At 53.4% G+C, this 136,784-nt stretch overlaps 6 protein-coding genes and 1 long non-coding RNA gene across 14 annotated transcripts in view; 3 read left to right on the top strand and 4 right to left on the bottom strand.

The window, feature by feature from the left end:
- FBLN1 (fibulin 1) overlaps window positions 1-29,871 on the bottom strand; it is a 53,935-nt gene extending 24,064 nt beyond the window's left edge. Inside the window, exons 1-10 of one of the 2 annotated variants that reach the window (XM_074272162.1) lie at window positions 29,104-29,871; window positions 13,412-13,517; window positions 12,046-12,178; window positions 9,258-9,429; window positions 8,437-8,499; window positions 7,249-7,350; window positions 6,546-6,683; window positions 4,051-4,188; window positions 3,307-3,450; window positions 2,590-2,718 (exon numbers count right to left, since the gene is read on the bottom strand). In XM_074272162.1, the coding sequence (XP_074128263.1) occupies window positions 2,590-2,718; window positions 3,307-3,450; window positions 4,051-4,188; window positions 6,546-6,683; window positions 7,249-7,350; window positions 8,437-8,499; window positions 9,258-9,429; window positions 12,046-12,178; window positions 13,412-13,517; window positions 29,104-29,164 (1,186 nt within the window). In that variant the 5' untranslated portion in view covers window positions 29,165-29,871. The remainder of the gene's footprint in view (window positions 1-2,589; window positions 2,719-3,306; window positions 3,451-4,050; window positions 4,189-6,545; window positions 6,684-7,248; window positions 7,351-8,436; window positions 8,500-9,257; window positions 9,430-12,045; window positions 12,179-13,411; window positions 13,518-29,103) is intronic. The other variant, XM_074272163.1, reaches the window with a different exon arrangement.
- On the top strand, window positions 28,397-34,880 carry LOC141545151 (uncharacterized). Its single transcript, XR_012482909.1, has 2 exons — window positions 28,397-28,654; window positions 33,535-34,880. It is a non-coding gene; the product is annotated as an uncharacterized LOC141545151 (long non-coding RNA).
- Window positions 34,881-50,173: 15,293 nt separating this feature from the next.
- RIBC2 (RIB43A domain with coiled-coils 2) lies at window positions 50,174-57,543 on the bottom strand. 2 transcript variants are annotated; one of them, XR_012482908.1, is made up of 7 exons: window positions 57,275-57,541; window positions 56,243-56,324; window positions 55,397-55,741; window positions 54,869-54,987; window positions 54,213-54,431; window positions 53,294-53,511; window positions 50,174-50,328 (listed from the first exon to the last, which is right to left on the bottom strand). XR_012482908.1 is itself a non-coding variant. In XM_074272161.1 (7 exons), the coding sequence occupies exons 1-7, from the start codon at window positions 57,404-57,406 to the stop codon at window positions 50,247-50,249; spliced, it is 1,146 nt and encodes a 381-aa protein (XP_074128262.1). In that variant the 5' UTR covers window positions 57,407-57,543; the 3' UTR covers window positions 50,174-50,246. The 2 variants fall into 2 exon arrangements, 1 of the variants encoding a protein (XP_074128262.1); XM_074272161.1 differs by having other exon boundaries at window positions 53,294-53,460; window positions 57,275-57,543.
- A 166-nt stretch (window positions 57,544-57,709) lies between these two features.
- On the top strand, window positions 57,710-95,225 carry SMC1B (structural maintenance of chromosomes 1B). Of its 3 annotated transcripts, none has more exons than XM_074272159.1 (25): window positions 57,710-57,906; window positions 58,099-58,287; window positions 58,848-58,960; window positions 59,665-59,868; window positions 63,651-63,889; window positions 64,166-64,424; window positions 66,261-66,401; window positions 67,644-67,726; window positions 69,592-69,799; window positions 70,828-71,013; window positions 74,339-74,518; window positions 78,192-78,338; window positions 79,199-79,336; window positions 80,797-80,913; window positions 81,815-81,921; window positions 82,585-82,726; window positions 87,769-87,914; window positions 89,336-89,489; window positions 89,820-89,918; window positions 90,008-90,164; window positions 90,464-90,618; window positions 93,175-93,326; window positions 94,023-94,092; window positions 94,585-94,695; window positions 95,085-95,225. In XM_074272159.1, the coding sequence occupies exons 1-25, from the start codon at window positions 57,798-57,800 to the stop codon at window positions 95,196-95,198; spliced, it is 3,720 nt and encodes a 1,239-aa protein (XP_074128260.1). In that variant the 5' UTR covers window positions 57,710-57,797; the 3' UTR covers window positions 95,199-95,225. The 3 variants fall into 3 exon arrangements, with proteins under 3 accessions (XP_074128260.1, XP_074128258.1, XP_074128259.1); XM_074272157.1 differs by having other exon boundaries at window positions 93,804-94,092; XM_074272158.1 differs by lacking the exon at window positions 58,099-58,287 and having other exon boundaries at window positions 93,804-94,092.
- A 5,757-nt stretch (window positions 95,226-100,982) lies between these two features.
- On the bottom strand, window positions 100,983-112,225 carry FAM118A (family with sequence similarity 118 member A). 3 transcript variants are annotated; one of them, XM_074272153.1, is made up of 9 exons: window positions 111,963-112,225; window positions 111,403-111,458; window positions 110,671-111,045; window positions 109,950-110,193; window positions 108,755-108,883; window positions 105,980-106,265; window positions 102,199-102,231; window positions 101,952-102,041; window positions 100,983-101,856 (listed from the first exon to the last, which is right to left on the bottom strand). In XM_074272153.1, the coding sequence occupies exons 2-9, from the start codon at window positions 111,447-111,449 to the stop codon at window positions 101,837-101,839; spliced, it is 1,224 nt and encodes a 407-aa protein (XP_074128254.1). In that variant the 5' UTR covers window positions 111,450-111,458; window positions 111,963-112,225; the 3' UTR covers window positions 100,983-101,836. The 3 variants fall into 3 exon arrangements, with proteins under 3 accessions (XP_074128254.1, XP_074128256.1, XP_074128255.1); XM_074272155.1 differs by having other exon boundaries at window positions 109,950-110,171; window positions 110,793-111,045; XM_074272154.1 differs by lacking the exon at window positions 102,199-102,231 and having other exon boundaries at window positions 105,963-106,265; window positions 109,950-110,171; window positions 110,793-111,045.
- Window positions 112,226-115,686: 3,461 nt separating this feature from the next.
- On the bottom strand, window positions 115,687-121,070 carry UPK3A (uroplakin 3A). Its single transcript, XM_074272156.1, has 6 exons — window positions 120,954-121,070; window positions 120,305-120,460; window positions 119,351-119,630; window positions 118,536-118,618; window positions 117,371-117,503; window positions 115,687-116,715 (listed from the first exon to the last, which is right to left on the bottom strand). Exons 1-6 carry the CDS (start codon window positions 121,003-121,005, stop codon window positions 116,556-116,558), a joined length of 864 nt encoding a protein of 287 aa, XP_074128257.1. The 5' UTR covers window positions 121,006-121,070; the 3' UTR covers window positions 115,687-116,555.
- A 15,097-nt stretch (window positions 121,071-136,167) lies between these two features.
- The window catches only part of KIAA0930 (KIAA0930 ortholog), an 18,272-nt gene continuing 17,655 nt past the window's right edge, over window positions 136,168-136,784 (top strand). Inside the window, exon 1 of one of the 2 annotated variants that reach the window (XM_074272146.1) lies at window positions 136,168-136,508. In XM_074272146.1, the coding sequence (XP_074128247.1) occupies window positions 136,445-136,508 (64 nt within the window). In that variant the 5' untranslated portion in view covers window positions 136,168-136,444. The remainder of the gene's footprint in view (window positions 136,509-136,784) is intronic. The other variant, XM_074272145.1, reaches the window with a different exon arrangement.

The raw sequence follows: 136,784 nt of genomic DNA, 5'->3' as shown, positions 1-136,784 counted from the left end.
GCCCTTTGTGTCCTCAACTAAGTCAGTCAGCCCTCTGGGCTTCATTACCCTATCTGTAAGTGGACATCTGGGGACCTCCCAGGTAGAGACATATTATTCTAAGGCCTAGTGCCACTTTACAGATGAGGAAGACTGAAACCCAGAGATGGAAAGTGATCTGAAGATGCGTCAAATAAAAGTTCTTCCAATGAAGCTTAGAAATAACTATTAATCAAGAACCACACTCAAAGTCTCAAAGCCAGAGAGCCAGACCTGAGTCCAAATGCTCTGATTCCAAATTCAAATCCAATTGTTTTGGATGCCAGTGATACTTCTTTTTAAAATTAAATTAAATTAAATTTTCAAATGAAAATCTACCTTCTTTCTTCTCTTTCTCTTCCTCTTCCCCAACACCAAGAAATTGTTATTACAAATTCCCACATTGACCACATCCAAACAAATAAAACCTGCCTTTATCGAAGTCTCTCAGCTTTTTCTCTAAAGGCAAACGGCGTGTTTCATCACGAGACCTCTGAAACTAAACTAGGTCATTCTGTCAATCAGTAATACTGAGTCTTCAAAGCTGTCTGCCTTTACAGGGTAGTTAGAGAAGAGATTGTTCCGATTCTGCTCACTTCCCTCTGCATCAGTTCATATTACTCTTCCCAGGTTTTTCTGAAATCTGCCTGCTCATCATTGCTTATAATACAATAATATTCCATGACATCATAATCACAGCTGGTCCAGCCATTTCCCCATGGATGGGCATCCTTCCAATTTGCAGTTATTTGTCATGACAAAAAGAGCCGCTCTCAGTAGTTTTTGATATAGGTCCTTTTTCTTGCCTTTGTTCTCTGTGGGATACTGACCTAGCAGGGGCATTTCTGGGTCACAGATATGCACAGTTTTATAGCCCTTTGGACAGAGTTCCAAAGTGCATTTCACAACCCCATCAACAATACATTACTGCCTCAATTTTCCCATAGCCCCTCCAACATTTATCATTTTCTTTTTTGTTGGTTAGTTTAACTTAGTTAAAAAGTTAACTTACCAAGTGAGATGGTATTTCAGTGTTATTTTAATTTACATTTTTCTAATGATTAGAGATTTAGAGCATTTTAAAAAATGTGTCAGCTGAAAGTTTTGATTTAATCCATTGAAAACTGCCTATTACAGCTCTTTTTGTTGTAGCTAGAAACTGGAAGTTGAATGGATGCCCATCCATTGGAGAATGGTTGGGTAAATTGTGGTATATGAAGGTTATGGAACATTATTGTTCTGTAAGAAATGATCAGCAGGAGGAATACAGAGAGGCCTGGAGAGACTTAAATCAACTGATGCTGAGTGAAATGAGCAGAACCAGAAGATCATTATACACTTCAACAACAATACTGTACGAGGATGTATTCTGATGGAAGTGGAAATCTTCAACATAAAGAAGAGCCAACTCACTTCCGGTTGATCAATGATGGACAGAAACAACTACACCCAGAGAAGGAACACTGGGAAGTGAATGTAAATTGTTAGCACTACTGTCTATCTACCCAAGTTACTTATACCTTCGGAATCTAATACTTAATGTGCAACAAGAAAATTGGATTTACACACATATATCTAGGTTATATTGTAACACATGTAAAATGTATGGGATTACCTGTCATCAGGGGGAGGGAGTAGAGGGAGGGAGGGGAAAATTTGGAAAAATGAATATAAGGGATAATATTAAAAAAAATTACTCATGCATATATACTGTGAAAAAAATTCTAAATAAAAAAAAAGAAAACTGCCTATTATTCACATCTTTTGATCATTTATTAGCAAAGGAAAGGGTTTTATTTTTATAAAATTGAATCAATTCCCTCTATAACTTCAAAATTAACCCTATACCTGAACAATGTGCTGCAAAGTTTTTCCCCCTTTTATCCGATTCCATTCTCATTTTAGCTGCTATCGCTTTATTTGTATAAAAAACTTTTCAATGTTGTAGAATCATAATTGTCCATCTTACCTTCTGCAATCAGGAACTCTTCTCCTGCCTGGGGACCAGTAATTTCTTCCTTGCTCTTCTAATGTGATAATAATGTTACCTTTTTTGTCTAAGTCTCATCCCCATGTGGAGCTTCTCTTAGTATACGGTGTGATATGTTGATTTAGACCCAGTTTCAAGCAAGCTGCTGTCTAGTTTTTTGCAATAATAGTGAGTTCTTGGCCACAGAACTGGGATCTTTGCATTTGTGAAACAGAGCTACAGTGTTTGTTTGCTTCTGTATATTGTGTTACTACTGATTAATCTTCTTGCTCAGGGCCCAGTTGTTTTGATGGCTATGCTCTGTATTACAGCCTGAGATCTGGTACTGCCCGGTCCCCTTCCTGCCCACTTTTTAAAAATAAACGCGAGTCTTGGAACTAGTACAAGATCACGCAGCTCGGGCCGAGACGTGGACACAGACCTTCCCATTTTAAGGCCCAGTTTGCCCCGACAGCCTCCCCAGCCTTAGGTGAGGGGGTCCTCTGCCTCCAGCCTTTCCCCAGACCGACCACAAACATTAAAGGCCTCTTTTATCAGGCCCCAGGCGGCATGGACCCGGCCAAGGCCAACTGGGCACATACCTGTACATGTCCTGCTGATTCCATCAAAATAGTAACCCGCCTTGCAGTCACAGCGGAAACTGCCCAGAGTGTTTATGCACACATGTCCAGCTCCACAGGGCTCGGCCGGTGGGGAGCACTCGTCCACATCTGGTGAGACAGAAAAGTACAGCAGAAGTCTGGCTGTAGTGTGAGGCTTTTAAGGAGAGGAAGGGGAAAAGGAGGGGAGGGGAAGTGGGGAAGAGAAAGGGAGGATTCTTAAAGGAAGAGAAGGAGAGGAGGAAGGGAAGGAAAAAGAGAAGGAAGGGTTAGGGTTAGGGAAGGACAGATTGAGGGAAAGGAAGGGAAGGGGAAAGAAAAGGGAAAGGGAAGGGAGGAGAAGAGAAGAGGAGGAAGGAAAGGGGGAAGGGGAGGAAAAGAGGGATAAAGAAGGAAGAAGGGAAAAAGCATAGAAGGAGAAAAGAAAGGGGGAAAGAAGGAAGGGAAAGAAAGGAGAAAGGGAAGAAGAGGATGGAAGGGTAAGGGTTAGGGAAGGACAGACTGAAGAGAAAGTAGGGAAGAAAGGGAGGAAGAGGAGGGAAGATGAGGAAGGAGGCAGAGAAAGTAGGAAAGAAGTGTGGAAGGGAGGGATGGAAGGCCTGTGTGGTATTGTTGAGAGCCATGCCCTGGGGGAATCTCAGGCCTCCTGGAGGTGACTAGAGCACGGAAGGCCAGGGACGCAGCCCACCTCGTACCCACCTACACATCTGGTGCCTTCCTCGTTGAGGTGGTAGCCGCGACCGCAGTTGGGCACGTTTTTCTGGCAGGTGTAGGAGCCCTCGGTGTTGATGCACGTCTGCCCAATGGGACATGGAGTGTTGATGCTTAAACATTCATTGATATCTAGGGTGGAGAAGAAAAGGGCAGCCTGAGGGAAGAGCCCCTCTCTGCCCGAGCCCTGCGCCTGCCCGGGTCCCAGTCCGCCTGGGCTAGACCTCAGAGTCCCCCTCTGAAATGTGGCCATTGATCTGGATGGGGGCTACGGCCCACCAGCTTTAAGCCCCAGAATCCTCTGGTGTGGCAAGAGACTTTGTAGAGACCCAGCACAGGACAGCAAAGAGCCAACTGTTCAAGGGACCCCCCCCCCCAGCACCTTCAGAGGCCCAAGAAGGAAGAGCCTGGATGAAGGAAAGGTTTGAAAACAGGCAATTCCAGTGTAGGGGTGAATAGAAGCAGTCTCTGTCAGCTGGGAGGGAGCTTAGAGCAGGGGATGTCAAGAGGGGGCTCAGCACTGGGATTCAGCATCGTTACAGTATCTTTTGTGCTTTTTGAGCGTCCCTGAATTCCCCCTAAGGCTCTTCCTTAGAGATGTCAGGGGGCTCCTGGTACACCCTCCATTTTCAGCAGATCTCCTCTGGTGCCATGCGCCACCGGGCCAGCCTGACCCCCTCCAGTCCATCTGAGCTCAGGAAAAGCTAGTGGGGGAGGCAAGGCATGTCTTACCGATGCAGTTGCCCAGGGCATCCTGAATGAATCCACTCCTACACTGGAGCTTGGGTCGGCAGCGAAAAGACCCTGGAGTGTTCTGACAGATGAAGTTGGGGAGGCAGTTGTGAATCCCAATTTCACACTCATCAATGTCTGGGACAAAAAACCCAACAAATCAAGGGTCAGCAAGAAGCCTGCTGCCTCCTCTTGAGCCCTTCTTAAGGCCCCTCAAACCCAGCTTATTCATTCAACAGACAGTCGGGACACGTGAAGACCAAGCCCATCATGTACAAAAATCCTGGTATTTTCAGTTTCAAAGAAATCTTATTTATCAATCAACCACCGAGGAAACGGAGACCACAGAGGTGGCCACTTCCCCACAGAGCAGGCTGGGAACGCGAGTACCATGGGGCTAAGTAGGAGCCTAATTGGAAACCAAGCCCCATCTCCCCTGCCCAGAGGCTGCTAAACTAGGCAAGAAGCTTTTGGGTGGGGGGGGGGGCAGCATGAGACTTACTCCTTCATCCAATTTGAAATGATCATTGATTTTTCTTCTTTTTTTTTCACCTCCCACATAATCAGTCAATATTTTTGTCAAGAAGAAAATCTCTTTGGAAAGTGTTTGCAGAAAACCCTCAGTTTCTCTAGTTTCCATACAGCTGAAAGAATCCACTCAAGGCAGCAGGACCATCTGAGCTCAGACCCTGCCTGAATGGCCACGGACAAGCATCTCCTTCTCAGCTTGAAAGGGAGAGGTGGCGCAGTGGAAGGAGCACCAGCCCTGAATTCAGGAGGACCCGAGTTCAAATCTGGTCTCAGACACTTAACACTTCCTGGCTGTGTGACCCTGGGCAAGTCACTTAACCCCAGCCTCAGGAAAAAGAAAAAAGAAAGGGAGAGGGTCCCCTCAGCTCTGCTGAAGCATCTTGTCCTATGAAGACCACTCCTGTCCTGTCTGGAAGTGCCCAAGAGCAGACTACCCTCAAATGGCTCTTAAGTTGTTGTGTGGGCTGTACATTCAGTGCCCAAGATCTCTCCTGGACGGCTGGGGGACGATCAGCCATGACCCCAAACACCTGGGATGCAGCGGCTTCAGCTCTGATTACACAAGGTGCCCGAGGGTGGGAGAGGGAGAAATCTGGCAAGGAGAAGGGCCCTAAAGCACAAGCACCCAGGACCTCCGAGATGGCAAAGCCTCAGGGAGCACAGACCGGGGAAGGCAGGGTAACCTGGGAAATCCAAGTCGGGCTGGAATAAAGAGGGGCTGCAGGAGGGAGACAGGGAAGCTGCACAGAGCATCGAACGACAAGCTCAAAGGTTTGGAGATTCTACGGGGGGACATTGGGAGCCATCTGCACACGAAGGAATTGGGCACTCTGACAGCATCTGAAGGAAGGATTGGAAGAGGACAGGCTGTAAACACTGTCCAAGTGGCAAATGGACCCTGGGCACGCAGGAGGGGGCAGCAGGGTCAGTGGGACCTGGCTATGAGTATCAGCGGTACCAGGCTCAGCCCACGGGGGCTCTGAAATTTTGCGACTGGGTCTCGAAGGTGATGGTCTCCTCAACAGGCCCAGAAATGCAACGGAACCAACTCTTGTTGGTCTTGTTTCCAGGAGTCCGTGGTCAAGGTAAGATGGCTTGTTATCAGTAAGAGGGGAAAATCTTAGGTCCAAAAGGCCATAAAACCGTGCATGCCCTTTGATCAGCAATAACAATATTGGGCATATATCCCAAAGAGATAAAAAAGGAAAGGAAAAGGCTCTATATGTAAAAAAATATTTATGGCATCTCTTTTCTGGGGGCAAAAAAATGGAAATTGAGGGGATGCCCATCAACTGGGAATGGGTGAACAAACTGGTGACTGTGATGAAATACTAGTGCTCTATAAGGAATGAGGAGCAGGATGCTCTCAGGGAAACCTGGAAAGACTTCGATGAGCTGATACAAAGTGAAGTGTACCGTGTACAAAGTAACAGCAACGGTGTAAGATGACTTTGCTATTCTCAGCAATACAATGTTTTTTTTTCCCCTGAGGCTGGGGTTAAGTGACTTGCCCAGGGTCACACAGCTAGGAAGTGTTAAGTGTCTGAGACCAGATTTGAACTCGGTCCTCCTGAATTCAGGGCTGGTGCTCTGTCCACTGCGCCCCCTAGCTGCCCCTCAGAAATATAATGTTACAAGATGACTCAAAAGGACTTTTGAACACAACAGCTGTGCATCCCCAGAGAAAGAACTGAAGGTATCTGAATACAAATTGAAGCGTGAGTAAGGAAAGAATCTGCTTGGCTCTTTAAAAGCATTGCAAGGATTTTTAAGAGGCTAATAGACTGAGTGCCCTGAACGTCCCCACCTGTCACTTCATGCTGATGGGGTGACCAGGATGCTATCGTAAATAGGGGAGGGTCTCACCGCATGAGAGCGGCTTCCCTGGGGGCGTGCTCGGAGCTTCTCCCCCAGACCTCACCTTGACTGCCCCCTCCCACAGTCAGCCCAGGTTCAGGACGTACCTTTGCACGTGTTGTCTTCCATGAGCTCGTAGCCTGTCCCACAGCTGCTCTCTCTTTGGCAGCGAAACGATCCCACCGTATTGATGCATATTTCCCCGATTCGACAGTTGTGCATGCCAGTGATGCACTCGTTGGTATCTGGGAGAAGGAGCACCGAGGAATAATTTAGAAAAACCAATGGAGCTTTGGGAGGTACTGGGAGGAAAGGCAGGAGGTCGGAGGACACATGTCCCTGGTGCCCTCCAGGAGAATGGTCAGGACACGTGACACTATGGCCACAGAATCCACCTTTTTTCTCCCAGATTTCAGTTGGCTATTGCTGATCATGGGATTTCTGTGAGTGTTCCTGAGGGGCATCCACGTGCCACGGATGGGGGCTTGGAGTCACAGGGCAGGAGGTGGAAGATGAACTGTGACAAAATTTCAGGCACGGTGGTCACGATGGACCATGATGGCGCTGGCCACTAGATCATGGAGTTTTGGGGTTTATTAGATCAGCCCAAGAAGATGGTCTAATCCCCTGAGATGATGCTGATTGTGCAGCCGGAGAAAGCACCTTGCCCATGAAACCAGGGGTCCTTGAGTAGTGGGGAAGCCCTGGCTGCACCCTGGGGCAAAGGAAAAGCAGACAGTCCTGGGCAAGAAAGGTCGGTAACAACAACAGCCCTAAATCCTAGGGACCCTCAGCCTCAGGATGGATTACCTTCACAGGAGACCCCATCAGACAGCAGCTGATAGCCCACAAAGCAGGAGCAAACGACCGTGCTTCCCGTGTCTCGGCACTGCTGAGTGCAGGGACCCCCACCTGAAACCCAAACAGAGGCACTGACAAACAAACCCACTTCCCTGGACCACGCCTTCCAGCATCTTGCTCTTCTTTATTTCTAACAATCACGATAACCCAACAGCTTTGGGAGGTCAAGTATCATCAGCCTCATTTTACAGGTGAGGAAACTGAGGCAGGAAGAGGCAAGTAGTTTTCTCACAGTCACAGCTAATATGTGTCAGTACTCTGGCTAAGATGGGGATTTTTTTTAACTGGGAAACCATTACTCTTATCTTGACTCTTATGGAAGCATCTACATATATTTCTTAAAAAGTGAGTAACTAGTTTTCTCTCAATCCCTTTCTAGGAAAAGCTCCTTGGAAAAAATGAATGATGAATTGAAGACCAAAAGGCCTTTCATTAAGTCAACAGACTAAACAGCCTCCCTTGAGGCTGAATGTAAGATGAAAGGATTAAGTCTTAATCTCTAGGAAGCACCTATGAGCCCAACTCCTTCTGGGGGCTTGTGTGGACCTTCTTGCCTAGTTGTGTTTGGGTCCCATCCCCACCACTCACTGGAAGCTCCTTGGGGAGGGGGCGATCTTTCTCCGTCTTTACCTCTCCGCAGCTCCCTAGCACAGGGCTTGGCACAGAGGACATATAACACAGTTGAATGAATGAGTAAATAAGTGAGTGGGTAGATGAATGGCTAAATCCCTAATCATATGCCAAGTGCTGGAAATATCTGAACCTTCTTCTGGGTGCTGAGACTCCAAGAAAGCTAAGATGGGGTCCCTGCCCTCACTGGACTTAGAAGGACAGCCCCCATGCCTAAAAAGAGAACTCCCAGAGAGAGGGAAGTGAGGGCCGTCTGCCTGGAGGAAGGGGACCTGAGATGGCCATCACAGCTGGGCAAGTCCATGAGGCGCTCCAGGCAGTGATGTGGTTGTGCCACAAGGGCCTACTCTATGCCAGGCCTGGGCCGAAGAGACAGGGAGAGTTTGTGGATGTTGCCTGTGTCTCCTGTGCCCCCACTCTGAACAGCCCTCCTTACATGCATACAGTAGTCACTAAATAAGTGTTTGCTCAGTGCAGGGCTAGCAGAAATCTGCCACCTTCTCTTACCTCGACATCGGTCATGCAGATAGGGATCTTCTTGGTCCACAATTTCCTCCTCGGGAATTTTAGCTGTAGAAGGAGAAAAGGAACAAGAACCCCAGAAGTTAAAGGTCACTCACTGGACACTCAGGCCACTGCCCAAGATGCCAGGGAATGGTCATCAGTCTGGACACCAGGGGATTCACACCAATGGACTTATAGAGACAAGGGTGCCTCCCCCAAATAAACAAATGATCAAATGAACAAATAGATGGACAAATAGATCAAAAGAGAGACAGACAGACAGGCTGACAAATATCTATATAAAAGAAAGAGACAGATAAATGGATAGAGAGCTAGACAGAAAGATAGGAAGATAAATAGATATGTACAGGCACTCAGACAAATAGAAAGACAGAAAGATAAGCTGATAGATTGATAATCACCTGTAGACAGACAGATGGACTGATAGATTTATAAAGAGATAGCTATAGGAAGACAGGCAGGCAGACAGACTGGTTGATAGATTTTGAGACAGACAGATATAGGAAGATAGACAGGCTGACAGACAAATAGGTAAATAGATATAGACAGACAGGAGACAGATGGGCTGGCAGACTTATAGGCAGACAGGCAGACAGACAGATAGATGGATAGTTGGACACATGGAAGGAGGAACCACTAGAAAGTTCAGTAGGCATCATGCAGAGATGTGATGTGTGTTATATATTGAGTCTAAAGGGCTGGATGAGTCTCTCCCCACCCCCCGCTCTGATCAGTGCAGAGATACTGGAGCAGTTGGCCCTTGGGATGGCCATAGGTGGCCAGGGATAAAGAGAGAGCATTACTGGTGTCGGGGGGCACTGCGACATCCCCAGGGGCGAGCTCCGAGGTCTCCTGGCCCTTGACGCAGCACGCCCGGTACACAAGGCCGCACTGGTAGCCGATCATGAGGTTGTACTCGCAGCTCTGGCCCTGGGCTTGGGCGGCCTTTCCCAGCAAGCAGCAGTGACAGCATTTCTGCCAAAAACAAGGGAAAAGTCGGTAATGGCTTCCAGGAAATAATGGAGCCTGGCACCCAGCAGCGTGGCCTTGGAGCAGGGACGCTCCCAAGCTTCTCTGGGGTCCTGGGCCAGGCCTGGGGATTGAGTCTCAGGGCAGAACTCTTCCCACCAGTCTAAGCTGCTTCAGAGGCTTAGCACCGACCTGCAAGGAGGGGCTGAGTGCGAGTCCTGACCCTCCCATTTACAGATGTCTCCTTTGGGCAGACCACCCCTGTTGGTTCTCAGTCTATTTATCTATAAAATATCACCACTGGCCTAGATGCTTTAGTGAGTGGGTCCTGGATCAAGGGGATCATGGAGACTGAGGCTGTAATCACAGAGTGCTTCCCCCTCCCTTCAAGTCCCCAGACATCTGCTTGGACTTCCCATTATCGCAGGCTTCTTCCCCTTTGACCAACCCAGACAATCCTGGGCAGAAAGCAGCCCCACCCCTGGCCTCCCGCTGCACAGGCTGAGAGGTTTGCTTGGTAAAAGGCATTTACTCAAACCATAATCACTTCAAATGGGAAAATTGACTTCAGGAGAATTGATCTCCCCATCCAACATTCCCGGGACTCAGCCAACTGGACTCAATCTAATTTTCCAAAACTTATTTCCTCCTGATCCCGCTTCATCTCGACCCACAGTGGGAGGTAAGGAGTAGCTGGAAACATTCAGATGTTGCTGGTTCTCAAAAACAGGGGTGAGCGCAGGCCCCTGGCCGAGGACACGGCTCCCAAGAGACACCTTAGCTGACCTTTCTTTCTCAGACCTACAAGCACAGGCTTTGAGAGGACGTCAAGTCTAACCTCCATTGCCCAAAAGAGCATCCTCCCCAGGCTCCAGCACAAGTGGCCAGACCAACTGGGCCTCATTCCCTGTATGATGGGGAGTTCACTACCTCCCAACACCCAGAAGTGATAAACTTCTGGGAAAGGGGCAGGTTGGCTTCCATCGGGGCAGCAGGCTTAAAGCGACCCGGACCGCGTCAGGCCTGACTTCTGTCTTGCTAATCCTAGGAACCCTCAGGCCTGGGTTGGAAGCTAGCTTGTAACCTCTGGAAGTTACAGCCGTCCTAGCAGAGAGACTGAGAGAGTGCGCTGAATCCCAGCCCCAGGGATTGGGCAATACGACAGAGAACAAGGAACTGTCAGAACAAATTCAGATGGAATTTGTTGGAATAACAAACACAAAGGGCCCCCTCCAGAATCTGGGGGAAGGGATAAGGCAGATATACAATAGTAGTGTATCCAATTCCTCGTGTTAGTCCAGATTATTGTGTCCTTTACTATCCTAGCAGCAAATCCCTTTCCTCTCTTTCATCATCCATAAAAAGAGGGGAGTCAAATAATCCAGCTAGCCCCTCCTACCTCTCCCATCCCCTGTTTTAGGCTCCATCCCAGCTCTGATAGCCCCTATTCTAAGGCCCTACCCAGCTCATTATCCCCTGTTCTAGGTTCCCTCCCAGCTCTGACATTCTATAAAACAGAATCACCACCTCTGCACTGGATCAGTCCTCTTCAAAGCGGCACCTCTCTCTAGATTCTTTCTCACTGACCTATTCTGGAAAAGACCCGGCCCCTTGGGAAATCGAGGCTCAGACATTCAGATGTTCTCGGCAGAATCTAGCGTCTAGTCTACTGGCACAATCTCAAAGGAAAAGGCAGCCCCTGGGTTGGGTAGGTGTGGGGGCATGAGCCAACATGTGAGGCCACTTTCAGCCCACCTAGGAGCTGGGGACGCCAGAGAGCCTGGAAACCTGGAGCTGGAAAGGCGCTTCGAGGCCCAGAGGCCCAGCCTGGAACCTTGACTGGTGTCCCCACCAAGAACCCCATTCATGAACAGCCAGCCTCTCTCTCTTAGAGGCCTTTGAAAGTAGGGCTCTATGGCCGCTGCTGCACAGGGATGGTGCTTATGACTGTGGCACACGGTGGGCCATGCTCTCATGACTGCTGGAGGATTGTGGGCAAGGATGGTGCCCATGACCGCTGGTGCACTGTGGGCAGGGATGTCTCCCACAAACACTGGCTCACTATGGCTAGGGCCCCAGAGCTGGCAGTGCCCTTGCAGGCCATACAGTCCTGCCCTCTCATCTCACATATGAGGAAATCCAGGGCCCAGGGAGGCAAAGGGATTTTGCTGAAGAGGGGGTGCCTCAGAGGTATAATTTGAACCCAGTTCTTTGGATCCCAGAGTTCCCATAGGGCACACAAGGGGTTCTGGCCCTCTCCCCTCATGACCACAGACCCAGCTGGCCAGCATCCCCTCCTTTTCCTGAGCTTGCATGTGTTTGGCAATAACAGGACAGAGAACGGGATGGGAGGTGACAAGGGAGATGAGGAATCTCGGGGGGTTGGCCTGTCAGACCCCTCCCAGGAACGCAGCTCAGACCTCTTGCCCTTGGCCTGTTTGGGCACTGGACGCAGGGCAGAGTATGGGCTATGATGTCTGGAGGCCTCCCAGGATAGGGTGGGCAGGGGGAGAGAGAAGGGCCTCAGGAGGGAGGGAGGGGGCCTCGAGGGTTCCCCAAAGTGAGCAGCTGGCTCAGGAGCAGGGCTTCCAGGGGATGCAGGGAGGAAGAGGGGCCACTTACCTTGATGAACTTGGCTTCGAAGCTGGAATTATCATGGTGGGTGTCACAGCTATCTCCCTCATGGGCCACATTGATGCCCGTGGCACAGTGGAGCTCCTCCAGTTGGTTCTGACAGCACTGCTCCTGCACCATTCTGCCAAGGGAAATTAGGGGAGGAAGGGGAGAATGCAAGCATTTATTAAGCACTCACGTATACACAGCTGCTATAGGCTCAGCTGAGCCTTAGAACAGGGGAAGTGAGGGCCAGGACCAGTCTCACTGCCTTTCCCCCCATCCACGAGCTGAGGCTTTGGGGTCAAATGACTTCTAACCTCCTTTCCCATTAGAACATTCTCTTGCCCTGCTATTTAGGAAAGCACCGGGGGCCAACAGCATGGTAAAACTGAGGTCTACGGCTCAGCTTATCCCATGGCCAGCTGGGAGCTTTCTGAGGGACCACCTTCCCTGCACCTGGGTTTTCTCATTTCTAAAATCTGTCATCGATTAACAGGTACCAGTATCATCAAAGGATCAATAGATTCTGCTCAGGTTCTAAGAATGGTTCCAGTTCTAATTGTCTTCCCTCTCATCTGTTAGAGATCAAACATGTACACACTCACATGCCTTTACACACACACACACACACACACACACACACACACACACACACACACACGACTCCAGGATTACCAGGGGCCCCTCTCAGATCCTTACTTGGAGCACACCACCACCTCCCTTCAATCCTCAGTTCCAGCTGGCCCCCCCTTATCTGATGGTCTTTGAATCATAAACATTTGATCTTCCAACATCCCAATAATCCACGTTTCCTGTTTTTCTCGCCTTTGGCTTACCCTTCCTCTGACTCCTCAAGAATTTGTTAAATTCAGATTTAAGCCTCCCTGGTCAGGGCTAGGGCCCAGCAGACTTTCCTCAGAGTCGGTACAATGAAACGTGGCAATGGTGGCCAAGGGACCTGGAGCAGGAGGAACCCTCTCTACCCCAGGGTCTCTTCGGAAGCCCCGGAGAATCAGGTGCTTGTGCCTCCTGCTCTGGGGCAGGTAAACAGGGGAGAAGGAAGGCCCCTGAGAAATCCCCCTCTTTCCTAAGTTTATTTTCCATAAATCTGTAATTCTACTAGATCCTCAAGCATAACGATCATTATGTTGCCTTGTGTCCCTTGACAGGAAGCTTTTACCTGTGGGTACCAAGCACTGTCCTAGGGGCTGCAGATGCAATGACAAAGCTCCAGGAGCTTACACTCTATGGGGGGTGGGGGGAAAGGAGATATCTATCCCTCTAGGGCACCACTGTGGCCTAGGAAGGGAGCTTTGGTCTGGGGAGCCACGGCACAGTGCCCACCACCCGATGAGAGCGGGCTGCAGTGTACCTGCATTCCTTGGATTCGGAAGCGTAGGGTATGGAGCAGTCTCGTTTCTGGGTGGCCAGCCTATGTCCATCTGTGCAGCAATCTTCCAACAGAACATCCGCAGTCACTGCACGGAGGGGGAAAGCAGGTGAGGCTTTTAGCATTTTGCTACTTGGAACATCCACAGGGATGAGCACAGGAGAGGGGGCATCTACCTTTGGAAGATGGGTGATGTCCTCAGTGATGGGAGTCCCTTCACTAATGCGGAAGACTATCCCTTTACATCTTCTTACACTGTTTTCAAGGATTATCTTAAAAGGTCCCTGCTCTCCTCAAAAACTGTAACATCTTGCAACATCTCTGCTAGATCTACATCCCAACAACCTCCAAAAAAGGGAAAAGGACCTATTTATAAAAAATATAGCAGCTCTTTTTGTGGAAGCCAAGAACTGGACATCAAAGGGATGCTCACCAATTGGGGAACGGCTGAACAAGTTGTGGTATATGAATGTAATAGAATATTATGGTGCTATAAGAAAGGACAAACAGGATGATTTTAGAAAAATCTGGCAAGACTTACATGAACTGATGCATGGTGAAGTGAACAGAACCAGGAAAACATTGTACCCAGTGACAGATGAAATGTATTTTTACAATGAAAAACTGTGAATGACTTAGCTAGTCTCAGCAATACAATGATCCAAGACAATCCTAACGGACTAATGATGAGGCATACCTTCGTATTGCTATTTTTCTCTTTATTTTTTCTTTTGTTCAAGTCCTCTTATATAAAATGACTAATAGGGAAATGTTTTACATAATTGCACGAGTATAATATATATGCACATCATCTCAGGGAGGAACAGAATTTGAATTCAAAATTTAAATTAAAATTCTTAGAATTGGAAAAAAGAAGTAAAAGTCCTTCAAAAGGAAAAAAGGTCCCTCTGGAGGGAAGGAGGGGAAAATTTGGAATAGAAGTGAGGGCAAGGGATAATGTTGTAAAAAATTACCCATGCAGATTGCCTGTCATCGGGGGGGGGGGGGAGGGAGTAAAGGGAGTGGGGGGAGATAATTTGGAAAAATGAATACAAGGGATAATATTATAAAAAATATATATAATAAAAAAATAAAAATAAATAAAAAATAATAATAATAAATTACCCATGCATATGTACTGTCAAAAAAAGTTATAATTATAAAATTAATTTTAAAAATGTAAAAATTTAAAAAATTAACATTAAAAAATTTTGAAGTAAAAAAAAGAAAAGAAAAGAAAAAGAAAAAAAGAAAAGGTCCCTGTCCTTGATGAGCTTATGTTCTTGGGAAGAATGAAGGTGCAACTCAAAGTGACAGAAAATCTCTTTGGGTAGGAGATAGCACCAATCTACAACTGGAGGAGGGAGCTGGTGGAGAGACAGGTCAAGAAAGACCTTTGAAAGTCCCAGCAAAAGAGCCAAAGGGAAAAGTCTCTATGGAAGCATGTTCCACACTGGGAGGATGCTGTGCTGAGAGTAATGAATCTTAGCTTGAAATGGAGCATATACCAAGGTCTGCAAGGAATTAAAATAGAAAAGTTCAGGATGGAGGAACTTTCCTTTTTTCTATTAAAACAAAATTTATTCATTTTTTCTATTAAAACAAAGTTTATTTTTTCTTTTTTATTTATTTTTAATACACATTGCTCTATGAATCATGTTAGGAGAGAAAAATCAGAACAAAAGGAAAAACCATGGGAGAGATTTAAAAAAAAAAAAACAGAAAAAAGAAGTGAACATAGCATGTGTTGATTTATATTCAGTCCCATAGTTCTTTTTCTGGATACAGAGTGCATTTTTTGTCCATATCTACTGGGATTGTTTTGGATCACTGCACCCACAAGTTTCTGATACTTGATAATCGCACATTGTTGCTGTTACTGTGTACAATGTAGTCCTGGTTCTGCTTGTTTTGCTCCGTGTCAGTTTGTGTAAATCTTCCCAGGCCTTTCTAAAATCAGCTTGTTCATCGTTTTTATAGAACAATAATATTCCATTATCTTTATGTACCACACTTGTTCAGCCATTCCCCAATTGATGGACATGTACTCATTTGGGGAGGGACTTGAATAGCAGCCCCTGGCTGGATTCTATATTTCACCTTAGAGGTGATAGGGAGCCTCTGTGGACATTTGGGGAGGATCAGATTTCATGGACAGACAGGAAGTGAAATGTTCCACACTGCTATCCCCAGAAGCACACCAGAAACTGGCTCTTTGGGCCATACTCATCACATACTGATTGGACCCTGATGCACACTTGCTCCAACCAATAGAGAGACCAAAAACCAGAGCCCCCAGCCACCCGGAGACCGCCATTCCCTGCCAAACATATGAAAGCTCCCCAGCTCCCTCTGCTGACCCTGCCCTAATCCCTTGCACACCAGGGGTAGGGAAGAAGGGATAAAAGGGAACAACGGGTCAGCACAGGAATGGCCTTTAGAGACAAATGAAGCCCCCCATTCACACCATTCTGTTGGCCCTTTTCAAACCAGCCCTACCTTCATCCCTCTTGGGCACATGCCAAGGTGTCCCAGGCCAGCCGTGGTCCCTGTCTCCAAACCTGTCCCCTTCCCTCTGCTCCTGGCCGTCCTCAGCTGCTAGCCCCCACCCCCGACCTGCCTTATTTACCCTTCTTCTTGGCACAGCTTCCCTAGACAGCTGATGTGGGAATCCAGAGAGTGCTCCCACAGGTTATACGCCTGCTGGGGGTTTCTGGGAACTGACCATTCTCCTCTCAGTGGGCCCTTCCGAGCTTGGAACAGAATCAGCGTGACATTTTCTTACTAATGAATGACTTTTCAGAGGCCAGGTTGGGACAATCCCTGCATGGTGGTGGTTGGCAGCCTTACTTGGAATAGAGCATTGTTCCCGTTGGGGCTAGTCTTGGGCAGGACCTGTGGCGGGCATCTTAGGACAGAGGACAGCTCCCTGGAGAGCAGGGCCATGAGGCGGGCTGCCTCCATCCAGAGAGATTCCCAAAGCTTTGCCTCCAAGGCCCACACTCCACCAGCCCAACAAAGACCCCACTTCAGCTACACCTGGGATATCAGGGATGGGAAGGTGAGAGAAAGCCAGCTGCTGGGGCTGATCCGGGGCCGTGGCAGCCCACCTTTGTTACCTGCTCCCTCTGAGTGAACCACTCCCTGCTTAGGAGCCCAGTTTCCTCCTCTGTAAAGAGACAGTGGCTTCCATCTCCCTCTGACTCTTCCATGATCTAGGATCCAGACTCGTCTCCTTTTACAGAGAACAGCCTGGGGAGGGGGAGGGGGAGGGCAAGCTGGGAACAGATCTCTGGGATCATCCACAAAGTGGACCTGGTTAAGGATGGCCCCACAACATAAAAAAACAGTGCTGTTCCCTCTGGTTCCCTCATCACATTGATCTAACTGTCCACACTGAAAAAACAAAGAGGATGAAAAATACCATGCGGTGCTCAGACTGTGGAAGTAGCTGGAGAGAGGGTTTGTTCCCTGAGTCCATAAGGACATCTCTCTGGGCCCAGGGCTTTGGACGCAGAATACAATGGGAGAAAGAGGAAGAGAAGACACTTTACTGCATGCTGTCTGAGGAGATGCAGCGTTTGGCGTGATCCCAAGCCGCTCATTGCCACAAAAGCCCAACCTCTCACTTAACCCCACGCTGCCAGTCCGGGGCCTGGCACAATCGGCAACCCAAATCAAATGGGTAGCACCGGGACGTTGTCCTGAGGAGAGAATAGCTCTCATTTTTCCAAATTATCAACAAATGCTGGGTGGGGGTGGGAGGACAGGTTGATCCCAGCCCAGTCATTGATTTAGAACATATGTTGGTCCAGCACTGAGCTTTGTTTACTGGCTCCAAGGCCAAAGCCAACAGTGACTAACCTTTTAGCAAATGTTCCTCGGGCCCGATGGATGAGGCAAACAAAGGGGCAGACGCCAGACCCTCAGGGAGATGGACTCCATATCTCTGCCACATCTAACTCAACTGGGGAGGGACCAAAGCCCATGACTCCTTCGCGGCTGCCCTCTCTGCTCATCAGACCTCCGTGGGGGATACAGTCATTTGGGAATGAAAACCAATGAGGTTCAAGTCCACCCTCTATTACTTCCCGGCCTGGTGAGCGAGTCACTGGCCTTTGCCCGCTTCTTGATCCGTAAATAAGAATAATAACAGCACCTACCTCCCAGGGTTATTGTTCTGTGTAAGCATGATTTTGGTGCAAGCTGTTATTATTTTGAATATTGTAAGACCCTAATTCACCTGGCCCCAATATACACAATCTCATGATGGGGAGGGGTGTCAAGAACTCCCGAACAAAGAAAGGGCTAAAGGAGGTTCTGATCCAGAGAGGGAGACTTCATAGGGAAACACGGATTTAGAGAAGAAAGAGGAAGGGAGAGCAGCACAGGAAGGGGTTACAGAAGAGCCCAATTCACCCCCCGAGCAGAAAGAGGAAGAGAGAAAGAACCCCATCTGCACAAAAACCTCTATCGCAGCTCTTTTGGGGAGGGGGGAAGAACTGGAAACCAAGAAGTTACCCATCGGTTGAGGAACGGTTAAACCAATTATGGAACGTAATGGAGTACACTACCACGCTATAAAAATGATAAAAGGGAAGGAAGACTGAAGCGGGCAGGATCAAGATGATGATTACACAATAAATTGTATAAATTGGCTCAGAGTCACATACTTTCAGACATGGCCAATGTAGAGAATATTTTTCGTTTGACTGCGATAACTTGTTGGAAAGGAGTGTGGGGAAAGCACGAAGGATCCCTGGGAGAGAAGGGTGGGGGCAGTTAAAGCAATGCCCCAAAAAAGGGGAAGAAAATATCAATGAAACATTTAAGGGAAACACAGAAGAGATCAGCAAGTCAGGGCCAACACAAACAGTCAAGACTGTTTTGGAAATAATGTGCTTAATGGAATATATATGCATGTGTGTATACACATATACGTGTACACACACAAATTATGTATACACATGGACACACACTCATTTTAATAGACGGTCAATGATGAAATTTCAAGTGTCATATACAATCCTCTTTTTCTCTTTGCATTTGGAAAATCTATCTTTGCTGCTATTTGTCAAGTAGCCAAAATATTTAAATATTATAATTATTGTATTATTAATTATAAATTATTTTAGAAAGAATTTCATTGCCCTGAAACCTGCCCCTGAGTGACCGGTGGTCTGGATGCTCTCTGAAGGTTCAGCCGGGAGAAATGGTCCCCTCTCCCCAAGCTGCCCCTACCGCAAGTCTTCTCGTGCTGGCATGATCCTCCGGGGAGCTGGGCCCGACCCCCACGCTCTGCTCTCTCTCTTCCAGATATTCGCACTTGCTACAATGCAGGCCCTGAATGGCACCCAGTGCCATGGGGACTGCCCGACAAGGCAGCCGGGCCGGGGCTCTCCCTCCTCTGCTAAGGGCTGGGCTTCTGTTAATGTGGCCAAGTATTTCATTAACTTATTGGCAGCCGGACGGCGCTGTTGGCCTCCTACCTGCCCCCGGCCCCTCTCCATGAGCCCACCCCTGCCCAGCCTCCTTCCTCTGATGGAGCTCCTCTGCACACTGGCAAGGGTGCTCTGGACTTTCCTCCAGCGGCCCCAGGACCCTTTCTGCCCCCCTGACGCGCTTCCCTGCAGACTGCCTTGTGTAACCCAGGCGGAGAACTTTGCAATAATCTAATAATCCCTCTTAAATTCCAGCTGGTTAATTCTGGCCTGTCAAGCTCTTTCGGAATCCTGCCTCCATCACGCAGTCGTCCTGCGGCAGGCTGGGAGCCAGGGCTCCCAGGGACCTGCCCGGAGAGGGAGCGGGGGGAGGGGGGAGCGGGCCAGGGGTCGGGGCACACGGAGGGCGCAGTCACGATGATGGCCAGCAGCCTGGGTACTGTCGGGAACCGGAGCTGCAGCCTTGGGGTTTGTGGCCCAGCGTCCCCCACGGGCCGGGGCTGGCCCTCTGCCCTGCCCCCACTCCGGGCCATTCCCTCTATTACACACACACATGTATGTAGGAGAGTATGTGGGGGGGATGGCATGTGGACCGGGGCAGGACCAAGGACAGAGACCAATGGCCCAGATCTTGACAACAGCTGGACATTTCTCAGGTGTTTTAAGGTTTGAAAAGTACTGTCCGCGTACATGATCTCACTGGCGCTTCACAACAACCCAAGAAGGAGGTGCCATCAACTCTATTTTACAGGGAGGGAAACTGAGGCAGGCCCAGTTAAGTAACAGCTGGGGCAAAAGCGTCTGAGGCAGAAGGTGCGGAGAGTTTGGGCCTGGAGGCCCCCGTGCAGAAGCCAGAGCCAGGTGGGACTTCAGAAACCCATTGTACAGATGAGGGAACAGAAGCTCTGGGAAGGGATTAGCTGCCCCCTTCAAAGGCTTTCTTTCATCCTTCTTACCCTGGAGATACCTCCACCCACCACCATGGGAGGGACGGGTGAGAGCTCAGCCCAGACATCCTGGGTGTACTCCAGCCTCCGCTGCCTCCTCTCCTCCCCCACACAGCCTGCCTACATGCCGGCCTCCGCTGCCTCCTCTCCTGACCTCTCCTTCCGCTCTCGGCTGGGGGTCGTTCCCCGTATCGGTGCCTGGCAGTACCAGGCGGGGAGTCCGCAGGAGCAGGCTGAGCCCACGCTCCGGCCGGCCCCAGGAGATCACGCGGTCTCCGCGAGGCCTGGGATGATGAATGGCCGGGCGGCGTCCCGGAGTAGCCCATCTGCTCCTCCATGATTTGTTCCCAGCTTAGCCAAATGGCAAACATCTGGAAATGGAGCCTGCCTCCCTCCCTCCTGCGGCAGGCGCAGACAGGGAAAACGCCTGGGCCCTGGGGGAGCCTAAGGCCCGTCAGAGGCTGGCCTTTCCCAGGCTTCCCGCCCTCAGCCAGCACCAGCGGGCGCCCGGGAAGTCAGGATTAAGCTTGCAGGAGGCCTGCTGGGCCCAGGGAGAGAAGCGGCAGGGCCTGGGCCTGGAGGTGGTGGCTGAGGACAGCAGCCTTAGGGAAGGGGCTTGGGAAGCCTCTCCCCTCCTGCTGCCATCCAAAGTGGGCAGCCCCTGCCTCCTGGGGAGGGCGACCCGGCCGCCAAGGAACAGTGAGAACGTGGGGCAAATACCGGACACAAGTGCCCGGCACTCTGGCCTTTAAAAAATGTCCTGGACGGGGAGTGGGCCGGGCCTCAAAGCTGGTCCTGAGCTAGCCCGGCGGGGGCCGTGCCCCTCCCTGGGCTTTCCCGCATCCATGAGGCCCCAAGCACCTTATAAATGGGAAACACGACCAATTGCTATTTTCTCCCTATTCTGCGGGAAGAGCCGCAAAGCACTCCAGGAGGAAGTTATAATACTGACAACATCTGGGAAGGTGGAGAGCCCAGACAGAGAACAAACCTACCTCCTTCCTGTTCTACTGGGGGAAGGGGAAGTGAATAGGCATTTATATGACACCTACTGTGTACCGAGCACTTTACAGCTCTTTGGAGCCTCACAATGACCTGGGAGGCAGGCCCTGTTATTATGCCAATTTTACACTTCAGGAAACTGAGGCAGAGGGCATCACCCAGCCCAGGAGTGCCTGAGGGAGGATTTGAATTTGGTGCCCCCCAGACTCCTTGGTGCCTATTTATATGCATGTGGTCTCCTCCCCGCCTTAAAATAGAAGCTCCATGAGAGCCAGGTCTTCTGTTCTTTTCCTTTGGAGCAAGGTGCCTGCACGTAGTGTGCACTTAGTGCATACCTGGCGTTCACTTAGTTCGCTTAGAAGAAAAATAGCTTATATTAATTTCATCAAATTTACACGCTGCTTTGCAAAGGATTGCATAAATTCTAGTTTTCATTAAGTGAGGCCAGTCTCTTCTTTCTGGGTTCCACAATCCTCCTCTGTGAAGGAGGGGATCTGAGGAAATGGTCCTGAAACCCTTTTCCACTTTAAACCCATGAGCCTGTGACGTTGTGAATGGATGTGACAAATCCCCCAAAAGACGCAAACAAAATGTGTGGGACTGAGAGTTGGAAAGGATCACAGAATATAATCAATCACCAGGCGCTGAAGAAGTACCTACTGAGCACCAGGCACTGATAAAGTGCCTACTATGGATTAGGTACTGACGAAGAGCCTACTAAGGGCCAGGTACTGATGAAGCACCTACTACGAGTTGGGCAGTGATGAGCCACCTACTAAGGACTAGGCACTGCTGAAGCACCTACTATGGATTAGGTATTGATGAAGAGCCTACTAAGGGCCAAGCACTGATGAAGCACCTACTATGAGTTAGGCAGTGAAGAGCCACCTACTAAGGGCCAGGCACTGATGAAGCACCTACTATGAGTTAGGCAGTGATGAGCCACCTACTAAGGACTAGGCACTGATGAAGCACCTACTATGGATTAGGTACTGATGAAGAGCCTACTAAGGGCCAAGCACTGATGAAGCACCTACTATGAGTTAGGCAGTGAAGAGCCACCTACTAAGGGCCAGGCACTGATGAAGCACCTACTATGAGTTAGGCAGTGATGAGCCACCTACTAAGGACTACGCACTGATGAAGCACCTACTATGGGCTAGGCCCTGGCCCGTGCTGGGTATCCAAGAACAAAGAAAGAAGCTATCCCTCCTGGGAAGGAGCCGACTCCTCCCGTAAGGGCTCCTGAAGGTCCTTCCCTCCTGGGATCATTTCGGACAATTGGGGGTGATACAGATGGACGAGGGCCCCTTCCCGAAGGCCCCAAGGCCGGGCCAGGGAGAAGGGGCAGGCACCCCAGGACCCGGGGGGAGAAGTGTGGAGGCAGGGAGTCCAGGACGGCAGGGGACAGTGTGCGGCTGGGGGAAGCTCTGGGGGCCGTGAGGAGCCCCCACCGGGAGGAGCTTGGGGTGCCTCCCCTGCCCCCAGGCTGATTCGGGGGCCTGCACTGGGGGGGAGGGCGTGGGTCTCAGGCCAGCTGCAGGAGGAGGTGACACCCCAGTGCGAGGAGAGCCTGAGCTTCCTGGCTCCTTTAGAAAGGATTCCGGGCCCTTTGATCATCTGTGGCTTCAGGCAGGGGACCGACCTCTGAGCGGAAAGCAGCAAACAGGAAGCTCGGGCTCTCTGCTGGCTGCCCTGCAGGCCCAGGTGGCCGCCACAGTCAGAGAAGGGCCGCGAAGACCCCGTGGAGACTCCGGGAGGGGAGACTTAGCGAAGGGACTCCCTCAGCCCCGCAGAGGCCGGGAGCTTGTGCAGCCCGAGCACCGAGGCCCGGCTGAGGCTCTCCCGCTGTTAGGGGCCCACCACGGCCTCGTGCTCAGTGACTGGAGAGACCCACCACGGACGCGGACATGTCCACAGGTGTCCGTCATCTCCCGTGGGCCCCACCACGGCCCTCTGAGCTGCATCGGCTCTAATTCACAGGCGGGGAAACTGAGGCACTCTGTCAGCTCACCAGACGTGCAGGGGAGGTCTGGACCCCCACTTACCGGACTCAGGAGAGCCCCTGAAAACCGGAAGGGCCCAACTTTAGAACCAAATAAACCCCCAAAAGTGGGAAGGCCCTCAGTCGATGTCCTGGGAAGGAGATGGGGCTTCCCCGGGGGTCCCGGCCAGTGGGAGCATGACTCTGGGCTCGGGCAGGGAGACTGCGAAGGGATCCCCCCCCCCCTCCGTGCTAGGACATGAGGTCAAAGAGGCTTTGGGGGGAGTCCTCAGTCTGAGCAGGTGGCTAAGGAAAGCCCCCCAGGCCAGCGGCCCATGCCCAGGTGCACCACGGGGACTGAGCTCGCCCCGGGGCGGAGGAGATAGAGGAGCCCCCTCCCCTCCCCCGACTGTGAGCTCAGCCACGACCCTCCCCCCTTGGGCCACAGCCCATCCCGGCCCACCCCGGGCTGGAATCATGCTTGGTCTGCTCCAAACAAAACCTCTGGGAGGGACATCTAAGCCTCCTCCGCTCCCCCTGCGGAGCCCCAAGCCCTGGAGCCCGACCAAAGCCGGCCCTTTCTAGAGCGGCCAAGAAGGAGGAGACCCCTCTGGCGCTTGGACACCTCGGAGCCGCTCTGGTCACTGGACCACCCGGTCCAAGCTCCGCCCCCAGCTCGGCAGGACAGAGCATCTGGGCTCAGATCCGGTTCTGACCGGCCGGAACCTCGGCCAAACCCTTCTCTGGGCCTCAACTTCCCCGCCCGGCCCGCTCCAAGCGCAGATGGGAAAGCTGAGGCCCCAAGAGGGGGCTCAGGAGCAAAGCCAAGCGCTTGCTGCCGAGAGTCAGGGCCACGCCGCTGCTCAGGAGGGCTGGCTCCCTAGCCACCAGGCTGTCCTGCCTTTCAGAGAGTGGGCAGCACTGGGCACAGCCGTGTTCCCGAGCCAGCAGTCTGCCACACTCACGCCTGGCGAAGGTTTGCTGAGTGAATGAACCACCTTCCCCTCTCCTGCCCCCTTTCTTCTTGGGAAGCCCCTTATTAAGAAATCAGTAGAACCTTAAGAAGAAAAATTTGTTCTTCTTAAAAGCAAAGGGTCCCGTTCTGGAGGACGGGGTGGGCTCCCTTCACCCTGCCAGGGGTCTGGGGGCAAAGCGCAAAGGTGTCCAGAGGGGCAGAGTCAGGCAGGTGAGCCGGATCAGAGACGGAGGAGAAGGGTCCCGTGAAAAGAAGTCTGCAAATAGGGGGCGAGTCCAGCTTGTGGAAGGAAAGCCTTGGCGACCATCCCGAGAAAGCTTCAGGGCCAGAGGAGCAAAGATTAATTGATGATATTTGGGCACCTCTCTACCACGTGGCAAGGGTGGAGGTCACGGCCGCTCCTGGCACATCGATCAGGACTGCTTGGCGAATTGATGGGTCCTCAAACGCCATGGCCGACATCCAGCCCAAACCAGCCTGACAGCAAGGACTGCGATGGCCGGCTTGGGGGCCTGCCGCTCTTAGCAACAGGTTTCCAAAGCGGGAGGAACCTGGGGAGGCTTTGGGGATTACTTACAGCCTCTGCTGCCTTTACCACATAAACCTCTCTGTCCTTCAAGGCTGTCTTCCCTGGAAAGAGTCTTTGGGATTGCCTAGTCCAGCTCCCCCTTTTGACAGGTGGGGAAACCGAGGTCCAGAGGGAGGGCATGGTTTGCCGTAAGGAAGAGACCTGGGATTCGACACTGTATCTGCCTCCGGATTTGAGGCTCTGCCCGCCACACCACACTGAGGCCCACATCAGAATTAAGCTCTGAGACTTTTCAAACCCTCTCGGGGCTCCATCACAGCTTTTTAGCTGGCAAGTCCTTTTCTAGTAGAACAGAGGGCCTGACAACCATAGACGGGCGATGAGCGTCACACCCCGACCAGTGCCCTCTTCCCAAGCCCGTCGGCCTCCGGACAGCTCACTGCTGCCTCCCACAGCCATTCCCGCCGCTCATGCCCACTGCTGACTAAGTCATCTTGTAGCAATGAAAAAAAAATCCCTTTCAAATGGATCAGATAGAGCCATCAAACAGATGGATCAACTAGACAAATCGATCGTAGGCATCTGAAGTCTTGTCTGCCCAAGGAAGTCCGTCCTGGCTCTCCCGTCGGTGCCCGGATGGGTAATGCAGAAAAGCCACTTCTGCCCACCAGAAAGATCCCCAGAAAGATTTCATGAAGCCCAGGGGGTCCCATGGTGGGATGGCCAGATCTGGAAACCCCTCTGCCCCAGCCCTGCCCTCTGGCACAGTCATTTGCCCAAGGACACGCAGCTGGCACTGCCCCCCACCACCACACAGACCCCAGCCAAAAGCCCGCCCGCATGCCTTAAATAGACGTTGCTGGGGCTAGGGATGGGGGTGGGGGCGGGTAGGGAGCACTCCTGCTGCCTTGAGGGCTGACAGCCACCACATGTTTCCTAGTAAAATCCTCAGCCTTTGTTCTTTCTCCCACTTCCCTTTCCTGCTCTCTCTAATCACATCACCGAGCTCAGAGAACATCAGGCACAGGAGGCCCCCAAACCCGCCCCAGTCCCTCCATGATGTCTCCCACAGCCTCAGGGAGATGGCGCTCACCTGGACCTGCTGCTTTTCTGCCTGGCTGAGCGGATGGGCCTCCCAGTGCACTCCCCCCCCCACGATCCTGAACACCAAGGGGGTGTTGGAACGGGAACTGGGGTCTACCCCCCAGCCCTGAGCCTTACGAGCTAAGGGAATGGGGACGTTTTTCTGGGCCTCAGTTTCCGCCCCTGTAAAATGGGGACGGAGGAGCTCAGACATGGCCCTCCAAGGGCCCAGGGAGCTCTCCGCCCAAGCCGTGATACTATCGCTCGGTGGCCAGCTGCTTTCTTTCAGCCCCGATGCGCTCTGCCTTGCCCAGATCATGTTACGGAGCATTTTCTGAGCCATAAATTTTTCCACCACGGCCAGAAGGAATGTGGCAGCCCGGAACCCCAGGCAGCCCTTGACCACCCACTCTCCAAACACCCCGAGCCTGAAACAGCCGGCCTCTGCTCTCTTTGCCCGCCTTCGAACAATCCCATTCCCAAGAGGAACGGATGGCAGACGTCGCCACGGGGGGACGGTCTTACTAAGTATTTATCCTGTTAGGATTCTGCCTGACGTGATCCCAGCGGGGCGGCGGGTCCTAGGAGAGGGGGGCTGGGGCAGAACGCGGGAGCCCTGCCGTCGCCTCACTGCCACTCTAAAGCGGCCCTGGGATTTTAAGGCTCTTGAGACCCGAGGCCCCAGAGTCTCTGCATCGAACTCCACACGCAGCTCAGTGGCCGTCCAGGTCAAACCCTTCCCGGAGGTCGGGGAGACGATGGCCAAGGCCACGGAGCCCGGAGGCAGGGGTCGGATTCCCTCCAGAACCGGGCCGCGTCCTCCCCATGGGGCCAGGCTGCCTTCCGAGCAAGGGCTTGAAGAGTTTCCCGAGGGGCCTGATGAGCCGTCCCTCCCAGGGGCTTTGGTGAGGCTGCCGACCACTACACTTTCGGTGTTCCTCCTGTTCAGGTGAAGGCTGGACTGCACAGTCTCAGCTCTCCCAAAGCACAGGCTCTTTCCCTATCCCTGGGTGGCCTCTGTGGCCGCCCCCCCAGAAGGGCTCCCTCTGAGAACAGCCACCCCCCAGACCACACCCTAACCTCGGAGGTTACTTCTGGCACAGATAATACCCTCTGCCCGGTCTCACAGTGAGGCCCGAGTCCCCCCCAGGCTGCCCAACACTGCATCCACAGGCCTTCCATCAATGTGTGACAGCACTGGCCGGGTCCCTGAGGGCCAGGGGCTGAGATCTAGAACCAGAAATCTAGGCCGGGACACCTCCCCAGAACTTACAGAGAGAAACCGGCTCGGCCAGGCTCCCACGGTAGGGAGCAGAACCAGAATTCAGAGCCTGGGCCTCAGACTCGGAAGGGGAGGGCCGATTTCCCTGCGCAGCTCCAAGGAGGCACATAATTAGAGCATTTGGGGAGGAGACCACATGGGCCGTAGTAAAGGGGAGAGATGGGTTTTGAAGCCGGGTCCGAGGACCCCAGCCCCAGTGAGTCATCTCTCCCCCCCCCCAGACCAGGGAGCTGGCACGTGTGAGGAATCAGGCTGGAAATTGGGTTCCAGCCCCAGCCTCCTCCCTGCCAGCCAGCGACCTCAGTGGGTCCAGAAATCTCTAGAAAAGCCTCCCCAGTTCAGAGGCGTGTTTATTATCCAGGGTCACGGAGGAGGACTCTGGCCATTGCACCTCAGTCCCGTCCTCCATCATCCCTCAAGACCGAGTCAGGCCCCTCCTGGGATTCCTTGGGACTCCCTGAGGCATTCCCGGGGCCGGACCAAGCCCGGCCTTGAAGCCTGGACCTGACAGAGCTGGGAGGCTCTGGGGACTGGGGGCGGGGGGACTTTGACTGCCCCTTCCAAGGTTATGTAAACACATGACAAAAATCGATTCCTGACAGTGCAGCTCTTGGGGACTCTCTGGGATCCCTGCTGCCCACTCCTTTGGGCTTGCCTAATCGCTTTTCCCAGTAGGATTGGGGGCCCCACCGAGAGAAACACTCCCACAGGCCATAAATGGAAGACTCCAGGGTGGGGAGGAGAGGCCTGTCCTTGGGGGGAGCTCCCAGTCAGCCTGGAGGTCAGGCCTCCGGCTGCTGAGAAGCCTGGCTGGGGGAAGGGGACGGTACCTACTGCGTGACCCATTTCTGCAGCAGCCAGGCCCAGCAGGCCGTGCCAGAGGGCGGAAGCCGCTGCCCGCGCCAGGAGCCCGGCGAGGCGCCCTTGGCTGCCCGGGCTACCCAGCTGAATTTTTAAAACCAGTGATAGAGCTGAAAGGGACCTTGGAGACCACAGCGTCCACCCCTTCACTCTTGCACATGTGGAAACTGAGGCCCAGAAAGGGGAAGGAACAAGGGAGGCTCTCTGACTTGGAGAGTCCCAGGGGTCAAGAACCACTGCGTGAAGCAGAACCTTCTAACAAGCAGGGAGCCAGCTCTGCCCTAAGACCTCCAGGGAGGCAAAGGGAGGCTGTGCCAGCCTCCCCTTCTTTGTCCCTAAGAAAAAGCGAGAAGAGCTGGCCGTGGAGCCCTAGGCCTCTGGCCCCTGGGCCCAGCCTTGCCTCTCGGGCGGTCCTGTCCGTGAAGGAGGGCGCCCTGAGCCAAGCACCCCGAGGTGCTGCATCTCATCTTCTCTGCAGGTGGGGGCCAATCACCGGCCCCAGAACCGGACCAGGGCTCCCAACGCTCCCTGGCCCGGCGGGGCTGGCTATTTCCAAAGGCTCTGACAGACAGCATCCCTCCTGAGGCCTCCCTTTCCACAAGCCTCCCATTGCTGGCCCATTTTACAGATCAGAAATGAGAGTCTAGAAGTGAAATGCCCTCCGTGCCCACGGGCCCCAGACGGGCAGGACGCCAGAGCGGCGCCTTCCCGACCCCGTAAGGAAGGAGATCCTGCCAGGCTGCCCGCGCGGAGGGGAAAGCGACCATGTGCTCTGTCCCCCAGACTAAGACCTCCCCTTTCCTCCCCGCTCCGCCAGCCCCTCCCCAGGAACGGTTCTGCTTTCTGCCTTTAATTGTTTTAATGACAAAGCTAGGAAGGGCTTCTGGGGAACGGAGCGGCCCGGGGAGCAGGACCCGGGAGGAGCTGCTCCCTCCCTGGCGGCATCTGCGGCACAGGAGAGGGAGGGGAGCCGGGGAGCTCTGCGGCCCAGGGGACACACGGCCTCCCCCACTCCCGGGCATGGGGGGGCAGAGTTTGGAAGATGCGCTGGGGGTGGGGCCGGCTCCCTTGGACAGATGGGGAAACCGAGGCTGGCAACCGAGATGCGTCACTCACACAGGTGAGAGAAAGCTCCGAGCCCAGCGGGGATGGCGGAGTCCACGCCGGACCCCTCCGGACACCTGGGGGTGGCCGTGGCTCGTGCCCAGGGCCCGAGAGGCGCGGGACGCAACCGGACGGAGACCGAGAGGATCAAGGGAGGGGAGGCCGGCGGAGCGGGGCTAGAACTCGGGAGAACGGGGACCGGCGGCCGGCGGAGCGGGGCTAGAACTCGGGAGAACGGGGACCGGCGGCCGGCGGAGCGGGGCTAGAACTCGGGAGAACGGGGACCGGCGGCCGGCGGAGCGGGGCTAGAACTCGGGAGAACGGGGACGCGCGGGGAGCCCCGGAGGGGCCGGAGCAGGGGGGGTGAGGAGCTCGAGCTCCCCGGCGCCGCCCCCTCCCCCGCGGCCTGCCCCCCGCCCCGGCCCCCAGCCCCCCCCCCCCCCCCAGGCCGCCCCGGCTCCTTACCTCCGGCGGCCAGCAGCGTGGCGAGCGCCAGCAGCGCCAGCGGCGTCCGGGCCGGCTCCATGGGCCCGGTGGGACGGGGCGAACCCTGCGCGCACAAAGGCGGTCGGGGCAGCGGCGGCCCGGCTCCCGCTCCTCGCCTGCGGCCCCCGCGGAGGGTCAGCCAGTGGGAGAGGGGCCCACGTGTGGGGGAGCGTGTCACCGCGTGTGCGAGGACGGGGGTGCCCAGCGGTCCGGGCCGCCCGCCTGGCTCGGTCCGAGGAGCGCCCAGCCCAGCTCCTTTCAATTATCCCGCCTGGAAGCGCTCTGGCCGGAGCCCAGCCTGGGCCGGGGGAGCCCGAGGTGGGGAGGGGGAGGGCAGGGCCGGCCGGGGGCGGGGCGGGCCGGGGGCGGGCCGAACCCTGGACTAATTGCAGCAGGCCGCTCCCGGCCGGATTTCTGGCTCCCTCTCCGGCTCTTTAAAAACAAAACCTACTTCTGAGCGGCTCCGCGGCTTTCTCCGTCCGCGGCCCGGTCTCCGCCGCGTGCCTCAGTCTCTCCGTCTGCCCCTTGCTCCCGGAGCCCCGCTTCCCTCCCCTTCCCCCTCCCTGCTTTCTAAAAGCGGACGGGGACGGGCCTCGCGGGGTTTCTCCCAAAGCCCCCCCAGCGCGCGCACGGGAGGCTTCCCGGGATGGGGGCCCCTCCCCCCGCCTCCGAAAAGCTCTTTCCTCCCGCAGGGGCGTCCGGAGCACTTTGTCCCCTTGGAAAGCCACTTATCACGGGCTTTGTTCTGTGTTCTACTTATCTGTGGGCCGGCTTATCGGCGGCCAGAGCGCGGGCGCCGGGGGCTCGCCTTATCCCACATCAGAGGCTCTGGGGCCTAAGGTCCCGGCTTTGTGTGCGTCTCTCCTTCCCCTTCCTCTCCCTCTGTCTCTGTCTCGGACGGCCCTTATCTTTTGTCCTGCTCTCATTGTCTCCTCTCAGTCTCTCTCAGCCTTTTTCTCTTCCATTCTCTCTGTCCATCTGTCTCTCTCCGCTGTCTCGTCCTTTCTCTGTCTCTCTCCGCTGTCTCGTCCTTTCTCTGTCTCTCTCCGCTGTCTCGTCCTTTCTCTGTCTGTCTCTGCCTCTCATTCTCTCTCTCCGTGCGTGTCACTCTCTCTTCTCCTGTCTCTTCCATTCTCTCTGTCTCTGTCTGTCTCTCTCCTCTGTCTCATCCTTTCTCTGTCTCTCTCCGCTGTCTCGTCCTTTCTCTGTCTCTCTCTGCCTCTCATTCTCCCTCTCCGTGCGTGTCACTCTCTCTTCTCCCTGTCTCTTCCATTCTCTCTGCTGTCTCTCCTCTCCGTGTCTCTCTTCCTCTCTCTTCTTCCTGCCTCATCCTGTCTCTTTCATTCTCTCTGAATGTGTGTGTGTGCCTGTCTCTCCTCTCCCGGTCTCTCTCATCCTTTCTCCGTCTCTCTGACCCTGTCTCTCTGACCCTTAACCTTTCGCTCTCTGTGTCTCCCCCCCCCCCCGTTTCTTTCCCCTTCTTTCTTCCTGCCCCTCTCTCTTTCATCATCTCTGTTCCTCTCTTACTCTTTCATCTCTCCTTCCTGAAGGTAGGACCAGCTGATAATTGACCTTCAGCCCTCAACCTCTGACCTCTGAGCACATAGGTCTCTCTCTCATGTTTTGGTCAACAACCAGTACCTTAGCAATGACAGCACCTGGAGGGGAGGCTCATGGGCAAAGAAGAGACCTAATTAACATGGGGGAGGGGTGTGGGATGGGATAGATCTTTTTCTCGACAACCCTAGATGTAATTGCAACTCTCCATCTTGGGGGCTCTTTGCTCCAAAGCCTTCAAGCAGCTGCTGAGGCAGGGGCCCCCTTTTCCTCCCCCAGATCACTGTTTAAGGGAGTCCAAGTGGATTCTCTGCTCCACTGGAAGGTGAGCTCTGGAGTGAGATAGCCCGGGGACGGAGGCTCAGTGGGAAGAGCACCTCCAGAGCCAGGGAACGAGCCTCTGCACTGTCGGAGGCCAGAGAAACTAGAACGTGCTGAAGGCTCACTGCCCGTGCCGAGCATGTGGGCGCTGCGGGGGCTGCTGAGAGCCTACCCTCTGAAAGCAGCTCCAGCAGTGCCAGTCGAAGCACTTATTAAACTCCTCCTGTGTGCTGGGCTGGGGACTGCAAACTCAGGGTGCTCGCAAGTAGCTAACATCGAAACCAGGTGAAGAGATTTAAAGGTAAACAAAGTTGGTGGGGCCATGGAGGCCCTGAAGGTGGATAAAAACTCACAGGACCGAGAGCTGGAGCAGAGCCTTGCAGGAAACTGAAAATGCTCCTTCAGAGCAGCTTTTAAGGTTTCCAGAGCACGTTGTCTGTTCTCCTGAAGAAGCAGAGGAGAAGATCACTCCAGGCTGAGCACCCAGCGGGCACACAGCTGGGGGGGAAGCAGAGCCCCACTCTGACCTGGCCTTCCTTCTGCTGCCCCAGCCGGTGACCTGGGGGCAGCAGTCACCTTCCCTGCCCAGGCCCCTTGGAGAAGGAGTGAACATGTGGCAGTCCCATCCTCCCTGAAAGGCTGGAGAGAAGTGACATCTCAGAGCTTGCCAAGCTCCTACTCCAGGAAGATGAGCTGCTGGGGACATGCAGGAGGAGGGGGACACTGGGATCTCCCTGCAGTGGAATTCTGTTAGGATCCTAGAGGGCAGCAAGTCAAAACACTTCATTTTACAAATGGGGAAACTGAGGCTTTCCCCAGGTTACAGAGGTGGTAGCTGACTTTCAGGTCCCAGACTCCTTCCCAAGACCCCAGCTTCTCATTTCATCATCACAACTCTCATCTGGTGAGCATCAAATGTTAGAAAAAGCACTTTGCTCATGACCATCCTGAGTGGAAGGTGCTCAAGACCCCCCCCCCCCCACAGATGAGAAATCCCAGTGACCTTTCATTTTCTGAAGCTCAGTTTCCTCATCTGTCAAATGAGACTGTGGACCACATGGCTTCCTTAAATCTATGACTGTGTAGTCGGTCAGTTAATAGGGCTCTGATGAGCACCTCCTATGTCCCAGGCACTGGGCCAAGCGGTGCTGGATTAGCCACTTCCACAGTGTGCCCACCCAGAGACTGGGTCCTTTCCATAGTCTGTGCTCCACTTCTGCTGATCTCGCCCTCCTGGGAACACAGCCAGGCCTATATCGGCCTAAAGGGAGGAGCTGGAGCCTTTAGAAAAGGAACTCATGAAGAAGTCACAAGAACTGGAAAGAAAAGCAATCAAAGCCAGGTGTAGATCCACTGGGTTCTCTGGTGGAAGGCAGACCCCAAGAGTCCCAGAGTGTGAAGTTGGATAAACTGCATGACGGAGAAATTGGTCCTTGAGATATAAAATGGGGAATGAGATGGAGGGGGAAAGGGAAGAGAAGGGGGCGGAAGGGATCCTTGGTGCCGAGAGTGAGGGGAAAGAACTGGGAGGGGCCCAGGATCAGCCAGGGATTGAGCTGCAACAAGATAGATGGACCAAGAGCAAGCTAAAGGGAGGAACCAAAGCTGTTCCCGTCTCCCTTCCTGGCCCCTCACTCAAACTCAGGAGAATGTTGTCTCTGTTTCGAGGCCTCCGGGGACGAGGGCTCCATGACCTTGCTGAGCAAGCTGGTCTCCGTCTTTAATGCACCTCAGACAGAGCCAGGGAATTCTCCACAGCACAACCTAATCTAATCCCCTGACTGAGATCCAGCCCCTAGCCTTCCCACCGGCCTGGGTAATGGGGAACAGCTGGCCCCCACGTTTGTCCAGTAATTGTTCACAAGCCTGTCCCAGAGCGCGTGCTCCGTGCACACAAACACAGAGGAGATTCTGAAGTTGGCCTTGGGCCCCCTCTGCTTTCCTTCCTTGGGAAGCCTATTTCTGTGAGACTCCCTGTCAGGAGTGAGAAGATGCTCCCATCATCCCCCACATCCTGGGTCCCTTTCCCTCACCCTCCTCTTCTTTCTTCCATCTCCTTAAGCCTCTCTCCTCCTACTATGTGTCACCTCCAATGGATCTATTTTGCAACTTGCTCAGATGGCCTCCACAATTGTATCTCTCAGCCCACATTCTCTCAAACAGCAGTCCTGCAATTCCAACTCCCTCCCTGCACGTCCCCCAGCACCTCCAACTCTGCCATCACCGTACCCCAAAATGTGCCCTCTGCCTGGCTTCCCTGTTCGGCTCCCATCACCTCCAGCTTCCCAGGCGCCCATCTTTGCTCATGCATCCACTTGCCTCCCACACCCGATCACTTGTGCATGTGCTCCATGCCTTCTTGACTCCCCCAGCTCCTCCTTCATCACCTTCCCTCTCCTAACCAGGCAAGTGATGGTTCCTGAACATTTGGGGAAAGAAGCAGCTTCCATGAAGCTGAAGAAGGTTCCATTGGGCAGGGTGGGGCAGGCAGGGAAGGGCGGACTAAACTTATCATCTTTATTTCCTCCATAGCTTTACTGGCTTCCAGATCAAGGAATGCTGAAGATGGCACTTAACTGGATTTCGAGGAAGCATTTCACAAGGTCTCTCGTGAGCCAGAGAGAGAATCAGCTGGGTGGGCCTGAAAGGGCTTTGGATGACCGGACCCAGGCTCCCCTTGGGAGGAGGTTTCTAGCGGAGTGCCCCGAGATCCAGCTGTGGCCCTCTGCCGTGAGTCAGCCAATTACTCAAGGAATGTTTCCCGACTGGCTGGCTAAACGTTTTCATCAAAGATTTGGACAAAGGCAGGGATGGAATCTCCGTCAAAGTGATGGACAGGAGGCTGGGAGGGAGACCGCCCCGGGGTACTTAGAAGACTGGAGTTGGCCAGAATACGAGTCAGAGCACAGAAGATAGTATTCGAGAAGGATGATGATCTCCAGACCTGCACTTGGGCTCCAAAAGCCAGAAGCAAATGACCAGGGTGGGGTGGGCCTGCAGATTCAGTTCCCCATGGCCCCAGGAGTCATCAGAGACAGGAACAGCATGGGGAGGGGAGAGATTCTCTGAATAGGGTGGTTTGATTCGGGGAAACGTGGGGCCTGGTAATGGCCAAAAGCATCCCCCCTCAGCTTTCTCCACTGAGAACGCAAAAGTACCAAGCTCCCAACTTCTAATGCGTCAGAAGTTATCCATTAACTTCTCTCTCTCTGTAGTAAGCCATTTTCTGTGCTCCAGGGAGACAGAACAGCTGGTTCTGTGCTCCAGGGAGACAAAACAGCTGGTCACTCTTCTGAAGAAAGCCCCTCCGTTGGCAATTGTGAAGCTTTTCTCTTGTGGGATTAAAAAATAACTCCGTTTGTTTAGGAATTTTAAAAGCTACGGGGACTTCTCCTCCCCCAGGAATCCTTTTGGAATCCTTCCTCCCCCAGGCTGACCAGTACCGGGCAGGCTTCAGTTAATGAGCCCCAGCATCGTTCCCTGTGCTTTCACAAAGAAGAGGAATGAGTTCCTACCATGTGACCAGCAGTTGGGGGTCTACCAAATGTAGAAAAAACATCAAAACTTAAGTGGGAGGGGGCATTGGGGCTGAAGAAAAGCCAAGGGGGAACAAGGGATCTTAGGTGAATGTTGCTCCCCTCAAGAAGACTAGATGCAAAGAGTGTGAAGGGTCTCTGGCTGTGAACTCGTTCTTAAAGGGGGAGGGATGGTTGTGCTGTATACACATCCACTGCCCGACTCTCAAACACAAGCATCCATCGAGGGGGAAAAGTTAAAGTTTCACAACTGTTGTCAAACCACTGAATGTTTGGTTGTTTTGGTTTGGTTTGGATTTGTTTTGTTTTGTTTAATAAAGCCTAGCTGTCCTATTTCTCCAACCACTGTCTCTGTTTTGTGTGTCTGTGCGTGAGAGAGAAGCAGAGAAAGAAAAAGAAACAGAATAAAAGAGAGAAAGAGACAGAAAGACAGAAGAGACCCATAGTGGGGAGGAGAGAGAAAGAGAAAAAGAAAGAGAGAGAGAAGAAGAAGGAAAAAGAAGGGAGACAGGGAAATGGAGGAAAAAGGAAAAGGCAGGGAAAGAGGAAGAAAAAGGAAGGATGAAAGAAAAAGAAGGAAAATGAAGGAAAAAAGAAAAGAAAGGAGGAAGGAAGGAAAGAAGAACTCTTATGTTCTTTACTGTATAACTCATCTTATACAGGGAAGACACAAATACAAAGTGGGAGATGGTTCGCTGGATTAGGGAGCTGCCATTCCAGTAGGCAGCAGCCTCAAGGAAAGAGCAGCTCTTAAGCCTGGCTCTTCTCGGCCCACAGTCCTTCTCACCTCCCCAGCACTTAGTCCTTGCTTACAGACTGGCTGGCTGGGCAGGACTTGCCCTTGAGTTTTGGACAGCACTAAATCCTCCCTCTACCCCACTGTTGGGGGGAGTCTTCTAGCCCTTGTGGTGAATGAACACACCTTTATCCTCCAGTCCCAAGTCACCCCTCTGTTCTACAGCTTTCCTTGGTTCCCCACTGACTAACGCACAATTAGTGCACTGCTAACAGGTAAAGGTCTTCAGCAGCCTGGCTGCAATTCGCCTAACTGGCTTTGTCTGGAGGAGAGCAGATTTTCAGAGGGGATTTTCAACTGAATTACTGCAGGGAGTTTAGAATTCAGTTAGAGGAGGCACCCAGTAGGTGGTTTTTGCAAGGAATGTAGCTGAGAAGGGGAGGAGAGACATAGATGGTAACAGGGAGGGGGTCAAGGGAAGGTTTTGTAAGGACGGGGAGACATAGGAAGCAAGAAAAGAGCTAATAGAGAGATTAAAGATGAGGAGAAATGGGGGGTATAAGATAGAGAGGGGGCTCTTAGAGAGATTGGCCACAACCTCACGTGAGACAGAAGTAAGGGAGGAAACTAATATCGGTGACGTGATGTGAGAAAAGAAGAAGAAAGAGTTCTCAGTGAATGGCCTCAGTGTTTTAGGTAGGATATTAGGTGAGATCATCATTTGGGAGGGTGAGAGGAGGGCAGCCACGGAGGGACAAGGAGAAGGGAGAACAGCTGGTACAGCCATCACGGGGAATGGGAGAATCAGGATGTCCTTGTGGCAGGGAGGTTCTTTGCTCAAGAGCAGAAGAGAACATAGTGATTCACAACACCCACACTTTTACCCCAAGATTCCATGCTGATCTTATATCCCAAGGAGGCCGTTGAAAAAGAGAAAGTCCCCATGTACCCCAAAATATTGATGGCAGTGCTTTTTTTTTTTTTTTGATAGTCCAGGAGCCATAGAATAGCTAAAGAAATGGTGGTCCATAACTGCATTGGAAAATCCCCATTCTGTAAGAAATGCCCAATGGGCCAGAGACAGAGAAGTTTAGGGAGACTTGTGTGATCTGATGCAGAGTGAATTCAGCAGAGCCAAGAAAACAAGCCGTGAGAAAGTTAGCCATGTAAATGCAAAGAATGACAATGACCCAAGCTTCAAGATTGTAAACAACAAAACCAGCCCCCAAGAGAAGAAGCATTGACTCCTTTCCTCCTGCAGAGGTGGGAAGTCTACAATTAGAAACTTTGGATCTTCTGATATATCCATCGGTTTTAATATAGCAGGCCTCGTTTGTCGTGGCAAAATACTGGAGGGGCTGGCCGTAAGTGGGGAATAACTAAACAAGCTGTGGTATGTGGATGTAATGGAATACTATTGTGTAATAAGCAGTGAGGACCAGGTGGATTTCAAAGAAATCTGGGATGACTTTGTGTGAACTGATGCAAAGTGAAAGGAGCAGAACCAGGAAAACATTGCACGTAATGTCAGCAACTCAGAGCGATAATGAAATGTGAAAGACTCAGCTTTTAGCAACCCGATGATCCAAGACAAGTACAAAGGACTTAGGAAGGAAAATGCTGTCCATAACCAGATAAAGAACTGGTAGACTCTGAATGCAAATCAATTATATCCTTTTTTACTTATTTTATGCTTTCTTGTGGCTTTTTTATATTAACCTATTGCTTCTTTCACAAGTTTAACTACTATAGAAATATGTTTTAGATGATAGCACACATATAAGCTAAATTAAAGTGCCTACTGTCTTTCAAAGAGAAGAGGGGAAGAAGGGAGAAAAAGTTGGAATCCAAAAATCTGGTAAAAATGAACGCTAAAAATTTTCTTGACATGAAATTGGGGAGACAACTTTAATAAATAAATAAAATATTTATGTGTGGGATGGCCCAGGGGGAAGCTAGGAAAAAATTTGTGGTGTAAATATAAAATTTATGAATTTTCATAAAAAGTGTAGCTTTGGAGGAGTAAAAAAGGAATAGAGAAAGGTAGAATTATAGGAAATAATGATATGATCAAGGAACTTAAGAATTTGTTAATGTGGAAGTGGAAGAACTTTGTGTGATGGCCACAGCAAGGGTGGGAACTCTCTGAGTGTAGTTGAGGGAGGGGTAGAGAAGGAAGTCACTGGAATGAGAAAAACTGAGGAACCAAAATAGTAGGGGATCGAGAGAGCATCCTTCTGTGTTGAGATTCCCTAACATAAGTGCATTGACACCTTTTTAGGTTCTCCTTGCCATAGTCAGAGGGCCTAGGTCCAAATCTGTCCTGGTCAATTACTCTCCACACCAGCCTCATCTGTAAGGGGCTGAAACTCTTGAGTCAATGCACTGAGGTCGGACAATTGAGCACTTGAGGCTAATTGGACAATACTCATAAGAATATGCTTGGAAAATAGCCCTTCCCACTATCCTGTGCTGGCCCAATCATCTGGTGTACACAGAGAATTGTGGGAGGGACTAGGAGGTGCAGGGAGACTAGCCAGGGTCACTTCTGTGAGAGAGATGAGGTGGTGAGGTGCAGAGATCCTACTCGTCCACTCTCTTCACTTCTACCTCTAAAGACCAAGAATAAAGACTTTTGCTTATCCTGACTCAGGCTGTTTCTAAGGTATCCAGGATGCTAACGCAGTTGCCACACTCATCTTCCAATTCTATGTGGAGTCATAAGTCTATGATTCTCCAATCTTAATAAACATTGAGGAGAAGGACAGAAAGAGAGACAGAGACAGAGACAGAGAGAGAAGGAAAGAGACAGAGAAAAAGAACAAAAGAGAAAGAATATGTGTGTGAGAGAGAGACAGAGAGAGAAGGAAAGAGACAGAGAAAAAGAACAAAAGAGAAAGAATATGTGTGTGAGAGAGAGACAGAGAGAGAAGGAAAGAGACAGAGAAAAAGAACAAAAGAGAAAGAATATGTGTGTGAGAGACAGAGAGAGAAGGAAAGAGACAGAGAAAAAGAACAAAAGAGAAAGAATATGTGTGTGAGAGAGAGACAGAGAGAGAAGGAAAGAGACAGAGAAAGAACAAAAGAGAAAGAATATGTGTGTGAGAGAGAGACAGAGACAGAGAAAGAGACAGAGAAAAAGAACAAAAGAGAAAGAATATGTGTGTGAGAGAGACAGAGAGAGAAGGAGAGACAGAGAAAAAGAACAAAAGAGAAAGAATATGTGTGTGAGAGAGAGACAGAGAGAGAAGGAAAGAGACAGAGAAAAAGAACAAAAGAGAAAGAATATGTGTGAGAGAGAGAGACAGAGAGAGAAGGAAAGAGACAGAGAAAGAACAAAAGAGAAAGAATATGTGTGTGAGAGAGAGACAGAGACAGAGAAAGAGACAGAGAAAGAACAAAAGAGAAAGAATATGTGTGTGAGAGAGAGACAGAGAGAGAAGGAAAGAGACAGAGAAAAAGAACAAAAGAGAAAGAATATGTGTGTGAGAGAGAGACAGAGACAGAGAAAGAACAAAAGAGAAAGAATATGTGTGAGAGAGACAGAGAGAGAAGGAAAGAGACAGAGAAAGAACAAAAGAGAAAGAATATGTGTGTGAGAGAGACAGAGAGAGAAGGAGAGACAGAGAAAAAGAACAAAAGAGAAAGAATATGTGTGTGAGAGAGAGACAGAGAGAGAAGGAAAGAGACAGAGAAAAAGAACAAAAGAGAAAGAATATGTGTGTGTGAGAGAGAGACAGAGACAGAGAAAGAGACAGAGAAAGAACAAAAGAGAAAGAATATGTGTGTGAGAGAGAGACAGAGAGAGAAGGAAAGAGACAGAGAAAAAGAACAAAAGAGAAAGAATATGTGTGTGTGAGAGAGAGACAGAGACAGAGAAAGAGACAGAGAAAGAACAAAAGAGAAAGAATATGTGTGTGAGAGAGAGACAGAGAGAGAAGGAAAGAGACAGAGAAAAAGAACAAAAGAGAAAGAATATGTGTGTGAGAGAGAGAAAGAGACAGAGAAAGAACAAAAGAGAAAGAATATGTGTGAGAGAGACAGAGAGAGAAGGAAAGAGACAGAGAAAGAACAAAAGAGAAAGAATATGTGTGTGAGAGAGACAGAGAGAGAAGGAGAGACAGAGAAAGAACAAAAGAGAAAGAATATGTGTGTGAGAGAGAGACAGAGAGAGAAGGAAAGAGACAGAGAAAAAGAACAAAAGAGAAAGAATATGTGTGTGAGAGAGAGAAAGAGACAGAGAAAGAACAAAAGAGAAAGAATATGTGTGAGAGAGACAGAGAGAGAAGGAAAGAGACAGAGAAAGAACAAAAGAGAAAGAATATGTGTGTGAGAGAGACAGAGAGAGAAGGAGAGACAGAGAAAAAGAACAAAAGAGAAAGAATATGTGTGTGAGAGAGAGACAGAGAGAGAAGGAAAGAGACAGAGAAAAAGAACAAAAGAGAAAGAATATGTGTGAGAGAGAGAGACAGAGAGAGAAGGAAAGAGACAGAGAAAGAACAAAAGAGAAAGAATATGTGTGTGAGAGAGAGACAGAGAGAGAAGGAGAGACAGAGAAAGAACAAAAGAGAAAGAATATGTGTGAGAGAGAGAGAGAGAAAAGAACAAAAGAGAAAGAATATGTGTGTGAGAGAGAGACAGAGACAGAGAAAGAGACAGAGAAAGAACAAAAGAGAAAGAATATGTGTGTGAGAGAGAGACAGAGACAGAGAAAGAGACAGAGAAAGAACAAAAGAGAAAGAATATGTGTGTGAGAGACAGAGAGAGAAGGAGAGACAGAGAAAGAACAAAAGAGAAAGAATATGTGTGAGAGAGACAGAGAGAGAAGGAGAGACAGAGAAAGAACAAAAGAGAAAGAATATGTGTGTGAGAGAGAGACAGAGACAGAGAAAGAGACAGAGAAAGAACAAAAGAGAAAGAATATGTGTGTGAGAGAGAGACAGAGACAGAGAAAGAGACAGAGAAAAAGAACAAAAGAGAAAGAATATGTGTGTGAGAGACAGAGAGAGAAGGAGAGACAGAGAAAGAACAAAAGAGAAAGAATATGTGTGAGAGAGACAGAGAGAGAAGGAGAGACAGAGAAAGAACAAAAGAGAAAGAATATGTGTGAGAGAGAGACAGAGAGAGAAGGAGAGACAGAGAAAAAGAACAAAAGAGAAAGAATATGTGTGTGAGAGAGAGACAGAGACAGAGAAAGAGACAGAGAAAGAACAAAAGAGAAAGAATATGTGTGTGAGAGACAGAGAGAGAAGGAGAGACAGAGAAAGAACAAAAGAGAAAGAATATGTGTGTGAGAGACAGAGAGAGAAGGAGAGACAGAGAAAGAACAAAAGAGAAAGAATATGTGTGTGAGAGAGAGACAGAGAGAGAAGGAAAGAGACAGAGAAAAAGAACAAAAGAGAAAGAATATGTGTGTGAGAGAGAGACAGAGACAGAGAAAGAGACACACATACAGAGAAAGAGATACAGAGACAGAAACAGAGAGAAGGAAAGGAGAGAGACAGAGAGAAAGAACAAGAGAGAAGAGAGAGAGAGAAACACAGAGACAGAGGGAGAGAAGAAAGAGAAAGAATATGTGTGAGAGAGAGACAGAGAGAGATTGAGAGAGAGAGAGAGAGAGAGAGAGAGAGAGAGAGAGAGAGAGAGAGAGAGAGAAAGAGAGAGAGAGAGAGAAAGAGAGAAAGAACAAAAGAGAACAAGAGACAGTGACAGTCACAGAGAGAGAGAGAGGCAAGGAGAGGAGGGGGAAGAGAAGGGACAGAGGGACGTGGAGGAAAGGAAGGGGAGAGGGACAGAGACAAAGGCAGAAAGAGGAGAATTTCTTGAAAAGAAACTCTGGCAAGTTCCTACAGAGGCCTCCTGGGTTTCAGTGCTTTAGGGCTGCGTCAGCCTAGGACAGGGGGCTAAAACCAGATTTAAACAGCAGAAAAAGGTCCTCCGTCACCTCCCGATTGACAGATTCATAACAAATGGCGGGCTGCGAAAGCCAAATTTTGGCAAGCATGGAGCCTCCCAGGCCGGAGTGAGGTTGGGGCCCAGACTAAGCGCCCGGGCCTGGCGAGGAGGAGACGGAGCTCCCCCTGCTCTGGCTGCCCCCCTCCCTGCGGCCCGCCAGACGCCGGCCAGCTGCCGAGCGTTCCCAGCGTGCGTGTGTTCTATGACCTCAGCCTGATGCCGGAGAGAGTCCAAAGTGTACTTCTGCAATCCCGGTGGAAAACGGAGCGGGTCATAAAGAAGGGGCTGTCTGGGAGCTCGCCTCGGATCTCACGGGGAGAAGCCAGAATTTTACATGGATTTAGTTATGGGAGAAACTCGAAATAAGAAACCCCCTTGCCTCCTTCTGGGTCTGGTTTCTGACAGGCTGCCGAGTCCCGGGGGCCAGAGGCAGACCCCCAGGGAGCCTGGTGCAGGAGCTGAGCGTCCAGGGGCCGGTCAAGGCTCTGCCTGAGAATCACTAAGACCGCTCTTGCTCTTTCCTGAGGCTGGGGTTAAGTGACTTGCCCAGGGTCACCCAGCCAGGAAGCGTTAAGTGTCTGAGGCTTCAGGTCCTCCTGACTTCAGGGCTGGGGCTCTGCCCACTGCGCCACCCGGCTGCCTCCACTATGACCATTCTAACACGAGTGCTTACCCAAGCGGCCTGCCCCAGGGAGCTCCCAATCTGAGCAGCAGATTCCATGCAAACAAACCTCAGACAAGTTCGCTTTAGGATCACTTGGGGGAAATCCCCAGAGATCAGGCCCTGGAGTGAAGGGCACCAGGAAGGCAGAAGCTTAGTGGGGGCCTGCGGGAGCCGGGCTCCAAGGAGAGGGAGAGTGTGCCAGGCCTGGGGCACTGCCAGGGGCGATGCCCGGGCTGAGGGATGGAGGGACAGGTCTGGGGAGCTGCCAGGCGCCCTGGCTCCAAGAGCAGGTAAGGGCGGGAAGGAAAATAAGGAGCTCTGGGTTGGACACGTTGGGTCTGGGCATTGGGCCCGGCAATCAGGAAATCCTCGGTAACCTCAGCAAGGATTTTGGGTCGAATCAGGAGGTCATTTAAGAAGGGCGCGAGAGAAGAGGAAGCGGGCACCTGGTGCAGGCGGCTCATTTAGCCACGAGCCAGCGGGGATGGAGGGAGCGGGTGCGGGCTTTTGGAGGAGGGGGCGTGCTGGTGGCAGTGATGGGGAGAGCCGGCACGGCCGAGGCTTAGAGAGGGGCTGGAAGGGGATCACCTGAGCAGGGAGAGGCCGTAGCTTCGACGTGTGAGACGGGGGCGGCGAGAAGGCACCGGGTGGTGGGAGAAGCTCTCAGGGAAGGACCCATCTTTTCTGTAAGATACGCGGGTCTCGCTGGGAGGGAGAAGGGGCTCAGAGGCGTGCGGAGAAGGGCATTATGATCCAAAGGCTGCCTTGCCGCAGGGAGCGCCCGGCTGAGCTCAGGTGCCACCATGTGCCCATAGGCAGTCGACACAAGCTCAGGCTCTTCTCATTCTGCTTCTGCGCAGGCGGGGAAGCTCTGGGGGCAGACGGCGGCGGAGGTCCCAGGCTGAGAGCCGCAGGGCAAGGCGGCCGTGGGCTGGGGGGCTTGGCAAAGGGAGCGCAGCCCCTCCGAGGCGGCCATCCCCGGCGTTCTAGCGGGTTCTGCCTTCCCGGACGCCTCTGACGGAGGACAAGGGGCAGCCGGGGCTGCTCCTCCTCGTCCTCGGGGAGAACGATGGCCGATGGAGGGAGCCTGAGAGAAGCAAGCCCCCGCTGCTGGCCGTGAGAGGAGAACTGGGGTTCTAGATCCTCTCAAGGCTGCCGAAGAGAGGCTTTGGGAAGAGGGGCCTCTGGGGCCTTCAAGTAGGGATCTCTAGAGTTGGGAGGGCTCCGATCACTCATTTTACGGAGGCCAAAGCTGGGGCCGGGGCCTGGGGGGTCGGCTCGAGGTTCCGCAGCCAATTAATGACAGGATGAAGGCGGGGATCTTCATTGCTGGGGCCCTGCTTGGGAGAGGGTCTTCTACGATAAGGGCCTGGCCCTGGGGCAAAGGCAGAGCCCCCAAAGGCAGTAACGGAGAAGCCCAGACTTCCTGGAGGAGCACGGGAAGTCTGAACAGGTTCTGGGGTTAGAGGAGAGGATGGCTATCGGCTGTTCCGGGGCCGGCTCCAATACTTCCGGGGGCCAGGATCTCCCTGGGGGCTGAGGGAAAGCTCCCGCTCTCCCAGGGCGCTGCCCCTAGCACACGCTCGCTCAGCCCTGCCTGGCCCACCGCTGCCACAGGGGGGTGCCCCACAGGCCAAGCAGGACTGCTGCAAAGTCGGGGGGAGGCCGTGGGCAGCGCCCGCCTATGAAGCGGCCCTCAGACACAGGTAAGAGCAGGAGAGTCAGGACCTGGCCGGGCTGACTTTCCCCGGGGCCTGTGGTTGCTCCCACACTCAGGGCCGGGGGTCCTGGCCCCGGGCCCCCCCAGAAGGGGCCCCCACGGTGTGACTCTGATCTGGTCCGAGGGCTGCTCCTGAAAAGCCCCCATGCGCTGCACCCGGCCTGAGGGCCGGAAGTCCGGCAGCCGCATCGCTGCCCCCTCCCACTCTAAGGCTGCCTCTGCCTCGGGGAGGGGCTCCGGCGTGGCTTCTGCAGGGTCAGCAGCAGAGATCCCACGGCCCCCCAGCCCAGTGGCCGCAGGAGCCATCCCAAGGGGCGGCGCAGGGAAGTGAGAACTACACAAGGGGGCGGGGGGGGGGTGTCTGGGGCCCGAGTCTTCACTTCCTTAGGAAGTCCTCTAACCCATTCTGACTCCAGTGGCCTCCTCTGGAAAATGGGTACAGTCATTTGTCGGCCCCCCTCTCGATTGTCCCGGGTTCCGTGGGCTTTGCTCATCATCTCCAGCCAAGGACCTTTTGGCAGACCCTAGCAGGCGGGGAGTCTGGGGCAGAGGCAGCTCCCCAAGGGTGAAGGACGGGCTGAACGACCTTGGGATCTGGCCGGAGCCACGCCTTGTGGAGCCCCCAGACTTGGGGAGGGGGCCCAGCTTGGAAGGGAAGAATTCTCTGCACTGTGAGGACTAAGTTAGGGCGTAGACTTGGAAGAGGCCTTCTGGTCCGGGCTCCTTCCCTCCCCTGGGCCTCGGTGCTCTCATCTATGAAATGGGGGTGGTGGGGGGCAGATGCTTTCATCGCTGCTCCCCGGTCAGTGGAAAGGGATTCTACAGCCCTGGGCCGAGGGCGGCTTGGAGCGTCGGGCTCCTCCCTCGCGGGACAGACGCCTCTGTCACCGTCTCCTGGCCTCCGACGCAGGCTCTTTCCACAACACACTCTCAAAGTGCGGCCCCCGCCAAGTCAGGCCCTCGTTCCGTCAGGGTTTCCAGAGACCCAGGGCGTCCGGGAGCGGCCGCGGGGTGGCTGGGCGCCGGGGGCTGGGCTCAGACGGCGAGACCAGAACCTCTGCGGCGGGCTGGGGGAGGTGAGGAAAACCGAAGCAGGGCCCAGGGTTCCCGGCCAGCCCGCGCAGCCGGCTCCGAGAATAGACGCGGGCCTGTTCCACTCGCACATAAAACCGTTTAAAAGGTCAGTATTTGGCACAGAGCTTGTTTTACTTAGAGGGAAATGGGCACAGGGATCTTAGCGTTTTGATGGTTTCCCCAGCTAGTCAAGAAGGGATACGGAACGGGCCGGACGCCAGCGGACAACTCTCCTGGGGAGGGTCCGCCCAGAAAAGGCTATTTTCGTCTGAGTGTCTCTCCACGAATTTCCATCTGAACTCCGGCGTCGGTGGGAACGTGCCAGCCCGGCCCTGAAAACTTGAGTGTGAGAGCGACAAGTCCTGGGGGGGGGGGAGGCGGGGAGGCCGTGGAGGCCCCGGCCCCGCGCCCCAGACTGCTCCCATTGGTGGCTCCGGCCCAGCCTGGGCTCGTGCTCCCCGCCCTGTCCTTTCCACCCAGTTATGGATCCCAGGGTCCTGGCGCTCAGCGGCCATTCCGGAAAGGAGAAACGCTTGCCCCCTCCCCCAGAGCAGGCGCTGATTGGGAATGGGGGAGCGGAGACAGTGGGACCGGCTCCAGATGCCGGCCATCACCGTCCACCGTCTGACTGTGGCGGCCATCGGCTTCTGCACCGACCTCGCCACCGCACCTTCTAGCCCGTGCCAGGCTGCGCCGCCCCACCCGGCTTCCCCGAGGAGAAAGTGCTCGGAGGGTGCCCCGGGGCACCGACCCGACTCCTGCTATGGTGGGCACCTCTGCGGGCACTGGGGGCTTCAGTCCCAGGTCCTCCCAGAGAGCACAGAGCCTCTGCTGAAGCACATGGGCAGTGTCAGCTCTCGCTCGGGGCACCCAGGGCACCTGAACCCGCGTCTTCCCAGAGGGAGCCAGTCCTCCGCCCCAGGCCTGTGTACCCCAAGTCCAGTTCAGGGCACACTTGTGGAGGCCGCCCCAAGGCCGGGGATTCGCCACGGGAGGCTGGTCTGTTTGGCACCCAGGGTCCTTGGGCAATCAGCCTGGCAAGGCCCGTGCACCAAGCCCCAGAATCCCACTGCACACCCTCTGCGGCTCCCCTCCCCTGGAGGTCTGCACGGTCTCTGGGGGGGGTTGTCCTGGGCGGGGTTCCGGTTAGGGTCCGAGTGAGCCTGGAGGGGCTGGGGGTCCTGCTGCCTATTTCTTCCCACTTCCCTCGTGATCTCCTGCTTCCTTCGCTCCATTCCAAGATCACAGAATGCCTGAAGGAGCCGAAGAATCCCAAGCCTTAGAACCGGGCGAGACCCTAAAGATGCTGGACCCCTTCCTGGATCAGAGAAGAACGAGAGGCAGAGAAGAAGCAACGCTCGAGCAAGCGGGCTAATCCCCACCCGGGGCGGCCTCGTCGGGAGGAACCCTGAATTCTGATGCCGAGGCGGAGGAAGTCTCGGGCAAGGGACCGGAGCCCTTGGGAGGCTGGATGGCGGCGTCCCTTACTGCTTCCCCTGGCCCTGACCCTCCACGGTCCCTAAGTGCAAGTGGAGAGAAGCCGTTACGGGGGTACGGGGCTGGTTTCACTCCATGGCCACAAAGACTCTTGGCTGGGCTCCCCGCGGGCCTGGGGCCAGGAGCTGGGCTTCCTCCAGGTTTCGCGGCCTCCGCCGGCCTCCAGCTCCATCCTGTCCTGGCCGGGCCGGGAAGCCAAGGAAAGCGAGTGTCGCAACCGGCCCGGGTGATTGATGGCAAAAGCATCTCCCCGCCGCTTCCCGGCTTCGCCTCCTCCCAAGAGAGAACCTCAGACCCGACCTGCCGCCCGGCCCCCGAGTCATTTCCAGTCATTCCCCAGATCACATTTGGTTCCCATTACCCAGAGACACTCCCCCAGACGGGGCGTCAGAGCGGGATTCGCAGCGCCACCAAAACAAGGTCGTGGCCGGCGCTCGCAGGCTGAGGCTCCGAGAAGGGCCGTGGGGGAGGAGGAGGGAGGGCCGCCTCGCGGGCTGGGCGCGAGCAGTTCCCAGGAGACCCCGGCCTCGCGCAGGCTCTAGCCCGGCTCGCTGCTGACCTCAGCGCTCTGCCGCTCCTCCCTGCCGTGGAGGGGATGAGAGTGAGGGGTCTCCGGCCCCCAAGTTCTAGAGGTTCCCCCACCCCCAGCAAGGGAGGAAGGGCTTGGGGGACAGGCTCATCCCCACAGGGCCGGGAAGTGAGCGGTGGCCCCTCAGCCGGGAAGGGCCGGGGAGCGGCGGGACAGTGCTATGGAATAATGTTCTGTAGGAAACGACCAGCAGGATGAGCGCGGAGAGGCCCGGGGAGAGCGGCAGGAACGGACACTGAGGCAAACGAGCACCCCCGGGAGGCCGTGGTCCGGGGCCACGGCAGTTAGGCGATGCTCAGTGCCGCCGGACGTGGCTCTCTTCGGTCAGGGATGATTCGGGCGGCTCCGGGCGGGACGGAGGGTGCACCTAGGGGAGGGCCGCGGGGGCCGAGGGGGAGCACGGCAGAGCGTGCTCCTTTTTTATCGTCTGCTTTTTGTTCTCTCCTTTTTTTCCCTTCTTGATGTGGCAGAAATACGTATACAAGGATCGCACGTTTAACCCATATTGCATAACTTGCTGTCTAGGGGAGGGGAGAGATGGGGAAGGAGAAAGAAAAACTTTCGCAAGCTTTCGCAAACTATCTTTGCCAGATTTGGAAAAATAAAGAGCTAAAATTAAAATGTTCTAATTGTTTTTTAACTTTTAAAAAAGGTCCAGTCCAGTGCCGGGGCCTGTCCCCAGGCCTTTGCCTCCTTCAGGGGCCATGTGCCAGGCAGCATCGGTGGAGGGTCCCTCACAGGCCAAACGCCCCGCCCCAGGAAGCAGCTGTGACGGACACCACACGGACCTCCATGCTCGTGTGCGAGGCGGGGTCCCGCCGGCCAGTGACAGCGGCAGGGAACAGCCCCTAGGGCCCGCCTCCTGGGTGGCGCTGGGGAGAAGCAGCCCCCCAGGGGCTGGAAGGGCCGCAGCATCCAGGTGGGAAAGCCCAGCCTCTCGCCAGCCACGGGCACGTGCCTTGGCACGCTCTGCGGGGGCAACAGCAGGATTCACGGGCTCTCCCGAAGGTCACAGAGGCGGTTCTCAAGGTCACGCGGGAGGCAGGGCACCCCAGGCCTTTCTGGCTCACCGCCCGGGCCTCAGCCCTGGGGGGGAGAGCTAAGGGGGCTGGCTGCCCGCTGGGAGGAGAGCCCTCAGTCACTGGACTTTTTCTAGGGATGCCAGGGACTCCAGCGCTAACAAAGGTCTCAAGTCCCTCCCAGTGCAGAGGTTCAATTCAACTCAACATACACATATTAAGCACCTACTGTGTGCAAAATAAAGTGCTGGGGAAACAGACAAGATGCATGGGTGCAGCCTAGGGGGAAGAACACTGTTTTAAATGAAATCCGAAGAGCCTGCCTCACCTGTACCTCTGTCCCCCCGTCAGTGCCTCAATTCTCTGAGAGCACTTACAAGCCTCTTCACCCTGTCTGCCTCAGTTTCCCCAACTGTAAGACAAGCTGCAGAAGGAAATGGCTTCAGTCCGGGGCCGCCTCATGTGAGAAATCACCGGGCTCATGGCCCCATTTCCCAGCAGGGGAAAGTGAGGCTGGAGTAAGCAATGGCAGTATTCAGGCCCAGGACTTCCTGATGTCAGGGGCAGCACCCCCCCAAAGCTCCCCCGGTCCTTCCTGCGTTTGCGATCCAAGATGGCGGGACTTCCCGTCCCTCCCACGGGCCCCCAGGGACGGAGGCAAGGGGAGCCAAGCCAGCCTTCACCACAGCCGGGGGCACTCCTCTCTGGGGCGGGGCTTATTGCGGCCTGTGGAGGGGCATCGGGGCTCTGGTGGTGGGCAGCCTGCCCGCACTGACTCCCCGCAGACTGATCTGGGAGAGTGTCTGCTGAGCCATGAGGGGCTCAGGATCTGAACCCAGGCCTTCTGGATGGAGGCCGGCCCTTTCCCCGGCTCCTGCAGCCCCTCCTACACCGCAAGCTGTCATTAGTCCCAACGGCCAGCAGAGGGGGCACGTGGCCAGGGCTCTGTTCCGGGCGCTTCGGGGCTGTGCTGTCACCCGGCTGGGGTGTCTGGGCCCTGGCCTCCTGATGGGGGGGGGGGGGCGCGCCGATCTGCGCAGCGGGGGCTCGTCTCTGGGGGGCACCGATCTGTGCAACGGGGGCTCATCTCTGGGGGGGCACCGATCTGCGCAGCGGGGGCTCGTCCCTCCTGGGGGGGGGCACCAATCTGCACAGCGGGGGGGCTCGTCCTTCGGGGGGGGGGGCACCGATCTGTGCAGTGGGGGCTCGTCTCTGGGGGGGCACCGATCTACGCATCGGGGGGCTCGTTCCTCCTGGAGGGCACCGGTCTGTGCAGCAGGGGGCTCGTCCCTCCTGGGGGCCTGTGTCATTCTGAAGGCTGTTGGCCACTGCCCCGCAGCCCAACCCACCTGCACCACCATCATTTGCAGACAGAGCCAGGGGTCTCTCTCCCGCTCCTCAGACCTCCAGGACTGACCCCCCACTGTTCGCTGTCCTGAAATACGGAGACAAGGCAGGGGAGCCGGGAGACCTGGGGGGCCGGTCCCCCCCCCAGGAAAGCTTCATGATGGGTGTGGGGGCGCCTGGCCGCCCTCCCCCAGCTGGCCGCACACCTGGAAAGCCGCTCACAGCCCAGACTGTCTCCAGGGCCTCGCCAAGGATGAGAACACCACTGGGCAGAGGCCTGGGTGACCTCAGGCGCCAGGAATCTGAAGCTTTCCCCATTTCTTTGAGACGCCCTGAAGGACTCTGGGAGTGCTGGCTTAGCGCCCCGCCTCCAGGACCCCTGAAACGGGGAAGTGTAGAGCTCCAGCTCCCCACTCCCACCTTCCCGGCCCCGCCCAGGGCAAGAAGGGGGAAGGGGTAGGGGAAGGAGGGGGTGGCTTCCAAGGGTCTGCAGGCCGGCTCTCAGCTCTCTTTAATTTGATGCCTTGGGGCTCTGGCCACCCGCGATGGCAGGACCCCACCCAGCCTGCCTCCTCTTCCTCCTCCCTGGCCCCGGACAGGGCAGTGCCCAAGTCTGGGCCCCTGGGTCTGGGACTGCCTCGTCCACTCTGCCCACTGCCAAAGTGCTCCAGAGAGGGGGGCCGGTGTCGAGAAGAGGATGCTGGGGAGAGGGCCCTGAGACCATGGGGTGGGGAGGGCCTGAGAACAGGGGTGTTAGGGCTGGGGGGTACCTTGGAAGAGGTCAAAGAGTAAATTGGTGACAACTGAGACTAGCACCGTTTTCCTGACCTAATTTAGGGGTCTATTTCCTAGAAGCTAGCGCTTCCTCTTAGTTCCCCTTCGCAGCTGGCCATTTGACCCGGTGCCGCGTCCCCTCCGGCACTAAGGGTATGAGCTCTGGCTTCTCCTTGTCTGAGGGAGGCAGCGGCCTCCGGACCCAGCCGCACCCCCTGCCCACCCCTGCCCAGGGAGCCGGGACCAGAGGCAGATGCGGCTTTTTTTTTTTTTTTTTTTTTTAATAAAAAAACAAGTTTTTTGAAACATGAGAAGGTCAGTGTCTGGGAATTCTTATTTACTACTTGAATTAAACTGGTCAAAGTACTGGGAGGTGAGCCGATTAACGTAGAGTTGCTTGTTGAGGTAATCTTCCCTAGAGACAACAAACCAGACCGTCAGCACAGACATCTGGCCTGGATCCTCGGCAAATGGCCAAGCGCAGCTCACCTTTGGGGACCAGTTAATGCGGGCTCCATGGCCCTCACCCTCTACCTTTTCCCTCCTGGCACTGAAGGGGCTCCCGCCTAAGCATGGCAGTAAGGAACTCCACGTCTTCTGCCCCCTCCTCGGCTAACCCCTCTACCAAAAGGGCCCTCCCGACTTGTGCCCAACGCACACGCGATGGCTTCGGATTATTCTGCAGGTCACAGAACACTAGGGGTGCAGCCCCAATCCCTGAGTCGGTGGTGACTCAGAAGAGCCAGGTTTGGGGGGCCCCTAAGGCCTCCCCGTTCTTGCCTTCTTTCTCCAAGTTCTAAGCCCCCCTGCCTCCCAGCAATGCCCATATCCTTGGCCCAAAGCATCTCACCATCCTCTGAGAGAACTCATCGGAGTGAGGTACCCAGAATTGAACCCAATTTTCAAAATAATGTTTGGTTAGAGCAAAGCAACCTGGGACAACCGCTTCCCCCTTCTAGATCCCCCTGCCTCTCTCCACAGCCCAAAGCCAGAGGGACTTTTTGGGGATGAAGGGGAAGTGGGACATGGCTCGCCATGTGAGGCTTGGAATCCATTAGGACCCTCAGTACTTCTCCACAAGGATTCTTCTCTCTCCAAGCCCCTTCCTTTCCTCCTCCCTCTTTCCTACCTTGTCTTGGGAACCAAAGTATCCATCCGTCCTTATCAGTATGGAGGCCCAGGTGGCCTTCAACCCTCTGAGAAATGCCGGAGGGTTTTGTTCCCCCAGTGTTAGTCTGTGGGCCATTTGAGGACGAGGACCGCTCTTTGATTCCACAGCCCCAGGAAGGATGGGGGGAGGAAGGGACATGTGCCCTTAAGTTCTACATGTAAAGAACCTCAAACTCAGAGCATCAGTGACCTGGCCTCCACTCAGATCCAGAACTTAGGTCCCTCTTGTACATTATCTGCTTTCCCTTTCTCTCCCTGCCTAGAAAGTACTGACTGATGGGTGAGTGAATGGATGAGTGGAAGAAAGGGATGGAAAGATGAATGGTTAGAAGGATGGGCGGGTGGGTGGGTGGATGGATGAATGGATGGAAAGATGGAAGGACAGGTAGATGGAAGGATGGACGGCTAGAAGGATGGATGGGATGCATGGAAGGACAGATGGGAGGATGGGAGGATGGACGGCTAGAAGGATGGATGGGATGAACAGAAGGACAGATGGGAGGATGGATGGTTAGAAGGATGGATGGGATGAACAGAAGGACAGATGGGAGGATGGATGGTTAGAAGGATGGGCGGGTGGGTGGATGGATGAATGGATGGAAAGATGGAAGGACAGGCAGATGGAAGGATGGACGGCTAGAAGGATGGATGGGATGAACAGAAGGACAGATGGGAGGATGGATGGTTAGAAGGATGGGCGGGTGGGTGGGTGGATGGATGAATGGATGGAAAGATGGAAGGACAGGCAGATGGAAGGATGGACGGCTAGAAGGATGGATGGGATGAACAGAAGGACAGATGGGAGGATGGATGGTTAGAAGGATGGGCGGGTGGGTGGGTGGATGGATGAATGGATGGAAAGATGGAAGGACAGGCAGATGGAAGGATGGACGGCTAGAAGGATGGATGGGATGCATGGAAGGACAGATGGGAGGATGGGAGGATGGATGGTTAGAAGGATGGGCGGGTGGGTGGGTGGATGGATGAATGGATGGAAAGATGGAAGGACAGGCAGATGGAAGGATGGACGGCTAGAAGGATGGATGGGATGCATGGAAGGACAGATGGGAGGATGGGAGGATGGATGGTTAGAAGGATGGGCGGGTGGGTGGGTGGATGGATGAATGGATGGAAAGATGGAAGGACAGGCAGATGGAAGGATGGACGGCTAGAAGGATGGATGGGATGCATGGAAGGACAGATGGGAGGATGGGAGGATGGATGGTTAGAAGGATGGGCGGGTGGGTGGGTGGATGGATGAATGGATGGAAAGATGGAAGGACAGGCAGATGGAAGGATGGACGGCTAGAAGGATGGATGGGATGAACAGAAGGACAGATGGGAGGATGGATGGTTAGAAGGATGGGCGGGTGGGTGGATGGATGAATGGATGGAAAGATGGAAGGACAGGCAGATGGAAGGATGGACGGCTAGAAGGATGGATGGGATGAACAGAAGGACAGATGGGAGGATGGATGGTTAGAAGGATGGGCGGGTGGGTGGGTGGATGGATGAATGGATGGAAAGATGGAAGGACAGGCAGATGGAAGGATGGACGGCTAGAAGGATGGATGGGATGCATGGAAGGACAGATGGGAGGATGGGAGGATGGATGGTTAGAAGGATGGGCGGGTGGGTGGGTGGATGGATGAATGGATGGAAAGATGGAAGGACAGGCAGATGGAAGGATGGACGGCTAGAAGGATGGATGGGATGCATGGAAGGACAGATGGGAGGATGGGAGGATGGATGGTTAGAAGGATGGGCGGGTGGGTGGGTGGATGGATGAATGGATGGAAAGATGGAAGGACAGGCAGATGGAAGGATGGACGGCTAGAAGGATGGATGGGATGAACAGAAGGACAGATGGGAGGATGGATGGTTAGAAGGATGGGCGGGTGGGTGGATGGATGAATGGATGGAAAGATGGAAGGACAGGCAGATGGAAGGATGGACAGCTAGAAGGATGGATGGGATGCATGGAAGGACAGATGGGAGGATGGGAGGATGGATGGTTAGAAGGATGGGCGGGTGGATGGATGAATGGATGGAAAGATGGAAGGACAGGCAGATGGAAGGATGGACAGCTAGAAGGATGGATGGGATGCATGGAAGGACAGATGGGAGGATGGGAGGATGGATGAGATAGTGCACGAATGCACATGTTCCTCTACCACACACGTGCTAAGCCCTCCGTCTCGCCCACTCACATGTCTTTATGTTCCTTAGCCAAGTTCAGGTTCTCGTTATCCATGGCTCGCCGGAGCTCCCGGTTGAGGCGCTGTTGCTGCCTCTCAAACAGGAGGGTGGCTCTGGCCGCCTGGATTCTCTGCTGATCCAAATCAAAGTCTCGTTGCCTCTCCTCCTCTTGAACTTTCTAGAGGGAAACAGGAGAGCTGGAGACATCTTATCCCAGACATCTGCACCCCTAGGAAAAGGAGGGATGGCATGGCCAAGGAGGCAGGGCCGGGCTGGCAACATGCCAGTGCCACCTCCCTGCTCTTCTTTCCTCACTTTCCCCTTCCCCATTTTGCCTGCTTCTCCCCCACCCCTTCTTCCTCGAGGGGAAGGCTGATGGGAGACCAGGTACCGCTGAGTGGCCCTTCCAAAGGGTGCTTAACTTTGGGACAAGGAACAGGAACAAAGTCATGGAACTCTTGGGTTGGTGTGGAGGGCGAATGGGCACAAATAATGAGGCTGGACAGGTCATGGTGCAACGCAGAAGACCCTGAGCATGTCTGCAAGCAACAGAGCAGAGCAGAGGCTACGAGAAGCACCCCTGAAAGGCAAGCGCGGGCAGGCAGGCCCAGAGGAAGGAGAAACAAGCGGCAGGCAGCTCTGAAGGGTGCCGGCGGAACAAGGGAAAGGGAGGGTTAGGGAGGGGAGTGAGCCTGCACAGGGAGGCAGGAGGCCCTTGAGTGCTGTTGGGGAGGCTCCCTGAGCTGCTGCTTCCGACCTCATCCTCCTGTCTTGACCTGCACCCTTGCCCCACCTGTCAGCCTCAGAGAGGGGAGTGTGGGCTGTTACCCCCCTGATGGAGTCCCTAGGAGTCGGGACTTCTCAGAGGCTCATCCCCGGGGTCAGCAGCCAGGGGGAAAGAAGGGAAGGGGAGAGGAGGCGGCTCGCCACCTGCTTGTCCTGGATCTGCTGCTTCTGGACCTGCAAAATCTCGTTCAGCTGCTCCTTCTCCATGCTCTTCCACCCGGCCATGGCCGCCCTGCCGGGCCTGGTCTTCTGCTGCTGGTCCTCAGACAGGAACCCACTCTTCAGGTTGTTGGCGATCTCCACCATATTGTCCTCCTCTTCTTTTCTGCGATCAAGCCTTTTCCTTTCCACTGCTTCGAGGATCTGAAAGAGGGCGGCCCCAGGAATGGCCGGGGGCAGAGTTCAGGGCCCAGCTCTGGCCCCCCAGACCCCACTGAGCTTCATCCTCCATCACTCTTTCCCTCGGTCCCCTGCTGTTCACTTTTTGGCTCCTTCTCCCGAGGGCTGGGCCCCAGACGGAGGCCGAGGACTCTTGCAGCGTCACGTCCTCGCCCTCCCCAGAGAGAGTTCCCCTGCTGCTGTCCCTAGGGGTGGGGGGGGGGGTACCGAGACCCCCCCTCCTCTGCCCTCCATCCATCCGGCCGCCATCTCGCTGGGGTCCTGGGTGTCTCGGTGCCGTGGCTGCCATCGCTCTACGTCCAGCACGTGATCCGGGGGGCGGGGGGGAGGTGTCCCGTCTTCCACCTTTAGACCCGAGGGCCTGGGGGCCCGCTGAGGGCCTTTCGCCGGGATCAGCTCACCTGGTTTTTGTTGAAATCCTTCACGGCCTTACACAGCATGCGTTTAAACTCGAGCTCCAGCTTCTGAAGGTCCACGGCAGACTGGTCAAACTCCAGCATGGTCTTGTTGAAGACGTTCTCTGAGGGACAGAAATCGCCATGGCAGCAGTGAGGGGGGTGTGGGGCGGGAAGGGTGGGGACTCCCTGCCCCACGTCTCCCTCCCTGGGACTCCGGTCCGGCCTCGGGGGCGCTGCCCCGACGGGAGGGAGGAAGAGGCCGGGCGGGCACTTAGAAAACCTGAGAACGGGGCGCTGCATGAGAACGGAGGGTCCTACGGGAGCCCTCGGCCGCAGCCTCACTTCGAGGGGCACCCCCAGATCACCTAGTTAAGGGCCCACGATCAGCAGAGAAGCGTTTGCCCTCCAGGGGCCCCTCCTGAGGGCCAGGCCCGCTCTCCAGGCTCTCCCAGGCTGAGGAAGGGCCCTGCTCCTGCGGTCCGCGGTCTCCCCGCTTCGCGACCTGGACCGCGGCGGGGAGGCGGCGCCCACCTGCGAACTTGTGGTCGGCCAGGGCATCGGCCCACACGCTCTGCTGCTCCAGCACCCAGGCCCGGTTCATCTCCTGCTGGGCCTTCTTCCTCTCCTGAGCATTCCGGTCCTCGCCTGTGAACTTCTGCATCCCAGACACGGGGTTCTCGGCGTCCCGGTCGGACACGCGGGCAGGAGTGGCCTTCTTCAGCGCCAGCGGGTCCGACAGGTCGAACTCCTGGCGATTCTCGGGCTTCTGGAAGTTCTGCCGGAACTCGCAAAGGGTCTTCTCGAAGTTGCGCCGGTCCCTGCGCTGACGCTCGTCCAAGATGCTGGCGATGCTGTCGTGCTTCTTCATCTCCGCTCCTAGGCGGGGCACAGGGTCCGAGCCCTCAGGGGCCAGAGCGGGGAAGGGGGACCCCTGCTGGCGGGCGGAGTGACTCATGTGAGGCCTTAGAGGGCAGGGAGAAGGACAGGGGGGAGGGGGAGTCTGAGCTGATGCCCTCGGAGGGGGCCCGGCCTCTGCCCGGCACAGCGGCCCGCTTCCCAAGTGCCGAACGGCCGAGGGGCACCCCTCCAAACCTGACGCGAGGGAGCTGCAGCTCAAAGGAGTGGGGCAGCCCCTCAAGCATCCTGGCGCCTGGGGCCAGACTCGCGTCAGGGCCAGCTTCTTCCACCCCGCGGGGCTGGGCCGAGGGGAGGGGCTCCTTGTGAGCGGCGCCCGCGGGCTCCACGGCTCCCGGGGCTCATGCTGCACAAGTGGGGCGGCAGGGGGCGCTCTTGGGGACCCGTGGGGAAGGTGGGGATCTGCTGCGGAACAACTCCCGGGAGACGCTCCCTCCGGGAGACGCTCCCTCGGGGACTCACCGATCATCGCCTGCTTCCTTTTCTCAGAGGCTTCCTGCATCTTGCGGTCGCAGACCTGCGCGGCCCAAGCGTTAGCATCTCCCTGCGGAAGAGCAGCGTAAAGTTACAGGGCCCGTGGCTTCATAGAAAGGATCCCCCTTCCCCAGCTCCCCAGCTGATCGGCCCGCCCGCCTCCCGGTCCCTCTCAGGCGGGCGCCGCCCCCACGCGCCCCTCGCCGGGCGATCGGCCTGGCCCCCAAAGACACCCGGACCGGCCGCAGGCAGCAGCGGAGCGCCCCAAACCACGCCGCTTCCCGCTCCGGGAGGGAGCGCATGCGCACGAGCTCCAGGCCCACCTATGGAGGCTCAAAGGGAGGGCCCCCAAGTCAAGAGGCTCGCAGAGGGCCGTTCAGCACCATCCCCTCGAGGCTGCTCTGACACAGAGACCACGGGCCTCGTGTCTCCATCCCTCACACTCAGGGGGAAACAGGAGCAATCTGCCCACCTCGGTTCCCCCTCCCGCGGGGCTGGGTCTCCGCCCCTCCCCCGTGCCTCGGTTCCCCCTCCTGCAGGGCTCAGTTTCTACCCCTCCCCCTTTGCCTCAGTTTCCCCTCCTGCAAGGCTCAGTTTCCACCCTTCCCTCCACGTCTCAGTACCCCCCCTGCAGGGCTGGGTCTCCGCCTCTCCCCCTGTGCCTCGGTTCCCCCTCCTGCAGGGCTGGGTCTCTGCCTCTCCCCCACCTCGGTTCCCCCTCCCGCGGGGCTGGGTCTCCGCCCCTCCCCCTGTGCCTCGGTTCCCCCTCCTGCAGGGCTGGGGCTCTGCCTCTCCCCCACATTGGTTCCCCCTCCCGTGGGGCTGGGTCTCCGCCCCTCCCCCTTTGCCTCGTTTCCCCTCCTGCAAGGCTCAGTTTCCACCCCTCCCTCCGTGTCTCGGTTCCCCCCCCTGCAGGGCTGGGTCTCTGCCCCTCCCCTCCCTCGGTTCCCCCTCTTGCGGGGCCGGGGCTCCGCCCCCCGCCTCAGTTTCCTTCCCCCCCCCCAGCTCGGGTAAGCTCACCCCCATCAGCCGCTCCCTGGCATTCAACAAGCGGTTCTGCAGCTGCAGCTCCACGTGCCTCGACTTTTCCAGGGCAGCCGCTTCTTTGTAGTCCTGGGGCTGCACCACATTGCTCGCCCTCATAGACATCATGGGCAAGGGGGACAGCCCGAAGTTCGGGAAGTCAACTGAAGCAGGGAGGGTGTGCTCTGAGCTAACGAGCCGTGGGCCAGCAGCAGTGGGAGTTCCCTAGAAGAAGGATGCTCCTACGTTCCCTCGGCAACAGCTGCACGCAGTCGGTTCCTAAGCAACGACGTTCATGATTTCCTGAGTGACACCGCCCCGCCTCCCTCCTTTCTTTGCACACGTGCACATCTCTTCCCCATTGTATCGCGAGAACTCTCCATAGTGTCGCGAGAGTTCCCCACTATTTCACTTACTTCCGCCAGCCCCCCCCCTTGCTTCCCGCGCTTTCTTCGCCTTAGCTTCCGCCGCCATTTTGCGGGCTTGACGCGTGTGAGGCGGCTCCCGCTTCTCCGCTGCCATGGGCCGCCTGGACCGGCTGCTCGTGGAGAACTTTAAGTCATGGCGCGGCCACCAAGTCCTCGGGCCCTTCCGCAACTTCACCTGCATCGTGGGGCCCAACGGCTCCGGTTCGGCTTTGGCTTGGGACACCCGGGAGATGCGGGGGCGGGTCCGGGCGGGGGATGGGAGTGGGCGATAATACCGAGAGGTTGGGGAAACTGAGGCCCAGAGAATGGAGGGGGGGAGGGCGCCCCATCCGCCCCACCCTAGGGAAGTCACTCCGGCCAGAGGCGTCCCGTCCGACCCCTCCCTCCCCCCAGGCAAGTCGAACGTGATGGACGCTCTGAGCTTCGTGATGGGCGAGAGCGCGAACAACCTGCGCGTGAAGACCCTCCAGGAGCTCATCCACGGCGCCCACGTGGGCAGGCCCGTGGCGGCCAGCGCCAGCGTGAAGGCCGTGCTGGTGGAGGAGGGCGGCGACGAGAGGACCTTTACCCGGATTATCCGGGGTGCGGGGACCACCCCCTCCCCCCCTCATTCTTCCTTCCTCCTGGAGTGCTCCCCCTCTCCGGCCCCTCCCTTCCTCCATCTACCCTCCTCCATTCTCTCCTCCCCTTCCCTTTCTCCACCCACCTTGCCCTCCCCCCTCCTGCCCCTCCCTCCTCCCTCTTCTCCGCGTCCAGTCCCTTCCCCCTCTCAATCCCCAGGGTGGGGCCTCGGTTCTGTTGCTCTCTGTGTGTGTAGGTGCTTTTCTCCCCAGATAAAGTGTGGCTCTCCCCCGCTCCGTGTCCCCCTGTAGCTAGCAGACCCCTAGCGTGGCAGGAGGGCTCTCCCGGCAGGGTGCCTCCCGCCCCAGACCGAGGCCATGCTCACGTTACCCTAACCTCAGGCGTGGGGAGCAGCGAGCCAGAGAGCGCCGTGGGCGCCGTGGTCCGCCGCTGAGCGATGGGCTGAGTCATTCCGGGGCCACCTCAGTTTTGTAAAAACAAATGCTTTTGTAGAAACTTTAATCCTTATTGGGCCACCTGGGTCAGACCTTGGTGTGTGACTTGGCCTTTGCTTCCCGTAGGAGGATCGTCAGAATATCATTTCAATGACGGTCCCGTCAGCCGCTCTGCCTACATAGCAGAGCTGGAAAAAATGGGCATAATTGTCAAAGCCAGGAACTGCCTCGTTTTTCAGGTAAATGGCTAAGGAGGGGCGGCTGCTGGGCTTTGAGAGCAGCCTGTGGAGAGGCCCGTGGGAAGTGGAACACTGGTCTGTGACTGGGAGGCCGTGGCCCCCGTGCTGGGGATGCGCCGTGCTGGACCACCAGGGGCGGTATGGGGCCTGTGCTGGGGATGCGCCGTGCTGGACCACCACGGGGCGGTATGGGGCCGTGCCCTGCTGGACCACCGCGGGGCGGTATGGGGCGGTGCTGGGGATGCGCCGTGCTGGACCACCTTGGGGTGGTATGGGGCCGTGCTGGGGATGTGCCCTGCTGGACCACTGCGGGGCGGTTTGGAGCCGTGCTGGGGATGCGCCCTGCTGGACCACCGCGGGGCGGTATGGGGCGGTGCTGGGGATGTGCCCTGCTGGACCACCAGGGGCGGTGCTAGGGCGGCTGAGCGGGTGCAGCGGGTAGGGGTGACGCGTCCTTTGTCAGGGGTACCGCTCTGACCTCCTCAGGGATCCCTGGACATCTCCCCTGCCCACAGTCACCTCCTGTCCCCTGACCTGCCCCCCTCAGCCCTGGACCCGGTGACTTGCATCACTTTGGGGCACTCCCTTGTGTGACTGGTGTTTCTGCCATTCTTTGTGTCCCTGCTGCTAAGCACTGGCCTGGCACACAGTAGGTGCTTAATTACTGTGGCCCTACTGTCTGATGGAGCCTTGTTCTGTTTCAGGGCACTATAGAATCCATTTCAATGAAAAAACCCAAAGAAAGGACTCAGTTTTTTGAAGAAATTAGCAATTCAAAGGAGCTTATTGAAGAATATGACAGAAAGAAGAAAAAGGTACAGAAAGCTGAAGAGGATGTCCAGTTTAATTTTAATAAGAAAAAGAACGTGGCCGCCGAACGCAAGCATGCCAAGTTGGAGAAGGAAGAGGTGAGTGTGCAGCACTGGCTATGGGGGTCCAGCAGCCCCGGACCTCGTGTAATGGAGGTTATGGGGGAGCACAGCGAGGAGCATGAGCGCAGGATCCTCCAGGGGAGGAAGGCCCGCTCCCCCACCTGTCTCCCTCGGTTACTCCCCTTCCCATGGCCCCACCAGTTCTTCAGATTCCTAGCGGAGTCCCAAGGTGGGAAGGCGCCACCTGTGGGCTGCTCAGTCCCTGGACGGTTAGGGCGCGGTTCCTTGGGTTACGCCTGTCTGCCTTTCTCTGACATGCGTCTGTAGTTCCTAGTTCTGTCCTGCCCCTCAGCCTGCCTAGCGCCCTGGCGGGGAGCTCCCTGCCCGGGGTGGACCTGAGAACCCCGCCGCACCAATGGAGCCCAGCCGGCCAGGCCAAGCTCAGTAGCCGTGAGACTCCAGAAAGCTGGGTCTGCCTCGGGCTCCGGCTCTGTAAAGCCAGGCTCCTCGTGGCCCCTCCTCCCCAAGTGGATGTGAGGGCCCAGAGCACAGAGGAGGTGCTTGGGAAGGGCTCCCTCTGGGAGCAGCGGGCCCCAGGGCCTGTCTGAGGTGGACTTGGTCAGTGAACGGTCCTTGTGAGTGGCAGCTGGCTGCTTCTGGGCTAACTCACTGAGAGGGCCCGTTAACTGTGCCAGTTTCACAGATGAGGAAACTTGAGGCACACAGTGCTCCAGTCACCCAGCTCCTACGTGGCTGAGCCTGGACTTGAACAGTCTCCCTGAAGCCAGGTGTGGCACTCTGTGCCCTAGACCCCCGGGGAACCACAGAAACATCTGAGGTCGTCTAAGTATGAGCAACATCCGGAGAAGGGCCTGCCCCTGCCCCCGCCCTCTCCTCACCTCCTCCACTTCCCTGCTTTCTCCTTTCTGCAGGGAGCCTCCCGCAACTCCCCGCTGAAGCACCTGTGCTCCGAGACCAGCCAGGTTTACTGTGGGTGCATCCCATGGGCGTGCTTGTGGGCTTATTATTTTCCCCCAGACACTGGGAGCTCCTCGGAGCAGTTGGCTCACAGGAGGGGCTGACGGATGGGATTTCTCGGGTGGGAAAGACCTCAGAGGTCATCCATTCCCAGAGGAAGTGATTTGCTCAAGGCCACTCAGGTAGCAGATGTTGAGGTGGGAGCTGAGCCCAGATCCTTTTGGCTCCAGATGCCTAGTTAGAACCTAGAGTTCCAACCTTCCTAAGCCCTCAGAGGCTGGCTCAGCCTTTCCTCTCGTTTCCCTGCCTCGTGGTCTTGCCCGCACTCACCTGCCTCCTGTCCTGTGCTCTGTCCTTGGATTCCAGCATAACTTCCCCATGTGGCAGGAAGCACTTCACATGGACCGCTCATCCTCTTGTCCACCCTCTCGGTTCCATTGGTCTGGTAGCCCAGGCCAGCAGTGTGGTGACCGAGAAATTTCCCAGGTTCGGCCAAGCTTGCCACCATAGTGGTGCTGCCTCCTCGGCACTCTCCCTCCTACCCCCTCACAATCCCTTTCCTTCCCCCGTGGCCCATCTGGGATTGTTAATTGATGGCACCAGGTGCTGTGCTGAGCACTTTACTCACCTGAAGATAGTTCTCCCTCTTTCCCTCCTTTTCTTCCTCTGCCTTCCATCCTCCCCAAGATTGCAAGCAATCTGATATGTAAATTATGTAAAAATGTTTTTATATTAGTCGTGTTGTGAAAGAAGAATCAGAAAAGGGAAAAATTAAGAGAAAAAATGGGGAGGGGGAAGTGAGAATAGTCTGCTCTGATCTGCATTCGGACTCCTTAGTTCTTTCTCTGGATGTGGATGGCATTTTCTCTCCTCTTTTGGAATTGTTTTGGATCACAGATTGCCAGCATGGCTGCTTATTGCAACATTGCTATTGCTGTGTATGGTGTTTTCCTGATTGCTCACTTCACTCAGCATCCGTTCGTGGAGGTCTTTCTGGAAGCGTGCTGTTCATCACTCCTCGCCATCAGTATTCCACCAGAGTCACATACCCAGCTTTGCATCTGCTCCTCACTTGATGGGCAGCCCTTCATTTCCACTTCTTTGTCACCCCAAAAAGAGCTGCTCTAATAGATTTGTGTATGTGGGCCCATTCCTACTCTCTGGGCTAGCGACCTGGCAATGGTATTGCTGGATCAGCACAGTTTGTGTGTCCTTGGGGCACAGATGGCCTCTTTATCAGACGGGTTACAAGGCTGGTTTGCCAGGATGGTATTGCCCATGTGGGAGATGCTGGAGAGCCAGAGCCATGAGGACTTTAGGCTTTCCCTTCAGTACTGCCTTGGCCAGTTTGTGGGGTGATCCCTACAATGCCCCCTCCTGCCACCTTCCCCCCCCCCCGCCTGGGTTTTGGGCCTTTTCCTTTGCTCCCTTGGTGCAAGTGGCAACCCCCACATCAGAAAGGACTGGGCTCTTTGTCTTTGAATGACAGCTTCCTTCCCTAGTACTGTCTTGTGGCTCTTAGCATGGTGCCTGGTACAGAGTAGGTACTTATGAAGTATTTGCTGATTAACTGATGACCCCTGGAGGGATTTTGAGGGGTGGGTCCCTCTTCTTTTGTTGTAGGCTCTGGAGACCTACATAGGGGTTTTCTTTCTCAGGGACCATTGACTCATTTATTTCACTGATATCCAGCTGGCCTTCTTATAATGTTAAGCACTTTGTGGATATTGTCACAGTTGACCTTTCCAATAGTCCTACAAAGGAGGTGTTATTATTGCTATTTTTACAGATGTCAAAGATAAATATGGAAACAAACATACAACTCCCTCCCTTAGCACCTAGGGGCAAAGGGATATGATAGTACTGGAGATAAGCCTGTCTCTGATCAGGGCAGGTCGATAGGCTGCCAGTTCCACTGAGATCTTCCATGGCAGGATATGGCTAATAAATGCTGGGGCTCTTCTCTCCACAACATTCTTTGTATCCCGCCTCCCTCCCCCCCTCCCTAACCACACAAGGCCTCTGAGTCTTAACCTGAAGCTTCCTTAGGGTCTTCTTACTCACAACCTCTCCCACCTCTTGTCCAGACTCACCCCTCCTGCCTGTCGCCCTCTTTCGATGGCATCATTCCTTGCCTCCAAAATCTTCAAAGGCCACACACAACCCAGTGAATCCCCTCGTGCTGGCACTCAAGGGCCTCCCGCCTCAGCCTCCATCCCAGAATGGACCCCCTTCTTCTCCCTTCATCTCTGGAGGTTCCTTCTGCCCTTCAAGTTCCTGCTGCAGTTCCTTCTTCCCCCTGCTGAGTTTTCTGATACTCCCAGATGAGGATTTCCTCTCCTCCCCCCCAAGCATGGAGATGACTAAGACATTAAAAAGTTGTATTTTAAATCTCACTTTGATTTCAAGGCACCATAGTGCCTTTCCTGGTGATTTGGGAACTAGCTCTTCCCCCTTAGAGCCTAAGCCCATGAAGGCTAGTTCTCAGGAAGGGCTTAATCAGTGCAGTGTGAATGATATGAGCCTCTGGAGGATTGTTTTGGGAGGCATCTGGGCCCTGTCTTTTGAGTCCTAGGCATACTTCTTGCAGGGCAGGATTGGGGAGGGGGAGGAAATTGGGGGTAGGGAGGCAGGGAGGAGGAGGGTGGTAGTGACTTAGGAGTCATGAAACATGCTGTTGGGGTGTACCAGAGAGGAGGGGAATGATGAGAAGTCAGTGCCTCCCAGGCTTAGGGGAGACCAGACAGGAGGGGTGCAACCATGGAGGGAGGGGCTGGAGGGGTATATGGCCTACCAGTGTCCAGGCTCCCTAAGGTCTCCCCTGGTTTTACCCTAATCAGGCTGACCGCTACCAGGTCCTCCTCGAGGAACTGAAAGAGAAGAAGATACAACTGCAGCTTTTTCAACTTTACCACAATGAGAAAAAAATACATTTTCTGACCGGTGAACTAGATGACATGAACAGGAAATTGGCTCTCACAAAAGACTCCCTCTCTGCTGATGAAAACATAGTGAAAAACAAGAAGAAGGACCTTGGAAAGTTAACCAGAGAACTTCAGCAAATGGAAAAGGAGATGAAGTGAGTTGTTTAGTTTAAAAAGAGATGGTTTTAAAGGAAGTAGAATTAGAGTTGTCTATCCCTTGAAATCTGAAATTCTTGACGCCCCCCAGCCCTGTCAGGGAGATAATGATGTGTTGTTCTCCTTCCTGTTGACCTGGAGGGAATTGGACATGTGAGGGATGTGCCCGGGTTCTCATAACTCAAATACAACAGCCTTATTGTGAAAACCTATGTGACCCTCACCTTGCCAGTGACCCTCTGGAGTCAGCAGGCAAGTGTCATCTCTCTTCCCAGGGCTCTGGAGGCAGTGTTGAACCAGAAGAGGCCCCAGTACATCAAGGCCAAGGAGAATACCTCACATCACCTCAGGAAGCTGGAGATGTCCAAGAAGTCCATCAAGGTCAGTGAGAAGCAGTGCACCAAGCAAGAAGATGATATCCAAGCCCTGGAAAAAGAGCTACAAGAATTAGATGGGAGCTGGAGGAACTTTGAGAAGCAGATTGAAGAAGAGAAGCTGCGTCGTGGTAGGGACATCGAGCTGGAAGCCAGTCAGGTGAGAATCCAGCCTCCTGAAGCCTTCCCGTCAGGCTCTCTGGGGTTTGCTGTGGGGGAGAAGAATTGGGTGAAGATCCAGAGGGAACCAACAGCCTTTGTTTCTAATGTTTTTTTGCCTAGCGGTATTTAGTAATTAATTTTAAAGCTTCATCTTTCCCATTTATAGGAATACTGACTTTGGAGTGTCTTTCAGCCTCATGTATAATGTGAGGTGATGAGGAGGTATTTTAGGGTCCCTGCAGCTTGGAAGTGCTACGTTGCTTGGTGGGTGTTCTTTGTTCTTGAAGAGGACCAAAATACGGCATCACTATGCTAGAGTTGAGTTACAGCGTGTCCAACTGTGGCTGATCAGACCAATACAAGCTCGGAGTGCTCTGCCGCAGGTCGGACACAAATAGTCCCTATGAACGTCTCTAACGGCACATCTCACTTTTCTTCTGAGCTACTGCTGCAATTCTGCTTTTCTTGAAGAGCTCAGTACCTTCTCTGATGAGGGCACACCATGCTGGGCGATCGTGTGCCTGTATCTCTCATGTCATACAGTCAGTTCTAAAGAGTATCCTTGTATTGCCTTTTCTGACCACTTTGTGAGTGCTGGACATGTTCTCCATAAAATATTTTTTATGTCCTATGAACCTACAATGACTGACTAGTGTCATTTGGTGGTCTTTCAAGATCTGAAAATTATATTAACAGGATTCGCTTTTGTGGCCAGAGGATGTTTTCCAAAGAGTTAATTTCTTATTCTTTGGGGCAGCTAGGTGGTGCAGTGGATAGAGCACCAGCCTTGAATTCAGGAGGACCTGAGTTCAAATCTGGTCTCAGATACTTAACACTTCCTAGCTGTGTGATCCTGGGCAAGTCACTTAACCCCAGCCTGGGGGAGGGGGAGGGACCAATTTCTTATTCTTCACTTTAATTTCTCTGCTCACAAATGTAAAGAAAAAATTTCTCAGAGATGTATGACAGTATAGAAACTTAGATGACTGTTTAAATAACAGAAAGGAAAATGAATTAATTCACACAGAAAGAGGATGAATTAAAAATAGCCCCAAATTTGATATTATTACTTGCTTGTTTAAAATTCTTTCCGTGCAAATTTATTTTTTAGCATTATTTTGTGTGTAATCTTCCATAATGTGTAATATGTTTAAATGCCCAAATGATTATGCATACAATATTTGGGGATTCTCTCTCTGTAAATAAGTATTTGTATTCGAGGGTAACTAGATGTTACAGAGAATAGAATACTGGGCCTGGAATTAGGAAGACTCATCTTCCTGAGTTCAAATCTGGCCTTAGATATTTCCTAACTGAGTTCAAATCCTAGCCTTGTCACTTAGTTTTGTTTGCCTTCTTTGTAAAATGAACTGGAGAAGGAAATGGCAAACCCCTTTATTATCTTGTCCCGGAAAACCCCAAATATGGGGTTATGAAGAATTGAACACAACTGAAAGGACTGAACAGCCACCACAGATTATTCAGCTACACACACAGAAAACATTCCAGAGCTCTAGATTGAATCTAATTTTGCAAAACATTTTTCACTCCCTAAGGTCACATGGGAAGAGTTTGGCCCATCTTGTTTTTGGAACACATTGCTAAAAACTTGAAAATTTTGTTTTGAATAACTGTAAGCTATCTGAGCTGAGCTGTTGTAGAACCTGAAACATTCATTTTATGTCTGCATTATTTCATTGGACAAAAGTTGCCAACAATTACAGAACCTGTACACAATCTTTATTTTTCAGTAATATTAATTATCTGTTATGCTTTGAGAATTTCCTGTCCTTTCTCTCACTGAGTGAGGCATATTTGGGTGCTCTTTATCCAGCTGGAGCAGTACAAGGAACTTAAGGAACAAGTGATCAAGAAGGTGGCGACCATGACACAGCAGCTGGAAAAGCTGCAGTGGGAGCAGAGGGCAGATGAGGAGAGACGGGCCTTTGGGGATAGGCGGCGAACAGAAGTTCAGGTAGGCCGCATCCTGTCACCCGTCAGTGTGACACCGTGACTGTGATGCCAGCCCTACCTGTTTGTTAGCAAGAGCCAGGAAAACCCAGGAGCCAGACAAGCTTTCAGGAAGTTGGGCAGGAGATTGGTCTGGTGAGAATTGATGTGAATCAGGAAGGGGAAAAGACAGTTTCTGGCCTTCTGCAATATTGCTAAGTGATCTTGTAACTCAAGATATGTTTGGGGCATTAATTTCTGAATGTAACCATTATTCATTCATGGCATAGTTTCCATTAGGAAATGTAGCTTGATTTCCAGACCAACATACAAGGGGGTCAGCCCTATAGGTAGGGTTCGGGCTCAGCTCCTCAATGAACAGGTTGTATGGACCTGTTGTGTGCAGGCCTTGTTCTAGCTGCTGAGTAGAAAGGTGACTACTAGTAGTTCCCTGCCTTTTATATAGGAATGATAAAACACAACATATCCCAAATAACTAAAGGTTGTCAGCACGGTCAAGAGTCCTGACAGCTGACAGGGGTATGGGACATCTCCCCTCCAGAAGAACCTTGAAGGGATAGGGATTCGGATCAAAGATGGTCACAGGGACAGTCATGTAGTGGTTAAAGGGACTTTGAGTTTAGAGACACACCTTTTGTGGGGGGGGGGGGGGAAGGGAGGGTGTCATGGATCCTGTGGGCAATCCGTGACTATGGGTGGAACCCTTCTTTGGATAACATTTTTAAATGTATGAAATAAAACACAAGGATAATAAAGAAAACAAAGTCTTGAAATAGTCTCCAAATTATTTAAAAGCCAGCAAATTTAGAGTCCCAGGTCAGAAATCTCTGCTCTAGGGAACTATAGAAAGCTTGGCTCATGGCCACTTGGGTTTGAAGAGCGGAGCTATGAAGAGAAATGAAGGGACACAAGGCTGGAAAAGATGTGGGCTGGAGAGGGATGAGAGATGGTCCAGAATGCCTGGCTCTGGTGGCCAAAGGGAGATTCTGCAGGCCTTTTGGGTTGGCTGTGGCTCTTGGATGGAATAGGAAGAGTTAGCCTTCAAAAGAGCTAGGTCTTCTGTATTGATATTATACTTGTAGACATTTAGGTGTCCTTTATTCAGGAAACAGGAGCAGTTCCCAAACCACCAACATCCAGTAAGCCTTCAAGCCCAGTCAAGGCCTGCTGGACAAAGTGCTAGCATTTATCTAAGGTCTCTTTTGTAGCTCTCATAATTGATTTTAAATTTCATTTGCTTTTTTAGGGAAATTTAAAGCAAATAAAGGAACAAATAGAAGACCATAATAAGCGCATAGAGAAATTGGAAGAGTATACAAATGCATGCATGTAGGTATAGAAGCAAATATGGTGATTGTTTGTGAAGATTTGAGTGGGACGTGGCCCAGCCCAGAAGTAACTCACCTTCTTCCTTCCACCTCCCTTTTAATCCTTTTCCATCTTCCACAGGATGTTGGAAGAGCCCCATGCTGACTGCTTTCCAGAAGTAGAATCCCTTCCTCCTTGGGGAAGCAGGTTAGGGGGAGCAGGAAAACCTCAATTGTAGTCGGGAGATTCTGCTTCTCCTCAGCTGTGTGACCCTGTTAGTCACTAAGCCTTTTTTGCCTCATTTTGTAGATGGGGCTTAGCACATCTTGTATGACCTAACCAGGGATTTTTGATGTCAGGTGTTAGAAGTCAAAGCATGAGGCAGGTATCAGCTCGGGGTAGTTTGTTCATTGGTGCTGATGTAGGTATTTTGGGACCTTTCGGTACAATTATGGAATCAGTCATCTTTCAAAGAATTGCATCTGACAAAGTGAAATTCTCAAAATTTCTGAAGCATTTTCATGGTGGGGGTTACAAAGACATTACAAAGACAAGAATGAAGCAATCCTTGGCCTCAAGCACATACTACTCTGGTGGGATGGCAGAAGAGAACAGCAAGGGAGCAAAGAGAAAGCAGGAGGGGCAGGAAGTTTTGGGGGGAAAGTTCTGGGTGTGAGCTCTATGACCTCTTGAGCGCTGAATTCTTTGGCACTGGAAGGGCCTGAAATGCCTTTTTAGTTATAAAAAAATAATTGTTTTTTGTTTAAGTTTTAAGTATATATTTATTTTGATATTTTCTAATTACATGTTAAAAGTTTTACAATCATTTTTTAAAATTTTGAGTTCCAAATTTCTTATCTCTCACCTGTCTTTCCCCCTGCTCCCTGAGAAGGAAAAAATATAGCAATTATACATATGAAGTCATGCAAAAACATTATTCCGTATTATCCATGTTGCAAAAGAAAATACGTACAGAACTAAGTAAAATAAAGTGATACAAATATACTTCAATCCTCAGTCAAGAGTTGATCAGTTTTCTCTGGCTCTCTAGAGGTGGATAGATAGCATTATTCATATAGGTTTTATGTAATTGTCTTGTATCATTATATTGCTGAGAATAGCTAAGTCTTCTTAGCTGATCATCATGCAGTATTACAGTTACTCTCTATAATATTTTCTTGCTTCTAATTCCTTTATTTTGTATCTATTCATATGAGTTTTTCCATCCTTCCTGTCACTTCTAGCACAGTAGTAGTCCATCACATCATGTACCACATCTTATTCAGCAATTCCTCGGTGAATGGCATCTCCTCACTGTCTAATTCTTTGCTACCAGAAAAAGAACTGCTGCTGGTATCTTTATACCTATAAGTCATTTTCCTTTTCCTTTTTCTTTGATCACTTTGTGATACAGACCTAGCGAGAGTATTGCTGGCTCAAAGAGTAAGCAGAGTTTTGTAGTCTGTTAGGTGCACTACCAAATTACTCTCCAGAATGCTCTTTAGAATTAATAAAAGAGTGTTTAAGTTTTGATCATTTAGTTAGCAACAAGAAGTAGAATTTCTACTAAATACAAAACAAAATTCTTAACAATTAGAGACATCCTAAATTGGAAAGATAGCGAATCTTCATCATGGTGGTTTTCAGTTGGTGGACAGATGGCCATTTGTCAGGGATGCCATTTGCATCAAAACTAGATGTCCTCAGCCATGACTTCTGATTCTTTGGGATGGTCTGGGTAACATTAGATTCTTCTCTGAGTGCCCCACCCTGCTTGTGGTGACCATGTAATTAATTTGCCTCTCTTTCCCCCTCCCCCCAATTTCTGACAACAGCAGATGACATCATCTCGCTTTTCATTTCCTCCATGTCATTGTGGCATCTAGCAATTGTTTGAAAGAGAAAAGCCAACAAGAAGAAGCCCTCGTTAAGGAAATTGAGGAGTCCAAAGTCAGAATGCTCGAAGTGAATGAAGAATTGAATTTCATCAGAATGGAGTTACAGGATGCACGCATTGATCATCATGAAGGAAAGCGCCAGCAAAAGAAAGTAGAGATTTTGGAGTGCCTGAAAAGGCTTTATCCCGAGTCTGTGGTAACTAGAACATTTGACTTAGGCATTCTGGGTGAATTAGATTTGGAGCTTTTCGGTTCAGTGGGAAAAACAAATGTGATTGAGAAAATGAGATGTGGAAGTCAGGCAGAAGCCACAGTTTGAGCAGCAGAGGGGCACCAGGGCCAAGGACATAGAAGCAAACCTTCTCATAAGCACTTTAAGGAGTCAAATTCCCTATTTTACAGAAGATTGTCTTGTGGCTTGCCCAGAGTCAGGGTCAGAGCTGGGGCTGGAAGGTAATGGGCTTCCTGATTCCCAGAAGGGGCTCTTTCCACTGGACCATACTGTCTTGTGGAGAAAATAAGACTTCATGAATATTATAAAAGATCCACGGTTTCCTTAATCACCAGTACAGATTGTAGCCCCTTACCTAATCCTCGTAAGTTAACTGTGGCCAAAAAAATTCCTCTTTTTGGACCCAGCTTCGGAGTGAGTCTTTGAACTTGACCGGGGTGGCCAAGTCTCAGGTTAGGTTGGTCCTTGAAGCCTTTTAGGTTGGTCCTTGAAGCCTTTCTGGCAGCTCATGGGATTTGCCCACCAGATGCTCATCCTTTCCTTGCCAGAGGGCAGGGGCTCCTCATCATGAGACCTTGGAGTAGACAGAAATGAATGCAGACCTCCTTAAGCCTAAAGAACAAAAAGCTACAAATGTGTTTCCCTGAAGACAGTCAATATAGGCAAACCTATTTTTAATGAGCTGGAGTATTTTCCTAGACTTTTCAGAATCTGCTCTTATTTCAGGTGCCTTGTTTAAAAACATGGAATTTTAGATGATCTCTGAAACATTTGGCTTCTGAAACCTTTTGAGGTTCTTCATTCTGTACATTTAGAGTACTTGGAAAAAATGCAAGATGCTAGTGACAATTGCAAGTCTACACTTGTAGCAAAATCAAGGGAATTTTTTATCCTCTTGAAAATGATAGATTTGTGCTTTTTGGGTAAACTGAAAGAAATCATGCACTAAATATTCGTGTGCTTTTCTTTCCTTATTTTTGAACTTTCCTAAGTTTGGCAGACTCATTGATTTATGTCATCCCATTCATAAGAAGTACCAGCTTGCTGTGACCAAACTCTTTGGCAGATACATAACAGCTATTGTGGTAGTTTCTGAAAAAATAGCAAGAGATTGCATTCGATTCCTGAAAGAAGAAAGAGCTGAACCTGAGACGTTCCTTGCTCTGGATTACCTTGATGTAAGTATCTTTCGTAAATCATGATAAAGTGGTATCCTCTTGCTGAGCTGACCTTCCACAATAACATGCTGCTTCTGGAAGGCCCTCAAAGGCAGGAAGCACAGACTGCCCAGTTGTACTGTGAGAGCCTGCTCGTCAAGCCAATTTTCACTGAAGCACTGAAGGTATGAGCTTGGAGCATCACGGGCCATTCAAAGGCTCGGTTGTCCAACATTCATCAATTGGGTGAACATTCAGGGAGCACGTGCTGAACGACAGGTCCCAGATGCAGAGACAGAAATGACATCCTATGCTCGTGGAGGACACTAGCTTCATACATAGATGCAAACAATAGACATGTCCTAATTCAGAGGGTTGGGGAGCCATAGCAAAAAGGGCCAAAAGAGATTCCATGTAGAAAATGAGGTCTGAGCTGCATCTTGGAGATAATGAGAAGGGTATGGGAGAGGGAAGAAGCCAGAGAGGCCACAAAGAGGAGCAGCGTTTAAGACAGTTGGAAAAGGTAGTTGGGGCCAGACTGCATAGAGCCTTGAATGCCAGAGTGAGTGGTTTATCTTTAGTCCTAGAGGTCATTACCTAGAGTTCACTGAGTAGAGACCGGAAGAGCCTTAAGGTGGGGAGACCATTGGAGGCTACCTGAATAGTTCAGGTGAGAGGTGATGATCTCATCACATGAGACGATGGTTGTAGGAGTGAAGAGAGGGGAAGGGATATGAGAGATGTTGTCAAGGAGGAAAAAAAGATTTGGTTCCATGTTGGATATAGTGGGGCTAATTGAGGGTGCCCCTGTTGTCTTTCAGATGTTTTGGGCTTGAGATGCCCATAGGCCAGAAATCCAGTTGCCAGTTGATGGTTGTAAAGACTAGGACAAGAATCGAAGTTCTGGAGTTAGCTTTGTCAAGAAGATCAGTAAACTCATTGTGGAAAGGGCTTAGAGCCACAATCGAGGAGCACGATAGGGATGGAGATCACCTGGGGAGGCTTGGGAACAGCTGGAAGATCCAAGAAAAGCGTTGTCAGGAAAAGCCAGAAAAGAGGGTGGCCACCATGATCAGAGCCTGCAGAGCCCACGAAGAGCCGCAGGGCAAAGGCTTTCCAGTTTAGCCCTAAAAAGACTATTGAATCTTTTGCCCTTTTATTCTTTGTTATTCAGATTGACTTTCTGGAAGGCTGGGAAACATCAGGGATGTCAGAAGGAATCAATAACGGTTCTTTTGTAAAGAACTTCATTGTAAAGGAAAAAGTTTAGTGAAGAGACCAGAAACTAGGAGTTGTTAGAGGCAGAATCTGGTTAATGGGGTGACAATCAGCATTTTTTTCCAGTTTACCTCTTCCATAACAGCCTAGGAAATGGGCCCAGCCAAAATCTGATTGGGAAAGCCAAAAAAAAAAAAAAAGTCATTGCAAATCATTTGTCCAACCCAGGACCACTTAGGAAGAGAGACATGGGTAGGGGCTGGGCAAAGCAACAGGAAGTATTTGAGCACCCAGGGGGCAGAAAAAGGTCCCAGGGGATTTCTGAAGCAGTCCCAAGTAAGAGCCAGGGTTACTTACGTTCAGGTCAGAGTCCTGTACTGTATACAGAGTCAGGAGCAAGCTGGGATCTCCCTCCTTGCTGATTAGTTCTAGTCCCCATATGCCGTGGCTGCCACGAGCGCCTTCTCTCGACCTTGCACTCTTCAAGCTCTCAGAATGGTTCGGTGCCTTCTGAAGTGCCCAGGATGTGGCCGTCTCCTTCCACTGTCCTCCTCTAATCCTCTTCTTTCTCTCTGAGTCCTCGGCATTTCTGTACACACCTCTTGCCTCCACTTCTCCTCTTTAAAGTATAGCGATTGCTTAAAATCTGATCTAACTGGGTTGATGTGAAACAAGTGTCAGTTCTGCCTCCTTGACAGTCGATAAAGGGACGCCACCATAAAGTGGCATTCCGCAACCCAGATCATTTCTCAGAACTGCTGACTGGCCAGTCATTCCCTCATGATTAGTTGAAGAAACTGGATTCAAGAAGTTTTGGACAAATGATGTGAGGAACCATATTTTATTTTGTGCTCATGCTTAAGGAAACTATGAAATTAATCTATTCTGCCCAAATCCCCAAACTTTTAACAGTGTATGGCTAGGCCTTTTTGTGAATTACCCAAACTCAGCAAACAGTTGGGTGACAGGTATTCTGGTTATTGCTAAGTTTTGAAAAGATTTTCTGCCTTCTGTTGAAATTAATGGATGCTGAGGAAAAAAGAATTGAGATTGTTTTTAGTTCCAAATTCTCTCCCTCTCCCCACCCCAATAAGAAAGCAACAAAATCAAAACCTGTTATAACCTCTACATATGTAGTCTTGCAGAGCTCATTTCCCAGCGAGTCATGTCTCCCACCAAAAGCAACCAAAACATGCTTTAGTCTGTACCCTGAGCCCATCAGCTGTCTTTATGCAGGTGTTTTCTCAGGAGTCCTTTGGATTTGGGGTGGATCATGGTATTAATGTTTGGGTACACTGTTCTCTGGTTCTACTCCCTTCACTTTGTATCAGTTCCTGTGAGTCCTCTTAGGTATTTTTACTCAGTTGAGATCAGATCCATAAATTGGAAACGGAATCTGTCAGTGGTTATCTTGACTCACACCATTGAAGAAAAGCAGGGGAGGTCCATGGCTCAGGTCACCAGAAGATGGCAGGGAGCTGAATAGGACTGCAGGGCCCAGATTTGGAGGTACAAAAGAGGAACAAAGGGAAGGGCCCTGCCTTTCCATGCATGACATGCCCCCAAAGTATCTCAGAATCAACATATCCAGAATGGAACTCTGAGCCTCTGAATTGGTCATTCCAACCCTCTGTTATCTTTCTCCAAGTGGAAGTTCTTCAGCCCAGGAAGCTTCCGTCCCCTGGCATTCCTCCATGGCCTTGAAGATGAAGTGCCTGCTTCTCTCTGGCTCGTGTTCCCTTTCCTTCTCTTAGAAGCTCTCCTGTCTCCCCTCGTGGCTTGGCCCAAGGGCTCTCACCTTTATCAGGGCTTGGCTGATCTCTCCCAACCCTGCCAAAGCCCTGCACATGTAGACTGGGTGTATTTGCCAGGCTGGCTGGGGTTGGGGTAGGTGGCGAGTCCACAAGCAATGCTGCCTCTGTGGTTCCCTGCCTGGCACATCCTAGTATTTGGGAAATGCTTCCTCTTTGTTCACAAAGGGGTTGGGTTCGGACTCCAAGCTCCTCTTGCACAGCTGGTGCTTTACTCAGCAGTCTGCTTGTCAGAGGTGGACTGGTTGAGGATGCCCCCTGAGCACGGGACACTCCTGGACCATCACACCTCATGTGCTCTTTATTTTGTCTTTCAGATCAAGCCTGTCAACGAAAGGCTCAGGGAGATAAAAGGCTCCAAGATGGCGATAGATGTTGTGCAGACCCAGCTCCCGCAGCTGAAGAAGGTCATCCAGTTTGTGTGTGGCAACGCGCTTGTGTGCGAGACTGTGGAAGATGCCCGGCACGTGGCCTTTAGCGGGTCCGAGCGGTTGAAGGTGAGGGGGGACCAATGAGCAGCTGGGAAACGTGCTGGGAGTACTCAGATGTAGTAGGTGTGAGCATTTACCCACACAACGGGTGTGTAAACATACGTGCCGTAATTGATTTCATTTTTCCCTGCTTTTGCAGATTTCTGGGAACGCTTTTATGTTCACACCTTCTTGGCCCTGTAACTTGATATACCCAGAAACAAATTGAGGGAAAAGGTCGGGAGCCTGTCTGTTAGAGGGTGCCCTGCAGGGGGACAGAGGAGCTCCCAGTGTTCCTGGAGAAGGCATGTGCCCCAGCCAAGTTGGGGTGGCTCAGAGTGACGAGCAGAAGGAGCTGGAGAAGAAGGTGTCTTACCAACAGCACGTGACCTAGATCTTGGGCCCCACGGTAGACCCTCCCTGACAGGAAGGGCCTTTTCTCTGGTCCTGCCTTAATCTCATCTGTGACTTCCTGGCCGAGAAGAGCCAAATGCCTATAAGGGCCAGAATTGTGATTTGTCACTGTAGCTTGTTTCTCTTTTTAAGTGTTTAGAAGCCACCCTTATAGAGTGACTCTTTCAGTATAACGTGGTCTCCCTCTTCATCTCTCTTATCATACCAAGTCTGCTTTTGCCTTTGCTGCACCTGCCCTTTGGACTTAGCTGGAGCCTCTGGCCTTTTGGTGAATGTGGCCGTCTCTCAGTTTTGGGGGTGTTTCTTACAAACAGCGTATCTCCAGATTCTAGCTGAGGGTCAGCTCCTGCCATTCCCATGCCCAGTTCTAACTGTTGTTTTTCTTCCCTCCATTTTATTCTCTGATGCTTTTCCCTCACTGTTTCCTGCCCCCTTCTTATAAACAAGAAGAGAGGGTAAGGAGGCACCCCCAGCATGAGCCATCTGCTTGCTTTTGTTCCCCTGCCTTTCTTCGCTTTCCTTGCCCAGAGCCTTATGTACCCTAACTCCATCCAAACACTCTTCATAAATTGCCCTTTGTAGTTACAGGTGGTTGGGCTTGTGACTGACCTGAAGTTCTCACCGTCCTTGCTCACTCTGCAGGTTCTCAGGTGCCTCTTCACTGCCTCTAGGCCCAGAGACATCTCACTGTTGAATTGATTTCATTTTAGGTTGAAATTCTTAAATACTGCTGGTGGGAGTCTTGGTTTCCTGGGCAGAATAGCTCCTATCCCCTTTGCTTCCTCTCGGCTTTTGGGCTGTGAAGGTACACATCCTCCCTCTTTTAACCACTCCATATGAGGCGAGGCTCACTTGTGGCCTGTTCCCCCCGGCTCTCCTTCCAGGCACAGCCTTGTTAGCCTTGGTGCCCAGGGGATGTTTCCCCAGCCTTCCTGACCTCTCTCTGTTTTTCCATGGTGTCTTCCTTTTTTCATCCCTTTGTTTTCTTCCTTTAAGATCATCCAGACATCACCTCAGTCTCATTTGTTTCTTTCTGCAACTGCCCCTAATAAGATTGGATTCTGAGGGATTCTGATCTTGGGGTTTGGGGGAGGGAGTTGTAATCATGGCTTTCAGTTACATTACTTCTCTTTGATCTGTTTTTCTAAATTAAGTTTTTTATATGCGCTATCTTATGTTTCTCTCTCTTCCCTCCCTCCCCCACTCCCTCTCTCCTTTCCTTCCTTCCTTTTTCCTTAGAGAGGGAGTAATTTAGGTTTGGATCTCTTTATTTTCAAGGAGTCTCTTGCTTGGATGCAGTTCTGCACCTCTTGTACTAAGCTAATTAATCTTTTTCTAGATATTTTCTCCTTAATGTTCATTTCTTTTTTTCATTTTTTTCCATTGCCCTTGTTTCATTTATAAGATTAAAAAGAAATTAATTTAATTCTTCTCTTTTTGAAATTGTGCCCAAGCTATGTTTTTATTGAAGGTTTTGTTTGTACCTATTTTGGAGTCACTTTGTTCTTCTGGGTTGTGTCTTGAGCATCTTTGTCACCCATAGTAACCTTTTATGTTTGGGTTCTTTTTTTATTGGCTCATTTTTTCAATCTGACTTTCCAAGTCAGACTTTTCATTAGGGCAGGGCTCTGTACCGCCTCAAGGTACTATCAGGACCCTGATTGGACAGAGAGCCCTTTCCATAGCAGCTTTTGGTATCTTTTAATCTTGGGAAGCTACCCTAAGGCAACATTAAGCCCCTTTACCTTTTTTTCATCTTAATCTTCTCAGAATAAAAGTGTGCTTGTCCCTAGATTAAAAGATTAGAAACAAATTTGAGGGACCCTGTGTTAAGTGACCTGGCAAGATCTGTGTCATCTTGTGTATTCTCTGCTGTTAGAAACCAGCTTATCTTCCTTTTTGCAATTATTTCTCACCTCTCTTTTCAGTTTTCTCATTTTCCCAACTCTTTCTATCTGCTTAATCCTCCTCCTCTCCATCTCCCTTTCTCTGTCTCCCCACCCCCATACAGCTTTTTGTGGATTGAGCCTATATCCCACTCTATGATTTCAGGAGGACAGGATGAATTGTGAAACTAGGAGATGATCCCTTGCCTGTGAGTCCGATTGCCGTCTCCTGTGGCGTTAGTTATGGCCCCGGCATAGGCCATTACCTGTCCCTGCCCCACTCTGCTTAGCCATTCATTCCCCAGGAGGAGGTTACTCCTTAATTTCCAGTTTGGGATCCCATGAATGGAACTAATCAAAGATTTTAGTGCTTAAGAGTACCTTGTCTCTTTTCTCCTGTCTCTTTGTGGTTAAGGCCCTTAGAGATCCATCTGGGGCAAAGGATATACACACATGTATACCAGTTCCCAGCTGGCCCGGCAGGGTCATGGGCGCGCCTGCTGTCCAGCGGCGGATAGCTCTCAGGTAGAATCTCAGAGATGCTTGAATGTTAATTTCTCTAATTATTAGTGCTTTAGAGTATTTTTCACATAGTTGTAGTTTGTAATTCTTCCTTTGAAAAGTGCCTGTTGGAACATTGGTATAAATACACATTCTATAAACTATAAACTATAGTTTCTGTAGGTATTTGGATTGGAATTTCTCCTTTTAGCTCTTCCTATTAATTTTTTTTTTTTTGCTTATATATAGGAATGCTATAATTTACTTCACATCCTGCTAATTTGACAAAGTTGTTAATTATTTAATTTCTAATCTCTAAAATTCTGTAATATATTTTCATATTTGTTAAAAAAAAAAGCAATAGTTTTATTTCCTCTTTGTCTATGTTTATTCTCATTATTTCTTTTCATTGTCTTAGTGATATTTTGAGCACAATTTTAAATAATAATGGTGAGAAGCTTCCTTGCTTTGTTGGAAAGACCTCTTTCTGCATTGCCTACATTTGTTCTCGGATTTAGACAAATACTATTTTCTTCCTATGATTTCTAGAGGGTTTTTTTTGTTTTTTTTTAAAATAAAAATAGCTGTTAAATTTTGACTAAAACCTTTTCAGCTTTCATTGATGTATCAGTTATAATGATATTGATTAATATTGATGTAATCTATAAAGTACTGAAGTCATATGGGTTGGGTCTTGCTGGCCTTGAAGGTGACCCTGCACCTAGCTCACCCTTTCCCGTTTTCTTGAACTCTGGGTCAGAGGCCGCCTCCGGTTCTGCAGAACCCACTTGGTCCTCCCCAGTCCCTTGTCCTCTGTGGAAGGCCAATGGGTCGCTTCAGAGCTGGCTTCCTGCCTGGCGAGGTGACCTCTCACAGCTGAAGCATTTTTGCCTTTACAGACAGTAGCTCTGGATGGAACATTGTTTTTGAAATCGGGAGTCATTTCTGGAGGGTCGAGTGACTTAAAAATCAAAGCCAAATGCTGGGATGACAAGGAACTAAGCAAAATGAAGGAAAAAAGAGACCAGCTCATCAGTGAGCTAAAGGTGAATGTGCCCATGCCCTGGGGCTCCCTGTGCTTTGTCCTTTCTGTTCCTCCATCCCCTTCCTCATTGACCAATCCCCTGTTTCCCAACTGCTTCGGTCCTTGGTACTCACCTCCTAATTGGCTTGATGCTGTCCTCGGTGCCCTATGGATATCTGTGTTCCTAAGGCCAGGATGACCCAGTCATTCCTTAGGCTTCCCCTTTTGTCTTTTGAATAAAACACAAGATCCTCCCATCATTTGAAGCTCTGCATGGTATGGTGTCTAGTCTTCGTAGGTCACCCCACAGACCCAGGGCTGCCTCTGGTTCCCCTCCTGACTTTGCCTCTGTCAGAACCTCACTGCCCCTCCCAGCTGGGCCTCTGGTAGCACCTCCTTGGAGGCTGGAAGCTGTTGTGGGCAGGGCCCCGCCCCCACCCCTGCCCCTTACTTAGGGTCTAAGAAGTCCGGTTGAATTCAATTGAGTATTTGGCGTCTCTCAGCCCTCCTGCCAGAATTTTTCCCCGTAATCAGCTGAAGGAAGTACATTAATTTCAGAAAAGATGGGCCACATGGGGAGAGCATTTGGGGCCAGGTCATGCAAGAGTTGTGGCAAGGAAATGCCAGTGTTTACCTGGAGAAGAGACTGCTCAGGAGGGAAACCGCTGGGTGTCTTCTGCTAAGGGGCGGCTGAGAGGGCGCCGGGAGGACCAGCGAAGGCATTTGGAGGTGAAGCCGGGGACCATTCTTCCATGAAGCCAAGTTTCCAGCTCGAGTTGGGCCCACGTGGATATAGTCAGTAACTGTTGAAGTAGGTAAAAAAACATTGAAAAAGGCCTAGAAAACACAAGATAACTTACAGCAGTGTTTCTCTTTTTCCAGGACATGATGAAAATACGCCGCAAAGAAACAGATTTGAGACAAGTACAAGCATTGTTGCAAGGAACTAACATCCGACTCAAATATTCTCAGAACGAACTAGAGATGATTAAAAAGAAGCAGCTGGCCGCTTTTCACAAGGTGACGGGACAGGAGGCTTTCAGTTTTTAAATTGTTGAATTTGTTTTCTCATAGAATCTAAGCACAAAAGGAACTCAAAGCCGTCTCCCTGAACAGTAGTCTTTTGCCAGCCCTCCAACCAGTAACCACTGGGGGGGACTCACAGCATCTTCAGCCGGCTCCCCCACTTGGTGCCACCTGAAGGCTCTGTCTTCTCTTCAGAACAATTAGACCCATCTATTCAAGCTGATGGTGGTCTGGCTCTCTTGTTATCTCAGAGCTGGGCACGAGCCTCTAGGCCCCATTCAGGGGAACCCTCACCCCTCCCTCCCTTTAGAATCCATTGAAAATTCCCCTTATGTCTCTCTTTCTGAAAGCATTTAGTTGTAAACAGAGCCAGGAGGAACCGTAGGGACTGGGGCAGCATTGAGGTGAGCTTTTGATTGGATTGCAAATGGATTCCTATTTGGGGGGCCAAGAATCACCCAGATAGGGTTTGTGAGCATCCCCTTGGGTGATTCGTTGTGCCCTTTCCCAGGAAGGCTCTGCTTCCCAATGGGACCACAAGGTTGGTCTTTTCTTCTCTTCTTGAAGAATGAATATCCAATTAGAATTGTATTTATTGGACCCTCCCCAGAAGATGTCTTCCCTTGTCACTAACCCTTAGCCAGAAGAGAGTTCCAAGCTATCCCCAAAGGCCCAAAGGCCTTGCCACCAAATACCATTGCTCATTTAGCGAAGCTTATGTCAGTCAGAAATCAGAGATAATGTAATGGCCCAGGAAGAAACCCAGTGAATGGGCTCAGCCACTGTGAGAGAGGGAGAGGCCCTGATCTGGCTCTGGATGGTTCCCTGGGCCTTTGGTGAGGCAAATGGGGGGTGCCAGCTCCCTTTGTGCAGAGCTCCACACTGCCTGCTTCTCCTTCCTCCAGGCCTTGGGCCGGCCACTCCCCTGAATGTCGTTGTCATGCTTTCCTACACCAAGGAGTCCTAATGCAGAGTCACCTGGCCATACCCAGCTTACACTTGTAAAACTGAGCGTCCAGCTTCGTCCTTGGTGGCTTCTGGGCAGGAAGCTCACGGGTCGCAGGCATGGGGAGTGGTCACAGAGCCAGCCCTGCTCTTGGGAAATACCTGTTTGGAGGGAATGGTCCCCAGTTCCCCTGGAGCTCTGACGTTCTGAGGACCCACTGTTCCTGGGCTTTTTCCAGCACAGATCGCATTCCTAACAGTATTAGGCTGACATTTTAATAATGACGACAGAACCTAACAACACTCGACATACTTGAAAACAGTCTAAATGAAGTTGCCGGCTCTGATGATACCGTGATCGTTCAGACATTGCCACCTAACAGATCCTCCTCCTGCCCCCTGCCCCGGTACCTCCCAGAAGCCTGGCACAGCCTCAGTTTCCCTCTGTGCACCCCTTTTAGAGTATGTCACATACAATGTGACAAAAACATCTTCTTTCTCACAATTAGGAACAGTCCCAGCTGCAGAGCGAATTACTGAATATTGAATCGCAGTACACCATGCTGAGTGATGGCATCAAGGAAAGAGCTCAAAAAATCACTGACTTCCAAGAAAGGATAGATAAGGTGATGGTCTCACTGCGGGATGGAGTGGCAACGACCTTTGTCTGTTTGGGGAGCATCGGGCTGAGAGGACTGAATGAGCAGAGAGGGTGCAAGGCTGGCCCTGCCCTCGGGGAGCTTCCTGCAGCCAGCTGGACCAGGCTCTAGGCGGCCAGGAGTATTGGTTAGGAGGAGCCCCTTTTCCTTTTTCCAATGAGGGGGAGAGAAAGTAATTTATAGAAAGGAGTGGGGAAGAGAAGCATAATATCCCTGTTGTTATTCATTCCTTTTGGTCTTATCTCACTCTCTGTGACCCCTTTTGGGGTTTTCTTGGCAGAGGTACAGGAGGGACTTGCCATGTTCTTCTCTAGCTCACTTTAGGAGGAAACTGAGGCAGCCAGAGTGAAATTCCCCGCCCAAGGTCACATGGCTAGAAAGTATTTGAGGCTGGTTTTGTACTCAGAAGAGGAGTCTCCCTGACTCAGGCCGGTACTCTGCACTGTGGCGCCATCTAGCAGCCCCTCAGAGTTGTACATGTTAATAAGTACAAAGAGAATAAAAGCAAACATACCCACTCTGTTGTAGACCAGAAAGACTGGGAAGCAGCAAGGGCTCTTTGAGCTGGGTCTCTGTTCCCTTGTAGACAGGGAGTGCGTCTGTGGGACCCTGGGTCCGTTCTTGGCATGTAGAGCATGGCACAGCGTACCTTCATGCCACGGTTTCCTCCCCTCTGGGGACATCTCAGGCCGGTGTCTCTGCCGGTCCCCCGTGAATGGTGATTGTCAGGAAAGCCTTTAGGGTCAGCCCGGACACATCTTCTTTCATCCTTATTCAGAGCTGCCTGAGCAGATGCCAGAAATTAAGGGAAGAATGAGGGGAGTTAAACAATGTCTTATCAAACTGAACTGGATTTGGATCCTTTAAGGTGGAAGATGAAATTTTCCATGATTTCTGTGAAGAAATTGGTGTTGAAAACATACGGGAATATGAAAACCAGCATGTGAAACAGCAGCAAGAAATTGACAAGAAGAGGTACCTTTCTATTCCCCCTTTATTTTGCACAGAAATCCCTTTTACAACTTCAAGGAGTCCATGGAAAGGCAGCACGTTCCTTTTGGGATTTGGGGGTTCAAGCCACGGATCTTGTTTGTGGCAGCACAGCCCTGACCCTCTCCGAGTCCTGTTTCTCCTCAGAAAGGGGACAGTGACGTTGATATCCCCTTCCCCGGGGGGCTAGGATCCTCATTAGGAGAACCCTTTACAAACTAAAGAATTATGTGGTGTCAGTAGGAGATCATGGAACCAAATCCGTTCATACCCAAGCATATAATTGTGGGAGGGGTATTCACTGATGTGGGCAGGGAAGGAGAAATGAAAGGTATTGCTGCCCAGGGTTGCCCGCTCCGGGAGCCACAGCAACCAGGCAGGCTTCCAGGGGGCCCCTTCCCTCCTGCTTACCTCCCCAGAGCTTTTGAGGTCTTAGTGTTCCTAGGGTCGCTGGATAGGGTGGGCTGCCCTCTGCACCATGCCTCAGACCCTCACAGTGAGCAGCATCACTCCAGAGCTGCTGGGAGCACCCCAGAGGGTAACAGCAGGCTGAGAGCACTTGTGCGTTCCTCACAGGACAGATCAGGGGGATCCGCTGAGTGCTGGGTGTAGAAAGCGACCCCAGAACCACCTTCCTTTTGTCTCTAGGCTTGAGTTTGAGAAACTGAAAACAAGACTAAACGTTCAGCTTGAATATAGCCACAACCAACTGAAGAAGAAGACGAATAAGGTTTCTGCCCTGAAAGAGGCCATCCTCAAAGACATGAGCGACATCGAGAGTCTGAAGGAGGTAGCCGGGGCTCCTAGCACTGCCCGCCCACCCGATGCCTTGGAAGGAAGGGGGGGCTGGTCACATGCCTTGTTGCCATTCAGTCTTTGAACTTAGTGGAGAGAGGCTCCAAGCCAGGCTTGAGCCAAAAGGCCCTCCCAGGGTCCTGCTGCCTCTGCTTGGAGACCCTCCTGGGGGAATCCTGGCGCAGCCTGGCCCCCTCGGGGCGAGCTCTCGCTGGCAGCCTGGGCCCTGCCTTTGGGTCGCCTTTCTTACTCTTTCCACTCATTGCTCCTCCCCCATGAGGTCCACACACAGCCCTTCAGGGAGCCAGAGCAGCCTTCCCAAGTCTTCTTTGTGGCATGAAATCAGAGCCTGCATTCCCTGCCTCAATCCCTGCAGGCCGCCCCTGGGTCCTCCCCCCACCCCCAGGTCTCTTCAGGGGGCGCACTGCCTGGCAGAGAGACCACATGGGCTTTCTTGACTCCTCCTGAGGGCCCCCAACCCGGCTCATTAAAGGCACCGAGGTCACAGAGACAAAAGTGCAGTCTCTATCCTCGGACGACTCGGCTGTGGCCTAAAGATGTGTCAGGAGCTGGGCGATGGGGACGTGGAATAAGCACAAGATCATTTATGGGCCTGGGGAGGGGAGCCCTGGCAGGGGGGTTGCCATGCAGGATGCAGGGGATGGAGGGGGGAGGAGAGGATGCCTTCCAGGCACGGGCCTCAGTCTGCTGAGGCACAGAGGGGGCAAGTGAGTCTAGAAAGGGGGGTGGCGCCGGGCTGCAGACGGCTTAGAGGGCAGTTAGAGGAGGTAGTGCTGGATACACGGTGCGGGGGTGGGGAGCCTTGTGCACTGACTGACCTTATAGACCATAGGGAGGATGGGACCGACACAACCGACCTTGGGGAAAGCACTTTGGCAGGTGTGTGAAGGAGGGGCGGGGGGAAGGGGGAGGGAGACCACGAGAGGACAGGCGGCCTGGCTCAGGAGGCAGGAGGCAACAGAGTCAAGAGGTTTAGTGGGTGTTGTCCGGCCTTGCGGATGAGCTGGAGTGCGGCTCTGAGCGGCTCTGACTCGGAGCGGGGCGGAAGATGGAGGAGAGCAGCCGGGGATGTGGCTGGGGGCTGCCCCTGGGCCTCGAGAGGGTGATGTTCCAGCCCAGCGTGTGCACCAAGCAGGAGATGGAGACCAGGATTTTGCAGAGAGTGCATTGGGAGGGGAGGAGGTGGAAAGGAGGAGCCCACCCAAGGGCAAGTTGGTTAGTAAGAGAGGGAGCTTCCAGGACAGGATGGAGGTGGAGAGGGACCCACGGTCACGGCTTCCAGGAGTGCTGCCTGAGTGCCAAGCCAGGATGGGGACTGGCCTTGCCCTCTGTCAGAAAAGAGAGGACTGGTGTCCTCCACTGGGCATTCAGGAGAGGCACCCATTTCCCTGACCTGGAGCCGACGGGATTCTGGGGGGGGGGGACCCTGTGGTAGTAAGCCCACCCCCAGGGGGTTGGCAGGATCTGAGTCCGGGGGGCGGACGAACATCAGAAGAGGGAAGGGGCATGTAGGAGAGAGGAACTCGGCAGGCCCCGGCACCATATTGGATCTGGGCAAAGGAGGAGGCAGGGAGGAGCCTGAGACACGGGGAGGCCAGGGCAGCCCTCTGCAGGAATAGGGAAGGGAATAGGGGCAGGATCCTAGGCCTGTGGCGCTGCCTCCCCAGCGCTTGCTGCTACCGAGGAGACTGGTTTGGGAAGCTACTGGGCGCCGCGGGTTTCCCTGCTTACTTTCCTCTTACTCAATGGGAGAACACACTATTGACTTGCAGTGTGCCTGGAAATGGAGGTTTTAGCAGGCAGTATCCAGAAAGCTAAGCAGTCGTGGGGTGCAGCTCTCAGATCTGAGGAGGGAACATGGCAGCGCACCCCCTCTGGAGTGCTGTACTGTAGGCGCCATGTTTGATGCGTTGGTGAGTGCCAGGCCAGCAAGGAGGGTGAAGGGGAGAGGGGCCTTCTTGGAGGGTTTGAGGTAAAGCAGCAGGGGTGGAAGTTTTGGGTTAACAAAAGTCAGCTTCAAGAAGAAACGGATGTGCTGATAATGAGAGCTGCCGGCTGGGCTGCCCAGGGGGTGCTGCTGCTCCTTTGTACCTGTCATCAGGATTCTGTTGGGTGTTTTTCCACCCTGACCCTGTGGATGCCCTTCCAGGATGGCATCGTCCACACCTAGAACGAGTGTCCATCTATGCCCCTAGCTAAGTCATCACTAACAAACTCCCGAGTCTCCTCACTCCATTGGAGTCCTCTGCAAAGTCCCAGCACTACAGAATCTTAAATGACAGCTGTAAGGAGCCACAGGGTTCCATTGAACACAGCTGCCTCGTTTTGCAGAAAAGGCATGAAAATAAGTGACTGCCCCAGGAGCACACACACTAGTAAGTGTATGAGGCAGGATTTGTATCCAGGTTCTTCCCAATTCTAGGTCACTGTCAACATGGAAACACGAATGACTACTCTGGAGTTCCTTAGTCATTAAGTTCTATATTAAGTAATTTCTTCCAGCCAGCAATCTAACCAAAGGCTTTACTGAAATCCAGGAAAACTCTTGGCAGCGTTCTTCTCATCTGCTATTTTAGTTATCAGCAAAAGGCGACATCGGGATAGTGAGTGCTCTGTAACTGGTGCCTAAGACAGCTGTCATCCGGGCCTTTTGTTTTTATATCACAGTTTCTGCTGTCAAGCAGCATTCCCCAATTGATACGTGTTAACTTTGTTTCCAGTTTCTGTTACCACAAAAGCTCTGCTCTGAATACTTGAGTATTGTTTGGACCTTAATTTTTGACTCAGATGATCCCCGAGTCAGAGTTTGATCCCTCTTCTTACATAATTTCAAAGCAAGACGGCAGAATCACTCTCTAGCTTTACCGCTAGGGCCACCGTGCCAAGGCCTCCGGGCCCATTGGTGGATCATCTTGCTCGATTCACTGATGGGGATCGTGAGACTTCATAGTGGTTGTGATGTGATTTCTTGAACTCTTAAGTGATTGGGGGCATCCTTTGAGATGGACAGTGTACAGAGCTTTCAGCTGTGTCTATTAGCGAATTGTGTGTGTGTGTGTACTTAGCAGTGATGATTAATCTATTCCCCGTACCACAGTCTCTTACTCTGTCTTCATGTATTTTATTCATACAAAAGCCTTTTAGTTTTACGTTATTGAAAAGGTCTCGTTTGTCTTTTATGATTTCTGTGCCCTAATGAATTGACTGGGTTGAAACACAACAGGTCTCTTAATTCTCCTGTTTTGGAAAAACTCAGAAAATTTCACTTGCTCCTTGTTTCTAGGGGAAAGAAACCAAGCATTTGCTTGGCATCGAAAATCCTTTCTAGTCTGGCTCCAGCTTTTTTCTCCCCTTGACATAATCTTCTGTCCAGTTAAAACTGGCTGCCTTGCTGTTCACTGTACGTAAGATGATTCCTTCTGTCTCGATGATTTTCTAGATACCAAAGTCTGGGCAGTTTTCTTAACCCAGAATATAAGCATATTTTCCAAATGAAGTTCTTTGAGAGCAGGCAGGGACTGCTTCAATTTTGTCTTTGGACATGCAGCCATAGACATGTAAGTCTTGGTGAATTCGAATTGGGTACCAGGAGTAATCTTAATGTTCTTGATAGGTGTGCTATTCTTGAACAACATATTGTATACAGTGATGCTGAATGCAAGTGGTTTTCTTTGTGCTGCTGTTTCTCTTCTTTCTTCGTTGATTCACCCTGAGGCAGTTGTCAGTGTCACTGAGGTGGCTCCTCTTCACATGACCTTTTTGTTCTTCTTGTCCTGAGGATGTCGACCTTGGAGATCAAGCTCCAATCTATTAGGTTTGGTCCAGCTTTGGAGTCTCTTGTCGATCTGGACTCGCCCTTTTCATCGGGGAATTTTCCTTTCAGATTTCCTGTCACCTGCACATTTGCTCATCCTGCTTTTCTCCAAACCATTTCTAAAAACGCTACTAGCGCAAGGGCTAAAATGGATGTCTGAAATGCTACTAGAGACTTCCTTCTTGCTTGCTTTTGGTTCTTTCTTGAGTCACTCTTCTTGCACTCATTCTGCCAGTTCTCAGTCTGCCCAACTGGACTTCTGTCTGTGCTCATTCTTCCCATCTTGTCCACAAGGGTAGTCTGTCTGGCTGTGGAGGGGTGTTCCAATTTGCCATTTTAATGACCACCTCAGGAATAAAAAGGTTAGTCTGGCAGGAGATCTCCTTGAGGAAGCCACTCTGGCTTTAAGTGATCACCACTCCTTCTTCCAGATGGGCACAAACCTTCCTTTATTAATGGATTCAGGAAGCCAAGTCAAGCCTACCAGCCTTGCAGATTGCACGAAGGGAACTACAAATTCCTTCTGGTCCTAAAATTCTTTGGATCCAAGAAAATGAATAAAAATTCAGCTTAGAGAATCTTGGCTGTTTCTTCAAGTTGGGTCTCTTACAGTTCTTTTAAGAAATCTATAAGGCGTCAGAATTTCACATCGCCAGCAGCTGAGTCTTGGGGGAAGAGTGTCCACTAGTACACTTTTGTTTGGCTTCTAACATAAATCAAAGCTGGTCCTTTTAAAAAGCCTACGTAGAAAAACCTGAGCTAGAATTCACATATAGCTTCAAAATGAAAAATAGACATCTTTCCAGCAAAATGGGCCAAATTTAGACTGTTTGGCCGTATTGGCCAGATACGGCAGCGTGGTGAGTGGTTGGTTATAGGCCAGCTTTGGAATGAGAAGGCCCTGAGTTCACTTCGAGCCCTGGACTCTTAACTGTCCCTTTGGTATCTCAGATCACTATTGCACTGAAAATTACAGAGGAGATGCTGGTGGGTGTCTGGGGAAAGACTTTGCTATCCTGGCCGTTCCACTGGAGCGCCAGTGAGGCGGACACAGCCCTCACTCCCGCCCCTGAACAAAGTCTTGCTGATTTACTGTATTTTGGAGGCCTAGAACCATGTTCTTCCACTGCTCGCCTCAGGCCTGGGTGATTGCTTGGAGGGGTGAGAAGATGGGAGATGGACTAAGGCTTTTCTCCATGCAGGTGGAAGAGAGCTGCCTACGAGTTGTGGACGATCTCATGGCCCAGCGGCAGCAGCTGAAGGACATGTGTGTTGTGCAGAATATGGACATTGAACAGATGCAGGGCCAGGTGGAGGAAGCACGCAAGAAGCTTTTGGCCATCAATAGGTAATTGCTGGCATAACTTGACAAAACTGGGCCTGGTTCCAGGGTTCCAGGTGTGTGGACGTTTCAGAGCACCGTGGACCATTTCTTTTTGCTATGCTATAGTTTGTCTGCTTCAAGCATATTTAGGTCATGATCATCCAGGAGGAAAGGGAATAAGCATTTATCTAGTACCTCTTATTGCCAGGCACTGGGCTAAGTGTGGTAGGATTACTAAAGCCTTGACTTAGTCCAAAGCAGCTCAGAATTGGGAGTGAGGAGGGTCCCTTTTTTAATTATCGAGTATAGTTCCCCACACAAAAGAATCCCCATGGCAGTGCGACCTGAGCTTTTGCTTAAAGATCCAAAAAGAGAGAATCAATCGCTCCCAAGGGAACACATGCCCCTTGGGATGGCCCTCACTGTGGTCAAGTCAGAGAGCTTTCTTTGTTCCAGAGACACAAAGGAAGGCCAAAAAAAAACCCCAACAAATCAGTCTCTGCCCTTGAGCTCCTGACCTAACGTGGAAAAGAGGCAAATAACTATCCAAGTAAGATAAGTGATAGGGAAGCAGTGCAATCACAAGGAGCGGTGAGCAGATGTAGAGGACTGCCAAGCGGCAGTGAGCACCCACCGAGGCTCGTAGCAGCTGCACAGAGGGACTCGTCAGTGGGATTTCTCCACCTTGAGGTAGCATCGAGGGCTCCTTTCTGGTGAGAGCAACCCACACTGAGTCTCTGCCTGAGCAAGGGACTCGAGAGAGAGGCCAGCCGAGGGACAATCTAGAAGCAGCGAGGGGTGCCTGCTTCCCTGAGGAGGGCCAAGAGCCCTGTCTGGGAAGGGAGAGGGACTTGTTGCTGCCAGGGTGGCCTGAGAGACCAGAAAGGGATATTCATTAAGGTGGTCCTATCAGGATGCACCCAACAGTCTCCCACAAAGGCCTCTGGAGTCCAGGGGGAGCCCACCCCGCAGAGGGACCTCTCCTCTCTTCCTCTGCCCATCCATGTGCCTGTCCTGGGCTTTGGGCACAAGTCTGATGGTGGTAGCTGCTGCCTTTTTCAGGGCTCCAAAATTCCCAGGAAGTCTCCTCTAGCTCTCCTCCTCCTGGGCAGGAGCCGGGGGTCCGTCATACTGGGATTTCTGGGGCAATCCAGCTGTCTTGGTCAGGAGGGTGACCAGGTCATTTTGTGAAGTGCTTGGGCCCATTGTGGCCTGCACGCTGTGTCCCTGCTGCTGACATGCTGGGGTGAGGGGTGAGGCACTTACCAGGGCCCCTAGGAGGAGCCTGTCAGTCTCTGCCTGGAAGGCCTGAAATGGCCGAGAAAGCGGCCCGGTGGGGTCTCGTGTGGAGCCCGGGCCGTCACGGTGCCTCCCGTGGCCCTGCCAGCTCTGTGTGCGTGTGCACCTGCTGTACGTGCACGAGTACATGAGCATGCCTTCTGCAGGGAGGTGGGGAAGATGCAGAAGGAGAAGGTTGCCATCCAGACGGTTCTGGAGCAGCAGCAGCTCGAGAGGCACAACATCCTGCTCGCCTGCAGGGTGCAAGACATCGAGGTCGTCCTCCTGTCGGGCTCCCTGGACGAGGTCATCCACGTGGCGGTATGGCGGCGGGCCTCGGCTGTCCGGCGGGTGGAGGAGAGGCTGTGGCCAACGTCAGAGAGCTGTGCTTGGGGCTGCTTATGAGGGCCAGGGTAGAATTTGGGGAGCGGAGTCTGAGCCTCTTGTTGGGAACTAGATGGAAGTGCTTTGTCCCAGTGTTGAAAAGTGAAATAAATGTTGTGTGAAGTGGTGAGGTCCCCATCCTAGAAGGCGTTTGGAGGTGAGCCGATTCTCCTCCCAACCACTGGGGGCTTCTCAGGCCCCCGAGATGCGCCCAGTCACAGGTGCTGGGGCTTGAGGTCCCCTGGAGACGCCCTTCTCTTCTTCCAGGTGGGTACAGAACCTGAGAGCACACAGAGCACCATTGCCATATATGAGCAGGAGGGAGCCCTGCAGATAGACTACAGCAGCCTCCGAGATGACCTGAAGGTGACCCAGGGGCCCTCGGCACGGGGGTGGGGGGGTGGCCAGTGCAGGAGAGGGGGCTTGAACCCCGGCCTTCTCTGCTGGCTCCACAGGATCTGGAGTCTGACAAGGAAATAAAGACTCAGCTGGGGCTCCTGCAGCAGCAACTGGCCGCCCAAGAAGAGATCTTACTGAAGACCACGGCCCCCAACCTGCGAGCCCTGCAGAACCTGCAGACCATCCGCAACAAGTTCCAGGAGTCCCTCAACGGTGAGCCAGGCTGCTCTGCGCCATTGGCTGTGCTGCGCCATTGACTGCGCTGCCTTTGCCCCCGGGTCTCTGGTCATCCACTTCTTAGAGCTGAGGGCCCGTTAGAGAAGAGTTCTTGTCTGGGATCCCCAGGCCAGCCACTGTCAGGAGCCACTTGGAGGAGACCCTGTCCCTAGATGTGCGGTGTGCCCCACCCGGGGGGGGAGAGCTTGGGTGCTGTGAAACGTGGGCGAGAAGCCCACCGGGGGCGGGCCTGGGAGGGGCCACCGAGGCAAGGGCTCCCCATCGCTCTCGCGCAGCTTTTGAAGCCAGCAGAAAGGAAGCCAGAATCTGTAGGCAAGAGTTTGAGCAGGTGAAGAAGAGGAGATACGACCTGTTCAGCCAGTGCTTTGAGCACGTCTCGGTGTCCATCGATCACATCTACAAAAAGCTCTGCAGAAACAGCAGCGCCCAGGTACGTGTGCGCCCGGGGGGCTCCCCCCAGCTCTCTGCCCCAGCAGGGGCCCCAGCCCCCAGTCACCAGATCCCCAACATTGGACAGCAGAGGCCCCGTCTGCTCCCCCCCGCCTCCGTCTTTGTGAGGTGAAGGCCTCCTTCCAGGTCTGATGGCCGCACGCTGGTCACACATCCCGCTGAGGCGGGAGTTCATTTCTGCCTCAGCCATTCACTCAAAGGGAGAGCGGAGAGACCACCCGGGGCAGATCTCCCTCTTCAGCCCAGACCACCCAGCGTGCACCCCACTCACTGGTGGAGGGAGCTCGGTCCCCAGGCACCACATGGAGTCAGCAAGCCTCTGGCCCAGTGCTGGGGAGACAGGAAGGCAGAAGGAGGCCCTGCGTGGGGGCGTTATTGTCAGTGTTCAGCCACTTAGTTGTGTCCTACTCTGGCTGACTCCGGGCCACTGGGTCCCTCTTCCAGCCCCTGCTCTTTGCTTCAGTGACCCTGCCTGTCCACCCCCTTCTCTGCCGTCCCCTTTCCCAGCACCAGGGTCTTTTCCGGTGAGTCTCGTCTTCTCGTTAGGAAGCCAAAGTATTTTCAGCTTCCCTTCAGTACTTGACCTTCCAGTGAATTTTTGGTTCTTTAGTCGCTTTTCTCTTGTGAACGACTCTCCATTTCCCAGGTTGGGGTTTCCCTGGCAAAGATAGATACTGGCGGGGTGGGTCAATTCCTTCTCCAGCCCCAAGCTTTAAAAGCTCTGCTTATTGTCCGGCTCTCACGGCCATGCATGGCTCCCGGAAAAGCCACGGACCTCTGGGGCGAGCTGATGCTGCGGCGATGTTTGGGCAGGCCCTGCTCCCTCTTCTTTCCCCCATTTGCCAGGAAGTGGCAGGACCAGTTGCCAAGATCTGTTTTCTTGCTACTGGCCTCGGGTCCAGCTTTGGGGCTCTGCCCTTTGACCTCCCCAGAGGTTCCTTAGTTGCTCTTCGCCATCCGTCAGTGCTATCTCCGCGAACCGGAGGTTGTCAACTTTTGTCCTGGCAACCTTCCTCCTGCCCGCGCTCCCCATGAGCTGGTTTGGGGACAGGTACAGCCTGGGTGAGCTCCTTTCTCAGGCTTAAACCAGGCAGCCGCTGCAAGTTCAGTTCTAGCCAGAGTTCCCCGGCCTGTTGACAGGTTCCTAGGAGACAGACAGGACAGTCTGGTGCCACATCTCGAGGCCTTGCCCCCTTTTATTGGGGTCCACATGGTCGCAGGTTATAGTGTAGTCAGGGAGGGAGAGGCTGAGATTCCCCTGTGTGCCGGCCATTGTGTCTCAGTTCTTCTGCCTCTTCAAAAACCCGTGGGCTCTTCTGGGGATCCTGGTCCCCCATGGCCGCAGCCCAGCCACCCTGGGCCTCTGTGGGCTCTTTTGAATCTGGCTCTTCCCTCGCTCACAAACGGGTCTTTGCCCACCTTTAAACATCCTGTGGCCGTTCACTGCTCCCCCGACCTCCAGGCCTTCGGCATTGGGGGACAACATTGGCGGGCTCCTCTTGCTCCTTGCAGGCTCTTTACACAGACTGGATGCCCTGACCGGAGCTCTCCTCCGGGCACCCCCTTTCTCTTCTCTCTCTGTGCCCTTCAGTCAGGGATGCCGTCAGCTCTTGCAGGCACCACAGTCACTGTGTGTGTAGGCTCAGGGGGGCTGTGGGGCAGCCCTGCCCCGCTCCCCTCCATCTCCCCCTCTCACTGTCTCTGAGACCTCCCAGCCCGGGCAGCCCTTCTCTTTCCCCTGAGCCCTCCCCTTCCTCATCCCCAGACTCTCATCTCCGCTGTGGGGTTGTGCCCTGACTGGGGGGGGGGGGTGGGTCCTGCCCTGATCCACAGCCTCTCTCCAGCTAGGACTGACTTTGTCTCCTCCCCAAACTCGGATTCCTCCAGGGCATCCAAAGCCTTAATCAGCCGGCAGCTCCCCCCTTGGCCCCCACCACGGCACCAGCCAAACGGACAGGATGCCCCCTCTCCCGATGCCAGAAATGGGAAGCCCGTCCATCCGTCCCCCATAGTATCTGAGCCTTCCCAAGACTCCCTCCATCTTACCCCCTTTGTGTCTGGTTTGTACTGCATGGGTTCCCGTAGTCGATTTCCCCAGGGGGCAGATCCCGAGCCCCTGAGCTGGGGGGCCAATTTGAATCCCCAGTATACAGTAGGCCCCTAGCATGTGCTTCCCGGCTGACTGACCAGTCCCGGGCCCCGTGCTCGGGGGCATCCCAGGGCTCTCTCAGTTAGCCACTCTGGCTGGGATGAATCAGCGCCACACCAACATGCCCTCTGAGCCCAAGAGCCATGGCATAGGCGCCCTGTAGCTGCTGCCTACCTCTGGCCAGGCCGGCCACTTTGGGTCGGCCATTCTGGTGGGAAATGGGGGCCCTTGGTATGCATGCAGGTGTACCATCTCCCCAAGAGATGGAAGGAGCCCAGGGGACCTCCACGGAGATGGTGTGAGGGCCAAAGGCGCCCTTTGGTGCAGTGCCCGGTGAGAGGAGGAAGAGGAGAGGCTGGCTTCTGCTCATTCCCATGTCCTTTTCAGGCGCTCCTCAGCCCCGAGAACCCAGAAGAGCCTTACCTGGAAGGGATCAGCTACAACTGCGTGGCTCCGGGCAAGCGCTTCATGCCCATGGACAACCTGTCTGGGGGGGAGAAGTGTGTGGCGGCGCTGGCCCTGCTGTTCGCCGTGCACAGGTGAGTGTCCATTTTCACAAGCACTGAACCGCTTGTGCCACGGGAGCGATTGTGGGGGTCCGAAAATCTGGGAGCCGGCATCCTACCCGCTACTATGGGCATCGCTGGGCATAGTGGCCCTGCTTCACAGATGAGGAAACTGAGGCGTGCAGTCAGAGGGAAGTCCCAGGACGTCTTGCCTAGGTGGTGGGGACCCCATGCCCCAGCCTGCCCCCTTTTAAAGGCCACTTCTTTCTTTCCCGCCTCAGTTGAAACAGTCGTGAGTGTTTGTGCCAGCGTTCTCCTGTAGACGCTGTCAGTGAGCGTCAGGGGGTGCTGGCACACACGAGGCACAGGGGAGATGTGGGCTCTGCTTTGGCTGAGGTAGATGCCCACCAGTGCATCGGCTTTGGAGTAGCTCCACAGCTCAGCTTCAGGTGGGATCACCCCACACCTCAGGTGCCCCTGTCCCCAGGGTCAAAGTGTCTGTCCTTCCAGAAAGGGGTGCCAAGGGCAGAGCTGGCTTGGAGATGGGCCCTTTTATGTCCCACATGAAAGAAAGTCTTGGAAGAGCCTCCCGGGTCACGCCAGACTCACCCCCCATATCGGACAAGACCAGACACCGTCTGAGCCCGTGAGACCCGTGGCTGTGTTGGGTGCTGAGGCCTCCGGGGGCGGGGTCTGCTGGGCCCGGCCCCCCGCTCGTCTCTCTTTCAGCTTCCGTCCTGCACCATTCTTTGTCCTCGACGAAGTGGACGCAGCCTTGGATAACACAAACATTGGCAAAGTGAGTCCCGTGGGGCCCTTCTCCCACTCATTGGAAAGGGGGCTGTCAGAGGCCCCCCTCGGGGGGTTTTGCCCCTCACACTGGGGCTCTCACAGGGGGACTCTCAGGGAAGGAGCTGCTATGGGCCAAAGCAGCACCACTAGGTGTCAGCCCACCCCCACTGGGGTCCCTACGTGTCCCTTTCGAAGGAGGACTGTGTGTGGGGACAGAAACGGCCTGTTACCCCCTCCTTTGCTTCCTTCCTGGGTGGTCCCTGATAACCCTCTAGTTTCATCTTCCTCATCTATCGAGTGGGGGCAGGACCGAGGTCCAGGCCTGGGGGGGCGGCCACAGCCGGCTCCCTGCCCCTCCCTGAGGAGGGATCGGGCTGGAGGGGCAGGGTCTGTGGGAGCCTCCAGCCCAGCCCCACACTCCTGGGCGCAGTGGGGAAGGGCCTCCACGGGAGCCCCGGGTGGTCGCCACGGCTACAAGCTGCGACCATGTGCTGGGCAGGTGTCGAGCTACATGAGGGAGCAGACCCGGGAGCACTTCCAGATGATCGTCATTTCTCTCAAAGAGGAGTTCTACTCCAAAGCCGACGCGCTGGTGGGCATCTACCCCGAGGTAATGCCCGCAGGGGGCTGGGCACGCAGGTGGCTCAGGCTGGTCCCCTCCTCCTGTCTCAGCCGCCTCTCTTGAGCCTCGGGGGCCTCAGGCCCTTCCCGCTGCCTTTGGGGGGCACTCACTGGGGCCCCCTCCACCCCACACCTGTCACCGCAATGGGGCCACAAGGGCCGGACCGTCAGTGCCCCCTCTGCGCCTTCCTCATTAATTGTTGGCTGGTCGGCGTTGGCCAACGAAGGCGGCAGAGCCTGGCTCGGGAGCCCGGTGCCTCGTCCTCATCGGCTGCAAAACGGACACCGGGCACCGAGGAGCCTCCAGGTGGGGGGGGAGTTTTTGAGGAAACCTGGCTTTTAAATAACCCCCTTCCTCCACATCCACTTCTCTTCCAGCAAGGGGACTGCATGTTCAGCAGAGTCCTGACCCTGGACCTGTCCGTGTACCCGGACAGCAACAACAGGGAGCACCGAGGCAGGCGTCGTGACAGCCGCTCCCTGCTCACCTGAGATCCCCCCTTTTTGGGTACCCCAGGGAAATAAATCTTGTTGCAAGAGCTGGGTTCTGCTGTGGCTCCTTTTGTGAAATGAGATTGAGGGACGCCCCAGGGCTGCAGGAGGGCCACACCCCGGTCACTGGTCACAGGGGCAGCTGCTGGAGGTCAGGCCTGGTGGGCCGCCCCCGCCTCCACCTGCTTCTCTGCTTCCAAAAGGAGGGTGTCCCCGAGGGAGCAGTAATGGCTTACCCCGCCAGCCCGGGGGCTCCCTCCCTGGCACCGTGCCCGCCACCACACCTGCCACCCTGTCGCCAGTGCCACCTCTTTGTCACCTAGGGTAATATTCTCTCTAAAATGAAATGCTCCCTTGTTGGGGTTTCCTTGGGGTCTCTGGAGCAGCCTTCCTTTCAGTTCAGTGATCACCACAAGTGCAGCCAGGGGTTAAGGTCCAAGCCCTTTAGGGTCTCTTTCCGAGTCTTGTCTCTTTTCCAGCCGCCGGGGAAGCTTTCTTCTAGTCCAGATCCTTTTTCTCTCCTTCCTGGGGCTGGGCAGCTTTCTGGAGGCCGGGCAGTCTGGCCTTGGTTCCGAGAGCTGGAGCTCCCGCCTGTTTCTCTGGCTTCTGGATCTCCCTGACTGGATCCTGGCTGAGGCTCCGAGCTTATCTATGCTCTTATCAAAGGGGGGAACCTTATGGGACTGTAGTAAGTACCAGTACAGGGACTGAGCCAGGGAACTGTTACGCACCAGGCTAAACAGCCGTTGTCTCCATCCATTCCACCCCCTTGTTCCAAGTTCTGGCCCATAACACCAAGTGCCGCCTCTGTCACCTGGCCTGCAGCCCGGGCCAGTCCTGCTTTCCCAGCCTCCTGGGTCCCCACGGGCTCAGGTCTCCCTCTGGCCCTTGCCCCCTGACTTTTGGTCCCTCTTGTCTCAAGCCCTGGGGTGCCCAGAGCCGGTGCCCCGAGCTCCCCCTCAGACCCCCATCCCTCCCTTCCCCATATACGGCGCCTCAAGCCTTCCCTGCAGTGGGTGGGACGGAGCAGTGTGACCCCGTGACCTTTCCCCAGCAGTCCACGGGGTTAACCGTGGCCCCCAGGAGCTGCAGGTCCTTACGTCGGTAACGGTGGGGTTCAGCTAATTGTCCCAGTCAGCATCGCAACCAAGGGAATGCTCCCTCACTAGGGGCGTCCTCCCCCGTTTTGTCCACCCCCATTTCTGAGCCCGCCGGCAAGGCGACTCCAGGCAGGCCCGTGGTGCCCCCGCCCCTTGCGGCTCCTCCTCCAAGGGGAAGGAAGGGTCCTGATTGGCCGCCCTTCCTAGAGGCTGCTGGGTCTCCCGAGGTGCGGGAGCCTTCAGCGGCAGAGAGGCTTGATGGGCTCCCCTGAAGACCGCCCCCTCCCCCCAGCTGCAGCGCGTCTGAGGCTTTTCTGCCTCCCCCGACCCCTCCCCCCAGCGAGGTCTGACCCACTCATATCAGGAACCTCCTTCACTCTTACTACCCTTAGCCCGTGCCTCAGTTTACCTTTGCTGCATTTTTGCTCATCCCCATCGGAGGAAGCTTATGTGGCATTTGGGGGTGAAGCCCAGCCCCCTGAGCAGGAGCCCTCCCCCCCTCCTGACCCCGCCTAGCTGCCCCCTCCCCTCTCTGGGCCCGCTGGCCATCTTGCAGCAGGCGGAAGGGATGGCTTCGGGCAACTTTGGCTGCAAGCTGCCCGACTTGCCCGGACAGCCCAGGCCTTCTCTGGGAAGGGAGGCAGGGCCGGTCCGAACTCCGTGCTTGTGTTTGGAGATCCCTGGCAGTTAGGCCCCGGGGCCCCTCCCCCCCAAATGGAACCGGGAGATAAAGCCGGGGCCCCTGGAAAGCAGCACCGTCCCAAGCTGCCCCTCCCAGGCCTCAAGAACCGACCTTAGCTTCCCCAGCTGGGCCGGGGCGTCCCCACTCAGAGCGAAGCCGGGCCCTGGTGGGCGTCGAAGCGGCTCCATACCGAGAGAGGGAGTGGAGAGCGGGCTGCCCTCCTCTCCGGGCCGCCGCCGGTGCCCCTGCGCTTGGGCTGGCTTCCCCTCCGAACCGAGACAGACGGACTTGCAGGGAAAAGAGCAGGGAGGGCTCCCGGCGCCGCCTGGTGGTGGTGCTCGGAGCTCCCGGGGCCCTCGTGGGCGCATCCATCACCCATGCATACTCTCAATATTTACAGTATGGCTGTTACTGTGTGAATTATTCTCCTACTTGTGCTCGCTTTACTCCGTCAGCTCATACAAGACATTTCAGGTTTTTCTGAAACCATCCCTTTAGAATTTTTTAATAGTCGTGCATCATATTCATACATTGTAATTTGTTCCGCCATTCCCTTCTATTTGTTTTTAATTTTTTTTCCCTGAGGCAATTGGGGTTAAGGGACTTGCCCAGGGTCACCCAGCTAGGAAGTATTAAATGTCTGAGACCAAATTTGAACTCAGGTCCTCCTGGCTGCGGGGCTGTCAATTTCTGGGTTTGTTTGTTTTTTCCCACCACAAGAAGAGCGGTTATTTTTGTATATATGGGTCTTTTTCTTGGTTTCTTTGGGAGAATAGATCTAGTAGAGACATTGTATAGTAGAGGATATGGTGCACATGCACAGATACGCATATTTATGCGCACACAAAACCTCGTGTACATGTGCACGTGTATATAGACGAGCACACATGCACATTTATGTATATGAACATAAAACCACACGTGCAATGTGCCTAGGCATGTACATGCGAATATGTGTGCACATGTGGGCTCAGAACTGCACGTGTGCATGCAAACCAAAATGCATGCACCTGTATATGCACACGTGTGTTGCAAAACTGTTTGCATGTGTGTTGCATGTATGTGTGTGCACGTGTATTATAAAACGGGAACCAGAATTAGCAAAAATAGGACCCCAGAGAAAGCTCCTTGAAGCCCAGCTCCCAAGAGAGCCAGGATGCCAAAATACCAAAGCAACTAGGCCAGGGGGCTCTGCTCGGAAAGGCTGCCCAATCCCTCTGGAGCTTTGGCCGGGCGGGAGCTGCTCGGTCAGCAGATGGACCACCGGACGGGCCCTGGGAGGGACTAGCCGACCCTCAGCTGAAGAACGCCATGGCACCTCCCCCCGCCTGGAAGCTGCCGGGCAGCCCCTTGCCCGCTCCGGCCTTCACCTGGTGCGCACCGCACCCCGAGCTGCTCCCGGCCCTCTCGTTTGGGAGCCCCATCGGGGAAGCTGGAGCTTTTTAATGACAAGCAGCTGTAGAAACACAAGGTCACCCCTGGGGAGGGGAGCCCCCATCCCCAAGGCTTTTCCCAACTGGTGGACCCCAAGTTACCCTTAAGACTGCCCCCTGCTTGGCTCCTCAAATGTTGGGTTCCAGGGAAGCCCAAGCCCCTTTCTGAACTCCCCCCAGTGTGGTTCCCACTTGTTTCTCTTGTGATAAATTCCCCTATAAAGAAAGCTGGGGGCACCGTTCCCCGCTTCCCTGATGGCCTACTGGCCACTTGTTTAAAGCTGCAAAATCACATTATATTGAGTGACTGCAATCTCTGAACAGTGACAAACAGAAAAATTCCCCTATTTCATTTTAATTTTGCTAAGACAGAACCTTGTAAGCTGTAAATGGGGGATGTAAGAAGTCGGAACTGCCCCCCCCCCCGCCTCCTTCTGGATTCACTGAGTTCTCCAGAGTGTTTTGGAACAATCAAGACCATCTTAATGGCTTTTTGAAGGTTTCGGGACTGGGAGCGTCCAGTGCAGCTCCCCGCACCCTCGCCCCCTTTCTTGGGCCACTCTCATCCTTCTCTTTCACGCTTTTATGAGGAAAAGATAAAAGGTTGCCAGTCGTGGGAAGGAAGGAGCAATGCTTTTCTGCTATTGTAGGATCTGCCATTTCTCTGGAAGGCCCAATGGCTCAAGTCTGCCCTGGGCCTGCCGTGGCCGTGAGCCCCAGGGGCTGTGCTCCCCCAAGGGGCTGCATTTAACTTGGCAATCGGAGAAAAAGAGCATTTCTCGAGCACCTCCTGGGCACTGGGAACACGGGCATTCAAAGCCAACTGTTCTGGGCTTTTGGGGGAACCACCATTAAGAGGGCGGTGGTCTCTATTCATCCACAAAAATCAATTCCAGATTGTGAGGGAAGCAGAGCCAGCCCTCGGGAGGAGGGGGATTAGGGAAAGGGTTCCTGTGGAGAAGTTGGTCTTCTGAAGAGAGCGAAGGCTTCTCCAAGGAAGAGAGCAGGGGAAATGAAGGCCAGGTCCCGGGCCGGCCAGCACAAAGGTTCGGGGATGGGAGACGAAGCACCAGGCTTAAAGAACGGAGAAGAGCCAAGTGTGGCTGGGTGGGAGGTGAGGACGAAGGAAGCCCGGCAGGGTGAGGCTGCCTTGGGAGGCCAGGCCTTTAGCAGAAGCCCCAGGGAGCCACAAGGGCCCAGAGGAACACATCCAGCTGTGATTCCGCAGAGGGAACGGCCCCTGAGCTGGTATGAATCACCACCCCCCAGTAAGAGCTAAGCAAGCCCCGGCGCTGACGGACGGTCTAGAATGGAGCAGGGAAGAGGAAGGAAGGATTGAGAGAAATAAGCAGAAGCTGCCTCCTGGCTACAAAGTTCCTGAGAGGCCGGGGAGAGCAGCGGGAAGCCCTGCCAGAAACGTCCTTTGGGGAGCTTTTTAATGTGGCCACGACCCGTTGCAGAGCCCAGATGTGATCTGAAATACGGCCTGTGGCCTAAGCGTGTTCCCACTTGGGACAGTTGGGACCCGGCCGAATGCAATCCAAGAGGGTCCCCTGGAAGTCTCTGGCAGTAGATCAGCTGATAAACCAAATTCCCGATTCCCTTGGAGGCGCCACAGGGAGAAATGGTCAGAACTGGTGGCCATGTGAGCAGAGGGGCTCTCTGCTGGGCACGGGAACTCCAATGGGAACAGACCACAAAGAGCCGTTTGTCCTAAACTGAGCTGTCTAGAAGGGCGTAGGGACATGCGGCTGGACTCCCCGAGGCTCCGCCATGCGGCCTGCAGCGGCCGCCCGTCCAGGACTCTGCTGCTTTAACTAGGGTAGAAGCAGCCCTTCTTTTGTGAGCTCTTTCATGAGGACACTTGGAACCGTCTGGGGAAGAAAAAGACCCTGATACAAGAACAAGCCAGAAAAATCCCTTGCAAAAAATAGCAGCTAGAAAACCCTTTTTATTCTCTTGGGCTACAGACTCAGTTGGGAAGGCTGCTGGGAACGCATTTACAACTTTATTTAGGAGTACGAACTGTCACCGCCTGTGGCACAGTGAGGATCTTGTAGGCGGAGCCCGGCTCCCTCAGCTCACATGCTCGGGGGGCACAGCCTCTCCCGGGCAGGATGTCGAGCAGCGTTGGCTCATCCCCACCCCTTTGCTGCTCCTCTTCAGTTATTTGGTCCTATTCTTCGTGACCCGTTTGGTCACCTCCTCCAGCTTGCTTTGCACGTGAGGGAGCTGAGACAAATGCCCCAAGCCCCCACCACCTTCAGGCCTGGCTGCCTGTGGGCACAGGGCTCTACGTGGAGCCTCTGACCCCAGCTCCATCGCCCCACTCGCCCCGGACCCAGAATCCCAGAACCCATTTAATAGCCACAGCAGTGACTGCTGCACGCGTCAGGGTCACCCCGGTGTGCACTCGCACCCTGGGCCCATTTTAGGCTTTGGCTCTGCTGGGACATGGCCAGATGTGCTCCGAGTCTGTACCAAAGACCTCCCCCTTCTCCCCAGCTGCGGTCCCTCCCCAGTGCCGCCTCGGAGCCCGAGCGAGAGAAGCACGCACTACCCACAGTGCTGAGCTCTTTTCGGCTTTATTTTACTGACCAGAGACATCAAAGAGGACCAGGCTTCCAAAGAAGAAACGGGCTGGATTCACCTCCTGGCTTCCACCGCAGCTCCCTGGCCAGAGGTCGCTCGGCCCGCCCCGTCTCCCAGCGAGGGGGAGGCAGCCTCACCACCAGTGGGGGTGCCTGGGCCGAGCACCCCGACGCCAAGGCACGCCTGCCCGTTTAGAGTGGCACAGGCCCTTGGCAAAGTTCTGCATACTCCACTTGACTCCAGGTCTCACGGCCACCGCCTCCGGCCGCTACCCAGCTCGGCTATCCGAGCTACGACTATCCCACAGAGAACCGTCTGTGCCAAATCTCGCGGTACAATGGAGTGTGCCATGGTCAAGGACGCCCCCGGGACTTCTTTGGGATGGCCCAGAGCCACACTGCCCGCCAAGGAAGCCCCTTCCTGCCTAGTCCGCGGCCCCCAAAACCCTTCTTTTCTAGTTCACAAAATAAACCACTTTCTAATGGGTGTGTGCCACAGAAACAACGCCCAGGCGCGTTTCCTTGGCACCCGGGGGTGGGGCCTCGAGCCAGTTCTTCCATCTCCCCCCCACCCCCCTTTAAAAAGGGTCTTCACAAACAGGGAGGCCATCATTGGACTTTATCCCTGAGGTAGGTGTCCGTCAGTCCTTTCCAAGTATACCTGAAATGTAAAAATGTCAATCCCTAGGAGTCTTGTGCAGAGGCCGTGGGGACCCCGCCCCACCCTGGGCCACATTCTCGGTGTCAGGCTCCGAGAGGGGATCCTGGGTCCGGCACTGTGGCTGCTCAGAGGCTGGTTTTCCAGTCACAGGCTTCAGTGGTCTCTGGGATCTCATGAGCCTCCAGAGTCATCTGTCAAAAGGCAGGAAACACGTGACTCCTGAGACAGGCCAGGCTGCGTCCCCTGCCCCAACCCCCCCAGACCCCTCTCCCCCAAGAACACAGACCTGGGTCCGACTGTCTGATTCTTTTGGGAACATCGACACCCATACTGTACTCTCCGAGCTTCCTCTTGGCACAGTCCTGGCAGGCGTTCCCTGAGGGACAGACAGAGCGGGCCCCACCGGTCAAACCCTGCTGCGGACGGCTCTCCCGGCCCAACGCCCAAGCCACCGAAGAGGCGCTGCCCCGCACCCCCACTGCCTCCCTCCCTAGGTCAAATGCTTCCCCCCAGGCCCAGGGGGATGGTCTTACCTAACAGCGTTGTACTGTCCACTCGGTCAGCATCTATGAGTGACAAGAAACATCCCATGAGCCAAGCCCGGTCACACTGGCCCTTCGGGACCCAGCCAAGGGTCCCTTCCCAGGCCACATGTCCACTTTCCAAGAGAGCAAGCATTGATTAAGCACCGCTGGATTCCCCACCGGAACTAGAAAAGCAGCACTGCTCAGAAATGGGTGCCACCTTCTGCTTCATTTGCCCCCGCCGCCAGCAGAGATTAGCCCTCATCTCCCCTTGAGCCAGCGGGCCACATCTCTGACCACTGGGAGATGCTTTCCTTCCCGATGCTCCCAGCTGGCAAGCATGTCTCCCACCCCTAGCCTTTTTTTTTCTGCGTGTCTCTGTCTTTGCCTCTCCCTCTGTTTCTCTGTCTCAAGATCATGATGGTCCAATTCCGACTCAGTCTTCCATCAGCTCAGCTCCCCCACTCCATCCAGGGAGCCTCATCATCTCCCCACATCTCAGCCTCTCACACAATTGGAGGACTGTAAGTCCATAATGCAGTTATCCAATTCAACTCCAACAGCAGTGAAGGTTTGGTTGTGTAACTAGAGGGCCCTACAAAGCCAGGAAGGGAGGGAGGAAGACGGGAGTGGGGAAAGACAAAGAGGGAGAGGGAAACTGAAAAAGGAGTCTAACTAGCTTCAAAAAGGCCCAACAAATGGACTGAGTGGGAACCAAAGCCTCTAAAGACCATAAGCAATGAGATCGATTGTAGCAGCTCTTTTTATAGTAGAAAAGAATTGGAAAACGAGTAGAGAATGGCTGAATAAGTTGTGATATATGAAGGTAATGGAATATTATTGTTCTGTAATTTTTAGAAAAGCCTGGATTTACACAAACTGATGCTGAGCAAAACAGGCCGAGCCAGGAATACATTGTACACAGTAACAGCGAGAATGTGCGATGATCAACTGTGAAAGGTTTGGTTCTTCTCAGTGGTTCAGTGATCCAAGGCAAGCCCAATAGACTTTGGACAGAACATGCCGTCTGCACCCAGAAAAAGAACTAAGGAGACTGAATGTAAATCAACACATACTGCGCTCCCTTCTTTTTTTTTCTCCATTTTTTTATCTCCCATGATTTCTCCCTTTTGCTCTGATTTGTCTCTCCCACCGTGATTCATAAAGCAATGTATATGGGAAAAAAAAGAGAAAGGAGACCAAGAACCTGAAGAAACAAATCTACCTTCTTCCTGACATCCAAAACAATGAGCATCCTTCCAGAAGGCAAATGTGAGGGATATCAGGCGGAGATGGATTTGCTTGACAAAAGAAGGGCTTCTGGGGTTGTTTTTATTTATTTTAATTTTCCAAAAGGTAAAGGAGATGAGAGAAATCAGATTTTACTTACAAAAAAAAAAAAAGCCTTTAAAAAACATAAAAGATTAATGAGATAACTTAAAACCACTGGAATTCCTGAAAACTGTTTTTTAAAAAAAGATACTATTTTGCAATAAATAGTAAAAAAAAAAAAAAAAAAAAAAGAAAAAGAAAGAAAGAAAAAAAAAAAAAAGTGCCCAAATCAACAAAAACCAAAGAGCAAAGTGAAAATAGAGAAAATCCACAGATCACCTCCTAAAAAGAAAAGTCCCAAGAGTGACCAAATCTCAGATCAAAAATCTCACTCATCTACAAAAAAAGCAGCTCACGTACTGGAAAACCACAAGGCAATTAGACTGCACAAGGCCTGGCACCTGAACACTAAAAACCAAGAAAGATCTTGAAATACAATATTCTAAAAGGAAAAAGAGATCAATCTGTAACCAAGAAAAAATAAGTCACGAATCATGCATGATCTTCCAACTTGGGTGACAAAAACGACCAGAACTGAGTCCGAAGCCTGACCAAGAAATGCAAGGTTTTTAATTAAGCTATAGTTAAGTGCTATATTGCCTTTAACATGGAGGAAGCTCCCTTTGATCACACACAGTTTGGTGCAGCAGGTTAGGATTGTCAGGGGTGAGTCAAGAGATAAGAGGGGAAATCCTGGGGGAGGGAGATCCCTAAGCAAAACCAACTTCCCAAGCCTGAAAGAGAAGTTGTGGGGAAAGACCTAAAATCCAACTGCAGAACAGCTCAACAACTTGTTGATGGAGGAATATTCAGGGACCGTTATAAGGATCCTGGGTCACATGAGCAGAACCAGAATAACCCAGTTCCAACAAAGCATGCCTCCCACTTCCAAAGAAGTAAAATACAAGGTGTACCAAGAAAAAGGGGGTTCTGGACATGGCCACGGAAGGGATTCATTCTGCCTGACCGGGAATATTTGTTACAAAGGGTTTTCTTCCCCTCTTTTTTCTCCTGTCTTCTAGTCCATCACAGGCTTGGCCACCAAAAAAAACACCAAATACAAACTACTGCCTACTGTGCCCCTGCCCATCAGATTTTACATAGCCCTGTTTGCAGTTAACAGGGTAACCTCTACCAACTAGAGTCTAGCTGTTAAGGCAACTCACATCTTATCCAAATCTCCTCTCCCCTCTCCAATACGTTATCCTCATAGCTGTCTAAATGATAAATGATCATAAAAGCACAGATTTAGAGCGGGAAGGGACCTAAGAGGCCGTCAACTTCAACCTATCACTTTTACAGATGAGAAAAGCGAGATACAGAAAGGTGAAGAGACCCCTCACCCAGGGTCACAATAGCTAGTAAGGAGGAGGCAGAATATGGTCCCGATTCCAGCTAGCTGGACCACACCAACTCCTTTGCTGAAAAAAGTTCAGTGACTTCCTGCTGTCTCTAGTCTGAAATGCCCCAAATCCCTTGTCCAAGACATCCTGTCCGCCTTCTCCTATGCCCCTGCACTGGCTGTCCCTATCCCCCAGAAAGCTCTTCCTTCTCTCTCCACCCCCATGCAAGGCTCGGCACAGTGCCTCCAACGCAGCCACCACGTCCTGGGGCTTCCCGATTCCTCCCCTCGCAATCGCTACCGCGGCTCTTCACATCTCAGCAGACTCAAGGATGAGGACTGTTTAGGTTGTAACTGTACACCTGGCCCAAGGGCAGGCACGTGCCAACAACTTAGGAAATGCTCACGGAATTGCAATTATAGACAACCTGACACCAGCCTATTTTGCCAGCATTCTTTGGTTTGTTTCATAGGAGGGAATAGGAAGGGAATGGAGGGTCACGCTTTCAGTTCCTCTAGGGATTTCAATGATCTAAGCCCTCGCCCCCACCATTATCCTTCAAACTGAAAACTGGCAGGACAAACAAGCCAAAGGGATCTTCCCCCTCACCGCACAATGATGTTCATAACTTATCACTAACCGCATCATTCAATGCAGCACCAGGGACTCCTCAAGGACCAGAACCGAGATGCCAAGCCCTCTCAACATGCTGCCTTTAATGATCTTTCAAGACCACAAGGGCCCATGTTCTCTCGGACACCACTCACCCCCACCACTAATTCCTCCGCTTGAGTCAGGAGTCTGAGTTTGGGAACAATCTCTGGATTGTGCCCCCAAATCAGTGTGACCTTCTCTGTACAGATCAGGACACGCCCCATCCGAGCCACAAGCTGTCCTGGTCCTAATCTGTCTCTCAACACCATCAGCAGACTTTTCCTGTACTCCATGCCCCCGGTAGGCTAGTTTTAAGGGCTCCTGTGGGCAGACTTTCCCTGTACTCTATGTCCCCAGTAGGCTGGTTTTAAGGGTCCCCCGGTCACCAAGCTGCCAGTAGTCCTAGGTGTTCATGACCTTGAACCCCTTGGCTTTCACAGACACACACGCCCCCTGGGCACCTGGACTTCGCTGTCTGCAGATCTGAGCAGCAAGGTCTTGCACATATTCTGGGAAGTAGTCAAAACAATCCCCGTAGGAGACAACTTTAATGCCATGCAGAAGCATGTCGGCCTGGTGCTTGAAGAAATGGTCTTCGTTTTCCTTGAGCACCACCATGAAGTGCTCCAAATCCACCTTGTCCTGCACAGAGTACAGGAAAAGGGCTTGGAATATCTGGTCCCTTAGCGTCTCACCACAGCCCACAAACAGAAAGGACTTGGTCCGGTACAGGTTCTGCAGAACTTCCTAGGAAGAAGCAGAAGGAGCAAGAACTTGTGAGGGAACCCCCAAACCAGAGCAGAAGCTCTCTATTGCTTCCAGGATCAAACATATCATCTGTTTAGTGTTTAAAGCCCTTCATGACCTAACCCCCACGCCGCATTAATGAGACTCTCCAGCTCTTGTCTCCAGGCATTCTCTCTGGCTGCCCCGTACACCTGGCATGCTCTGACTCCCGATCTCCCTGGCTTCCTTCCCGTCCCCATTACAACCCCACTTCCACAAGAAGCCTTTCCCAAATTTTCTCAATTCTGATGCTTTTCTGTTTAATTATTTCCAGTTGATCTGTTTTTAGCTTGCCTTGCATTCATTTATTTGCAAGTTGTCTCTCCCATTAGTCAGTAAGCTCCTCTAAAGGTTGGGATTATCACTTGTCTCTTTTTGTAGCCTTATGACTTAGCTGAGTGCCAAGCACACAGAAGGCGCTTAATAAATGTTTAATGAATGAATGAAGCAGATGGAGCCATCCTGGCTGGTTGCCGGGGCTGGGTAAGCCACCGCCACTTCCACCAAGCACCAGGTGTTTTCCTAAAGCCCACGTGATTATATACAAATCTGCTCTTTAGAAAGCCCTTCAATTCTGAGGACTCTGGTCTCCTCTGTTTAATGAGCCTCAAGACTCCCTCCAGGTCTAACCCACTACAATTCTGCAACCAGAAGATTTCAAAATTGTGATGCTATATGTACTCATAGGTGACCTCCTCCTGAAAGGTATGGCACAGTGCCCGGTACACACTAGGCACTTGATAAATGCCTGCTTTAACAAAAAACATGTTGGTTTTTTTTTTTTTGGTAAAACCATGGCTTTCACTGTTTGGGGTCTGGATCAAGTCATACAAAGCGATTTAATTGGCTTGATTATGCTAATTCATAAAACTTATTGCAAAGACCTATTTGTTTAACAACTCTCTAGGCCCTGTTCAAGAATACTTTTGGGACTTGTACAGTACTCTTAGCAGGGTTTTCTTTTTTTTCTTTCAGAAACTTAAGGATCTGGTGGAAAATGAGAAAGACAAGGAGGAATAGACTCATTAAGAAGCTGAAGGCCGTCAAGAGGCAAACTTGCCAGAAAGTCCTCAGTTTCCAGATCTACATAAGCAGCAGCAGCTCAGACATGGCCAAGGCCCTGCAAACACAGCCATGTGGTAGACCCCATGACAAAAGCCTGCTAATCACGGTAGGAGGGTGGGGGACATGCCTTTTTTTTAAAGCTTAAAAATCTTTTAAAATCCTCAAATTTATGTTTAAAAAAAACACAATGAGCAAAAAAGAAGATACTTAGTAAACAGTAAAGTGAGATTAAGGTGGGGAGAAAAAAAACCCCAAAATGGGGAGAAGCACTAAGGGCAACCAGAGGCAGGAGGTTAACTGCTAACCAAAGAGCCTGCCCACATGTCAAAGGCCAACGGTTACCTCTGTATGACTCACAAGTGAGAAAAATGGGAGACAAACACCAAAAACAGCGAAACACTTTGCTACAGAGGCAAAAAGTGACCGGAGCATGTTTCTGTCCGAGAACTTAAAAGAAGCAGCTGCTATCTGTGAAATGAGGCGGCTGAAACTTCAGGGAAGACATCTTTGAGAATCCATGAAAAAACGTACCAGGGACAGAGCCTGAGCCTAGCCATAGCTGTCAGGAGTTTCCCTGGTGCCTGACCTGGCCTAGCAGGCCCTTCTGCTGCTGAGGCCGTGTCCAGGCTTCCTCTGGGCAGACAGTTCAAGAGCTGCGTTAAGCAACTACACCCAGAGAAGGAACACTGGGAAGTGAATGTAAATTGTTAGCACTACTGTCTGTCTACCCAGGTTACTTATACCTTCGGAATCTAATACTTAATGTGCAACAAGAAAATTGGATTTACACACATATAGTGTATCTAGGTTATACTGTAACACATGTAAAATGTATGGGATTGCCTGTCATCGGGGGGAGGGAATGGAGGGAGGGGGGATAATTTGGAAAAATGAATACAAGGGATAATATTATAAAAAAAAAAATTACTCATGCATATATACTGTGAAAAAAAAATTCCAAGAAAAAAAAAAAAAAAAAAAAAGAGCTGCGTTAAGCTTCCACGCCCCCGTGTCCTGTTGTGCAGCCACATGCTTTTCTGCCTTTCCATACTGGGTCCATCTCCGAATTGATAGGAGTGGGGAGTGGGGGTGGGGAAGAACAACGAGGCTCCACTGGAGCCCAGGCTTTGGAGGGGACTTCGATGCTGGCTTTCACCCATTCTGGGAAATACTAAGCTGGCAGTGCCCTTAGAGAGCCCCTTCATTTTACAGATAGGGAAACCAAGGCCAAACAAAAGGACTCTCCCGTGCAGCTAGACTAGGAAGCCAGGTTCTCTGACTTCAACAGATGCTGTGGTACCAACACAAGCAGAAGGCAGGAGTCAACCACTGAAAGAGCCCCTCCCCCAATCCCCCCATGAATGATGAGAAAAGACCTTTCATACCATCACTTCTGGGTCCTGGGTCACATCTTTATATCCTGAAGGATCCAAAACCATTCCGCAGGGATCTGTGTACAAGCCATGAATGTGAAGAACTCCATACTTTATGTGCCCTCTGGCCCACTGGAGAACCTGCCAAAACATGCCCCGGTTTCCTCTTTGCCCAAACACAACCGCAGGAATCTCACCGGAACCCAGGCTCATGTTCTATCCTGACCTCTACTTGAAAGGAAGCCCAGTGACAGCTTACTTCCTTCTGCTGCTAAATGTTCTCAAGGGCTCGGCTGGGCAGTGTCTCCCCCCATCCCAAGGACCCCAGAATCACAAGGCTAGGAGAGAGACAGGCATGCTCTCCATAGCACCTCCCCGAAGAGGCATTCCACTTCCCCAGAAGACCCCTCATCACACCTCCTGTGGTGACCCAGTTCCCCCATTATCAAGCAGAGACCCAGGCAACTTCTGAGATCAATATCAAGGAAAATGTACATACATCAATCTGTATTTACCAAAAGGGAGGCCCCAAGGCCTCAGGGCTCCTGAGGCGTGGCGCTCTCCACCTGTGCTCTGCTAGTCTCTGGGGAGAGCTCATGGAATCGGGAGGAGCACCAGGGATCTGGATACTCTGCTCGCCAGCGAGGCCTCGGCCCGTTACCAACGCTGGGAGTCGGAGCGCGCCACCTGCCCGCTCTGCAACCTGGTCACCTTTCTTTAGAGGAACCTCTCCAGGGAGAGCCAGCCATGCTAATGAGCTATGTGACAAGCAGTCACCCCCACCCCCCAGAGCTGTAAAGCAAACACCACCTGCAAACAGGAGCTGATGGATCGAGGCAGGCAGCAGCAGGTAAACTACTGAGCACCACTGCCTCGCTTAGGGCCCAGCCCACGATGATGTTCCCTTAATAAAAGCTCGCTGGGTTGACGGGACATATTTATCCATCAGATTCTTCGTTAAACTGTTTTTGTTTCTTTTTAATACACATTAACGATGGAAGACCCCTGGATTTCAAGACCTCGTACAGGCGAGGGCAGAAATCAACCTAAGTCCTGGCAGGCCCAAAGAGGAGGGAAGGCAGGCTCTTGGGAACCATGCTCCCGACTGGGGGGGAAGGATCGCGTCGGATCCGGCAGGACGAGCAAGCTGATCAGTGGGGTTCCCTGCCCACAATAGCCGAGCTCGGGGGAGGCCATTCTGCCCTACCTTGGTTTTATCTTTCAAATCTAAGGACTCCATCGGCTTGTTCTGCTGCTGGCCAAAGATCTCCAGGAGGTTGTCGTAATTGGTGGTGAGGACCATGGTCCCCCGCTCCATCAGGCTGAGGATCGACTGCAGCACTGTGGGGTTCTGGATATGCTGCTCTAAATTGTCAAAGACTTCCATTAAGCAGTCCTGGAAGAAGTTGGGCTTGGTGTCCCCTGTGCGCTGCGGATACAAAAGCACGCCGCTGACGGAACATACGCGCGGGCCTTTCGGCAACCAGGGCCCCTCCCTCTCCAGGGCCAGCTGGACCATCGCGGGCCCTCAGATCCAAGACCAAGGGATTTACTCGCGATCATCCAGCCGGGGTCCAAAGGGCACCTCCCAGGTGTGACTGCAAAGTCCCAATCCCCTCCACTGCATCAAACTGGCATTCCAGAATCCTTTGGCGGCTTTCAGGCTACATGTAACAGAGCACCAGGCCAGGGATGGCAAGCTTGCCCTTGGTGCAAGGGTGGGTATCTACCCCCAGTGCAAAGCTGAGCCCCGCCTTCCTTCCAGGGGACAGCGAGGTGGGTGAGGGACAGAGTCAGAAGGAGAAATACAAGGAGCGGGGGTAGCATCCCAGCTCGTGTCTTTGGAGAGTAGCAGCTGATGCCACTCATGAAAGGGCTTCTTTCTGAAGGAACCCGGGGAGCGGTCGGAGGGCACAGGAGCCCGGGACTCCCATCCTCCATCTCCCGCCCTCGGAGCCCGAGCCCTCTCACCGAGGCTGCTGACCCGCAGGGGCCCTAAGGGCCACGGACCTCCCCGATGCGGGCCCCCCAGCCCGGGCTGAAACCTTACCGGCGACATCTTTCGGATCAGGTCGTGGGCCACCACGAGCAGGTCTCGGTCTTTCATCACCTTCTTCCGGAACTCGGCCACGTCCCCGGGGTGCAGGACTTCCAGCTGCTCGGCCGCCTCGAGGACGGCTTCAATGCAGCTCCTCCAAGAGCAGAGGGCGCGGATGCCGGGGGCCACGGCGGCACTGACGCCCGTCCCGATGACCAGCAAGAGGTCGTGGGGCTGCTTCCTTATCAGACTTTTTAAAAACTTCCTGGACAGGAGAGAGGAGGACGGGCAAGGGCCACCTCTCAGAAGCCATGCCATGCCGACAAGCGGCAGCCAATGACAGCTGCACGTGCCCTCCCTCGCCCTTGGGGGCACTCGGGCGGAGATGGGGTCGGACCACAGCTTTCCCCTCCCCCCAGCTCCAGTCCCGTGCCCGTTGGCATTGCCATGTCTCCCAACAGGCACCCCAGAGTTTGACGGAAGAGCGAGTGAAAAAACTGGTGGCAGCGCGGGCCGGGGCTCAAAGGCGGAAAGAAAGAGAGCCCCTCCCGCCCGGCGGCCGGCTGCGCCCGGAGCTCCCTCCCTCCCCAGCCTGCCGCCTCCCTCTGGGCCCGGCTCTCACCTAGACTTCTGCTCACTCCTATTTGTTGTCTTTTCTGCTGAATCCATCTGTAAACCCTGCGAAAGGCAAACTTCCGTCAGCAGCTGGGCTGGCTCGGCTCCCTCCCTCCGGGGGCTGCAGCCGGCGGGGCGCAGGCCCTGCCACTCCGGCCGGCCCGCAGGCCGGGGCTCCCCTCCGGGTGGGAGTGGGGCCGGGGCCTTCGGGCATCTGCAGGGGTCTCCCGGGGGGCAGGTCCCCCCCAGCCGGACTCCCAGGAGAGCAGGGAGAAGGGGCTCGGGGAGAGGCCCTGGGCCCCGCCCCTCCCCCACCAGCCGGGAGCCGGGGGCCTCCCCCTCCTCCTCCTCCTCCCCCCCGCAGCGCGCCCAGACCAGGACTCGGGGGGCTGCAGGACCCGGGCAGGGACACAGGAGGAGGAACTGCTAGAACCGCCGAGGATTCTCTGCCTCAGTTTCCCTACCTATAAAGTGGGGGCAGTAACGGCCCGGGCTTCCGCCCCCTGCGGGCCTCAGTAGGGAGGAGGAACGCCTCGGGGACGGGGGAGAGCCGGCACTCTCACTCACCGTGGGTGGGCGGCCGCAGGACCCCGGGGCAGGGCCCGGCCGGCGGCCCCCTCAACACCGGGGGTACTAGCGGGGGAGACGGCGGGAGCTCCTCCTCTTCTTCCTCCTGCTCCTCCTCCTCCTCCAGGAGTTGGCGCTCCAGGCCCCGCATCCACCACCTCCGGCCAGGGGAGGGGGGGAGCGGGGGCGAGGGCGGGGGCGGCGCGCGCCGCTCAGGGCCCCCGCGCAGGCGCACTCCTCCGCGAGGGCCAAGGAGCGCGCCCGGGGACCGGCACGCGCAGGCGCGACCCTCTCCCCCGAAAAAGACCGTTAGGAGGAGAAGGCGGACTGCGCTCACTGTGACGCGCAGGCGCGGATTCCAAATCAAAGCTGAGGAGGGAGGAGAAGAGAGGAAAGGGAGCGGGATGCGCGCGCGTGCGCGCGCTCGCAACGACCCTCGGAGAAAACGTTGGCCGGCGCAGGCACGCGCTCATTTATTCGTTACTAGGAGTACGCGCAGGCGCCACCGGAATGCCGGTCGGACCCCGGAAGCGAAACTCACCCGTGATCCACGCTCGCCGGCTGGTGCGCTCGCGGACCTTCCGGCGAGACTCCTCTTCCCCGCGCCGTAAAGTTCCGGGCGCCTCGGGTTTCCCTCCCCAGGCCAGCCTCTGGGGCGGACCCTAAATCTGCAGCACGTTCCAGCGGGCACGCGCTGACGGCCGTCTCCATCCAAGAGCTGGCGGCAATGGAGACGACCCCTGCCCTCCAGGGGGCTTCTGCTTAGTGGGGAAAGGGCGGTGGGAAGCGCGCCCCGGCTCTGGAGGGCACGTTCCTGGCAGGAGGAGTGGTCCGGGCGGGGGCGGGGGCTGCGGGAGCCGAGGCGGAGCAGGGCGGGTGTGGGCCGAGCAGCTTATCCCCCAAAGCGAGGGGCGGGGGCTGCCCCCTGCCGGAGGAGCTGCAGCCCGGGGCCCGGGTGACGTCATCGGCTCCCCCAGAAAGACCGGCCGCAGTGCCGGGAAGCGAGGCAGGGCAGAGATGGAGAGTCTGCAGCAGGATCTCCTCCCCAGGAATCCAGCCCCGCGGCAGATACACGAGAACAGTGGCGCCGTGGGGGAGGCCCCCAGGACCAGGATGGCGTAATGGGGAGGCAAATGGATAAAGACCTTTATCCCATCCAACTCTGAGAGGGAATGGTTATAGCCTGAGGCCGAGGAACTGAATAGGACAATTAGCGAAACTGGGCCAGGACCCTAAGAGAGAACCGTGGCACTCTGGCTGTGGAGCTAGGCTGTCTGGTGCAATAGGGCGAGTTCATAGATACAAGGCACTGACCACGATCCTCTCAGTGCTCCTCCCCGCTGGCCTGGGGGGGGGTGATCATCCTCTCACTGCTCCTCCCCGCTGGCCTGGGGGTGATCATCCTCTCAGTGCTCCCCCCTGCTGGCCTGGGGGTGATCATCCTCTCAGGGCTCCTCCCCGCTGGCCTGGGGGTGATCATCCTCTCACTGCTCCTCCCTGCTGGCCTGGGGGGTGATCATCCTCTCACTGCTCCTCCCTGCTGGCCTGGGGGGGGGTGATCATCCTCTCACTGCTCCTCCCCGCTGGCCTGGGGGTGATCATCCTCTCAGTGCTCCCCCCTGCTGGCCTGGGGGTGATCATCCTCTCAGTGCTCCTCCCTGCTGGCCTGGGGGTGATCATCCTCTCAGTGCTCCTCCCTGCTGGCCTGGGGGTGATCATCCTCTCAGGGCTCCTCCCTGCTGGCCTGAGGGTGATCATCCTCTCAGTGCTCCTCCCCGCTGGCCTGGGGGGGGTGATCATCCTCTCAGTGCTCCTCCCCGCTGGCCTGGAGGTGATCATCCTCTCAGTGCTCCTCCCCGCTGGCCTGGGGGTGATCATCCTCTCAGTGCTCCTCCCCGCTGGCCTGGGGGTGATCATCCTCTCAGTGCTCCTCCCCGCTGGCCTGGGGGTGATCATCCTCTCAGTGCTCCTCCCCGCTGGCCTGGGGGGGTGCTCATCCTCTCAGTGCTCCTCCCTGCTGGCCTGGGGGGTGATCATCCTCTCAGTGCTCCTCCCTGCTGGCCTGGGGGGTGATCATCCTCTCAGTGCTCCTCCCCGCTGGCCTGGAGGTAATCATCCTCTCAGTGTTCCTCCCCACTGGCCTGGGAGTGATCATCCTCTCAGTGCTCCTCCCCGCTGGCCTGGGGGGGGGGGTGATCATCCTCTCAGGGCTCCTCCCTGCTGGCCTGTGGGTGATCATCCTCTCAATGCTCCTCCCTGCTGGCCTGGGGGTGATCATCCTCTCAGTGCTCCTCCCTGCTGGCCTGGGGGTGATCATCCTCTCAGTGCTCCTCCCTGCTGGCCTGGGGGTGATCATCCTCTCAGGGCTCCTCCCTGCTGGCCTGAGGGTGATCATCCTCTCAGTGCTCCTCCCCGCTGGCCTGGGGGGGGTGATCATCCTCTCAGTGCTCCTCCCCGCTGGCCTGGAGGTGATCATCCTCTCAGTGCTCCTCCCCGCTGGCCTGGGGGTGATCATCCTCTCAGTGCTCCTCCCCGCTGGCCTGGGGGTGATCATCCTCTCAGTGCTCCTCCCCGCTGGCCTGGGGGTGATCATCCTCTCAGTGCTCCTCCCCGCTGGCCTGGGGGGGTGCTCATCCTCTCAGTGCTCCTCCCTGCTGGCCTGGGGGGTGATCATCCTCTCAGTGCTCCTCCCTGCTGGCCTGGGGGGTGATCATCCTCTCAGTGCTCCTCCCCGCTGGCCTGGAGGTAATCATCCTCTCAGTGTTCCTCCCCACTGGCCTGGGAGTGATCATCCTCTCAGTGCTCCTCCCCGCTGGCCTGGGGGTGATCATCCTCTCAGTGCTCCTCCCCGCTGGCCTGGGGGTGATCATCCTCTCAGTGCTCCTCCCCGCTGGCCTGGGGGTGATCATCCTCTCAGTGCTCCTCCCCGCTGGCCTGGGGGTGATCATCCTCTCAGTGCTCCTCCCCGCTGGCCTGGGGGTGATCATCCTCTCAGTGCTCCTCCCCGCTGGCCTGGGGGTGATCATCCTCTCAGTGCTCCTCCCCGCTGGCCTGGGGGGTGATCATCCTCTCAGTGCTCCTCCCCGCTGGCCTGGGGGGGTGCTCATCCTCTCAGTGCTCCTCCCTGCTGGCCTGGGGGGTGATCATCCTCTCAGTGCTCCTCCCTGCTGGCCTGGAGGTGATCATCCTCTCAGTGTTCCTCCCCACTGGCCTGGGAGTGATCATCCTCTCAGTGCTCCTCCCTGCTGGCCTGGGGGTGATCATCCTCTCAGGGCTCCTCCCTGCTGACCGAATTGTTTACACCCACGTGGCTGCCCTACCTCCTCCCCCCCTCGGAGATCCTGCCTCATCTCTCCTACCGTCTACCTCTCTGACAAGAGAGCAGCAGGAGGATGGGGCTCTCTGGCTGTGCTTCACCTCCGTGTCCCCAGTCCCCCCAAATGGCCATGCACGAAGGGACAGAAGGAGGCAAGGTCTCCTAGTGGACACTGCAGTCCAGTGTTAGAGTGACCACATGACACCAAAGCGTAGCAAGTGGTGGTGAACAAAGGAGGCCGTGAACAGTTTCACTTGAATCCGAGAATGAGGAGCTCATTCCCTCACACCCACTCGCTCTGGTCAGTGAAATCTTAACCAGAAATCCCCCATGGAGCAATCAACAGGCATTTGTTCAGAACCTCCAAGACCATCAGGCAAGAGCAAAACCAATAGAATAAACAGGTCGTGTCAGTGGGTCAACGTTTACTGACTGCTCCCCTCCCCTTGATGAGATCTAGAATTGGGGTACCTAAGTGAAGTCAGGGTTTAATTGAGGCCTAGTGGCAGGTTGGGGGCACAGGGAGTCACATGGAGCTCCCCTGCAACCCCTTTGGATTCGGTGCAAGCATACGGAGTTAAATGAGGTCTAGCGGGTGCAGAGTCCCCTGTAAAGGAATTTACAGGCCCGAAAACCTAGATTGATAAAAGGTTTATTATGGGGTTTGGAAGTAAAGTTAAAGTCTAGTTAGTAAAAGGTGAAGGCAGAGATAAGAAGGCACGGAAACAGTGTTCCAATGGGCAGAGGTCCTTGGCATGCCAGGTGTAGAGAGGGCTCTTTTATAATGACAGATTTAGCTAAAGGGGCCTATGGGTGGAGTCCCAAATTGGCTCCTTGCTAGGTTTCAGTGAGGGTTTCAGGGATTTGCTTGGTGGGAGTGGGGAAACCTGAGCAGATCATTAGAATGGGGGCTGGGACAGCCCAAGTTGGCTCAGATCCCATGGGGGCTGGGAGAGTCTGGATCTCCTATTGGAATTCAAAAGGGTGCTATTGATCAGGATTTGTGAATCAAAAGTCCTAGCTTCTTGAATTGATCAGCCAGGAGGGGCTGTGAATCAGAAAGGAATAAATCAGTGTGAAAGGATTCCTTTCTTAAAGGGAGCACCCTGAGACTTGGAAGAAATCACGGGAGCGGATGCAAGCAGATATTTCTTTCAGACACACACTTGCACATTCATACACATATACACAGTGCATTTGTCCACGCTATGTTTGCACTCATGATCACATCTGCACACAGTCACACACACGTGCCAGGAGTTTGCCGGATCCGGCTGTCAGTCCTGCAGCTTGCTGGTGTAAACCTCGGCTCGGTCCAGAGATTGCCTTCGGTTCACAGAGGAATAGGAAGGCTCTTGGGTTCCCTGCGCTTTTGGACCGGCCTCCTGGCTGATTTGAGATTCATGCTGCATCTCTAAGTCTGAACTTCCCATACTCCTAAGCAAGAGAGACAGACAAGTGCCTAAGAAAATGATAACTAGAGTGGCGTAATGAGGGCTATGTCCCAGGGTACCAAATTAAAAAGAGGCCTTGCTGGTCTTCAGTGATGTGAAAGCAACAGAATTCAACTCCTAGAGAGCAGGGAGAATTAATTACAACAGGAAACTGACCCAGGATAAGCCTGCAGCCCAGGCCCGGAACTTGTTTCTTCCTTTGGATCCTGTGGGCCGTCCTCCTCTCCTCCCAGCCCTGCTCCTCTCCTCCCAGCCCTAGCTGCTCTTTTCACCCAGGTAAAGCTTGTCTGCATTCATAAGCACCATAATAACTCTGAGAGGGTGACAGGCCAGATTCTCAGCTCCATCTTGTAGCTTCAAAAGAAGCCAGTGGCAGAGCCAAGTGGAGGCTGAGGAACAATCCCTTATCTCCTCAAGCTCCAAGCCACCCTGCTGTATTCCAGCTGCAGGACCATGGATGGGGCCATGGCAGATGGGGGGGCCCACATCACTGACCCTTGACCCCTGCCAGCCAGGACATTCTCATTTCCTAAAGCACTGGGGCAGAAAGGGGGCTAGGCCTGCTCTGCATGGGACCAGCTCTCTGAGACAATCTATTCAATGGCGTCGGAGCGGGTCTCGTGTCTCCAGGGACTCACACAAAGCTGAAGATGGCGGCAGCCGCGAAGCCCACCAGCAGGAAGAAGACCAGGGTGCTCAGGATGGAGGTGATGACAATCATGGCTCCGCTTCGCCTGCCAGGCCACAAGTCAATCTCTGAAGGTAGAGAAACTGGAAGAGGCGACAGGAGGGAGCTTAGCACACCTCATAGCCACGGTGCTTGATTGTGGCTGCCCACACTCGTTCCTCGGGTCCTTGTGACCATGGATCTCATCTCACATCCGGGCAGGGGGCTCAGGGACTTGAAGCCTCCAAGGACTCATGCTGTCATCCCCCCTGGGAGCTTCCTGCACTCACTTCCTTCTGCACCTCGCTCAGTGTGGGGCAGCGTGGGCTGTTGTAGCCATGGTAATTATCAGTGATGACATAGGAGTGGTGACAGAAAAGATGGAAAGCATGAAGACAGCAAGAAAGAAAGAATTGGGACCCAATGGCTCCTCTAGTATAAGAACTGTTCCTCCTGAGCTTCCACATTCCCCCTCCTATGCTAAGGAGGTTGGATTGGGTGGCTTTGAGGGCCCTCCCAGCTCCAGACATAGGCTCCCACCTGCTCTGATGAGCCTCTGAGCCAGGGCCCAGCCTCCGGCCCAACCAGGAGGATCACAAGGATGGCCTCCCCACATCATTTATCACCAGGGGCCAGCCCAGTTCAGCTAGCAAGCATCAGGCTTGCCAGGAGAGGAGAGGGAGCAAGAGAGCAACCGGAGACCTCTGAGAGGCAATGATGGGGCCAGGAAGAGCCCAAAAGCATGGAAAGCCATGAGGCATGAGGGGAGGGGGCTCAGAGTTACTGGAGATTTCTGAGAGGCAATCGATGAGGCTGGAAAGGGAGAGCCCAAAGTCATGGAGAGTCATGAGCTATGAGGAGAGGGGACTCGGAACCTGAGCTTTTGAGAAGCAAGCTCAGGATAGGAAGAGTGCTGGACTTGAAGACCCCCCACAAGATCTGGAGGCCAGTTCAGACTCTTAACTTCTGATGTCACTCCACACCCTTCCCTTCCAAAGTCACAGCCTTGGCTTCTTCCTCACAGCGGCTGCCACACAGGAAGAGGAGGAAAGAGCTTACCTGGAGCTTGGAGAGCTCTCCTCCTCAAGCCATCATCTCCATTAACCCAACCTCAGGCACTTACTCCTGGCACTTACTCTGGTTGGTCCGAATTGGCTGAGACCACAGGGTCTGATCCTCCACAAAACCACTTGATGTATTTACCAAGACATATTTGAACCTGAAAGGTGAAAGAACAGGAGGTGTCACAAAAGCAAACTGTAGCATTGACAGAAGATTTGAAAGGGAGTTTAGAACAGAGAATATCAGAGCTGGGAGGGGCCTTAGAACAGGGAATATCAGAGCTGGGAGGGAGCCTAGAACAGGGAATATCAGAGCTGGGAGGGGCCTTAGAACAGGGAATATCAGAGCTGGGAGGGAGCCTAGAACAGGGAATATCAGAGCTGGGAGGGAGCCTAGAACAGGGAATATCAGAGCTGGGAGGGACCTTGGCACAGAGAATATAAAATTTTGAAGGTCGAAGGGAATCTCAGAAACCTCCTAGTCTACCTTCTTCATTCTCCAGATGGAGAGAATGAGGTGCAGGGAAAATGACCACAGAAATTGGTGATGTCCTCCAGAAGAGATACCCGGTGGGCCTAGGGCCCTAAGGAATATAGGGTGAACTAGATGGAAGCCCATCTCTGTTTTGCTTGGTCCCAGAGGGCCAAACCAGGACAACTGGGAAGAAGTTCAGTATGAGGAACATAATTTAACCAGTAGAGCTGCCCTGGCATAGAGTGGTTCTCCTCAGTAGCCAAGGAGTGCCCCCTCACAGGAGTCTGGCAAAGGCTGGAGGACTCCACTGTCAAGGATGCTGGGAGGAGGGGAGGAATTGTCCCAAGTGACTTGAGAAAATCTGGCAGCTGGGATTCTGACTTGGCAGCTCTATAGGAGCGGGATGCCTACCAACCTGTATGCCGTGGCCCTCGTGAGAGGGGGGTTGCAGGTACCCTTAAAGTTGGGGTCTAGTAAGCAGTAATCATCATCTCCAACCCTGACCAGGTAGGCGCCTAGGATCTCAGCAGCTTTGCTCACGTCCCCGGCCTCATTCAGGTTGGGCAGGTCACCACACTGGGGCAGGGTGAAGGAGGCAGCCTTGTATGGCGCTCTCTGCCCTCCCACCGTCTCCTGGAACGTGCTGTTGATTGGGAAGCTGCGATTGTCCTGGACCACGGCCTGCCGGATGCTCTCTGAAAGGCAGCTCCCCAGTGGGAAGTCCATTGTTAGTGTCATGATCAGCACCTTCAGCATGGACAGCAGCCACTTCCGGGAGCATCACCTTGGGCAGGGGCAGGAAGAGTAAGACAAGGGGAGCTGGATACAGCAGCAGGAGGATGCGGAGGGAGGGCATTTAGGCAGCACTTAATGAATGCACTGCGGCTTCTCTGATCCCCTTGGCAGCTGGGCAAGGCAGGTGTGACTCCGACCCCCAGAGCTAAAACCCAGGATGGCGGAGAGAAAGCTGGTTGTCTGCTGCTTCTGGCTCGTCCTGGGCAGATTATTAATTAACCCGAGCCTCAGTTTCCCCCACTGGAAAATGGTGAGGTTGGACTTGCAGGCCTATAAATCTAAGTCTGGATTCTATGAATAGAAGCATTGGGTTCTGGGGAGCCACAGAAAGAGTGATGGACCTGGCGAGTATTTAAATAGCAGCAGCTCTTTTACAGTAACATCTCATTTGGCATTCAGAACAACTCAGTGAAATAGGAACTATCATGACCCCCATCTTATAGTTAAGGACACAGGTGAATAGTTAACTTCTTTTTAGGGGACTTTTTGTCTGAGACGGATCAGACTCGGGTTTTCCTGACTCTAAGCCCAGTGCTCTGGCCTCCCAGGAGCTGCCCCCGAAAACTGAACTGACCTGAGTTCACCATCACGTACAGGTTGACCTCGTAGGAGACGTTCTGCAGGTTGGAGGCATTGAACATACAGAAGGGCTTTTCCAGGGTGATGGTGGTCAAAGTGGGGTTGTTTGTGGCAAACGTGAGGCTGGCCAGCTGAGGCTCCAGGTCCACTGCTGGGGGGACAAAAGGGGTGGGGGAGGATCAGGGGAGCTGAAAGGGATCCTGGAGGCTAGGGAGTGCAACCCCTCATTTTACAGCTGGAGAGACTTAGGCTTCAAGGATTGAAGGGACTTGTGCAGAATCGCAGCTGGGGACATCAGAACGCCAGTCTTCCCCACCCCCGAGTTTGGGGCCCCTCGGACTCTAAAGGACACGTCCTCCATTCGAGGTCCACATGCCTGGACTCTAAACACCCCTTCCCACTCCCCAAGCTTTGCTAGGACATTCTAAGGAACAGTGGAAGGAGGCTTAGATTATGTATGAGGCAGAGCACTTGACTTGTCACAGGAGACCTTGGTCAGCTCCCTAGCCTTCATGTGAGTCTTTTCCTTGCAAAAGGAGGCTCCTCCCCCCACTCACTGAGGTCCTTGCCTGTTCTGGGGCTTCCCAGCCTGGCATCCTGACTTTGGGGGAGAAGGAAGGAAGAAAGACAAGGCACTCACTTACCCAGACTCAGAGGCAGCCAGCCCAGAGCAAGCACAGCCCACAGGGGACACATGGCCGGGTTCTGGGGATGTTTGGACCAAGTATGGATGGAGTAACGGGGCTTGACTACTCCTTTTCCCCAGGGGACCCTGGGGACCTAGAGCTTGCCCCACCCCGCCCCACCCCCAAGCCAATCGGCGTCCTCCTCCCCAAGGTACTTTGCATTACACAGTACCACCCCTTGCCCTCGCCTGGCATCTGGGTAGAGAAGGAAGGAGAGGAAAGGTGATTGCAAAACCGATATTTCTTGTCCCTACTCCCCCCATATGTTTGTCTGCCTCCGCTTATCAGGGCAACATCAATGGTGATCTTGGAGGCTCGGAGATCAGGCATTCCTGGGGGCAGAGGCTGGACCAACACCCTATTCTAAGAGCCTCGATTTCCAAGTAGAGGCAGTTTCTCCACCTTTTCCACTCTGCCTCCACCTGTGCCCCATCTTCCCCTTGTCAATTCTCACCAGCACTGTGGCAGCAGCCTCATTACCAGCCTCGCTGCCTCCAGTGCCTCCCCTCTCTGATCTCCTCACACAGATGCCAAATGACTCCAGCCAAGAGAGCTCCCTGAAGGCAGGGATGATTTCATGCTGGTCTCGGCAGCTCAGCCCTGCACCTAGAACAGTGCCTGGCACAAAGTAGGCACCCCGGATTAATGCGCTGGCCTCCACCTGTCTTTCTGGGGTCATTGCCCTGCTCCCTGCCCATCCAGTCAGTGGTCTTCTCCTCCTTCCTCCATGCATGTCCCCCTGGCCTTCCTCAAGACTCTGCTCTATTCTCCCTCCCAGAGGAAGTCTTCCCCTGTTCCCCCAGGTAGCGTCCAGCTTCCTTCCCTTAATTGGCCAGAGCGAGGCTTCTCTGCCTTCAATATCTGTCAGCTGCTGATGACAGGGACTGCTGTTTGATTTTGTTCTGCCTTGTCAAGCCAGCTAGCACCAAGTCTACTGGGTACTTAGTGCCTGTTGGATGCGATTGGGTGTTCTGAGACCCCTTTGGGCTCTGACACCCCCTGTTCTAAGCTCCCTCCCAGCTCTGACACCCCCTGTTCTGAGCTCCCTCTCAGCCCTAACATCCCCTGTTCTGAGCTCCCTCTCAGCCCTAACATCCCCTGTTCTGAGCTCCCTCTCAGCCCTAACATCCCCTGTTCTAAGCTCCCTCTCAGCCCTGACACCCCCTGTTCTAAGCTCCCGTCTAGTTCCCTCCCGGGTCTGCCATTCCTTGTTCTAACATTCTTTCTGGTTTTTACCATCTGCCTTCCCAAATAGGGGAAGAATAATTTTTTTTAAAACCCTCAAAATAAGGACCAACAGCTTTCTAGAAATTTCCCTCGTCCCAGACTCAGATGTCAGAGAGCTTTTGCCTGCAAGATTCTAGCATGTCTTTGGCGTTATCAGAACAGAGACTGTCAGAGCATGGAGGAAGCTCGGGCCCCAGGCTTCTCATTTCAGCAAGGGGCTCATACTCCCCTGAGGGAGCCCTGCTCCTGGGGGGGGGGGGCAGCTCTCTGTGATCCTCATCCTTCTGCGGGGCAGCTTTTGCCAGATGCAGGCGGGCAGAAAACCTGGCTTGTGCCATTTACAGGCTTGGGCTGTTGTCCTACACCAAACCTGTCTGGCGTACTCTAGAATAAGGACCCAAGTTATTACAAATGAATTCCTTCTCAGTGACTGTGTCGGTGAGCTGGGAAGACCCAGGTCACAGAGCTGGAAACCACAGCAGCCGTAGATCTCCCGGGCTACAAGGTACTGTGCATGAGGTCAAATAATTATAGTCACAGGAACAAGATGAAGGAGATAAAACTGGATAACCAGTCTTGTGAAAAAGATCTGAGGTTATAGTGGACCACGAGCTCAACACGAATCAGAAATGGGACACGGCAGTCCCCCCTTCCATGTGGTTTTATATGGAAGGTCCTGGCCGGGTGATGAGGTCCCGGGTAGCTAGATGGGTGTAGACAGAGAGCCTGAATTACCATCCACAATCTGGAAGCCTAGCTGCTCCCTGGGGCAAGCAGGGAGGAGCACTGGTAGGCTCTTCCCAATCTTCAGTAGGCCTTTTGTTCCTGTGGACTTGGGTGGGAGGTCGGTGATGTCCTTGCTTTAGGATCAAAAAGCCAAGTTATGATATTTCCCCTCGAAGGACTGATGTGGCAAGTGTTCCCTCCTCTTTCTCCTTCTTTTGGCTAAGCTCCAATAGCTGGCAATGGCGTGTTTCCTCCTCAGGGTGATATAGCGGGAGGCCCCCTGACCTTGGGGGGCAGTAAGTCAGCAGCCCTAAATCTTTAGCTTTGCAGCCTGATCCCATTGGGACCTCTCCTTAGCCCAGACAGCTTCTAGCCTCAGGAAACGCCTGCGGGATTTCAGAGACACACCCCCCGCCTCAATTCATCTGGAGATTACTCCCCAGCCCCACCCTGGAGCTGTGATGGAAAGCTATGAGTATCTCCTAGGGACTGCTTCTTTTCTAAATTTGCTTAGCATTCAGTCCACTCTGGAATGAGGACACATTGCTTTGTAATAAGCTTTGCCCCTTGACTAGGAGGTGGGCTCAAGCCTGCATATTCAGGCAAATTCATTTGAGATACCTTGAAACAATGATCTGGGACTTTTGGGGTCCCCCTCCTTCTCAATAATAGCATCTTTCTTCTTCTGGGGTTGGTCTAACTGTTGGGCCACAGTTTCCTTTTAAAGCCCTGACCCAGGTTCCCTAATTGTCCTATTCAGTTGCTCTGCCTCAGGTTATAACCATTCCCTCTTTTTTTTTTTTTTCCTTTTCTTTTTTTTCCTGAGGCTGGGGTTAAGTGACTTGCTCAGGGTCACCCAGCTAGGAAGTGTTAAGTGTCTGAGACCAGATTTGAACTCAAATCCTCCTGAATTCAGGGCTGGTGCCACCTAGCTGTCCTTGATTCCTTCTTAATGTTAGACTTTAGGCTATAGCCATTCCCTCTTAACGTTTATGGGATAAAGGTCTTCATCCATTCTAGACATCATTAGAATCTCGGGAGCCTCTCCGGTTCCTCCCTCCATTATGCCATCCCCATCCAGCTTCCTCCCCCATTATGCCATTGTTCTTGTTACCCTATAAAAGAATCTTGTATCGGAATTCTCTGCTGGATTCTTTGAGACTATAGTCTCCTTCAGCCCTGGGACCAACCATGGATCCGTTTGGTCCCAGTAAATCTCTCCATTTAATAAATTCTGTATTAAATTGTTCTCTAATCTCTATCTTGCTCAGTTTCTCCAGCATTACATTTCTTCTCTTGGGAGCTAATCCCATGATGTCTTCCCCCAGTTAAGGATTTAGCCCATTCTTAGTAGCATAATAAAGTCTTTGCCCCGTGATTTGGAGCACGTGTAAACCTACAAAGCCCGTAAATCCCAATATCTAGCAGCATCTTCCCTCCTTCTGTTCCAGGGGGCAGTTGAGGCCCCCCAGAGGCCGGCTACTCCCACTCCAGGGCTCCAGAGCTGCCTTTCTCCTTCTGGGTCCCCGGCACCCAGTGCAGCCATTTTTACCAAAGTCGTAGCTCAAACAACATGGGAAAGTCAGTTACTACTAAATGTGCTCTTAAGAATCTGGTTCACTCCTTCTCACAAACACACCCAGCGTCCATGGGAGGCGGGAGCTTAGACTTAGACCATGATCCTAGTTAGACCAAAGAGGAAGAAATCTGATTCACCTGAGTCCTCTCTCCCCTCTGTCTATCTTTCCCTCTCCTTTCTTTTCCTACCCTACCTCTCCCTCTGACTCTCCCTCCCTCTGCTTCTTTTCCCTTTCCTCCTTTCCTCTCCCTCTCCTTCTCTCGCCTCTGTCTTTCCCTCTCCCTCTTCCCCTCTGTCCCTGTCCTTTCTTTTCCCTCCCTTCCTCTGCCTCTTTTCCCTCTCCCTTTCCCTTGCTCTCCCTCTCTTTCTCCTGTCTCTGCCTTTCCCTTCCTCTGTCTCTCCCTCCCTTCCTCCCTCTCTCCCTCTCTCTCTCCTCTCTCTCTCTCTGTCTCTGTCTCTCTGTCTCTGTCTCTGTCTCTGTCTCTGTCTCTCTCTGTCTCTGTCTCTCTCTCTCTCCTCTCTCTCTCTCTCTCTCTCTCTCTCTCTCTCTCTCTCTCTCTCTCTCTCTCTCTCTCTCTCTCTCTCTCTCTCTCTCTCTCTCTCTCTCTCTCTTCTCTCTCTCTCTCTCTCTCTCGGCAGAGCCCTTTCCTGTGTTTGTCTTGCTGTTTTCCCCATTAACAGGGAAGCCCCTTGAGGGCAGGAACACTTTCCCTTTCTTTGACGCCCCACAGCTCAGCTCAGTGGCTGTCCCGTGCCACAGTTCTCTTTTATTGTCAGGACTCAGTTTCCCTAATTGTCCTATTCAGTCACTCTGCCTCAGGTTATAACCATTCCCTCTCAGTGTTTGATGGGATAAAGGTCTTCTATCTTAGACCTTAGGCTATACTTATTCCCTCTCAAAGTTTGCTGCTATAAAGGTCTTTATCCATTTAGACATCATTAGAATATCAGGAGCCTCTCCAGTACCTCCCATTATGTCATCCTAGGAGCCTCTCCCATTAGGCCAGCCCCATCCAGGTGCCTCCCCCATTATGCCATTGTTCTTGTTACCCTATAAAAGAGCCTTGTGTATCTGACATCGGGGCTGGATACTTTGAGACCAGATACTGATCCAGCCAATTGATTTACTCTTCAATAAATTAATAATCAAATGGTTCTCTAATCTCTATCCTGCCTCAGTTTCTCCGGCATTACAGTCACCCAGAGGGCTGAACAAATGCTGGCTGGCTGGCTGGTTGGCCCGCCCTCCCTCAGCCCTCAGTCTACAACTGGACTTGGGCTGATTGATGGACGGGGGCCAGGCAGAAACAGCTGGAGGCTGCTCCTCCCCAAGGGGTCTTTCCCCCCCACAATTGATGGCTTTATCATGGCCAGGCTCCAGCGGTGGAACACCGTGGGAAGCAGTCCCTGCCCTCTTCAGGGAAGGGAAGTCCGAACTTTTAAGCCATCAGCAGGCCTTCGTCTACTCCCATTAGGTCAAATGGCTCAGGAACCGGCCAATCAACCACAAAAGCCACTTGCTATTCCACCCACGGCTTATCTGTGTTCCACATTCAATCTGGGAGGCCCAGACTGGTTCCTCCGGATGCCTGGGAGGACCCTCGGGCTCTTAGAGTCCTGGGTGACTCAGGGCCCTCCCCCAGCTGCTCTGCTCTCCTGCAGGCTGACCTTTTCCCCCATCCATTCCTTGACCGTAGATGCCAGGAGAGTCTCTCGGTTACTTAACATCCTCAGGAGCCTTTGGATTGGGCAGCCAGAAAAGCTGCAGGGGTAGAAAGCACCAGGCCCTGACACACCCACACATCACAGGGTCACTCTTTGGGGTTGTCATCAGAAATGCCCCGGCCCACACTGGGGGGCCCTGCCAGTCCAGGGCCCGCTGCCCTTGGGAAGGGCCATCTCCTCTGGAGGCTGAACAAGAGAGGTGAAATGCCAGAGAAACTGAGGCAAGACAGAGATCAGAGGTTTTAATATTTTAATAGTGGAGAGTTTGGACCGGCCATGGCCAGCCGCCTGGATAGGACTCTTGTCTCAAAACACCCAGCCATGATCGAGTAATTCCAGACTTGTTTTAGGGAAACAAAGGCAAGGGGGGAGGGCAGAGCACCGGGGAGGACCATAACTTTTCATTCTGATAGGTTGGGGATTATAAATTCTGATAAGTTGGGAGGGAAGAAGCTAGGAGACAGGAAGTCTGGGCCCAGGAGATGCCCAAGCATTGGAGATAAGCCGTCTGGAGTTTTACCACTCTGGAATGCCAGTGGCCAGAGCCCTGCAGTCCTAATTAACTCTGTCCTAATGGCCAGGAAGAGGGGGTTGCCACCGGGTAAACTGAGGCAGAACAATTCAGGGAAACTGAGGCATAACAGCTCCTCTCCAGTCCCATATCCCAGCTTCTGGCCTGGCTTTGAGGCTGCCTCCTCCCCCCAACAGCCCTGGAGTCCTGTGTCTGCCTCTCATACGCAGACACATTTTATCAGACTGAAGTCCATAGGCTTCATTAAGCTTCCATGATGTGCCAGACACCGTGCCTGAGGATTGGGGATGTAAGGAAAAATCCTCAGGGATCCCCCTAATGGGGAGCTAACAAGCAAACCAGATGCAGATGGGGCAGGCGACTTCCGGAGGAAGGAGGGGGCATTTGGGGAGCTCAGGGGGAGGGGTGGCCAGGGATGCCAGGGCAGAGGGAAGCAGCTTAGGGGCCCAGAGACAGAGGTTCTGGTTCCTTCGTAGCCAGGGGGCCAGAGTCGCTGGAACAATGAGACCATTTAGGGAGTGAGGTTTGGGAGAGCGAGAAGCCGGCTGGGTTGTAAAGGGCTTTGAATGCCCGACAAAGCATTTTGTATTTGATCCCAGAAGTGATAGGGAGCTCCTGAAGTTTATAGAGTAAGGGGTGACATTTAGGAAAATCTCTGGTTACTGAATGGAGGGAGCTGGAGGGGAGAGAGGCAGGTGGCCCCGCCCTTGTAGTCCTCCCTCTCCATGTCATCATATGGAGTCACTCCTTCAGAGCTTATGCTGGTGGGAAACAAGTTTTACAGCCAGTGTTTCTGAGAAAGGCCTCCTTTCCCAACTAGAGAGAGAACTCAGTCAGATTTATGAGGAGATACATCTCCCCCATTCATAAATGATCAAAAGACATGCACTGACAATTTTCCCATGAAGAAATTAAAACCAATTCTAGTCATATAAAAAAAATGCTCTGTCACTATTGAGAAATGTAAATTATGAGGCACACCTCATACGTATCAAATTAACTAAGAAGACAAAAATATGATAGATGTTGGAGATGTGGGAAAACTGGCATTGTGGGTGAAGTTGTGAACTGACCCAACCATTCCAATTTGGAACTATGTCCAAAGGGCTATAACATTTTGTATATCCTTTGACCCGAGTGTCACTGCTGGGTCTGTATCCCAGGAAATCTCGAAGGAGGGAAAAGGACTCCCAGGCGCAAAAATGTTCTTTTTGGAGATTGAATGAACATAAATATAGTGGAATACTATCGCTCTGTAAGAAATGATGAGCAGGCTGGAGAGACCTGGAGAGACTTGCACGAGCTGATGTAAGTGAGCAGAACCAGGAGAATATTGTACACAGCCACAGTGAGATTGTGGGATGATCAGCAGGGACGGACTTGAGCTCTTCTCAGCAATACAGTGATCCAAGCAATTCCAATGAACTTGGGATCAAAAATATAATCCAGATCCAGAGAGAGGTCTAAGGAGTCTGGTTGCAGATCAAAGCATACTATTTTCACCTTTTGTTGTTGTTGTTGTTGTTGTTGAAAGTTGCATTTTCTTTCTTGTGGTTTCTCCCTTGTGTTCTGATTTTTCTTTCCCGATGTGGTAGATATGATTGTACATCCGGCGAGGTTGAGGTAGCTAGTCCTAGTTTGAAATCAACATGTGACAAATTCACATTGGCCATTCTCTTTGCCAAGAGGAAGGTTTATTTAGGAGAAGAGTTTATGGTCAAAATCAGATGTCAAATAGGCACTAGGAGTGGCAAATATGAAATAAAATTGGGAGAGCATATAATTGGGAAGGAAAGGAATTGGGAAGAACCCATTAAAAGAATTTGCCTTGAGGCCTAAAGATGCCTTTGACTGGCAGGTTAGTTCCACAGAGCAGTTAAGCACACTAAGCAGAGTTAGCTTAAAGTAAGGAGAAAGGGGCTCTTAGAGGGAGGGCACTCTGGGGAGGGGGAGAGAATAACCTTAAAAAGGGCTCAGCCCTGAAGAGAACTTCATCATACAGATGCTTTATAGGGGAAATAGAGCCTTGAGGTTTCTCAGGGGCAAAGGATGGAACCGAGGAGGGAGGGTCAGAGAACTGGATGGAATGCGCATCAGGTTCCAGATCTCTGGCCAGAGGTAGGCTAATCAGTCTCCCACAGGTTGTTGGGAATATCTTTAAAGATGCTAATCAGTTTGGAGACAGGATGGATGAATTAACAATAGAGTGACACTTCTACAGGAACAGGATTTGGGCTCCTTTGGGACAGGGGAAGATAGTCACTTCACATCACATGCATAACCTATAGCAGATTGCTTTGTGTCTTGGGGAGGGAGAGAGAAAAAAATGGCACTCAAAATGTTGCAGGAATAAATGCTGAGGTGGGGAGGGAAGGGGGAAAATATGGAACCCAAGGTTTTTCGAGGATGAATGTTGAAAACTAAAATTTCATGTATTTTGAAAAATAGGGAAGAAGACAAAGGAGAGATCCATGAGTGGGAGAAGTTAAGAAAAAGCAAGGCAAGTTAAGGGGCAGAATCAAAGCAAAGAGTTAGCAGGGATAGGAAAGATGTGTGTGTAAGGGGGACGGTGTGTGTTTGTATATCTACGTATGTATACATAAATGTATCTTACTATAGCTTGCTTGGGAGAGGGTAAGGATGAAAAGGGAAAAAACAATTAAGTAAAAAAGTACACAGCAGAAAAAAAAATAATTTACAAGGAAACAAGGAAAAGATGGATAATCATGAATATAATTTATTCTACTAATATATATTTATATATATATACATACATATACATATGTATATATACATATATATGTGTTTCTTGATCTGGTATTTTATTGTTATATATTTTGCACCCTCCCTGATGTTCTGCTGGGCACATAATGTTCTCTTTTGTCTTTGTTTTATTTTGTTTTACATTCCTTTTCTGTTTTACCTTTTTTCTTATTGTTTTTAAAATTTTTAAAAAAAAACTATTACAAAAATAGTGGAAAAAATAAACTGAATGTTGAAAATTATCTTTATAGAAATCAAACCATTCTCCAATTGATAAATGGTCAAAGGATATGAACAGACAATTCTCAGATGATGAAACTGAAACTATTTCCACTCATATGAAAGAGTGTTCCAAATCACTACTGATCAGAGAAATGGAAATTGAGACAACTTTGAGATACCACTACACACCTGTCAGTTTGGCTAAGATGACAGGAACAAATAATGATGAATGGTGGAGGGGATGTGGGAAAACTGGGACACTGATACATTGTTGGTGGAGTTGTGAAAGAATCCGGCCATTCTGGAGAGCAATCTGGAATTATGCCCAAAAAGTTATCAAACTGTGCATACCCTTTGATCCAGCATTGCTGCTATTGGGCTTATATCCCAAAGAAATACTAAAGAGCGGAAAGGGACCTGTATGTGCCAAAATGTTTGTGGCAGCTCTTTTCGTAGTGGCTAGAAACTGGAAAAGGATTGGATGTCCATAAGTTGGAGAATGGTTGGGTAAACTGTGGTATATGAATGTTATGGAATATTATTGTTCTGTAAGAAATGACCAGCAGGAGGAACACAGAGAGGCCTGGAGAGACTTACATCAACTGATGCTGAGTGAAATGAGCAGGACCAGAAGATCGCTGTACACTTCAATGCTGTATGAAGATGTATTCTGATGGAAGTGGAAATCTTCAACATAAAGAAGATCCAACTCACTTCCAGTTGATCAATGATGGACAGAAACAACTACACCCAGAGAAGGAACACTGGGAAGTGAATGTAAACTGTTAGCACTACTGTCTATCTACCCAGGTTACTTATACCTTCGGAATCTAATACTTAATGTGCAACAAGAAAATGGTATTTACACACATATATTGTATCTAGGTTATACTGTAACACATGTAAAATGTATGGGATTGACTGCCATCAAGGGGAGGGAGTAGAAGGAGGGAGGGGAAAATTTGGAAAAATGAATACAAGGGATAATATTATTTTAAAAAATTACTCATGCATATACACTGTGAAAAAAATTATAAATTAAAAAAAAAAGAAAATTATCTTTATATGTCATTGGAAAAACAAAATACAAACAAAATACCATCAAGAGGGAAAAAAAGCTTACACTAGGTCATGTTGGGGGAGGAGAGAGATACAAATACAAGCCTGCTGGTTTCTGCAATCCAGCGGTTCCTACTCCTCAGAGAGGAGAATTCAGGTGAGAAGGAGCCAGGAGAGGAGGCAATGTGGTCATGAACAGGAGAAGGTGGGAGGTCAGCCCCAGAGCCCAGAAACCTGAGGGTAAGTTATTACACTGAATGGATGCATTTAGAATACTAACAATACCATTTCTGGGGACTTATCCCAAAAGAGATTTAAAAAAAAGAAAGAAAAAGGAAAGGACCTATTTGTACAAAAATATTTTAGCGGCTCTTTTCTTAAGGCAAAGAACTGGAAATTGAGGGGATGTCAACAATTGGGGAGTGGTGGTACATGATTTTGATGGGATACTATTGCTCTATAAGAAATGATAAGCAGGATGCTTTTGGAAAAACCTGGGAAGTCCTCCCTCCCCAGGTGATGCAAAGTAGCGATATTATGGGATGATCAGCCGCCGGTGACTTTGCTCCTCTCAGCAATAAGATGATCCAAGACCATTTCGAAGGGCTTGATGAAGAATGCGGTCCATTCCCAGAGAAAGAACTGATGGGGTCTGGGTTTTGAAGCAGGCTTGTTTTTATTTACTTTATTTTTTGAGGGTTTTTGGGGGGCGGGGGCTATGATTTCTTTTGCAATATGACTTTTATGGGAACGTTTTGCGTGGTCTTCCAGCTTCTCTGGGACAATGGCCTAGCTGCGGTCGGAGGCCACTTCCAGACTTCAGATTTGATGGTCCTGTGCCTTAATGGATTCACTTTTTCTCCTTGAACTCGGAGGGAAAAGCTAAGAGTAGTGGAAGGTTACAGAAAGTGGAAATTCCCTAAGTACTTAATAATTACTGATTGACTCCCTCACATTTCAACCCACCCCAAAGTAGAATGGATGACCCCTGGAGGTGGTGAGCTCTCCGTCCCTGGAGGTGTGCAAGCAGAGGCTGGCTGACCAAGTGTCGGGATGCAAGAGAAGGGTTTTGCTTGGGATGTGGGGGTTGGTCTGTGAATCTCCAAGACCTCCTTCTCCTGTCCCCTCACAGACGGCGTTTCCCTCCTCGTTCCAAGGGCCCTTCCCTACAAAGATGCTCCTGTTGCCCTGGCTACATCTGGGCAAATCTAGGCCCAGTCCCTTCCCCTCGATAAACCTCAGTTTGTTTGTAGGTGTCATGAGGGATGGGGCAGAGCCTCCCTTGGGAGAGGGGCTGGGCCAGCTCCACCAGCTCAGCCCTGGACCTGGGATGCCCTCTGGTGGAGAGTGGGGGAAGACCCTCTCCGGGCAGCCCCAAGCCCAGAAAGGGGTTTTTGCCCAAGCAGCAGGCCCTGCCTTGGCGGAGACGGAGGCAGCATGTGCCAGGAAGGGCAAACCGCAGGGCCACCAGCGGCGCCCCAGTGCCTCAGGCGCCCAGCGACACCGGCCGGGTGAGGTAGGCTCCCGCCTACCCGGGCTTGGCCCCATAGGCCTGCAGAGAAGAGGCAACAAAAGGGCTGTGTCTCTTTAAGGAGAGAGCATGAGCTCATCTTTCTCTTCCCACAGCTGATGTCATCATGTAGCCGCACGCATGCAAGCAGCACCCCGGTGCCGGGCAGGGAGGCACAGGGCCGTCCTGCAGGGCTGGGGCAGGGGTGGGGAGGGGGAGCTGCACAATATGGCAGCACCTGGCTCCGAGGCTGAACTCATTCCCAGCCAGCTCTCAACCTTCTCCCCTCCTCCTCTCCTCCCTCCTCCTTCTCCTTTCTTCTTCTCCCTCCTTGTTTCCCCCCCTCCTTCTTCCCTTCCTCCTCCTCTCCCTCTGTTCCTTTTCCCCTCCCTCCTCCTCCTCTTCTTCCTTTCTTCTCCCTCCCTCTTTGTCCTCCTCCCTTTATCCTTCTCCCTCCTTCTCCTTGTTTCCCCCTTCCTTCTCGCTCCTCCTTTGTCCCCTCCCTTTTTCTCCTTCTGTCCCTTTCCTTGTTTTCCACTTTCTTCCCCCTCTCCTCCTGCTTCCCTCCTCTGTAAAGTCAAACTAAGAATTGGAACCCAAGACCCTTTCCCTTATTTTCTCCTCTAGTTAGTGCCCCTCGAGGCCAGGCCCTTGGCCCCTCCAGCCGCACCTGCCCCTCTCACCTCCTCCGGTTCCCCCTCCCCTGCTCATTTCCACGCCACCTCCTCGCTGGGCTTCCCATTTCCCTCTGCTCTACTCCTCCTTCCCAGCTGCCAAAAGAATCTTTCTGAATCCCAGCTGAGACGGGCCCCTCAAATACCTCCAGAGGCTCCTCCTCGCCTCGGAGCCCCGTTACAGCTCCCACCCAGTTCGCACTTTCCCTTCTCATTCCCCCCTTCGGTGTCCCGGCCGATGGGCGCGTTTGCCCAGGAGATCTGCCCCCCCCCCTCCCCGCGCACCACTCCTTCCTTCCCCTGTCAGTCCGGGGACCGCTCCCTCGGGAAGCCGCCCCGGATTTCCTGCCGCTGGAAGCGCCCTCTCCCCGCTCCCACGCCCCGGAGGCCCGGCTCCCAGCGCACTTCGCTTCTCCCTCCCTCGGAGGGGCGGCAGTTTTTCAGCCCGAGTCTCCCACCACCCAGCAGCGGGAGCGCCCGCCCGCAGCAGGCTTCGAGCCGCCGGTTATTGGCTGGGAGCACGAATGCAAATTAGGGAATCTCCGCGAGAGTTCACCGGGACTGCGCCCGAGCATCCCGAGCTCCTGGGGATCAGCCACAGTGCCCCAGCAGAGGGAGGACTGAGAGCAAAAGCCCCCGACCCCCCAAGGGTCTTTTCCGGGCGGGCGGGCCCGGGAACCTGCAGCCGCTCTGACCCTTGGCCAAGTGTGCGGTTCGGTCAGACAAAGATTAATTAAGTGTCCCAGACCCCGGGAATACAGAGGCCGCCGACCCCCAGGAGCTCCTTTTATCCCGAGAGAGGTTCCCCTTGTGAGTACAAAGAATATGGCACTAGGAAATGTCTTTTCCGGTTTCCGGCCCAGGGCAGTTTGTGATGAGAGAACTGATTCCGGATGGAGGGTACCGAGCGCAAATGATGCGGGTGATGCAGACACCCATGGCGGCAGGCCCCAAAGGTTGGCGGTCAGTCATCCAAAAAATCCCCAAGGGTGCTTCTCTGACAAAAGGCAGATTACTTAGGGGAGAAAATGAAGGGTACATAGACACCAGAAATGGTCAACACGAAAGAGAGTGAAATGTGAAAGACAAGTTCCTCAGCGGAGCTCGCCGTTCCCCAGTAGAAAGGGGAGCACCCCACCAGCTTGGAGCACGTCCTCAGCTGGCAGGCGAGACCCTGAAGGAGACCCGAAAGGTTCCCTAAAAGTCAGTCAGCTGTAAGGAGAAGTGGGGCTGGGGAGATGCCACATGCCATGGGGAAGGGGAAAGACCGGGAGGCAGAGAGCCATGGCTGGGGAGCCAAAGGAAGGCTGCCGGGATGGCCCACAGGCAGATCATCTCAGGAAACAGCCTCAGACACCACCGGGATTTCGGACTGGGCCAGGCTGCTGGAGGACCTCCCCAGAGGCTGGGACACCTGCACCCGCACCTTTCCCCTGCTTGTCTCGGGGACCAGTTCTTTAGTTTCTTTCTCCAACAAACTGTTCAGAATCTCATCACCAGGAAGGTTCCAGAGGGGAACCCAGAAAGACGGGGCTGACTTCCCTAGGCCCCGCTGCTCCCCCACATTCCTCCCTCCCCTCCCCATCCTTCCCTCTCCCCTCTCTTCCGTCCCCCCCATTTCCCTCCCTCCAGTTTCGCGAGATGCTCTGCCTTTCTCCCTTGGGATTTAAGTCTCTGGAGCCCAGGGACCGGCCTGTTTGCTTGTGGTTGGATTGCAGTCTAATGCCAAGGGCCTAGCAAGCCTTCATGAAGGGGAAGCCAAGGCGGGACCAGGAAAGGAAGCTTTGACCCAGCCTGTGGTTCAGGATCACGGGATTCTGAGGCGTCCCCGAGGCCGGAGCATCACCAGGCCTGTTCCCGTCCCGAGGATGGCCTGGGCTTGCTTATTCATGAGGGGAGGCAGAGGGAAGGGGGAGAAGGGGGCCCTCTGACCGCCCCTCAGCCCTACGGCCAAATGTGTTCGGGGCCACTCCCGGGCTCCTCCCAAGTGTGGATGGGGGGAGGGGCTCGAGGCGCCGCACGGGCCCGAGGCCGGCTGGTAGGAGCACGACGGGCGAGCCTCTTTCCCCTAGGAGGAAACCGAGGCGGGCGGGCTTCGCAGCTTGGCGCAGCTCGTGCTCTCGGACTGTGGGGAGCCTGGGACCCTCCCTCCCTCTGCTGCCCCGCCTCCGCCGGTGGCTCCCACTTTTCGGTGCGGCGGCTCCTCGTTAACTGCAGGGGGAAGCGTCCAAGCGGCGCTGACCCCTCGGGAGGGCGCAGGCTCCCGGGTTGCCTCGAGGCGCTCACAGGGAAGCTGAAGGGGGGAGGGAGAGCGACGGGCGGCAGCCTCTGCTCGGCTCTGGCTTCTCTGGCCACGGGCCGAGAAAAGGTCCCTGGAAGGGGTTTGAAAAGCCCCCCGGCGCTCCCCTTCTCCGTGTCGGGGCCTAGAGCAGATCGGGATCCCAAGGCCAGAGCCAGCCGCCTACCCGCAGGCAGAGCGCGGACGGCAGGGAAAGCCCGCGTCCTCCGCTCTGACCCGGGGGCCGCCCGCAGACCCAGCGGGCTCCCCTCTAGGTCCGCCCGGGCCTCCGCCCAGCGGCCCAGGACAAGGGGGCGGGGAGGCGCCGAGGCCGAGAAGGGGCGAGCAGCTGCAAGGGTCCCCCGCGGCGCAGGGGCATGAGGAACCAGCCAAGGAGCCTCGGCCGGCCGGCGTCCCGGGGGTCCCGGGGGTCTCAGGGAGCTCTGTGTCCTAGTAACGGTCCCGGTATCTCGGGGGACGGGCTCCCGGGCTGCACGCGCGCTTCCCGGCCGGGGAAACCGAGGCCCTCGGCTGCGGGAGGGGGCGTGTCCTGGCCCCCGGGGCCGGGGCGCGCAGGGGCTGCCGGAGCGGCCTCCGGGCCCGGAGAGGGAAGGGCGCGGTGGCGGGCACCCGCGTGGGCAGCGGCCGGGGGCGGGGCAGCAGTGGGTAGGGGCGGCCCCCGTCCGGTACCAGCTCCGCTCCCTCCGCGCAGGTGCGGAGTGAGCTGGGAAAGCCAGGGGAGGGAAGGGACCGGGGCGGGGCGGGGCGGAGCCTGGGGGCGGGGCGGCGGAAGCTCTCCCTCCCCTCCCCTCCCTCTTACTTCTCCCTCCCCCCCAGTGGGGCGCTGTCGCTCCCGCCGCCGCCGCCGCCGCTGCCGCCGCCGCTGCTCGGGCTCGGGCCGGACGCCGGACGCTGCGATCGCCCCCGGAGGTGCCCCGGAGCGCGGCAGCCGGTCCCGCTCCCCTTCGGGCTCCTCCCCCGGGGCCCCCTCCCGCGGGCCCCCGCACCTGCGATGAGCCCATGGCCGCGTCGCGGACGCCCGGCCCCGACGCGGTCCGCGGAGCCCAGCCACGAGGAGGAGGAGGGGGCCGGCGGCGGCGGGGCCGGGGGCCGGCGGGGCCCGGGACGCCGAGGGCGACCGCTCCCTGCAGCAGATGCTGCGGGCCATCGCCGAGGAGCGGAGGCGCCTCGGCCTCCGCCAGGAGATCAGCGGCCTCGGTGAGGGGGCCTCGGCGGACCGGCCCGGGGGCGGGGGTCAGGCCGAGGGAAGCCCCGGGGCGGGGGCGTCGGCGGGGCGGCGGGCAGGTGAGCCAGCCTGCGGGGGCGGGGTGAGGGCGCCGCCCGCCCTCCGGGGGAGTCCCCGCGAGGGGCCGGCTGTCAGGGTGCTGGGGGGGCGCCCCGGGCCAGGGGCTTGCGGATCCCCGATGGCGGCTCCCGGGGCTCCCTGCGCGCTCGCTGCCTTTGTCTCCCGGGCGGGGAGGGGGGGGGGCGCTG

Source organism: Sminthopsis crassicaudata, chromosome 5, assembly GCF_048593235.1.
Source record: "Sminthopsis crassicaudata isolate SCR6 chromosome 5, ASM4859323v1, whole genome shotgun sequence".
Classification (NCBI taxonomy): Eukaryota; Metazoa; Chordata; class Mammalia; order Dasyuromorphia; family Dasyuridae; genus Sminthopsis; species Sminthopsis crassicaudata.
This window is presented reverse-complemented; position numbering and strand designations above follow the sequence as displayed.

Excerpts from the sequence above, each read along its gene's own strand:
- FAM118A (XM_074272153.1), bottom strand. The coding sequence starts at position 111,449 with ATGGATTCAGCAGAAAAGACAACAAATAGGAGTGAGCAGAAGTCTAG. Across the intron at positions 111,046-111,402 it reads AGGAGTGAGCAGAAGTCTAG|GAAGTTTTTAAAAAGTCTGA; the intron begins GTGAGAGCCGGG and ends TCTCCTGTCCAG. Across the intron at positions 108,884-109,949 it reads ATTTGAAAGATAAAACCAAG|GTTCTCCAGTGGGCCAGAGG; the intron begins GTAGGGCAGAAT and ends ATGTTTTGGCAG.
- SMC1B (XM_074272157.1), top strand. The coding sequence starts at position 57,798 with ATGGGCCGCCTGGACCGGCTGCTCGTGGAGAACTTTAAGTCATGGCGC. Across the intron at positions 59,869-63,650 it reads CCAAGTTGGAGAAGGAAGAG|GCTGACCGCTACCAGGTCCT; the intron begins GTGAGTGTGCAG and ends TACCCTAATCAG. Across the intron at positions 82,727-87,768 it reads ACATCGAGAGTCTGAAGGAG|GTGGAAGAGAGCTGCCTACG; the intron begins GTAGCCGGGGCT and ends TTCTCCATGCAG.
- UPK3A (XM_074272156.1), bottom strand. The coding sequence starts at position 121,005 with ATGTGTCCCCTGTGGGCTGTGCTTGCTCTGGGCTGGCTGCCTCTGAGT. Across the intron at positions 117,504-118,535 it reads GCCAATTCGGACCAACCAGA|TTTCTCTACCTTCAGAGATT; the intron begins GTAAGTGCCAGG and ends CGCCTCTTCCAG. Across the intron at positions 116,716-117,370 it reads GCCGCCATCTTCAGCTTTGT|GAGTATGGGAAGTTCAGACT; the intron begins GTGAGTCCCTGG and ends TCTCTTGCTTAG.
- RIBC2 (XM_074272161.1), bottom strand. The coding sequence starts at position 57,406 with ATGATGTCTATGAGGGCGAGCAATGTGGTGCAGCCCCAGGACTACAAA. Across the intron at positions 56,325-57,274 it reads CCAGGGAGCGGCTGATGGGG|GGAGATGCTAACGCTTGGGC; the intron begins GTGAGCTTACCC and ends GCTCTTCCGCAG. Across the intron at positions 53,461-54,212 it reads AGCAGATCCAGGACAAGCAG|AAAGTTCAAGAGGAGGAGAG; the intron begins GTGGCGAGCCGC and ends GTTTCCCTCTAG.